Here is a 140,601-nt window from a genome sequence, read left to right on the forward strand (position 1 = left end):
GCGCATGCCTTTAATCCTAGTGGAAGAGGGGGCAGAAAGGATGTAAGAGCCACAGCAAGGAGAGGACTGCTTACAACATGCTCCCCAGACACAAAATGGCCTGGATATCCATGACCTCACAATGCCTGCTACTACTTATATAGGACCCTCATAATAGGAGGAAAAGATGATGACATTGAAATAGAAGAGAGACTAATTCAGAGGGGTTAGAGATATGATGGAGAGTGGATTTGTGAAAGGGAAAGTGAGGGAGAGAAAGGAATTATCACAGTTTATTGTCCATAATTATGGAAGTTGTTAATTAAAAAAAAAGGTTAAAAAAATCATCCTGTCTACATAGCAAATTGAAGGTCAGCCTGCAAAACTTAGTGACCTGGATTCAATTCCCCAGTACTCACATAAAGCCAGATGCACAAAATGGTGCAGACATCTGGAGTACATTTGCAGTGGCTTGCGGTCCTGGCCCACCCAGTCTCTCTCTGTCTCTCTTTCTCTGCTTGCAAATAAATAAATAAAAATAGGCAGCCAGGTGTGGTGGTGCACACCTTTAATCCCAGCACTTGGGAGGCAGAGGTAGGAGGATCGCCATGAGTTTGAGGCCACCCTGAGACTCCATAGTGAATTCCAGGTTAGCCTGGGCTAGAGTGAGACCCTACCTCAAAAAAAAAAAAAAAAAAAAAAGGGCTTTGAGGCTGAGTATATATATTTCAATGGACTGGCAATTGCCTGGAATGTGTGAAGGCCCTGGATTTGATCCCTAGTGCTGCAAAAACAAAACAATCTTGTCCAGAAATATTAATATTTGAAGCCAATGTCATAGACATCTAGCAGCTCATCAGAATAGATGCTACTGTCAGTACCACTGAGGAAGAATTCGAAGCCAGGCTTGGTGGTGCATGCCTTTAACCCCAGCATTCAGGAGGCAGAGGTAGGAGGATCGTCCTGACTTAAAGGCCATTCTTAGACTACATAGCGAATTCCAGGTCAGCCTGGGCTAGATGGAGATCCTACCTGGAAAAAAGAAGAAAAAGAGAGGAAGAAGAGAAGAGAACAGGAAAATAAAAGAAAAGACGAAAGGAGTTCTAGTATGCCTGCTGCACTGGGGCAGGCCAAAGGGTCCTAAATCAACTGCCAAATCTCATGAGACCAGGAGGAATCGAGGAATAGTGAGGTTGTGGCAGGGGTGTTGGTTGGAGCAGTACTGTGTACCAATGCAGGTTGAGTTTCTCTTATGGAAAATGCTTGGGGGCTGGAGAGATGGATCAATGGTTAAAGGGCTTGCCTGCAAAGCCTAACAACCCAGACTTGGTTCTCCAGTACCCACATAAAGCCAGAGGCACAAAGTGCCACATGCATCTGGAATCCATTTGCAGTGACTAGAGACCCTGACACGCCCATTTAAAAATATTTATTTATTTATTTGAGAAAGAGGAGGAGAGAGAGAGAGAGAGAGGATGGTTATGCCAGTGCCTTTAGCCACTGCAAACAAACTCCAGATGCATGTGCTACCTTGTACATATATCTGGCTTACATGGATACTGGGGAATCAAACCTGGGTCTTTAGACTTCAGCAAGCAAGTGCCTTAACCACTAAACCATCTAACTATCCTGCCCATTCTTATTATTCTCTCTCTCTCCTTGCAAATAAAGTAAAATATTTAGCCAGGCATGGTGGTACATTCCTTTAATCCCAGCACTCAGGAGGTAGGAGGACACTGTGTTCAAGGCCAGCCTGGGACTGCATAGTGTATTTCACATCAGCCTGGGCTAGTGACTCTAGCTTGAAACACCAAAATAAATAAATAAAAGAAAAGAAAAGAAACGAAAGAAAATAGAATCTTTTAAATACTAATTATTGAATTTTTTATTTTTATTCCTTTGAGAGAGAGGCAGATAGAGAGGATGGGTGTACCTGGGCCTCAGCTGCTGTAAATGAACTCAAGATACATGCACCATTTTGTACATCTGGCTTACATGGGTCCTGGGGAATTGAACCTGGATCCTCTGGCTTTGTAGGCAAGTGCCTTAACTGTCAAACCATCTCTCCAGCCCAGACTCTATTTTTGCTCAGGCTGACCTGGAATTCACTATGTAGTCTCAGGGTGGCCTCAAACTCACCGTGATCCTCCTACCTCTGCTTCCCAAGTGCTGGGATTAAAGGTGTGCGCCACCATTCCTGAATCCAGAATCTTTTTTTTTTAAAGGCTGGAGAGATGGCCCAGTAGTAAAAGGCAGTTGCTTGCAAAGTCTGATGGACTGGGTTTGATTCCTCAGGACCCATATAATGTCAGATGGACAAAGTGGTACATGCATCTGGAGTTTGTTTGCAGTAGCTGGAGGCCCTGGTGTGCCCATATTCTCTCTCTCTCTCTCTCTCTCTCTCTCTCTCTCTCTCTCTCTCTCTCACAGATACACACACACTCTCTCTCTTTCTCAAATAAATAAAAATATATTTTAAAATAAAGAAAGAAAGGAAGGAAGGAAGGAAGAAAGAAAGAGAGAAGGCTTAGCAGTTAAAGTGCTTGCCTACAAAGCCAAAGAACCCAGGTTCAATTCCCTAGGACCCACGCTAGCCAGATGCCTAAGGTGGTGCATGTGTCTGGAGTTCATTTACAGCAGCTGGAGATCCTGGCATATCCATTCTCTCTCTCCTACCCCTCCTCTTTCTCTCTCTCAAATAAATACATATAAGTATGGGAAGAAAGAAAGAAAGAAAGAAAGAAAGAAAGAAAGAAAGAAAGAAAGAAAGAAAGAAAGAAAGAAGGAAGGGGAGAAGGAAAGGGCTTGCATGTTTAGGACCCAGGTTAAGGAGGATGGCCCGAGAGAGGCAGCGGTCTTGCTTTAAACAGTATTTATTTGTTTGTTTGTTTGCAAGCAGAGAGAGCAATCAAGAGAAGAGAGACAGACTGAGAGAATGGGTGCCCCAGGGCTTCCAGCCAGTGCAAACAAACTGAGGAACCAGACCCAGGCTGTCAGGCTTTGCAGGCAAGGCTTTAACTGCTACGCCGCCTCCCCAGCACAGCGGTCTTGCTGTAACCCTAAGTGGGAAGCGCGCAGACCCTTGCTCCGCTCCGGCACCACTGTTCTTACTGGCTTTCAGCAGGTAGAAAACCTCAGCCTATCCATCATTCAGTCCAGAGCAAACAAAGACAATGCTAGGGTCAGGCATGGTGGGACACGTTTTTAATCCCAGGAGGCAGAGGTAGGAGGGTCACCGTGAGTTCCAGGCCACCCTGAGACTACATAGTGAATTCCAGCTCAGCCTGGGCTAGAGCGAGACCCTACCTCAAAAAAATAAAAATAAAGGGACAAAAAAAACCCCAAAAAACAAAAAACAAAAAAAAGCGCCAGGTGTGGTAGTGCATGCCTTTGATCCCAGCACTAAGGAGGCAGAGGTAGAATTGCCTTGTGTTTGAGGCCAGCCTGAGACTACATAGTAAATTCCAGGCCAGCCTGAGCTAGAGTGAGACCCTACCTTGAAAAACCAAAAAATAAAAATTAAAAAAAATAATAATAAGCGGGGGGGGGAACTGGAGAGATAGTTTAGCAGTTAAGGCACTTGCCTGCAAAGCCTAAGGACCCAGGTTTGATTACCCAGTACCCACATAAAGCCAGATGCACAAAGTGGCACATGCACTTGGAGTTCATTTTCAGTGGCTAGAGGCCCTGGTGCACCCATTTTCTCTCTGTCAACCTCTTTCTTTCTCTTTCTGTCTCAAACAAATAAATAAAATATTAAAGAAAAACTAAAATGCTAGGAACAGAACCGTTTAAATTTCAGGTGTTTTAGATTTGGGAATATTTGCATAAAGCACACAATGATATCTTATGAATGGTTCCAAGGCTATCCACAAAATTCATTTATAGCCAGGTGTCATGGCACCTGCCTTTAATCTCAGGAGGGAGAGGCAGAAGGATAACTGGGAGTTTGAGGCTGCCCTGAGGACTACAGAGTGAGTTCCGTGAGTTCTAGGTCAGCCTGGGCTAGAGTGAGACCCTACCTTAAAAAAAAAAAAAATGCCAGGCATGGTGGTGCATGCTTTTAATCCCAGCACTTGGAAGTCTGAGGTAGGAGAATCCCTTTGAGTTTGAGGCCACCCTGAGACTACCTAGTGAATTCTAGGTCAGCCTGGGCCAGAGTGAGACCCTACCTCAAAAGAAAAAAAAAATAGGGCTGGAGAGATGGCTTAGCGGTTAAGCGCTTGCCTGTGAAGCCTAAGGATCCTTGAAGGTTCGAGGCTCGATTCCCCAGGTCCCACGTTAGCCAGATGCACAAGAGGGCGCAAGCGTCTGGAATTCGTTTGCAGTGGCTGGAGGCCCTGGCACACCCATTCTCTCTGTTCTCTCCCTATCTGCCTCTTTCTCTCTCTGTCACTATCAAATAAATAAAAATAAACAAAAAAAAATTTTAAAAAATAGGTGAGTCAGGCATGGTGGCACATGCCTTTAATCCCAATCCCAGTAGTCAGGAAGCTGAGGTAGTTCAAGGCCACCCTGAAACTAGAGTGAATTTCAGGTCAGCCTAGGTTAGAGCCAGACCCTACCTTGAAAAGCCAAGTAGAAAGAAAGAAAGAGGGAGAGAGAAAGGGAGGGAGGAGAGAGGGAAGGAGGGAAGGAAGGAAGGAAGGAAGGAAGGAAGGAAGGAAGGAAGGAAGGAAGGAAGGAAGGAAGGAAGGAAGGAAGGAAGGAAGGAAGGAAGGAAGGAGAGAAGAGAAAGAAAGAAAGAAACAGATGTGATGGGGTATGTCTGTGACCCCAGCATTTGGGAGGTGGACACAGGAGGCTGAGGAGTTCAAGGTCATCACTGGCTACATAGCTAGCCAACCCTAAGTGAGACTTTGTCTCAAAACAAAACAAACAAACAAACAAAAAAAAAAACCCACCCCCAAAGGAAGGATGTTGGAAGGATGAAATACGTTCCTATCTGTGGAAGGACAAACCAGGACAGCTGACACAGGAATGGTGGCCAACAAAGCACACAGACCTCCATTTCTCTCCCAGGACCGTGTGAAGAACAGGTGTTCTGGACTATTTCTGACCCACCCATTCTGTTGCACATACGCAGAGCCCCTTCCTGTTTGAACTGCTTAGAACTAAAACGGAATCTGTAAAAGAAGTCGCTTTCCATTGGAAGCGTTTCGCAGCTGGACCCATTTTAGCAAAGCCAGTGTGTGGGGCTTGCTCCCTTTCCCAGGAGACAGTGTTTCCATGTCACAATGTCACAGGACAGGGAGAGTGTGAACTCTCGTGGAAGTGCATTCCTCCTGCTTCACTTGGGTTTCCACATGTCCACTGTGCTCTGGGGGAAGTGTCCAGCTGTGCGTGGGTGGAGTGACTCATGCCCCCCCCACCCCAAGACACATTCCTAGGAATCCCAGGGGCTTCTCATCAGTGCAGAAGGGCAGGCAGCCCAGGCTCTGGTCCTGATCAGCGCTGTAGCTTTGAACGCATAATGGTTGACGTGTTTACAGGTGGTCAAGAATAGGCACTTAGGCCAGGCGTGGTGGCATGGTGGCACACGCCTTTAATCCCAGCACTCGGGAGGCAGGGGTAGGAGGATCACCATGAGTTTGAGGCCATCCTGAGACTACATAGTTAATTCCAGGGCAGCCTGGGCCAGAGTGAGACCCTACCTCGAAAAAAAAAAAAAAAGAATAGTCACTTAGGGCCAGGCGAGGCAACGCCCACCCTTAATTCCAGCACTGGGGAGGCAGAGGTAGCGGGATTATCGTGAGTTTGAGGCTGCCCTGATACTACATAGTGAATTCCAGGTCAGCCTGAGCTAGAGTGGGACCCTACCTCCAAATATAAAATAAAATAAAGTTATATGTTGCTAGAAAATTTTCAGTGCCAGGGATGGGATACCTTCTAGTGAGTTGTTGGCCAGGGAGGTCCCTGATGCCCCCAAAACATGATAGGCCATTGCCGAGGCCCCTGGTTTCCTGGAGTCTTGCTGAGACTCCACATACTTGGGCTGCAAGGCCACTGAGAAATCCTGCTGGAACTGAGCTGATAACCTCTCCAGTTGACAGAAAGCTGGAAGAAGCCATTCTGCATGCAGTTCAATGGGAGAGAGAAATCACCAGTGAAGATACTCAACAGTGGACACTGCAAGTCTTAAATTTTGCCAGCTAGGCCAAATGAGCCAATGGGTGCAATAGTGGCACATCTGTCATGGTGGAAACCGACTGCCCTCTAATTGGGCTGGAGGCCCACTCCATAGGAGGGAATACATCCCTGATACTGAAAACAGGGGTAGTCATGAGCCCTAGGAATCTAACATCTGCTGCTGTCTGGCTAAATGTATATACTATGCTTATCAAACTGCCCAGTAAGCACTTCTCTTAATGTCCACACCCATATATTAATGCTATTCTCACTTTGGGTAGAGAATCTTCCCTTTTCAGATGGCAGTGACCTTGGGATGACTCAGAAGGCATCATGGTGCTGGAAAGAAGTGACAGGAGTGCTCAGCACTGCAATATCTCTGTCTCACCTTCCAAAGCTCAGGGTCTATTGCGGAAGAGGTGGCAAAAGACTGTAAGAGACAAAGGAGGGGTAGGACTCCTTACAACGTGCTCCCCCCAGATACAAAATGGCCTGGATATCCATGACCTCACAGTGCCTGACACTATCTATACAAGACCATCATAATAGGAGGAAAAGATGATGACATCAAAATAAAAGAGAGACTGATTGAGATGGGGAGGGGATATGATGGAGTTTCAAAGGGGAAAGTGGGGGGAGGGAGGGCATTACCATGGAATATTGTTTACAATCATGGAAGTTGTTAATAAAAAAAAATGAAGAAAAAAAATAAAAATAAGGTGGTGACTAGGGAAAAAAAAGAAAGCCTGCTGGCAAATATAAATAAATAAATAAATGGGCATAAAAATATTTATTTATTTATCTACAAGCAGAGAGAGAGAGAATGGGTGTTCCAGGGTCTCTAGCCATTGCAAACAAACTCCAGATGCATGCATTACTTTGTGCATCTGGCTTTATGTGAGCACTGGGGAATGGAGCCAGGGTTGTTAGACTTTTCAGGCAAGTGCCTTAACCACTGAGCCATCTCTCCAGCCCAGTTTTTTTTTTTTTTTTCAAGGTAGTCTCAAGCTCTGGTCCATTTTTAAAGTTTTGTCTACATGTCTGTAGTTCTTCGCCTGCTGAGAAGGAGTTACTCAACTGTTACTGTTACTGGAGCTTCCTTCTCCTTACCATCCTCCAATCATTTGAGGGTGGAGAGACATGAAGAACTTCCTTAATTTCTATCACAACAGGATGTTCCAAGCTTAGCTTATACTTTCCCTGTTCTAACCCTAAAGTCATTCATTTCTCCAACAAGCTCTATTTCCTTTTAGCGAGGGAAAATATTTAGAAGCCAAGATCCAAGCCCAGCACACTTAATTCCAGCATTCAGCAGGCAGAAGAAGAAGGATCGGTGTGAGTTCGAGGCCATCCTGAGACTACATAGTGAATTCCAGGTCAGCCTATGCTGGAACAAGACCCTACCTTGAAACGCCAAAAAAAAAAAAAAAAAAAAAAAAACTTGCCCACAAAGCTTGACGACTGGGTTCGATTCCCCAGTATCTATATAAAGCCAGATACACAAAGTGGTACATGCATCTGGAGTTCATTTACAGGGGCTTCAGGCCCTGGTGCACTCATTCTCTCTCTCTCTGTCTCTTCTCTCTTTCTGTCTGTTTCTCTCTACTTGAATATAAATAATTAAAAAATATGTAGCCGGGTATAGTGGCACACACCTTTCGTATGGCACTTGGGGGGGGGGCAGAGATAGGAGGATTGCCATGAAGTTCAAGGCCACCCTGAGACTACATAGTGAAATCCAGGTCAGCCTGAGCTAGAGTGAAACCCTACCAAGCAAAACTTAAATAAATAAATAAATAAATGGAAAATTTAAAAATTAAAAAAAAAAGAAACATAACAATAACTGAGACCCAGTTGTTGGTCTTTGTTTTATTTCCTAATGCAAATTACGTTTCTTTCCACCATTAAATCAACTCTTTTCTTTCTCCTCTCTCTAGAGACGTCCTACCATTTAATCAACTAGCTCTTCTCTCTCTATTCTTTCTATCTACCTTCTCTCTCTCTCTCTTTTTCTTTCCTCATGTAGCACAGGCTGACCTGAAACTCACTATGTAGCAGAGGCTAGCCTTGAACTGACTGTCCTGATCCTACTGTCTCTACTTCCTGAAAGCTAGGATTACTGGTGTGTACCACTGCTACAGGTTATGAAGTAATGGGTATGCAACTATTGATCAAAGCCCATAATTCTCACCCCAAAAGGAAGAAAAGATAGTTTATTCTGGAACCAAACATGAGTTACCGTGACTTGGAGGGTGGAATATACTCAGGTTCCCCTAAATTCTAGTGACAATTCTCTCTTTTTTTTATTTTAATTTTTTATTTATTTGAGAATGATAGAGAAGAGGAGGAGGGAGAGAGAAAGAGAGAGAAAGAATGGGTGCACCAGGGCTTCCAGCCCCTGCAAACGAACTCCAGACATGTGCACCCCCTTGTGCATCTGGCTAATGTGGGTCCTAGGGAACTGAGCCTTGAACCAGGGTCCCTAGGCTTCACAGGCAAGCACTTAACCGCTAAGCCATCTCTCCAGCCCTCTAGTGACAATTCTATTAATGTGTTGACAATCTCATGAAGGTTTTATAGCTAGAGAGCAAAAGAATCACAAATCTAGGCACTTTTTAAATACATCGGTGGGAAAATTAGGTAGGCAGGAAGGTAACCCTGAAGCAGAGAAGTCTGTTTTGAGCTTAAAATGTTATCTGATGACCTTTTTAGCCTTTGGTTTGGTGGAAGCTGATGGTTAGCACATTTCAAAAAGGTTTCACCTGATCACCTGATAGTCACCAGACACAATGGTGGGCAATAAATGGCTACCTAGGGGCTAAAGGTAGCCCAAGGTAATTAGGCTGGTAGAAAGGCATTTAGGGAGTCTCCTTGCCTAAGACTATTCACAGAGCTGATAATTTAGCTGCAGAAGCAATAGGCAGGGAAATGTTAGGAAAAGGAAGTGACCATTTCTTATGTCTCCTTCCCCCACATTTTTGAGGGGGTTTCCAGATAAGGATCTCACTCTAGCCCAGGATGACCTGAATTCAGCTGGCCTCGAACTCATAGCCATCTCCTATCTCTGCCTCCTGAGCGCCAGGATTAAAGCTATGTGCCAGCATACCTGGTCTCTTATATGTTTTAAATCCAGGATATGATGTTTTTTATTTATCTATTTATTTGTTTGTTTTTTTAAAGGTAAGGTCTTGCTCTAGTCCAGGCTGACCTGGAATTAGTCTCGGGCTGGCCTCAAACTCACAGCGATCTTATACCTCAACCTCCCAAGTGCTGGCAGAGAAAGAGAGAGACAGAATGGGCACACCAGGGTCTTCAGCCACTGCAAACAAACTCCAGACCATGCACCGCTGTGTATATGGCTTTATGGGTACTTGGGTATTGAACTCTGGTCTTTAGGCTTTATGGGCAAGCTCCTTAACCTTTGAGCCATCACTCCAGCCCCAGAATGTGCTGCTTTTATGAGTAACTCTGCCACCGTGTCTTATGTCTTATGTCTTTCTTTGTGACAAGAATATGGTTTAGGACATCTCAGGGTTCACTTACATAGCTGAGGATGACCTTTGATTTTTTTTTAAAAAAAACTTTATTATTTATTTATTTATTTACAAGCAGAAAGAGACAGACAGACAGACAGACAGAATGGGTATACCAGGGCCTCCAGCCACTAAAAATGAAGTTCAGAGGCAAGTGCAACTTTGTTCAACTGGCTTTTCATGAGTACTGAGGAATTGAACATGAGTCGTTAGGCTTTATGGGCAAGTAAGTGCCTTAACCCTGAGCCATCTCTCCAGCCAGAATACATTTATTTATTTATTAAATTTTTTTTTTTTTTTTTTTTTTTTTGAGGTAGGTCTCACTCTACCCCAGGCTGATCTGGAACTCACTATGTAGTCTCAGGGTGGCCTTGAACTCATGGTGATCCTCTGCCTCTGGAGTGCTGGGATTAAAGGCGTGAACTGCTATGCCCTGGTTTATTTTGTTTTTTTGTGGTAAGGTCTAACTCTAGCTGAATCTAACTTTATTAATTTTTAAATATTTTTATTTAATTTATTTATTTTGAGAGAGAAAGTGAGGGGGGAGAGAAAGGCAGATAAAAAGAATGGAGGTGCCAGGGCCTCTAGCCATTGCAAATGAACTCCAGACGCATGTGCCCCTAGAATTCACCTGGTAGTTGCTGGGGGGGGGAACTCACTGTGACCCTCCTACCTCTGGCTTTGGGGTACTGGGATCAAAGGCATGTGCAACCACGCCCGGCTAATTTGTCTATAGAATCTAGTTTAAGAGTCTCAGAACTCTCACCTCCCATCTCCCCATCCCTAATTAGGTGGATGACCTACCTCTTGTTATGGTAATTGAGACTTCAAAGAGAGTTGTCCTTTCCTTGTAGCTCCATAGGCTCAACAAACTCATCTACCTACTATTACGGTAACTGACCAAGCCCCCCAGAATCTGAGCTGAGAGGAGAAAGACTCCTCCTTGCCATCACACACTGACTTGGGGGGTGTATCTGATTTCCCCAAGAGTTTGGAAGGAGGGGTCTAGTCAGCTTGACTGTGACAGACCCTGGTCTGTCCTTTCCTCAAAAACACCCTATATGGCTCAAGGCAGAATTTTCCCTTTTTCCTTCCTTTCTCCCAAAGTGCCTCAAAACCCTCTCCCTGGCCTTCACTCTCACTCTTCTCAGCTATAATATAAAACTGTCTTTTGGTCTGGGGGAATGCTTCTGCTTGCCTCTGCTTTATAGTTTGGGGTAACTTCCTACTTTACTTAAATGTATGATTTTCCTCTGGTCTACCACTGGGTGCCTTTTCTAACTCTAGGTTTGCCTCCTGTGTAGTTTCCTTAAACTTGTAGTAACCATGAGTGTAACTCTCTCTCTTTCATTACTCTCTGAATTTCTTAGTCTCTGCTTTGATATGTTCCCTCTTATTCTTCCTTGAGCCTCACCATTCACCCCCTTAGCTCCCCTCGAGGTAGTGTCTCACTGTAGCTCAGGGTGACCTGGAATTCACTATGGAGTCTTAGGATGGCCTCAAACTCAAGGTGATCCTCCTACCTCTGCCTCCCCAGGGCTGGGATTAAAGGCGTGCGCCACCACGCCTGGCCATGTGTGCTGTTTCTAAGTCTCTCTACACAGACACCTAAATTCTACCCTCCATGTGCCTAGGGTTCTACCTCAGTCTTCTCTTGAAGCCTTTGTTTCCTCTTACCTTCCACAAGTTTATGGCTTTACTCCAGTTTCTTTCCCCCAAAACTTCAATTACTCTTAAATGAACCTTATAAACTATATAGTGTTTACACATTAGAGTGTGTTTCCTAAACCCCTAATCACAAACTATTTGTGATTTTCCCCTTAAATAAACTCCACGATTTGTAAGTTCCCCCTAAATAAACTTAATGAATCATAATTTATCCTTCTTGAATCTAACTTTATTAATTTTTAAATATTTTTATTTAATTTATTTATTTTAAGAGAGAAAGTGGGGGGGAGAGAAAGGCAGATAAAAAGAATGGAGGTGCCAGGGCCTCTAGCCATTGCAAATGAACTCCAGACGCATGTGCCCCTTGTGCATCTGGCTTATGTGGATACTGGGGAATTGTATCTGGGTCTTCAGGCTTTGCAGGCAAGTGCCTTGACCATTCAGCCATTTCTCTAGCTCTTTTTTGTTTGTTTGTTTGTTTTGTTTTGTTTATCGAGGTAGGGTCTCACTGTAGCCCAGGCTGACTTGGAATTCACTATGGAGTCTCAGGGTGACCTCGAACTCATGGTGATCCTCCTGCATCTGTCTACCAAGTGCTGGTATTAACGGTGTGCACCACACCACCCAGCCCTTCTCAGCTTGGTTAACTTTCCCCGCCTTTTTTTTCAAGGTAGGGTCTCACTCTAGTTCAGGCTGACCTGGAATTCACTATGGAGTCTCAGGGTAGCCTCGAACTCTCAGGGATCCTCCTACCTCTGCTCCCAAGTGCTGGGATTAAAGGTGTGCACCACCAAGCCCAGCTAACCTAGGGCTTTTGAATTTAGCCAAGCACTTGTCCATTGGAGCTACCTTACAGACCTAATTTTCTTTTTTTTTTTTGTTTCATTTGATTATTTATTTGAGAGAGCTAGAGAATGGGTGCACCAGGGCCTCCAGCCAATGTAAAGGAACTCCAGACACATAAGCCACTGAAAGACCCCCAGAGGGAGACCTTCACTCAAGTCTCGAGATAGCACGCACCCAAAGACACATGGGAGACCAAACTTGCTGCAAAAGCATGAGGCTTTATTCGGGAAACCAGAGCTCTGGGGTCGACACGGATCTCATGCAGGAGACAGAGGAGTCAACCCTGAGCCCTATTGGGTGTTTCTTTTTATAGGGTTTTTAGCAAGGAAGGGAAAGGGGAGGGGGTTTCACAAGGGTATTTGCCAAGCTTGTACAGTTATGTCTACATATCTTATTTGTGCATAACCAGAGTTTAAGTCCTTGGTCAGGCTGTCTTGGGAAACTATTTTATTATTTTGGTTTTTCTCAAAACTGTATTTTTGTTTTTCCTCTTCCTGGGACATAAAGTTTAGGTTGACCCGACCAACCCATATCTTGGGCCACCCGCAGCCTATCTTTTAGCCTATCTTTGATTTACTTCTTCCAGGAATATACAGTTCAGGCTGACCCCTAGCTGTTTCTTCACTAAGTTTACTTTAAAATTTTTCATCCTGTCTTTCACCACCTTGTGCATCTGGTTTATGTGTATCCTGGGAAATTGAACTGAGGTCCTTTGGCTTTGCAGGCAAATGTATTAACTGCTAAGCCATCTCTCCAGCCCGGATCCTGCTTTTTTTTTTTCTCAATTTTTTTAAAAATATTTTTTTGTTCATTTTTTATTTATTTATTTGAGAGCAACAGACACAGAGAGAAAGACAGATAGAGGGAGAGAGAGAGAATGGGCGCGCCAGGGCTTCCAGCCTCTGCAAACGAACTCCAGACGCGTGCGCCCCCTTGTGCATCTGGCTAACGTGGGACCTGGGGAACCGAGCCTGGAACCGGGGTCCATAGGCTTCATAGGCGAGCGCTTAACCGCTAAGCCATCTCTCCAGCCCTTTTTTCTCAATTTTTATTAACATTTTCCATGGTTATAAAAAATATCCCATGGTAATACTCTCCCTTCCCCTCCACTTTCTCCTTTGAAATTTCATTCTCCATCATACCCCCTCCCCATCTCAATCAGTCTCTCTTTTATTTTGATGTCATGATCTTTTCCTCCTCTTATGATGGTCTTGTGTAGGTAGTATACAGACCTAATTTTCATTTAGTTTCTTTTAAATTTAGTCTTTATTATTTATTTATTTATTTATTTTAAATTTTATTTATTTATTTGAGAGCGATAGACACAGAGAGAAAGACAGATAGAGGGAGAGAGAGAGAATGGGCGCGCCAGGGCTTCCAGCCTCTACAAACGAACTCCAGACGCGTGCGCCCCCTTGTGCATCTGGCTAACGTGGGACCTGGGGAACCGAGCCTCGAACCGGGTCCTTAGGCTTCACAGGCAAGCGCTTAACCGCTAAGCCAGCTCTCCAGCCCTATTATTTATTTTTAGGTAGATTATCACTCTAGCCCAGACTAACCTGAGACTCAGGCTGGCCTTGAACTCAGTGTGATCTTCCTATCTCTGCCTTCAAAGTGCTGGGATTAAAAGTGTGTGCCAACCATGCCTGGCATTTTTTTAAGTTAAAAAGTATTTACTAGGGCTGGAGGGATGGCTTAGCGGTTAAAGTGTTTCCCTGAAAAGCCAAAGGGCCTAGGTTCAATTCCCCAGGACCCACATTAGCCAGATGCACAAAGGGGAGCATGCATCTGGAGCTCTTTTGCAGTGGCTGGAGGCCCTGGCATGCCCATATTCTCTCTTTCTGTCAACTAAATAAATAAAAATAAAGATTTTTAAAGTATTTATTAGCCATATGTGGTGGTGCACACTTTTGAAAAATATTTTTAAAAATTTTTTGTTCATTTTTATTTATTTATTTGAGAGCGACAGAGGGATATATATAGAGAGAATGGGCACGCCAGGGCCTCCAGCCACTGCAAACGAACTCCAGATGCATGCGCCCCCTTGTGCATCTCGCTAACGTGGGTCCTGGGGAATTGAGCCTCGAACCAGGGTCCTTGGGCTTCACAGGCAAGTACTTAACCACTAAGCCATCTCTCCAGGCCTATTTTTTAAAAAATTTAAACAGGTCATGGTGGCACACATTTTTAATCCCAGCACTCTGGAGGCAGAGGTAGGAGGATTGCTAAGAGTTCAAGGTCATCATGAGACTACAGAGTGAATTTGGGCTAGAGCAAGACCCTACCTTGAAAAACCACACACAGAAAAATTTAAATGTGTTTTATTTTTATTTATTTATTTATTTGAGAGAGAGAGAGAGAGGATGGGTGTGCCAGGGATCTCACTCTAGTCCAGGCTGACCTAGAATTCACTATGAGGTCTCAGGCTGGCCTCGAACTCAGGGCTATCTCCCTACCTCTGTCTCCCAAGAGCTGGTATTAAAAGTGTGCACATTGCCGGGCATGGTGGCACACGCCTTTAATCCCAGCACTGGGGAGGCAGAGGTTCACCCTTAGTTTGAGGCCAGCCTAAGACTACATAGTGAATTCCAGGTCAGCCTGAGCTAGAGAGAGACCCTACCTCGAAAAACCTAAAAAGAAGAAATTATAATAAATAAATAAGTGTGCACCCCGGGCTGGAGAAATGGCTTAGTGGTTAAGACACTTGCCTGCAAAGCCTAAGGACCAAAGTTTGATTCCCTAGGACCCACATAAGCCAGATGCACAAGGAGGCACATACATCTGGAGTTTGTTTGTAGCGGCTAAAGGTCCTGGTATGCCCATTCCCTTGCTCTCTCTCACTCTGTCTTTCTCTCTGTGTCAAATAATAAGCAAATATATATATATATATATATATATATATATATATTTTTTTTTTTTTTTTTTTTTAAAGCAGGGCTGGAGAAGTGGCTTAGCAATTAAGGTACTTGCCCAGAAAGCCAAAGAACCCAGGTTTGATTCACTAGTACCCACATAAAGCCAGATGCACAAGGTAGAGCATGTATCTGGAATTTGTTTGCAGTGGCTAAAGGCCCTGGCATGCCTATTCTTTCTGTCTTTCTCTTTCTCTCAAATAAAATAAATGAATAACCAGGTGTATTTATTGTTTAATCACTTTCATCCCGAGCCCTATACAGACACTCTCTCAATCTGCTATTCTGATCACCTTAAAAATGGAATGCATTCTCTTCTAGGTTGAATGAGAAGCAATGCTAAAGCCAATATGTTTGTTAGGATTTCATCAGGTACTATGTCACGCACGTGCGCGCGCGCCTGTGTGTGTGTGTGTGAGTGTGTGTGTACACGTGCACGAGTGCATTCATGCCAGGGTCTCTTGCCCTTGCAAAGGAATGCCTGTCCAGCTTTAAGCAAGCTGTTGGGAAATTGAACTTGGATCAGCAGGCTTTGTAAGCAAGCACCTTTAATCGCTGAGCCATTTCCCCTACCCCATTGCATAGCGTTCTTAACTCCCACAAGCTAAAAGACTCTGCCTCATGTGCCTGTCACAAGAGTCTCAGGGTTGGATAAACTGTCACATGCCTCAGACTCTTTCACATTTCTTTTTCCATATGATCATTACCAGAGCTAAACAAAATTGACCTTCTTTTAACATCAGAGGTAGCCTCAAAATATATTTTGAAGACTTTTTTTTTTTTTTTTTTTTTGCTTTTTACCAAATGACTTTTATCTTAAAATTTCCTGAGCTTTGAAAGCAACAGCAGAAGTGTTGTTTTGAGGAATTCAGAGTGAAATTATAAAAGAGAGTACTTTTATGGAAACAAACTGCCAACCAACACTTCAAGAATGATGACCAAGGGGGCCAAAGAGATGCTTAGTGGTTAAGGCTATTGCCTGAGAAGCCTAAGGATCCAGGTTCAATTCCCCAGTTATCCAATAAGTTGAATGCACAAGTTGGCACATGCACCTGGGTGTTTATTCTCTCTCTCTCTCAAATGAATGAATAAATAAAATATTAAAGAAAAGAATGATTACTGAGCTGGGAGTGGTAGTGCACGCCTTTAATCCCAGCACTCAGGAGGCAGAGTCAGGAGGATTGCTATGAGTTTGAGGTCATCCTGAGACTACATAGTGCATTCCAGTTCATAGGACTGGAGGGATGGATTAGCAGTTAAGGTGTTTGCCTACAAAGCCAAAGGACCAAGGTTCAATTCCCCAGGACCCACATAAACCAGATGCACAAGGTGTCACATGTATCTGGAGCTCATTTGCAGTGGCTAGAGGCCCTGGAGCGCCCATTCTCTTTCTCACTGTCTCTCTGCCTTTCTCTCTTTGTCCAGTAAATAAATTTTTAAAAATGAAATATTTAAAAAATGTTAGCACTGGCATGGTGGCACATGCCTTTAATCCCAGCACTTGGGAGGCAAAGGTAGGAGGATCGCCATGAGTTTGAGGCCAGTTTGAGCTACATAGTGAATTCCAGGTCAGCCTGGGCTAGAGTGAAACCTTACCTCGAAAAACAAAACAAAACAAAACAAACAAAAAAAAAAAAAAAGAAAAAGAAAGAAAGAAAAGAAAAATATATATTTATAATATATATATGTAGAGATATACAGATATGGAGAGAGGGAGAGTTTGGGTAGACACACCCTGCAGGGGTGGATAATGCTGCTCCCACAAGCCATGAATTTATTATAGGAAAATTACAGTGCTGGAGGTGGTATACCATCCAGTAGACAGAGAAGCCCATGAGGCCCCCAAAACAATATGAGCTATTGTCAGTGCTCTTGATTGCACACAAAACTATATAGTAAGACCCTGTTATTGAAGATAGCATATGCTTCCGTTGCAGGCCACTGAGAAATCAAGCTGGAATTGAGCCTTCTCCCCGCTGGCTGGCCGTCAGAGTACAGGAAAGTACTATGCAGCCTGCTGGGGATAACGGTAATCCGAAGTCCTTACCAGCAGTGGACACTGCCAGCTACACAGCGGACCAGCCAGCCAGGCAGACGTGCCGTGGTTGTGACAGTGCCACGACTATTACATGGGTAGCTAACTGCTCTCTGATTCTGAGGCCCTTGCTCCCTAGGAAGGAATGCATGCCTGGCGCTGAAAAGCTAGTCAAAAGCCTATGGCTGGGAAGGTCCTAGGCCTTAAGGAGCAAACTACTACTGTTGTCCTCTGAATATTTATGTTTATGCCCATAGATTAGTGCCTCTCTCGCCTTTGGTCAGAGAAGCTTCCTTTTGCGGATGTTGATGACTGCTGTGAAGACTCGAAGCTCATCAAAGTGCCGAGAGTAAGTGACTCTTGAGAGCTCAACACTGAATGAGACATCCCCATTATGTCTCCCTTCCAGCTCAGGAAACCTTGAGGAAGAGAGGGCAGAAAGAATGTAAGATAAGAGCCCGTAGATGGGGAGGGGTGCTTTGGGACACTGTGTTCTAGACATGAAGTGGCTGCTGCATATTCGTGAGCTCACAGCAGCAGACATTCCCTGCACAAGACCTGCAAATACTGGGCCACCAACATTCTGTCTCCAATGGTGGAGGAGGGCAAAAACTAACAAACAAACAAACAAAAACCAGCCAGGCATGGTGGCCCATGTCTTTAATCCCAGAACTTGGGAAGCAGAGGTAGGAGGATCGCTGTGAGTTTGAGGTCAGCCCGAGACTACAGAGTGAATTCCAGGTCAGCCTGGGCTAGAGTGAGACCCTACCTCAAAAAACAAAACAAAACAAAAAAATATCAAACTCAGTAACAGAGGGCCGATAAGCTAGAAAGGGCCTATAAGGGATGGAGGAAAGGGTGAGGGTACTTAAGGAGATGGTATTGTATATCTGTAAGTAGAAGAACAGACTAATGGGGGTGGGAAGGTCTAAATGAGGTCAGGGAAAGAGATTGAGTAAAGGAAAGAAAAGGCAGGTGGAGGGTTAATCAAAATTTAAGAAGGTATGAATTAAGTCATATGGAAACCTACTTTTTTTTTTTTAAAAATGGAACACTCAGAAGCCATAAATTGTTACTAGAAAATTTTCTGTGCTAGGGATGGAATGCCTTCCAGTCAGTTGTTGGCCAAGGAGGTCCTTGATGCCCCCAAAACATTACAGACCTGGGTGTGGTGGCACAAGCCTTTAATCCCAGCACTTGGGAGGCAGAGGTAGGAGGATGGTTGCTGTGAGTTTGAGACCGCCCTGAGACTACATAGTGAATTCCAGGTCAGCCTGGGCTAGAGTAAAATCCTCCCTTGAAAAAACCAAAAACCAAAAACAGAACAACAATAACAAAACATTTCAAGCCATTGCCAAGGCTTGGAATAGATGGTAAGATCCTATTGCTGAAGACCCCGCATGCTTGGGCTGCAAGTTCACTGAGAAATTCTGCTGGGGCTGAACTGAAAATCTCCTCCCTATAGACCAGCTGACAGAAAGCTGGAAAAAGCTACACTGCATGCAGCTCTATGGGAGAGAGAGAGAAGTCACCAGAGGAGATAAATAACAGAGGACACTTCAAGCCTTAAATTTGGCTAGCAAGGCCAAATGAGTCAACAGAGGCAATAGTGGCATGTCTGTTATAGGGGAAACCATCTGCACTCTAATTTGACTGGAGGCTGGCTCCATGGGAGGAAATACCTCCCAGGCACTAAAACCTATGACAGGGAGGTCATGAGCCCTAGAGGTGTACTGTCAGCTGGTGTCTGGCTAAATGTAAATATTATGCTCACCAAACTGCCCGGTAAGCACTTCTCTTAATGTTCATACGTTAATGCTATTCTTGTATGTGGATTAGAGAAGCTTCTCTTTTCAGATGGTGGTGACCTCAGGGATGACTCAAAAGGCTCCATAGTGCTGAGAAGTGACAGAGGAGTGCTCAGTACATATCTCTATCACACTTTCCAAGGCTTAGGGTCCATTGAGGAAGAGGTGGTAGAAAGAATGTAGGAGACAAAAGAAAGGTAGGACTCCTTACAATGCACTCTTATAGACACAAAATGGCCTGGGTATCCATGACCTCACAGTGCCTGGCACTACCTACACAAGACCATAATAGGAGGAAAAGATGATGACATCACACTAAAAGAGTGATGGATTGAGAGGGGAGAAGAGTATGATGGAGAGTGGAGTTGAGAAGGGGAAAGTGAGGGTAGGAAGGAATTACCTTGGTTTATTGTCTATAATTATGGAAGTTGTCAATAAATAAATAAAAGGAAAAAAATCAGAAGAAGCCAGGCATCGTGGCGCTCACCTTTAATCCCAGCACTTGGGAGGCAGAGTTAGGTGAATTGCCCTAAATTCAAGGCCACCCTGAGACTACCTTGTGAATTCCAGGTCAGCCTGGACTAGAGTAAGACCCTACCTTGAAAAACAAAAATAACAAACAAAAAATGAAAAGAGGTACTGGTTAGATAGAAGAGAAGCTTCAATGAGAGAGGGATGGGAAGGAAAGATAAAAGAAGGTAATGGAAGGGAGTTATGATCAAAATGAGTAATGTATATGTGTGAAAGATTGTCAATAAAGAAGTTAAAATTTTTTGGACTGGGGAGATGGCCTAGCGGTTAAGTGCTTGCCTTTGAAGCCTAAGGACCCCGGTTCAAGGCTCGATTCCCCAGGACCCACGTTAGCCAGATGCACAAGGGGGCACACGCTTCTGGAGTTTGCTTGCAGTGGCTGGAAGCCCTGGCGCACCCATTCTCCCTCTCTCTCTCTCTCTCTCTCTCTCCCTCCTTCTTTCTGTCTGTTGTTCTAAAATAAATTAAAAAAAAAAAAGAAGTTAAAAAAATTTTTTTTGTTGTAATTTTTCAAGGTATGGTCTCATGCTAGCCCAGGCTGATCTGGAACTCACTCTGCAGCTCCAGGCTGGACTCAAACTCAAGGCAATCCTTGAGTGCTGCCTTGAGTTCTGGGATTACAGGTGTGCTCCACCACACTCACATAATTTTTTTAACTGATTTTTTTTTTTTTCTGTTTTTTGAGGTAGGGTCTTGTTCTGGCCCAGGCTAGCCTGGAGTTCACTATATAGTCTCAAAGTGGTCTCGAACTCATGGTGATCCTTCTACCTCTGCCCCCTGCCCCCAGTGCTGGGATTAAAAGTGTGTACCACCATGCCCAGTTTAAAAATATTTTTATTTGCAGGCAGAGAGAGAAGAGAGACAGAGACTGTGCATGCAGGACCTCTGGCTGCTGCAAACAAACTCCAGATGCATGTGTTGCGTCAGGTTTTACGTGGGTACTAGAGAATCAAACTTGGGTCCTTAGGCATAGCAGGCAAGCTCCTTAACCACTGAGACATCTCTCCAGCCATAATTTTTATTTATTTATTTATTTTTAGTTTTTTGAGGTTGGGACTCACTCTAGCCCAGAATGACCTGGAATTCACTTTGTAGTGTCAGGGTGGTGGCCTGAAATTCACAGTGATTCTCCTATCTCTGCTTCCTGAGTGCTGGATTAAAGACACACACCAGCATGCCTGGTCAAACTTATTTTATTTATTTGCAAAAGAAAGACACACACACACGGCATACCAGGGCCTCCAGCTACTGCAACTGAACTCCAGATGCATGTGCCGCTCTGTACATTGGGCTTATGTGGGTACTGGTTGATTGGAGAATTGAACTCAAGTCATTAGGTTTGGCAGGCAAGTGCCTTAACTGCTGAGTGAGACATCTCTCCAGCTTCCCTTTTTCTTCTTCTTCTTCTCCTTCTCCTTCTTCTTCGCCTTTTTTTTTTTTTTTTTTTTTTTTTTTTTGAGGTAGGGTCCCACAGTAGCCCAGGCTGATCTGGAATTCACTGAGTAGTCTCAGGTGGCCTTGAACTCATGCCATCCTTCTATCTCTGCCTCCCAAGTGTTGAGGTTAAAGGTGTGCACCACCAGGCCTGGCTCTTTTTTTTTTTTTTAACTATTATTTATTTATTTGAGACAGAGAGGGAGAGAGAAATAGACAAGTAGAGAAAGAGAGAGAAAGAGAATGGGCATGCCAGGGCCTTCAGTCATTGCAAATGAACTCCAGATGCATGTACCACCTTGCACATCTAGTTTACATGGTTCCTGGGGATCAAACCTGGGTCCTTTGGTTTTGCAGGAAAATGCCTTAACTGCTAATCCATCCCTCCAGCGCTCGCTCTCGCGCTCTCTCTCTCTCTCTCTCTCTCTCTCTATATATATATATATATATATATATATATATATTGGTTTTTCAAGGTAGGGTCTTGCTGTAGCCTGGCTCAATCTCCAATCTTGAAGAAAAGAGAGGGATAAAAACATAGATAGGAGGCCGGTAATGGTAGTGTACACCAAGGTAGGAGGATCACAATGAGTTCAAGGCCACCCTGAGACATATAGTAAATTCCAGGTCAGTCTCGGCTAGAGTGAGACATTACCTTGGAAAACCAACCAACCAACAAAAAACAAAACAAACAAAACCCCCTGGAGAGATGGCTGATGGTTAAGGCACTTGTCTGCAAAGCCAAAGGACCTCAGTTCAATTCTCCAGTATCTACTACATAAACCAGATTGCACAAGGTGGCGCATGCGTCTGGAGTTCATTTGCAGGCCCTGCAGCACCCATTTTCTCTCTCTCTCTCTCTCTCTCTCTCTCTCTCTCTCTCTATCTCTCTCTGCCTGTTTCTCTCTCTCAAATTAGAAAAACAAACAAACAAAACACCCCCCCAAAAAAAACCAAAACATAGGGGGCTGGAGATGTATTTGGCTGAACTGATAGAGTGCTTGCCTAACTCGCAGGAAACCCTGGGCTGGTAGTGGTATACACCTATGATCCCAGGCACTGTGAAGGCAGAGGCAGAAGGATCAATAGTTCAAGGTCATCCTTGGCTACATAGGAAAACAGATAAAAATCCCAAACATAGACATTTAAAACTGGCAAGAGGCAAAATGGCTAAGGAAGGGAGCATGGTAGGAAAAGAGAGAGAGGGCTGGGAAAAGACGTTTGGCAGGAGATGAAAGGAAAAAGCAAAGAAGCTCTGAGAGGATGTACTTTAAAGAATGGAATTGAAGTGCATCTGGGGAAAGGCTGTCTTACCCATGCAGTCTGAAACATTTGTGGTTAGCAAGCAGCTGACTCTGAGGTTAACTTTTTATAAGTTTCTGAAGAAGGAAGTGACAGTTATTGTGCAATGGTTTTCTAAAACTTCTCAGGATTCCACCTGTGGATCTTTGACTGCCTTTACTAGGAACTAGGATACATGGACATGGGACAGTCTAAGTCTGAGAGGCTGCTTCTCAGGAAAACTGTAATGAAATGACATCTTCACTTACCATATGAGAGGAACATCTCTATTTTCAATCCTTTATTTTGTTTAGGCTAGCAAAACAGGATCAATGATTTTATATATATGTATATATTCATTATTATATATAATATAAAATATATAAATATGTATATTTATTTTATATATGTATGCGTATATATATATGGTTTGTTTTTTTTTTTTGCAAGGCAAAGAAAATGATCAGTATCAGTTTTTTTTTTTTGTTTTTTTTTTTTGAGGTAGGGTCTGGCTCTAGCCCAGACTGACCTGGAATTCATGATATACTCTCAGGGTGGCTTTGAACTCACTCTTGTTGATCCTCCTACCTGGGCTTCCAGAGTGCTGGGATTAAAGGTGGGATCCATCACACCTGGCCTTAGTACCAGTTTAAGACAATTTTTTTTTTGTTTTGGTTTTTCAAGGTAGGGTCTCACGCTAGTCCAGGCTGACCTGGACTATGTAGTCTCAGGGTGGCCTCGAACTCATGGCAATCCTCCTACCTCTGCCTCCCAAGTGCTGGGATTAAAGGCGTGTGCCACCACACCCGGCAAGACAATTTTTTAAATATAGATTTTATTTATTTATTCATTCAAGAGAGTGAAAGAGAAAGAGGCAGACAGAGAGAGAGAGGGAGAGAGAAAGGAACACATCAAGGCCTCCAGACACTGCTAACAATGCACCACTGTGTGCATCTGCTTTTGCATGGGTACAGGGGAATTGAACTCTGGTCTTTAGGTTTTGCAGGCAAGAGCCTTAACTGCTGAGCCATTCCTCCAATCCCCCCCTTAAAAATTTGTTTTTTTACTTACTTATTTGCAGGCTGGAAGAGAGAGAGAGGGGGGGGGGGAATGAGAATGGATATGCCAGGACCTCTAGCCATTGCAAATGAACTCCTGTTGCATGCACTAATTTGTGCATATGGCTTTATGTGAGTATTGGGGAATCAAACTCAGGTTGTTAGGCTTTGTAGGCAAGTGCCTTAAGTGCTAAGCCATCTCTCTCTAGCCTATCAGGATTTGTTTGTTTTTCCCCTTGTGGTAGGGTTTTGCTCTAGCCCAGGCTGATCTGGGATTCACTTTGTAATCTCATCTCAGTGTGGCCTTGAACTCATGGGCATCCTCCTACCTCTGCCTCCTGAGTGCTGGGAGTAAAGGCGTGGCCACCATGCCTGGTCTTACTACCAGTTTTTTTTTTTTGTTTTTGTTTTTTAAATCTCAAGCATCTCCCTTATTACACTTGAATCTCAATAGGGTTTCACCACCCATGAAGAAGGAATAACCAGTTCTCCATGTTCTTCCTGATGATTCTGGTTATTACAAATGACCTAGGAACCTTTTTCTTCTTTAACAAGCTTTAAACAAAAAAGGAATCTACTATTTGAGATCCATGTTAATAAAAATAATAGACAGGCATCATTTTGCATTAAACATACTTTTAGTAAATCAGAGGAACTGAAAGACCCTAGGAGGTCAAATGGGGATCAACAGGAAATCCACCAAGCAAGACAAAAATAATTCTCAACATATGGTCTTCTGAGGCTTTTCCTAGTATTTAGAGAAATGTGAAGCCTAGGCAGCTGCTGTAAGGAATGAACCATGTACTTTTTTTTTTCTTTTTCTTTTTTGGTGTTCGAGGTAGGGGCTTGCTCAAGCCCAGGCTGACCTGGAATTCACTATGTAGTCACCACTCCTGGCTAATCATGTACTTTTCAAGAGGGGTTTTTTCGTATTCAAGTGGACAAGCCCCTTGTAAAGCTCTACTACAGTATTTATCTTAAAAACAGTTGCTCTCCAGTCTCAAATACTCTGTCTTTGAGAGGACTGGACTGGCTCCTTCCAAGTTCTCAAGTCGTTTCAAAATGATGCGCCCCCTCTCCTTCGTGCCGCTTTCCTCAAGGAGAAAATGTTGTGATAGCCAGGCGTGGTGGCGCAGGAGGATCGCTGTGAGTTCGAGGCCACCCTGAGACTACCTAGTGAATTCCAGGTCAGCCTGGGCCAGAGCGAGACCCTACCTCGAAAATCCAAACAAACAAACAAACAAACACCAGAATCCAGGTGACACACGGCTCGGAGGATGCGTGCTCAGGGGGTAGCAGAGGTCTCGATCACCTGCACACCAGCACCGCCCCCTCAGGCTCGGGATCTGGAAGTCACCACTCAGACAAAGATGGCGTCAGCAAGCTGGGACCGGGCCGCACCCCCTCCGACCAAGACTCCGCAGTGCGGCAGCCCGGGAGAGGCAGCATCCCATTGGTCAGCCACGATGACGTAACCGCAGGGCGGGGCCTGGCGGCGGCGTGGGGGCGGAGCCTCGTGACGCACGCTCGTCCAGACGCTGTAGCTTTGCTGCGGCTGCGGCGGCTGCTGTGGCGGCGGCGGCGGTGCTGGTGGCGAGAGGTGAGAGAGGCTTGTGGCTAGAGCGTCGGGGAGCGGCCTTCGAGGGGCGCCGGGAGGATCTTGGGTCTCTGGGAGAAAAATGGGAGAAACTGGAGGTTCACTGCTCCCTTCATGTAAAAGGGGAGGCGAGAGGACAGGAGGTGATTGGGTAGGTAGGGGAATCTGGGGGGCCACTTCTTAAAGGGCCCTACAATAGGTGCATTTCTCCCCCAGCCAGGAGATGGGTGCGCCCGGGTCCGGGGCGTTCTTGCTCTCTCGCTGGCTGGACCAGGAAATGGATGGAGCAGGTGAAAGATACCTTGCTCGGAAGGCGAGGACTGGGATGACAGGAAGGGCACGGGGCTCTTAGGTTTAAGCTCCATCTAGACACGTTCTGGGTTTTTTTTTTTGTGTGTGTGTGTGTTTGTTTGTTCAAAATTGCTTTCTACATTTTTCATTTTGCGACACCCCCTCCCCCGAAAGGCCTTTGCCAAATTCATTTTCTCCTTGACTTCAGTTGGATAGAGAGATTCTAGGGAGGCCGACTGTCATGAAAGGTCACTCCTTCCTGGCAGACCCCGAACTATGCTGATCAGACACAATTGCTTATATCCGAGTGTGCTTTTTGCTGTCTTCGAACATCAAAATTAATAGAAGGGCTTTACTATTCACATTTCTCAAAATGTCTCCCTGCCTCCCCAGATGAGTAAATCTTCCTTTGATGTCAGTCTCACCTGTCAGCCAATCTAGAATATGTATAATCATATGACGTTGAAAATAGTAAAGGTTTTGTTGAAGTTAGGTACGATAGTCGGTGCCTTATATGAATGAGCTGATTGCAAAAAAAAAAAAAATGGTAGTTTCAGTACCACTGATAGCGCCAGTTTTTCATCTCCGGCAACCAGAAAATCAACCTAAAAGGAAACCTTAATTGGCTCAGCTCATGCATGCGATTTGACTGATGGAAGGATGTGGTTGTCTTGAAGATGAGGCTGAGAAAGCAGAAAGGTGCAGAGGTGAAAAGCTTTTTCTCTGTGGCTTGTTAAAACTGCTTCGTCATTAGCGATGTGTTTCTGTCTTGCTTGATTTGAAATTGAGCCGAATGTACCCGCTGCCTTCTTCAAAGATAATGTTTAATTGGTTGGGGTTTCTTAGCGGGAAAATAGTGTTTTGTTTTTTTTTTTTTTTGAGCTTTAATGTACCCATAACTATAGGGTGGTATTGGAATTTTGGCTGTTGGAAATGGGCATTGTCTGTCGAGAAAACTAGTCACTACACGGACATTTTTTATAAGAAGGTAATCAAAGTATTGTTTTTTTTTTCTACTCAGGAAAAAAAAAGAGGATATTAAACATTTTTTAAAATTTTTAATTTGTTTATTTGAGAGAAAGAGAAAGGGAGAGAGGCACATAGGGTGACAGAGAGAATGGGCACGCCAGGGCCTCTAGCTGCAAACGAAGTCCAGACACATGCACCATCTTGTGCATCTGTCTTACGTGGGTCCTGGGGAATTGAACCTGGGTCCTTTGGCTTTGTCGGCAAGCACCTTAACCACTAAGCCATCTCTTCACTTCAAGGACACTTTTTAAATTTTTATTTTATTTTTTTAGTTTTTTGAGGTAGGGTCTCACTCTAGTCCAGGCTGACCTGGAACTCATTATGTAGTCTCGGGATGGCCTTGAACTCACTATGATCCTCCTACCTCTGCCTCCCTAGTGCTGGGTGGGATTAAAGGCCTGTGCCACGACGCCAGGCTTTGTTACTCAGTTTTGATACTATTGCTGTTTATCTGACATTCTGCAGTCCAGGATTCAGTACCTGCTTTTGCTTTTTCATCTTTCTCTGTAGGATATTTTTATTTTACTTTATTTATTAGAGGTGGGGGGGGAAAGGCAGATATACATATAGAGAAAGTGGGCGTGCCAGGGCCTGCAAACAAGCTCCAGGCACAAGCGCCACCTTGTGCATCTGGCTTATGTGGGTCCTGGGGAATCAAACCTGGGTCCTTAGGCTTTGCAGACAACCAATTTAACTGCTAAGCCATCTCTCCAGCCCTCTCTGGAGGATATTGAAATAGTTGTTAAGCCTTCTTAGCAGAGTATACAGAAGAAATAAAAATGAAAACTGAAAGGAGTTTACTGAGTTTTGTTTGCTCTTAATCCTCCAGGTTAATTCCCAAGTCATGTCATTTTCTTTCACCTCAGGTTGCAGTGAAACCCAGATACTGCTGGACTACTTTCTGTCACCATGGGGGAACTTTTCCGGAGTGAGGAGATGACCCTGGCCCAGCTATTTCTCCAGTCAGAAGCTGCTTATTGTTGCGTCAGTGAATTGGGAGAACTTGGAAAGGTTCAGTTTCGTGATGTAAGTGGTAATATGGTGCACTGTCTGTGTGTGTGTGTGTGGGGGGTATATACACGTATGTTTGCAGATGTGAGTAGAAGGCAGAGGAGAACGTTGGTGTAATCCTCTGTTGCTTTTCTGCTTTCTTTCTTTGAGACAATCTCTCTTGCTGAATCTAAAGCATCCTGTGTTTTGGGTTAGACTGGTTGACCAGCAAGCACCAGGTATTCATTCTGTCTGTGCTCCACTCAGCACTGGAGTTACAGGCACGTGTGACCATGCTCAGTTTTTTTTTTTTTTATTTGAAGGCTGGAGTAGCAAACACACTTACCCACTGAGCCATCTCCCTAGTACAAGTGTTGCTTTTGATTATCCCTAAACTCATTTTTTTTGTTATAATTAATGGCTTTATCATGGATACTTTGTTTTTTATTTGCAAAAATGTGAGCATAGCGCTTGCTTGCTATTGGTAGAATGTGTGTTTCAAGTTGTCTTTATCGAGATGGAAATGTTTTGGGTCAACCTTTTTATGCGTTTACTAATTCTTCCTTTGGAAATCATCTTAAGCCAGGCGTGGTGGTTCATGCCTATCATCTAGCAGCTTGGAAATGGAGGCAGGAAGATCATGAGTTCCAGGTTAGCCTGAGCTAGAGTTAGACTTTGTTTTAAAGAACCAAAAACTAAAGAATAAAAATAAAGGCCAGGCGTAGTGGTACGCTCCTTTAATCCCAGCACTGGGGATGTAAAAAATAGTAGGCTCTTTGTGAGTTCAAGGCAAGCCTGGGCTAGATTGAGACCCTACTTCAAAAAATAAAAAATAGGACTGGAGAGATGGCTTAGTAGTTAAGCACTTGCCTGTGAAGCCTAAGGACCCCAGTTCAAGGCTCAACTCACCAGGACCCACGTTAGCCAGATGCACAAGGGGGTGCATGCATCTGGAGTTCGTTTGCAGTGGCTGGAGGCCCTGGCGCACCAATTCTCTCTCTCTCTCTCTCTCTCTCTTTCTCTATCTGCCTGTTTCTGTCTGTCACTCTCAAATAAATAAATTAATTAAAAAAATAAAATAAATAAAAAATAAAGCTGGATGTGGTAGTGTATGCCTTAATCGCAGCACTAGGGAGGCAGAGGTAGGAAGATCATCCGGAGTTTGAGGCCATCCTGAGACTGCATAGTGAATTCCAGGTCAGCCTGAGCTAGAGTGAGACCCTACCTCAATCCACCCCCCACCAAATAAATAAATAAATAAATAATAAGCCCCACAACTACGGGGATGGTGTGTTTTTGCTCATCCTTGTATCTGTAGTGCCTACATTCTCAGTCTTCAGTTCTCATTCTTACTCAGTGAGTTCCAGATTCTCCATGTCTGCCCTGACTTCCTAGACACCATCCCCACATTTTGAACTCCGAGATAAGTGTTATCCTGCAATTCTTCCTCAAGTGTGTCTAAATCCGGACACCTAACTCTTTCACAAACTACGTTGCCATCATGACTTCCTCTAGTTCATAGGAATTCTAGTTTCCTGGTCTTGAAATCTAAGTCTCTGTAATTCTGTTGTCTCCATTAACCTTCTTTCCATTTTTTGAGGTAACTAATAATAATAATAATAGTGATGATGAAAACTGTGGTATGTTTTAACTTTTGTATTTTTCTTTTTCTTTTTTTTTTTTTTTTTGAGGTAGGGTCTCACTCTAACCCAGGCTGATCTGGAATTCAGTATGTACTGTCAGGGTGGCCTCGAACTGCTGGCAATCCTCCTACCTCTGCCTCCCAAGTGCTGGGATCAAAGGCGTGAGCCACCATGCCTGGCTGTTTTAACTTCTTTTTCATTTCAAAATTTTTATTAACATCTTCCATGATTATAAAAAATATCCCATGGTAATACCCTCCCTCCCCCCACTTTTCCCTTTGTAACTCCATTCTCCATCATATCCCCTCCCCATCTCAATCAGTCTTTTTTTTTGATGCCATGATCTTTTCTTCCTATTATGATGGTTTTGTGTAGGTAGTGTCAGGCACTGTGAGATCATGGATATCCAGGCCATTTTGTGTTTCTGGGGGAGCACGTTGTAAGGAGTCCTACCCTTCCTTTGGCTCTTACATTCTTTCTGCCACCTCTTCCACAATAGACCCTGAGCTTTGGAAGGTGTGATAGAGATATTGCAGTGCTGAGCACTCCTGTCACTTCTTTCCAGCACCATGATGCCTTCTGAGTCATCCCAAGGTCACTGCCATCTGAAAAGAGAAGATTCTGTACCACAAATGAGAGTAGCATTAACATAAGGGTATGAACGTTAAGAGAAGTGCTTACTGGGCAGTTTGATAAGCATAGTATATACATTTAGCCAGACATCAGCAGACGTTACACCCCTAGGGCTCATGACTGTCCCTGTTTTAAGTTTTCAGTATCAGGCATGTATCCCCTCCCATGGAGCAGGCCTCCAGCCCAATTAAAAGGCAGTTGGTTTCCACCATGACTGATGTGCCACTATTGCACCTGTTGGCTCATTTGGCCTGGCTGGCCAAATATAAGGCTTGCAGTGTCCACTGTTGAGTATCATCACTGGTGATTCCTCTCTCTCTCACTGAACTGCATGCAGAATGGCTTTTTCGAGCTTTCTGTCAGCTGGTCTACATGAAGGAGGTTATCAGCTCAGTTCCAGCAGAATTTCTCAGTGTGTTGTAACTTTTTTTATGGTGCTTGATTAAATCTAGGGTTTCTCGCGTGCTAGGCAAATATTCTACCACTGACCTATATCACCAACACTATTGTAAAAAAAAATCATTTATTTGCACTTGTGTGTTTGCAAGCAAGCATCTTTTAACCACCAAGCCATCTTCCCAACCCTCATTTGTGTTTCCTGACTTTTGCTTACTGACTTGTGAGGTTTGTAAAAGTTGCTTGTTTGGTTTTATTTATTTAATTTAACATTTTATTATTTATATATTTATTATTTATGAGAGAGAGAGAAAGGCAGAGAGAGGGGAGAGGGAGAATGGGTGTGCCAGGGTCTGTAGCCACTGCAAATGAAGTACAGATGCATGTGCCAGCTTGTGCATCTGGCTTTACGTGGGTACTGGGGAATTGAACCTAGGTCTTTAGGCTTTTCAGGCAAGCACTTTAACCACTAAGCCATCTCTCTAGCCCTGGTTTTATTTTTTGTTTTTCCAAGGTAGCGTCTCACTCTAGCCCAGACTGACCTGAAACTCACTCTGTAGTTCCAGGCTGGCCTCAACTCAAAGCCATCCTGCCTTAATTGCTGAGCCATGTCTTCAGCTCTTATTAGTATTATTTGTTATTTATTTATTTGCAATTTGCATTTGTTATTTATTTGCAATTTGTATTTGTTATCTATTTGCAAGCAGAGAGAGATAGATGTTTTTTAAATTTTATTTACTTATTTGCAAGGAGAGAGAGAGAAGAGACAGAGAGAAAAAGGGCACACCAGGGCCTCTAGCCACTGCAAACGAACTCCAGATGCATGTGCTACCTTGTGCATCTGGCTTACGTGGGTCCTGGGGAATCGAACCTTGGTCCTTTGGCTTCACAGGCAAGTGCCTTAACTGCTAAGCCATTTCTCCAGTCTGAAGTTTTTTATTTTGGAGGTAGGGTCTCAATGTAACCCAGGCTGACCTGTAATTCACTCTGTAGTCTCAGGGTGGCTCGAACTCACGGTGATCCTCCTACCTCTGCCTCCTAAGTGCTGGGATGAAAGGCGTACACCACCATACCTGGCTTTAAATTATTTTTTGTGTATGGTTTGTGTGTGGTGTATGCATGTTTTTGTACATGCATCTGTTCCACATGTACATGTATGTAAACCAGAGTAGATCAAGAGGCACTAAGGTCTGTTGCCACTGCAAACAAACTCCAGACACATGCCCACCACTTTGTGTATATGGCCCTACATGGGTACTGGGGAATCAAACTCAGGCCAGAAGGTTTTGCAAGTAAGTGCCTTTAACTGCAGTGCATCTCCCCAGCACCAGGCTGCCATTCTCAGTAAGACTGGATGCCCTGTGAGCTCCAGTGATTCTCTGAACTCCCCACAGGACCACGGTTACAGGAGTGTGTGGCCATACCCAGCTTTAGGCTTTATTTTATTTTTTTTTTAATATTTTATTTATTTTTTAATTCATTTGAGAGAGAGAATGAGAATGGGCATGCCAGGCACTGCAAATGAACTCCAGACACATGTGCCATCTTGTGCATCTGGCTTACGTGGTTCCTGGAGTGTCAAAGTGAGGTCCTTTGGCTTTGCAGGCAAACATCTTTTAACTGTTAAGCCATCTCTCTAGCCCCACTTTATTTATTATTAAAGATTAATGTAAAAAAAAGATGAATGTGATTGCGTGATTAAGGTATTATTAGATTTCTCCACTGTAAAGGTATCTTATTCCCTTTGTGATTAATAAGTAATTGGGAGTGATACTTTAAGACTGGCATGACTCTCCTGTTCCCTAGAACCTCTTTACCCCGTAGTCCTTGTGTCTGTTACCTGAACCTTTCCTGTAATAATAAGTACAGTGGTACTTAAAGATGACTTTCTAGGGCTGGAGAGATGGCTTAGGGGTTAAGTGCTTGCTTGTGAAGCCTAAGGACCCCAGTTCGAGGCTCAACTCCCCAGGACCCACGTTAGCCAGATGCACAAGGGGGCGCACGCGTCTGGAGTTCATTTGCAGTGGCTGGAGGCCCTGGTGTGCTAATTCTCTCTCTCTCTCTCTCTCTCTCTGTCTCTCTCTCTCTCTCTCTGTCACTCTCAAAAAAATAAACAAAAAACATTTTTTTAATGATTTTCTAATTTTTTAAATATTCAAACATTTTTATTTTATTTTAAATTTTTTATTTTAATTTTAATTTTTAAATTTTTATTAGCATTTTCCATGATTATAAAACAATATCCCATGGTAATTCCTTCTCTCTCTCCCCCACACTTTCCCCTTTGAAATTCTATTCTCCATCATATTTGATTTTCTAATTCTGTTACTCTATCTGAATTTATTAGTTACTCCTCTGTTTTAGTTTTAGGGTTTTTTTGGTTGTTGTTGTTGTTTTTTTTTTTTTTTTTAGCCCCTGCTGACCTAGAACTTACTCTGTAGTCTCAGGCTGGCCTCAACTCAAAGCCATCCTCCTACCTCTGCCTCCAGAGTGCTGGCATCAAAGGCATGCACCACCATGCCCAGTCCCAGCTTTAAGTTTTTTTTTTTCAAAGTAGGGTTTTTGACCTGGAAGTCACTATGTAGTCTCAGCCTGGCCTTGAACTCATGGCATTCCTCCTACCTGTGCCTCCTAAGTGCTGGGATTAAAGATGTGTGCCGTTACCATGCCTTACTTTAGTAGTTTTTGTTTTTTTTTTGAGATAGGTGTGTGCATGTCTGTGTGTGTATGTATTTTTTTTAATTTTTATTTTTGTTATTGTTACTTTTTATTTATTTGAGAGTGACAGAGAGAGAGAAAGAGGCAGACAGAGAGAGAGAGAGAGAATGGGTATGCCAGGGCCTCCAACCACTGCAAACGAACTCCAGACGCGTGCGCCCCCTTGTGCATCTGGCTAACGTGGTTCCTGGGGAATCGAGCCTCGAACTGGGGTCCTTAGGCTTCACAGACAAGCGCTTAACCACTAAGCCATCTCTCCAGCCCAATGTGTATGTATTTTTTTTGTGTTGTGTTGTGTATATATAGATGCACATGCAAGTGGAACCCAGAGGTCAAAATAAAATGTCTTCAATTGTTCTTCACCTTGGGTTTTTTTTTTTTTTTTTTGCATGAGCTTCAAGTTCTTATTTATTTATTTATTTTTATTTTATACAGAGTGACAGAGAAAAAGAGAGAAAGAGAGAATTGGCGTGCCAGGGCTCAGCCACTGCACTTGGACTCCAGACGCTTGTGCCACTTAGTGGGCATGTGTGACTTTGCGCTTGCTTCATCTTTGTGCATCTGACTTACATGGGATCAGGAGAGTCGGAAATGGGTCTTTAGGCTTCACAGGCAAGCACCTTAACTGCTAGCCATCTCTCCAGCCCTGGTTTTTATTATTATTATTATTATTATTATTATTATTATTATTATTTGAGGTAGGGTCTTGGCTGTAGCCCAGACTGACCTGGAATTCACTATGTAGTCTCAGGGTGGCCTTGAACTCACAGTGATCCTCCTACTTCTGCCTCCCAAGTGTTGGGATTAAAGCCATGTGCCACCATACCTGGTTAGTTTTATTTTATTTTTTAAATCTTTAAAAAATATTTTGTTTATTTATTTGAGTGATAGAGAATATGGGCACATCAGGGCCTCCAGCCACTGCAGACAAGCTCCAGATATAGCAGCCGAAGTCTAGATTCATGTGCCACCTTGTACATCTGGCTCATGTGGGCACTGGGGAATTAAACCGAGGTCCCTAGACTTCTCAGGTAAGCACCTTAGCCACTAAGCTATCATGCCAGCCTTAAAAATCTTTCTTGCCTTTATTTGACAGAGAGAGAGAGGCAGACAGAGAATGAGTATGGGTACGTCACGCTCTCCTGCCACTGTAAACAGGCTCTCGGTGCACGCACCACTTTGTGCGTCTGACTTTACGTGGGTGCTGGGGAGTGAAACCCAAGCTCTCTCAGGCTTTGCAAACAAGCACATTTCGTCACTAAGCCGTCTCTCCAGCTCAGAATAACTTTTTGAATAAATAATGTGTTCTTACTTTATGATTCATGAAATCATCTCTTTAAAATGTGAAGTTTCCATATATACATACATTTGAGTCTGCTTCCGGGTTCTTTTCTAGACCATGAAGTTATTAATCTCTCTGCTTATGTAACAGTAGTTTATCTGTCATAACCTAACACTAAAATGTGATGTTTTATAGAGTACAAGTTCTTTTACCTTGATTATCAGAATTGTGTTGGCTATTTTAGACCCTCTGTTCTTCCATATTTATCTTAGATTCAGAATTCCATATTTATCTTAAAATCAGAGTTTGGTGTGTTGGTACCTGCTTATAGTGCCAATGTGGGAGCCTGAGGCAAGAGGAGCCCCGAAAGTTCAAGGCTACCATGGGCTACAACATAGTAATACCCCGGCCCTCCCAAAACTAAACAACAAAATAATTTAGAATCAGCTTATTGAATTTTCTATTTATAGTTTTTTCCATAAAGCTCTTCCATATCTATTTTTAAGCTATATTTTATTTATTTATTTGCATTCAGAGAGAGTGAGTGAGCAAGCACGGGCACTTCAGGGCCTCTTTCTGCTGCTGCAAACTAACTTCAGATGCATGTGCCACACTGTGCATCTGGCTTTAATGTGGGCCCTGGGGAATTGAACCTGGGATGGTAGGCTTTGGTAGTAAGTGCCTTTAACTGCTGAACCATCTCCCCAGTCTGCATATCTTAAATAAATATAAATATTTATTTGAGTTATCTTATGATTGTTGTTGTAATTGGCATTATTTTGAAATTTAACTTTTCTGTTTGTTGCTGTTATAAAAGAAGACAGTTGAGCTGGGCGTGGTTCACACCTTTAATCCCAACACCAGGGAGGCAGAGGTAGGAGGATTACCATGAGTTCAAGGCCACCCTGAATCTACATAGTGAATTCCAGGTCAGCCTGAGCTAGAGTGAGACCCTACCTCGAAAAGAAAAAACAAAAAAAAGAAGACAGTTGATTTTCTTATATGTTGTTCTTGTATCCCCCATAATAGACATGCCGCTGTTGTACCCATTTGGCCTGGCTGACCAATTTTTAAAAAATATTTCAATTTCCCAGAACCCTCACAGAGCCAGAACGTAAAAAGTGGCACATGCATTGGGAGTTTGTTTGCAGTTGCAAGAGGCCCTGGTGTGCCCATTCCCATACTCTTTCTTTCTCTCCGTGCTTGCAAATGAATAAATAAAAAAAAAAAGTGGCATGTGCCACTTTTTACGTTCTGGCTCTATGAGGGTTCTGGGAAATTGAACCCAGGTGGCTGACCAAATTTAAGGCTTGCACTGTCCACTGTTGTTTACCTCCACTGATGACTTCTCTGTCTCCCATGGAGCTGCATGCAGTGTAGCTTTTTCCAGCTTTCTGTCAGCAGGTCTAAAGGGAGGAGGATTTCAGCTCAGCTGCAGCAGGATTTTTCAGTGACCTTGCAGCTCAAGCAGGTGGAGTCTTCAACAGTAATTCCTCCTTTATTACTGGTGAATTATATGCCTTTTTTTTTTTCGTACTGGTCTTTGTAAAAATAACTTTTACTACTGAGCATGGTGACACATACCTATAATTTTAGCACTCTTGTGGTGGTCAGGGCCAGCCTTCTTGGTCTACCTGTTAAGTGCCAGAGCAGTTAGAGCTACATAGGAAGACTCTGACTCAAACAACAAACAAGGCTGGGTGTGGTGGCTCACACCTTTAATCCAGCACAAGGGAGGCTGAGGTAGGATTGCAATGAGTCTGAGGCCAGCCTGGGTGACGGAATGAATTTCAGATCAGCCTAGGCTATAATGAGACCCTGCTTTTAAAAAACAAAAAACAGGGCTGGCGAGATGGCCTAGCGGTTAAGTTGCTTGCCCCACAAAGCCAAAGGACCTCGGTTCGATTCCTCAGTGCCCACGTAAGCCAGATGCACAAGGTGGCACATACATCTGGAGTTCATTTACAGTGGCTGGAGGCCCTGAAGTGCCCATTCTTTCTCTCTCTCAAATAAAAAAAAATATAAAATATTAACACTTTCAAAGCAAAGGTAGGAGGATTGCTGTGAGTTCAAGGCCATCCTAAGATCCTACCTCGAAAAAGCAAAAGAACAAAACAAAACAAGAACCACACACACAAATAGACAGACAAACAAAAACATGTCTGGGGAGATGGCTCAGTGTTTAAAAGCACTTGTTTGCAAAGCCTGCCATGGCAGGGTCAGTTCCCCAGTACCCACTAGAGCCACGTGCACAAAGTGGCACATGTATCTAGAGTTAGTTTGCAGAGGCAAGAGGCCCTGGTGAGCACTTATTCTCTCTCTGTGTGCTGGCAAGTAAATAAATAAATAAAAATATTAAGCCGGGCATGGTGGCACACAACTTTAATCCCAGCACTTGAGAGGCAGAGGTAGGAGGATCGCCATGAGTTTAAATAAATAAAATAAAAAAATAAATATATTAGAAAAAAACAAAATAAAATCTTTACCAAGACATGATTCATGTATCATCCAGTTTACCCATCCCCCTTTTGTTTGGTAGGATTTTCTTTTTTTTTTTTTTTCCTCCGAGGTAGGGTTTCACTCTGGCCCAGGCTGACATGGAATTTACTATGTAGTCTCAGGGTAGCTTCAAATTCATGGCTATCCTCCTACCTTGGCCTCCTAAGTGCTGGGATTAAAGGTGTGTGCTCCTGTAAATAAACTCCAGATACATGTGCCACTTTGTGCATCCGGCTTTATATGGGTGTTGGGAAATTAGACCCAGGCCCTGTGTGCTCCTCAGTTCCTCCACCTACCTTGCACCTCTTATTTTCCTGGAAGTTACTGATCTCCTTTGTGTCCTTTGGCTTTGCAGGCAAACGCCTTAACCACTGAGCCATCCCTTCAGCCCAGGCTCCCTCTTCCTTCCTTAAATTGGGGGCATAACTGGGCATGATGGTTGTACCTATAGTCCTAGCTACTTGGAGGCTGAGGTGGGAGTATTGCTTGAACCCACAAATGTGTGAGACCAGCTTGCTCAACATAGTGAGACAAGGTTTCAAAAAAAGGTATAATTCATATACCAAAAGCGTAATGCTTTTACGTCATACAACTCAGTGATCTTTAGTATAGTCACAAGGTTATGCAACTATCACCACTGTCTCATTCTGGAAGGTTTCATCACCCCACAAGAAACCTTGTCCTCTTAGTAATCACTTCCTGTCTCTTCTTCCACCTACATCCCTGACAACTATTAATGTACCTTCTGTCTTTTTAATTTTTTTTTCTGTTTTTTTGAGGTAGAGTCCGCTGTAGCTCAGGCTGACCTGGAATTCACTATATAGTCTCAGGGTGGCCTCAAACTCATGGCGATCCTCCTACCTCTGCCTCCTGAGTGCTGGGGTTAAAGGCGTGCGCCACCACACCTGGCTGTCTTTATTGGTATGCCTGTTCTGAACATTTCATATAAATGGAGTCATTAAATAAGTGGCCTCTTGTATCTTTGTTCATTTACCATGTTATTTTCAAGGTTGTAGCCTACATCAGTACCACAGGAATGTTCTTTATGATTGAATAATATTCTGTTTTCTCAATATACCACTTTTTGTTTATTCATTTATAAGTTGATTGACATCTAGTTTGTTTCTATCTTTTGGCTATAATGAATATTAAATATGTCTCTCCCTTCTCCTTCCTTCCGCTGTTTTCTGTGCTAGGGACGAAACCCAAGCTTTCTTATGCTACACGAACACTTAACCAATGAATTATATCTCCAGCCCTATTTTTACTTTTTTTTTTTGAGGCTGGATTTCATGTAGCTAAGGCTGGTATTAAACTTCAAACCCTCCTACCTCCATCTTTCAAGTGCTGGGATTATAGGTAAATGCCACCATGCACCTGGGTTGTACAGTAGTTTTAAAATCTATTTACCTTTTGATCAACAATTTCCCTCTTCTTCCCTACCCCTTTATGTCTATCTGAAACTTTGTGAATTTTGACCAACAATTCCCCTTTTTCTCTCTTCCTACCATGCCCTCATTTTGCACGCATGCACCCCCTCCTGAGCTGGTAAACATCACTCTATTCTGTACTCCTATGAACTTTATTTAAAAAAAAAACCTGCTCATGGGCTGGAGAAGTGGGTTAGCAGCAGTTAAGGCACTTGCCTGCCAGCCTAAAGACCCAAGTTCGATTTCCTGGAACCCTCGTAAGCACGTATTTGCACGTGCATCTGGAGTTCATTGGCACCAGCTAGAGGCCCTGTGTATCAGGCAGCTTAACTGAGATGAACTTCCAGACCAGACACACTTACGGAGGAAGGGATTTAATGAAGCTTGCAGATCCAGGGGAAGTTCCATAATGGCAGAAGAAGCTGGCCTGCCTTCACAGGTCCAAGCAGAGAGAGAGAAGCACCAAAGCCAAAAGTCACACAGCACAACACACTTCAGGAACTCCATCTTGGCACACTTTGCATATCTTTAGATTGAAATCTCAAACCCACCACCACACCTTAAGATCCGCCCAGTGAAACAGCCTCCAGCCAGGTGGCTGCAGAAGCAAACTACAAACTAAAAAAGCACTGAATATATTGGAGGCCATTTGTTCAAATTACACATTCTGCCCCTGGCCCCCAACAGATTTATAACCATCCCACATTGTAAATTGTACCCAGTCCAACTTCAAAAGTCCCCACAGTCTTGATCAATTTAAGATAGTCCTGTAAAATCAAACAAGTTAAATACTTTCAACATATAAAGGCGCAGAGTAAACATTTTCAGCTGGTATATGCATAGTAAGGAGAGACAAAAACAATGCAAACTCAAACAAACATCAAACTTCTGCAGTTCAAGCTCAATATAAACAGAGACTGACAGTCTCCAGATTTCCCACTTCCACCCCTCCAGCTGGGCAGAGTAGCCAGGAAACACTTCCATCTCAGGCCAACAGTGTGCTCTATGGTAGCCCTTGCATAGTCCTGGTATATACAAAACATCTTCAGGTCTTCATGCAAACCACGGTCCATCTTCCAAAGGCTCTTTCAGCCTATCAGGGCATCATGCCCTACCTCATGCCACATCTCAGCAACAGCTTCTGGAACTGTGTGCAATGCATGACCACTCCATGCATTTTTCATGCTTCTGAAACCAATACCAGGTGTGCAGGACACAGCCATATTCTTAATTCTCAGATGAAATAAATCATAATCTTGAAAAGCAGATTCCTTCTCCTGTCAACCCTTTCCAAAAGAGTTTGCATTTTTATGATAGTCCTTCCTCAGGCATCCTCTCCATTATTGTAATGTAAAGCAGTTGGACCATCTTCCTTAAGATTGCTAATGTGTTTGACAAGAGCAGGTTCAGTAACCTTAAACCAGTCTCAGTGCCTGTAATTTTAACTTGCTTGAGGTTTTCCAACTTAAAATCTTAAATCTCTCAGTCCAATATCTTTAGCCAAGCACATCAGTCCATAATCAATTGAACCTTGATCAAACTTTCTGGGCCTGGGCAGCAGAACACAGCCAGCCCTTATGCCAGTAGCCCAGTTCCAACAAAATCCTCTGTAGTCTTTTCTTCCCCTTAGAAAGCTCATAAGCCAAGCCTTGAAGTTCAATACTGTCTGCACTTAGCATTCTCAAACTGTCATCAGAATAGTCCATAGAACTTAGCTTACCATTCCAGAAAGCATCTTCATTTGCAAGTACCACATCCATGCCTGTTCCTCCAAAACAAAGGTTCTGAAAGACCAACATCCACATGGTGAGGTACATCTCACCCCACTCCTGGTACCAACTTCTGTATCAGACAGCTTCAGGTTTACTGAGATAAACTTCCAGACCAGGCACAGTTATGGAGGAAGGGATTTATTGAAGCTTACAGATCCAGGGGAAGTTCCATGATGGCAGAAGAAGCTGGCCTGCTTTCACAGGACCAAGCAGAGAGAGAGAGAGAAGCACAAGCCTAAAAGCCACACCACACTGCACACTTCAGGAACACCAGCTGGGCACACTTTGCATATTTTTAGATTGAAATCTGAAATCCACCACCACACCTTAATATCTTCCCAGTGATACCACCTCCAGCCAGGTGGCTGCAGATTCAAACTACAAACTAACAAAACACTGAATATACTGGGGGCCATTTATTCAAACTACCACACCCTGGCATGCCCATATTCATTTCTCTCTCTCTGTCTCTAACAAATAAGTAAATAAAATTTAAAAAACAATCCACATATCTGGGCATGGTGACACATGCCTTTAATCCCAGCACTGAGGAGGCAGAGGTAGGAGGATCACCATGAGTTTGAGGCCATCCTGAGACTACATAGTGAGATCCAGGTGAGCCTAGAGTGAAACCCTACCTTAAAAAGCCAAAAAACAAACAACAACAACAAAAAATAGACTGCACATAAGTGAGATCATGCAGTATTTGTCTTTCTGTGCCTGGCTTATTATACTTAGTATAATGTTCTGCATTTTCATTATCTATATGTCTTATTGGTAGCTTGATTCCATATATATTAGTCATTGTGAATAGCTCTGCAGTGAGCATGGAAATTGAGATTTGCTTTTGACATAGTTATTTCAGTTCCTTCGGTGATAACCCAGACATGGGATTGCTGGGTTACATGATATTTCCACCTGTTTCCTTCTGGGACTGCACCCAAGTTTGTGCATGCTAGGTAAAATGGTCTCCTAATCAGTTACGTCTCTCTTCCTTGGTAATTTGATTTTTAGGGGGTATGTGTTTGTGAGAGAGAGAAACTACATAATTTTCCATAATGGCTATTATAATATGCAATCTTACCAACAACATATGAGCTCCCTATTTTCATCCATATTAATTCATACCTCAGCTTTTTTAAAAAATATTTTTATTTTTATTTATTTATTTATTAGAGACAGAGAGAGGGAGAGAAAGAGAGTGAGACTGGGTGGGCCAGGGCCTCTAGCCACTGCAAATGAACTCCAGACACATGGCCATCATGTGTATCTGGCTTCTGTGGCACCTGGAGAATCAAACCAGGGTCCTTAGGCTTCATAGGCATGCACCCTAACTGCTAAGCCATCTCTCCAGCCCATATCTTAGCTTTTTTCTTTCTTTGTTTTTTGCTAGGCATGTGTTCATTGAGATACGTTCTTACAATATAGCTTAGGCTGGCCTGGAACTTGCTTTGAAGTCCAAGCTAGCCTTTGCAATCCCCTTGCCTCTGCTTGTCTGGAAGTAATATTACAGCTGTGTACCACTACCCTGCCTGGCTATCATATTTATTTATTTATTTATTTATTTATTTATTTATTTATTTATTTATTTATTTATTGAGGTAGAGTTTCACTCTAGCCAGGCTGGCCTGGAATTCACTATGTAGTTTTAGGGTGGCCTTGAACTCATGGTGATCCTCCTACATCTGCCTCCCTGGCTTTGTTTCTTACTTTTTACTCTTGTTAGTTTATTTGACAAAAAGAGAGAGAGAGAAAGAAAGAAGCATATATAGAGAGAATGGGCACGCCAGGGCCTCTAGCCCTGCAAATGAACTCCACTCGCGTGAACCACCCTGTACATCTGGCTTATGTGGGTCCTGGGGAATTGAACCTGGGTCCTTTGGCTATGTAGGCAAATGCTTTAACCACTAGGCCATCTTTCCAGCCCTCTCTTTAATTTTGATGACATCATCTTTTCCTCCTATTATGATGGTCTTGTGTAGGTGGTGTCAGGCACTGTGAGGTCATGGATATCCAGGCCATTTTGTGTCTGGAGGAGCACATTGTATGGAGTCCTACCCTTTCTTTGACTCTTACATTCTTTCTGCCGCCTCTTCCGCAATGGACCCTGAGCCTTGGAAGGTGTGATAGAGATGTTTCAGTGCTGATCACTCTTCTGTCACTTCTTTCTAGCACCATAGAGCCTTCTGAGTCATCCCAAGGTCACTGCCATCTGAAAAGAGAAGCTTCTGTAACCAAAAGTGAGAGTAGCATTAATATATGGGTATGAACATTAAGAGAAGTGCTTACTCGGCAGTTTGGTGAGCATAACATATGCATTTAGCCAGATACCAGCAGGCATTACACTCCTAGGGCTCATGACTTTCTTGATCATAGGGTTTTGGTATTAAGCATGTATTCCCTTCCTTGGAGTGGGTCTCCAGTCCAATTAGAGAGAGTTTGGTTTCCCCAGTAACAGACATGCCACTGTTGCACCCATTGGCTCATTTGGAGCTGCATGCAGCATGGCTTTTTCCAGCTTCTGTCAGCTGGTCTACAGGGAGGAGGATTTCAGCTCCAGCAGGATTTCTTAGGGACCTTGCAGCGCACACATGTGGAGTCTTCATCAATATTAAGTTGTTTTTTTTTTTTTTTTTTTTTTTTTTTGAGGCAAGTCCAACAGACTGGCCTTTTTTTTTTTTTTTTTTTTTAAAATGCAAGAAAGAGAGCTGTTCCATTTTTAATAACATTATCTTGCCCACTGGCCACGGTATTTCATCGTTGCAGAGGCACCTGGTGGAGAACTCACTGGATACATTATGGGTAAAGCAGAAGGTTCTGTAGCTCAGGAAGAATGGCATGGGCACATCACAGCCCTGTCTGTTGCCCCTGAATTTTGACGCCTTGGCTTGGCTGCTAAACTTATGGAATTATTAGAGGAGATTTCAGAAAGAAAGGGTGGCTTCTTTGTTGATCTCTTCGTAAGAGTCTAACCAAGTTGCAGTCAACATGTACAAGCAGCTGGGCGACAGTGTCTACAGGACAGTCATAGAGTACGCTCAGCCAGCAACGGGGAGCCTGATGAAGATGCTTATGATGTGAGGAAAGCACTTTCCAGAGACACTGAGAAGAAATCTATCATATCATATCTATCATCATTACCTCATCTCGTGAGGCCTGAAGACATTGAATAACCATAGGCAGTGGTTCGGCAGATGGACATCATGATTCTCACTGGATGAACTTGGAGCTCTGCTCGGGAAAAGTAATCATTTAGGTCTTAAAGACTTCAAGAAAATACAGACTATAAACTTAAACTCAGTATTTCCCATTAGCAATAGCATGCCTGTTAAAACTGCTGTAATGAAATTCAGTCAAGAAGGCAGCCAGGCCAGAAGGAATAGTTCCCCTCTAATGGCTCATAGTATCCAGGGCATGCCAGGGGGAAGACTCACTCCAACACTCTCTCAAATTCTGTGCCTGAAAACCACTGCTGCACATATTTTTTAAAGTTTTTTTTATTGAAATGTTAACTGAAGCTTTAAAAGCATAAATGAAATGTATCAATCTAGATGTATAGCAAAATACATTGTTGACTAAAAAAAAAAAAGAGAGAGAGAGAGAGAGAGAATTGGCGCCTCAGAGCCTCTAGCTACTGCAGTCGAACTCCAGACACATGCGCTCCCTTGTGCGCATGTGCAGCCTTATGTGCTTGCGTCACTGTGCATCTGGCCTATGTGGGATCTGGAGAGTCAAACATGGGTCCTTAGGCTTCTCAGGCAAGCACCTTGACTGCTAAGCTATCTCTCCAGCCTGGAAGGGGGCTTTTAGCTTTAGCTCATGTGGTTGTTCACAAAACAGTTTATATCAATCAGTAGACAATTTGATTAATGTTGCATTGGCACAAAATTAGGTTTCATGCTGCAGGATGTGTTGCTTGTAAAATGGGAAATAGATGCCGGGTGTGGTGGTGCACTCCTTTAGTCCAAGCACTCGGGAGGCAGAGGTAGGAGGATCACCATGAGTTCAAGGCCACCCTGAGACTACATAGTAAATTCCAGGTCAGCCTGAGCTAGAGTGAGAGCCTACCTCGAAAAACCAAAATAAATAAATAGGGAAATGGACTTGAGGGGGGATGCTGGGGTGATGGCTCAGTGTTTAAAGGCATTTGCTTGCAAAGCCTACCAGCCAGGGTTTGATTTCTCGGTACCCATGTAAAGCCAGATGCACAAAGTGGTGGGTGCATGTGTCTGGAGTTCAGTTGCAATGGCAAGAGATTTAGATGTACCCATGCTTGCTTGCTCTTGTTTTCTCTCTTTCTCTTAGATACACACACTTACAAATAAATAAATAAACAAATAAATTAATTTTTTAAAGGAAATAGACCCAATATTTGAATTGTGGTATTGTCTTATTTTTCAGCTAAATCCAGATGTGAATGTTTTCCAGAGGAAATTTGTGAATGAAGTTAGAAGATGTGAAGAAATGGATCGAAAGCTTCGTATGTGCACTTTGGTCTTGTACGATGGTCCTGTAGAGAATCAGAGAATCATTTGTCTTATATTAGAGGCATTAGTATTTTTAGTAAAGGAATAAAATATGATAGCAGAAAGAGGGAAAGAAAAAATACAATCATGACATTAGACTGAAATTTTTTTTCCCTTGTATACAATAATTTTTGTGGGATTTGAGCTAGGTAGTATTGAATGGAAATCTTTTGTCTTTTTTGGTTTTTGAGGTAGGGTCTCACTCTGCCCCAGGCTGATCTGGTATTCACTGTGTAGTCTCAGGGTGGCCTTGAACTCATAGTGATCCTCCTACCTCTGCCTCCCGAGTGCTGGGATTAAAAGTCTGTGCCACCAAGCTGGGTTCCTGAACAGGAATCTTGTTCAAACAACAAGCTGCAAGCTGAGTACATTGTGGTTATCTTTTCATGGGATTTTTTTTCTTTGTAACAATGTCTCACTGTGTAGCCCAGGCTAGCATGAAGCTCTCGATGTATATAGCCTAGGCTGTGAGTCATCCTGCCTTGGCCTCCTGAACTACACGTGTGTACCAGCATGCCTGTAGCAGAACCACATTACAGAACTCTAAAAGGAGACACTGAGAACACTGTCACAGTTAGATGTCAGCTGAGCCACCTGTTAATTTCAGCTCTTGTGAAAAAGCCCAAAATCCTGACATTCATTCAGGTCTGAGTGAGGGCTAGCATGCTAGTGAGTGAGTGAGTACTGTCTTCACTCGTTCTCACAACATCCTTGCATATGGGCCTTACCCTTATTTCATGACTGAGGAGGTCAAAGGTCAGAGAGTACCAATGACTTCACTGGCTTTCCTGGGGAGCATGAGCCGTGAACAGTCAGGATAGACCGGAATTTGAAACCTGCTCATTTTGTTTGGCTCCAAACCATCTTCTTGTTACTCTGCCAAGCTGACAGGTAAATTTTGTCCCTATTAAAAAAACCAAAAAGCAAAGTAATTATCACTAAAACATTTTTCTCTTTTGGTTTTGGGTCCTTACATACTTAATTTTGACTTGTTATGCTTAAAAATGATTCCTTTTGAGCTAGAGTTGTTTGTGTAGAGTGTTGGGTGCCAAGAGAACAAGTCCCATTACTCTCTTCTGGTGCTTTGTCCTCAAGGGAGCAAGTTACAGAGGATGGGTGGGGGAGGGGGGTTGGTGAAGTGGTTGAAAGGTTTTATGACCAGAAGAGGGAAGGAAGATATCCTTTGGGGGATAACTTCAGAGTATGAGGCACAAGATAGAAGGATGAGGAGAAAAGAATTGGTTCTTTTCCGTCAAAATTCATGTTTAGGGTAAAGCTCTTTGTAGCCCGATTGCAGATTTGTTTTTTTTTTTTTTTCCTCAAATAATGGCACTTCCAGACATGTTTACTAGACAGAAATACTTTGACTTTGTCTTTGTAGGATTTGTTGAAAAAGAGATAAGAAAAGCCAATATCCCCATTATGGACACTGGTGAAAACCCAGAGGTGCCCTTCCCTCGGGACATGATCGACTTAGAGGTAAACAATTTGGAGAAAAACAGATGTATTTCTTTCTACTTAAATGCAGAAATGACTTTCCTGAGCAAAGAGAGAGTGGAATAATTCTTGCTAACTAACCTTGTGAGCATTGTCTTTGTTTTCCTGTGTCTCCCCTGACCCCCACCCCCACCCCAGGTAGGGTCTCACTCTAGTCCAGGCTGACCTGGAATTCACTGTGTAGTCTCAGGGTGACCTTGAACTCTCGGCAGTCCTCCTATGTCTGCCTCCCAAATTCTGGGATTAAAGACACATGCCACCATGCCCGGCAGCATTGTCTTTTATTATAAGTTTCTCATAGGTGGGACTGAAGAGAAGTCCCTTCTTTATTTTTTTATTTTTGGTTTTTCAAGGTAGGGTTTCACTCTAGCTCAGGCTGACCTGGAATTCACTATGTAGTTTCAGGGTGGCCTCGAACTCACAGCGATCCTCCTGCCTCTGCCTTCCAAGTGCTGGGATTAAATGTGTGCACCACCACACCCAGCTTAAATTCCCTTCTTTATAATATCACAGTATTTCAAACCAAGATATGTGTTAATATGCTACTAAATTAGTAAATGTTGGGCTGGAGAAGTGGCTCAGCAGTAAAGGTGCTTGTCTGCAAAGCCTAGTGACCTGAGTTTGATTCCCCAGTGCCCATGTGTAGCCAAATGCACAAAGTGGCTCCTGCATCTGGGGTCCATTTGCAGTGGCTGGAGGCCCTGGTACACCTTTCTGTTGGCCTGTCTCTCTTCTATCTCTCTTTCTGCTTGCAAACAAACAAACAAACAAACAAACTTTATTAATAAATAAAAGAGGCAGAGAAAGAGAGAGAGGGAGAGAAAATGGGCATGCCAGGGCCTCCAGCCGCTGCAAATGAACTCCAGATACATGTGCGTCCTTGTGCCAGTACCCATGTGAAGCTAGATGTACAAATTGGCACATGCCTTTAGAGTTTGTTTGCAATGGCAAGAGGCCCTAGTGAACCCATTCACATACTCTGTTTCTTGCTCTCTAATAACTAAATAAAAGTATTTTTTAATAAGAAACTTACTGAGTAAACAGTTGAATCTGTAGACAAATGAAGTCTAACTTAAACAAAAAGTTTGTTTAAAATTGCTCCAATAGAGCCGGATATGATGACACACGCCTTTGATTCCAGCACTCAGGAAGCAGAGGTAGGAGGATCGCCCTAAGTTTGAGGCCACCCTGAGACTCCATTGTGAATTCCAGGTCAGCCTTAGCTAGAGCAAGACCCTACCTCGAAAAACCAAAAGAAAAAAATATGCTCCTGTAAAATCACTGCATTTCCTTGGTAGCTGCAATGTCCCTGACCTGTCAACATGGTGACGGGGTGGCATACTAGTGTTCTCTAATTCTAGGCCAACTTTGAGAAGATTGAAAATGAGTTGAAGGAAATCAACACAAACCAGGAAGCCCTGAAGAGGAACTTCCTGGAACTGACGGAACTGAAGTTTATACTTCGAAAAACTCAGCAGTTCTTTGATGAGGTCAGACTATGATTTCTTCTAGCATTTGAACCGCTGGTGCGACACACCTGCACAAGTGGGCCATATTTTTATTCCAGTAATTATTATTTTTTAAATATACATTTAATTAATTTATTTGTGAGAAAGAGGCAGGGGGTGGGGAATGGGCACACCTTAACCACTAAGCCATCTCTCAGTAATTATTTTAATTTGCCAGTTCGGAAGCAATACCATTTTTGCACCCTATTTTAGTTGAAGAAATGTCAGTTCATGCTCCATTTTCCACGCAGTACACAGCCAGCCATGGTTTTGTATATTTTCACATTTTCTGCAAATTTTCATCTCAAGATGAGGGAGAAGAACCCTAAAGTTGGTACATAAGTTGGAATTTTTGTTTGGTCCTTAGTATTTATTATTAGGTCCTTAGTATTTGTTATAAGGTAAGTATATATGCAAGGTTAAGTTGAAGAAACAAATGTCTGGTTATATATTAATTTATAACAAAGACTTAATCTCCAAACCTTTTGTTTTTTTGTGTTTTTTTTTTGAGGTAGGGTCTCACTCTAGTTCAGGCTGATTTGGAGTTCACTGTGTAGTCTCAGGGTGGCTCGAATTTACAGCAACCTTCCTATCCAAGTGCTGGGATTAAAGGTATGCACTACCATGCCCGGCTCCAAACTTTTTTTTTTGTTTCTTTTTCTTGTTAGGGTCTCACTCTGGCCCAGGCTGACCTGGAATTCACCATGTAGTTTCAGGGTGACCTCGAACTCATAGTGATCCTCCTACCTCTGCCTCCTGAGTGCTGGGATTAAAGGCGTGCGCCACCGCGCTTGGCTTTCCAAACTTTTTTGGATCAAATTATTTTATTCTTTGAGTTCATTTGCCAACATTGGGCACATTTTTTTCAGTATAGTGCTTTTTCAGATAGCATGTCACACTGATTTTTTAAAAATTTTTATTTATTTATTTGAGAGAGACAGACAGAGAAAAAGAGGCAGAGAGACAGAATGGGCACACCAGAGCCTCCAGCCACTACAAACGAATTCCAGATGCTTGTGCCACCTTGTGCATCTGGCTTAACGTGGGTACTGGGGAATCAAGCCTTGAACCAGGATCCTTAGGCTTCACAGGCAAACGCTTAATCACCAAGCCATCTATCCAACCTGCACTGATTTTTTTTTTCCCCCCGAGGTAAGGTCTTACTCTAGCTTAGGCTGGCCTGGAATTCACTGTGTAGTCTCAGCGTGGCCTCAAACTCACAGTGATCCTCCTACTCACACTGATTTTTTTTCAAGTTTTTTATTACATTGTGTGGAAATGTTAGTAGGATATTTGTTTGAACTTTTACATAATCACAACTTCATTACTTACAAGGAAAATGTTAATAAGTTCCCAAACTTAATATAAATATAAATATAAATATAAATAGTTGCCCAATGACAGCTTGCTGAGGGGACTAAGTTAGAAGAACTTAAGAATCAGATTTATGGGAAACCTCTTCCTTCTAATTAAACCTAGGAAGGAATGTTAACTTTTTTTGTTAGTTTTTGGCTTTTTGAGGTAGGGTCTCACTCACCCTAGCCTAGACTGACCTGGAATTCACTCTGTGGTCTTAGTGTGGTCTCAAAGTGACAGTGATCCTCCTACCTCTGCCTCCTGTGTGCTGGAATTAAGCCCACGCCCAGTTTTACTTTTAATTTTTATCTCTTCAGAAAAGACCAGTTTTCCATGATTCTCTCTCTGGGTTGGAGAATGGGCTCTTTAACCAGTAGAAACAGCCTCACCTATTACTTGTGAGAAATGATCAGTCCCATCCCAGAGCTGAGTCAGAAACACTGAGGGTGGGGCCAGCCATCTGTTTTAATATGGCGAGTCTGAGGCATGTCTTTAGAGAGAATATGGTACATTCCCCAGTAACTGTAGACTTGACTCAGGCAAGCCATTTTAATTAAAAAGATCTGTGGAAGCAAGGGACCAGGCAAAGCTCATCTGAATTTAACTGCCAGTTACTCCCAAGAGTGAGAGGCTGATTCTGTATCAGTAGAGGTTTGGTGTGAATGTTCAATTTGCTCACCAAGCTTGAGAACTTTGAGACTAGTTCTTACAAGCAGAGCATTAAAGGACATGGGACAGTGAGAGTTCATTCTTCCCAGGTGTTTAAAGTTGTTTGCAACAGCATACGCACATAATACCATATGGTTCTAGTGAGTAAATTACGTGGAATTCCAGGATGCTCACTACCTAGATACTATTGTACTCATATCCAATAATTCCCCAGAGGCACAACTTGTATAAGACCTGGTCCCTGTGTTCAGAGAATGTTCCATTAGGAACCACCTGAGCAGAGAGCCCCATGTGCTCAAAGAGGTGTGCTTTTCTCTGTCTAAGCTGCTGGCCACAATATCATACCATGCATAGAAAATTAAGTGTTTTGGGGAGAGTGGGTTATTTATATTTTTTTTTAATTTTATTTATTTATTTATTTGAGAGCGACAGACACAGAGAGAAAGACAGGTAGAGGGAGAGAGAGAGAATGGGCGCGCCAGGGCTTCCAGCCTTTGCAAACGAACTCCAGACGCGTGCGCCCCCTTGTGCATCTGGATAAGGTGGGGCCTGGGGAACCGAGCCTTGAGCCAGGGTCCTTAGGCTTCACAGGCAAGCGCTTAACTGCTAAGCCATCTCTCCAGCCCATTTATTTATATTTTTTTGGAAGCAGGGTCTCCTGTATCCAAGGTTAGCCTCAAACTTGTCATGTAGCTGAGAATGACACTGAACTTCTAATACTCCTGCCTGTACTTTCCTAGTACTGAGTGTGTAGAGATCCACCCAGGCCTTGGGCGTGCTAGGTCAGCGCTCTACCAACTGAGCTACAGCTGCAACCTGAAAATTCATAGTTTAAATAATTATTCCCTTAAAAATTTTTCTCAAGAGGAATAATGGAATATGGAACATACTTGAATCCTTAGACTCAGGAAGACACTTCTTTATCTTTTGTTTTGTTTTGTTTTTTGTTTTTCAAGGTAGGATTTCACTCTAGCTCTGGATGACCTGGAATTCACTATAGTGTCAGGGTGGCCTAGTACACACAGTGATCCTCCTCTCTCTGCCTCCCAAATGCTGGGATTAAAGGCGTGCATCACCACGCCTGGCAGAGAGAGAGAGAATGGGCACACCAGGACCTCCAGGTTCTGCAAACGAACTCTAGATGCATGTGCCACCTTGTACATCTGGCTTTGTGTGGGTACTGGGAAATCGAACTTAGGTCACTAGGCTTTGTAGGCAAGTGCCTTAGCTGCTGAACCATCTTTACAGCCCAGTTATTTTGAGACAGGGTCTTGTTATGTAGTCCAGGCTGGCCTTGAACTCAAGCCTGGTATGGTGACGCTCAACCATAACCCTAACACTCCAGAGGCAGCGGCAGGTTGCCAGATCATGGCTATCCTGAGACCCTATCTCACCTACCTATCGCCCCCAAATCAAGGAAAAATGAGAGGAAGGTGGGCATGGTGGCTCACACCTTTCCTCTCAGCACTCAGGAGGCAGAAATAGGATGGCTGTGAGTTCCAGGCCAGCCTGGAACTACAGAGTGAGTTTCAGGTCAGCGTGGGCTAGAGTGAGACCCTGCCTTGAAAGAAAACAATGTGTGTATGTATGTGTGTATATATATATATATATATATATATATATATATATATATATATATATATATATATATATGAAGAATCACTTGGAAAGATGATTCATAGTTTTCAAATTGCACTTTAGGAGCTAGGTGGAGGAAGAGGATCAGGCTTTCAAAGCCAGCTTCAGCTATATTAGCTCAAGGCCAGCCTAGGCCACATAAGACACTATCTTTAAAAAAAGAAAATAGTAAGGGGTTTAGAAATTGTACTTTGTGATCATTAAATGCCAGTCCCAAGAAGGCCGATTCCAAGTCATCACGGCCTTCCTGCTGTACCCATGGTGAGCTGTTTTCCCTCACCCCAACCTCTGAAGTCCCTGGAGCTCGAGGCCTTGGCTTTTGTCAGCAGCCCCTTTCACTGCCGGCACCCTCACGGCAGTGCAGAAAGTCTTGCGGCAAGAACCACTGCGCTTTTCCCTCCACGCGCGCCCGGCGCCCAGCCCCTTCTTGCCACTGTTCAGCAAGGTCACATTGTGTCTGCAAGTGCCCACGTAAATAGTGCAAAAAGGTGAGCAAAACTGGGACCTCCAATGTTGGAAATCCGTTTTTCATGAGATTTTTTTTCTGTGTGCCCGAAACGATAATGTTTACAGGTAACCTAAACGCTATCAATTGGAAATCTATCATCTTTTTATAATTTGGTGAATGTAATCAGTAATCCACAGTTGTGAGTTAGCAACCCAATGACCAAACCAGAAGATGGTTCCTTTCCTTCCACATTTAGGCATAGTGGTTATAAACGGCAGGGCATGTAGAAAGGGGAAAATAAACACATGTTGAATGTCCTAACGGTTATAAAGGTGATTTTAAATTCAGCTTAGCCATCCCTTACCCAAAGCATTTACAATGATGTGTTAATGATTATCCTTTTCTCAGTCTTCTTGCTTATGAAGAGCTGTAACAGCTGGAGAGGGTTCTCAGCATCTTTTACCATAACATAAGGAGATCAGAAAGAAGACTGGAAAAGTAATGGTTAATGGCATGCAGACCCCTGCTTTCCTTTCCTTCTGAGTTTTCCATCCACCTGCTTTCTTTATTTTTCTTTTCCATCTGCCATTTCCTTTGGGTGAATGCCTCAAGTGAAGAAATGCCATTTCTTTCTCACTGTGGAGAGGGTTAGTCGCTGCCGTAGCTTACTGGATTGCTGGTTAGAGTTAAGTACTGTAGACAGACCTGCAGTTCTCTTCTGCTCCTTCCCTTTGGGAAGGCATGGTTGTCAGCATTCTGAATGGAGAGAGGGCAACAGAAGGCCCAGCGGGTGATTTAGAGGCCAGGCAGCAGCATTGTCATTGCTCCAGGCCCTGTACCCCTAAGCTTCAAGCTCAACCACATGGCTTTAGATCCTTAAAGGCCATTAGTTAGTCATTCTGGTTGATTCTAGCTTTCTACCAGGCACAATTGTATTTATGAATTTTAACTTTCTAAGACTTGGTATTCTTTAAGTATGAATTAGTTAAATTAGTAGAGTATTGAATTTTATGCTTTAATTTTAATTCTGCTGCTGCTGTTTTAGTCTAAGTCCCAGATAAATCTTCGGCATAGTCTAGTTGCTAAGTATTGCTTGTTGCTTGCTGTTCTGTCAGTTGCCCCCTTTAGAGGGCATATATTTGCACTGACTCCAGTGTTTGGCATTTAAGTATGCCAGGTCCTGGGAATCACATAGGCAGGTGGGAAGGAGGGAAGTCTTGTGAGTAGCAATCACTCTCACTCCTTTTTCCAAGGGCTATTCCAAATGCAAGTTGAAATGCCATCATTTGAGTCCTCAAAACAAATGCCTTAAGATTGGCTGATTTGGTTTCAGGTTTAGCAAATGCTAACCAGTGTTCCCATGTTCTCATCTGAAACATTCTAACCTCATGACAGTATTTCTCTGCCCTTGTGTGCCTTTAAGTCAGCCTCGATCCTGACTTCTCAAAATGATTACTTTCACTTTTTTGGCCTTTAGAGTTTTCTGGCATACACTTAGCTTTTCCATTCTTGTTACATATGTGAGTTGACCATATAAGGTAAGCAGGTAGCATTTTGTTTGTCATAGTTGGCAGGAGTAGGGTCAAACTGAAATTTTAAAAAAATTGAAAGGAAATGTCTCCTGGTGTTTTGTTTGGGTTTTAAATAGGAAGATTGTCCTAGTTTCTTCTAGTCTTCTGTCCAGCAAGTAGTACATGGTTATTAAATTGGGGAGATTAGTCAGTAGAGAAGTTGATTGGATGTTATGTTTTAGGGCAGCAGGATTCTGATGAGAAAAGGATATTAGGATGAGATAGGTTGAGAGAGGCAAGGAAATAATAGATTTTGTGTAGAAAATCCTTTTTTCTTCATCTCACTGTATAAATTGTCATGGTGGAAGTCATTTTAAGTCTAATCAACTAAGCCAGCTGAGAAGCTCTAAATTGTTTATCTGTTGTTTTTCCTTCACTTGACTTGATTCTTGAGCTGTGTTTTCTACTGTGAAGTCTATAAGAACTTTGAAGTATTCCTAGATTCATACTCAGAAATAAGACATTTAGGCATGTTTTTACTTTCTCTTCCCTTTATGGGTGCAGTGCAGGCCCAGGGTGCCTGCCCAGCTCTTGTGCCTTTTGCATTTGTTTATTTGTCTGTCTGTTTTCAAGGAAGGGACTCACACTAGTCCAGGCTAACCTGGAACTCATTCTGTAGCCCCCAAATGCTAGGATTAAAGGCATGGGTATCATGCCTGATTAGCTATTGTGCTCCTTATCTTTTTGAAGGCAGAAGTACTTTGAATCCTATGCTTTGGGATTTTCTAAAATTTATTTAATTATTTGAGAGAGTGGGAAGGGGGCAAGAATGGGTGCACCAGGGCCTCTAGCCACTGCAAATGAATTCCAGACGTATGTGCCACCTGTGCCTCTGGCTTTACATGGGTACTGGGGAATCAAACTAGAGTCCTTGGGCTGTGCAGGCCAATGCCTTAATCACTTAGCCATCTTTCCAGCCCTTGGGTATTTTTATTACTATCATTTTAATGTGGCCAAGCTGATAGTTCTCCTGTTGTGAACTTCAGGGCCTGGAAAACCTAGGCAGCTGGAGGTGCGCCTTCTGTCTGTCTCCTCATCATGCTGCATTCAAGGCAGTACAGTTTTCTCTTTCTCACTTGCAAAGAGACTTTCCACCTTCTGCATTCCTGCACAGAGGAATTCTGCTTGGTAGCTGTCTAGAAATTAAATGTTGAAGGCATCTGCAGAGTTGTTTCATTTTTGTTTCCCATCAAAAAACACATTTCTTTTTCCTAACGCATTCAAAGGTGTGGTCTAGTTCACTGAGGAATGAGAAAATGACTTCTACCAAGGAACATATTTATACATGCTACCATAACTTAATGTTTTTCTTTTCTTTCTTATTTTTGCAGTCATTTCCCCAGATGCTTTACTGGGGCAGTTACGCTTTCTTTACCTCATGTTTGTTTATTTTCTCCCCTCTCCTCCATTCTTGCTGCTTTTTTTTTTTTTTTTGTGGGTGTGCTCTATCTTTTGTTTTTGTTTTTTTTTTCCCCAATCTTTATTTTCTGAACCTGTCTCCTGGTTCCTCGTTCCCTGCATGCCACTAACTATTTTCATTAGATATTAATTGATTTGTGAATTCAGGCTGAATTGCATCATCAGCAGATGGCGGATCCAGACCTGCTGGAAGAGTCCTCGTCCCTTTTGGAGCCAAATGAGATGGGAAGAGGCACACCTTTAAGACTTGGGTAAGTACCACCTTAGCCTTGCCATACTTAATGGAGCTTTCTTCTTCTTCTTTTTTTTAAATTATTTATTTACTTGTTCATTTATTAGAGAGAGAAAGAATAGGCACAGCAGACATGCATGCTTCACCATGTGCATCAGCTTTATGTGGATCCTGGGGAATCAAACTTGGGTCCCTTGGCTGTGCAGGCAAGCACCTTAACCACTAAGCCATCTCTCCAGCCCATGTTCTTCTTTTAAAAAATATTACTTTTTAGCCTTTAATCCCAGCACTCGGGAGGCAGAGGTAGGAGGATTGCCGTGAGTTCAAGGCCACCCTAAAACTCCATAGTGAATTCCAGGTCAGCCTGGGCTAGAGTGAGACCCTACCTCGAAAAACCAAAAAGAAAAAAATGTTACTTTTTAAATATTTTGTTATTTATTTATTTGACAGATAAAGAAGGAGAGAGAGAGAGAGAGAATGGGTGTGCCAGAGCCTCCAGCCACTGCAAACGAACTCCAGATGTGTGTACCCCCTTGTGCATCTGGCTTACATGGGTTCTAGGGAATTGAACCTGGGTCCTTTGGCTTTGTAGGCAAACGCCTTTACTGCTAAGCTATCCCTCAGCCCTAAAAAATATTATTTATTTATTTGGTAGAGAGAAACAGACAGGGAGAGAGAAAAAGAAAGACAGAGAGAGCCAGGCGTGGTGGCACATGCCTTTAATCCCAGCAGTTGGGAGGCAGAAGTAGGCGGATCACTGTGAGTTTGAGGCTACATAGTGAATTCCAGGTCAGCTTGAGCTAGAGTGAGATCCTATCACAAAAAAAGAAAAGAAAAAAGAGAGAGAGAGTTTGGCAAACCAGGGCCTCTTGCCACTGCAAAAGAACTCCAGTCACATGTGCCACTTTATGCATCTGTGTGGGTACTGGGGAACAGAGCCCAGGCCATCAGGCTTTGCAAGCAAACACCTGTAACTACTGAGCCATCTCTCCAGGCCTCATGTTCTTTCTTACTGTTCAAGAGAACAGTGAGTGGAACCAGGTGTGGTGCTCTGCTCTTGTAATCCCAGCACTCAGGAGGAAGATCATGAGTTCAAGCTCAGTCTAGGCTACATAGTGAGGCCCTGTCTTAAACCGTGGACTGGCTCACTCATAGAACACTTGTGTAGCTGGTCTAGCTTGTGCAAGGTTCAATCTCCAGTGCTGTGAAAAAGAAAAAAGAGAGAAAGCAAAAGCAGTGAACCTGGGGTTGACTTGCTACCAGGAGCCACTTTCACAGTTCTGAACCTGTTGGGAGGACTGTTTGGACTCAGTTCCTGAGCTGTCTGTCAGCCCCTGCTGTGTCCAGAAGCAAGTTCAGGACTAAGACTATAGCAGTCCTTGTGACAAGGCAGCCCATAGTCTTGAGTGTGATCTCTCAACTTTCCCTGTCAGTGCCCAGCGTGGTCTTAAAATCGTCCCATCCCAGGATTCAGACTAGAGTTCTCAGTCTGACTCTTCTCCCTACAGCTTCGTGGCTGGGGTGATTAACCGGGAGCGCATCCCAACTTTCGAGCGCATGCTTTGGCGAGTGTGCCGAGGGAATGTGTTCCTGCGACAGGCTGAGATCGAGAACCCCTTGGAGGATCCTGTGACTGTAAGACAAGGAAATTGCGTCCTGTGAAGTCTTGTAAAGGGAGCCCAAAGCAGTAGCCCATCATGGTGCCACCTGCCCTGCCCTACTGTAGAGGAGCCCGTTAGCTTACTCCTGTTTCATCTAAGGGCTTCAAGAATTTTTTTTTTTTTTTTTTCGAGGTCTTGCTCTTGCTCTAGCCCAGGCTGACCTAGAATTCACTATGTAGTCTCAGGATGGCCTCGAGCTTAAAGTGATCCTGCTACCTCTCTCTGCTTCCCAAGTATGGGATTAAAGGCGTGTATCACCATACCTGGCTGACAGACACATAGCTTTAAATGTTACCCATGTGGGTTTCATTTTTACTGGAAATGTTTTCTTTCAACTATTTTAAGCTTTACCTTTATTTCCTATTACTAATCTAGACTGAAAGAAAAAAATGTCTTAAGAAAATTAACTTAAGGCAAATATGTGGTTCTAAACTTGGTAATATTGTGTATAAAATGAGATGTTCATCAGCCTGGGCTAGAGTTAGACCCTACCTTGAAAAAAAAAAGATTGTCTGAACTTTAATCTTTATAAATTGATAAAAATTTTACTTGGGCCGGGCGTGGTGGCACATGCCATTAATCCCAGCACTCAGGAGGCAGAAGTAGGAGGATCATCCTGAGTTCGAGGCCACTCTGAGACTACCTGGTGAATTCCAGGTCAGCCTGGACTAGAGTGAAATCCTACCTAGGAAAACAAACAAAAATATATATGTATATATATATATATTTTTTTTTTTGGCTTGGTAAGATTTTATTATCAGCTTGTTTATTGAAAGAACCAGAAACTTAGTTTAGTTTAAGTTAGATATTGTACAAGGTTGAATGATCTTTCCCACCTAGCTCTTTGGAAAGTAGGTGCAGTTTAATATCTTGGCATTTGACACAGCAAGACAGAGTTCATAGCCTAACCCTCCATGAGGAAGGGAGTCCTGATTTCAGGGATTATAAGCAAGGGTTAGATATACTACCAAAATTCCACTTTACTTTTTGTTTTTAATTCTTTTACATTTTATTTTTATTTATTTATTTGAGAGAGACAGAGAGGCAGACAGAGGTAGAGAAAGAATGGACACACCAGAGCCTCCAGCTGCTGCAAACGAACTCCAGACGCATGTGCTACCTTGTACATCTGGCTTATGTGGGTCCTGGGGAATAGAACTTGGGTCTTTTGGCTTTGCAGGCAAGTGCTTTAACCGCTAAGCCATGTCTCTAGCCCTCACTTTACTTTTGTATTAGTTTTTTTCGCAGCCTAAAATTTTTTTTTTTTTTCTGTTTTAGATTGTCATGAATATCTTAAACTAGTTTTTTTTTTTTTTTTTTTTTTTTTTTTTTTGTCCTTAGAAGAGACATTGAATTTGGAGACTTCTCAGCTTAGGTGGACTGTGCAGCTTTTTGCTTTGTTTTATTTTGATTTTTTTTGAGGTAGGGTTTTGCTGTAGCTCAGGCTGACCTGGAATTCCTTATGTAGTCTCAGGGTGGCCTTGAACTTAGGGTGATCATCCTACCTCTGCCTCCTGAGCTCTGTGACTAAAAGAGTGTGCCATTGTACCTGGCTTGACTGTGCAGCCTTTATCCTTCCTCCACATTGAGTAAGCATGTGGTGACACTCAGTGTGGATCCGTGTACTGGTGGGTGCAGTTTTCAGTGTAGCTTGTAGGAACATTGGAATGTGCAGTCTCACCTAATATGGAGCCCTCTCAGGAATATTCTCTCATTTCCTCTTGGCAATGGAAAGATCTTATCAACAATTCCAGGAAAGAGGGCATGTTGTCTATAGTGGAGCAGCTGCACAAAGAACAGGTTTCAGCTGAGCTAGAGAGTTAGGGATTTGAGAATCTATAGCCCAACTCTCTTCCCTCTTTATCTTGTGTTATCCTTCTAAAGGGTTTTTATTTATTTATTTATTTTAATTTTATTTATTTTAATGTTTTTTTCAAGGTAGGATCTTACTCTAGCCCAGGCTGACCTGGAATTCACTATGTAGTCTCAGGGTGGCTTTGATGATCCTCCTACCTCTGCCTCCCCAGTGCTGGGATTAAAGGCATGTGCCACCACACCCGGCTAAAGGTTTATTTTTGTTTCTTATTCAAAAGCAGTACATACACTCTATAAATATGAGAAATTATAGGTCACCCAAGACAACCCTGGTTTAACCTCATGCACCTTTTTTTTTCCCAGTCCTTGCATCATAGTCTTAGTGTAAACTTGATATCGGGGGTCAGTTGCCTTCTCCCTGTTTCATAAAGTCTGGAGCATGATTCTTAGGCTCTACACCAGTATTCTTCCCAGTGGCTTAGTTCCCTATAGTTATTCACTTACTCCCTTTATCTGGGACTTTCTAAGCCCGGGAACAGACTTCCTTCTGTTAATTCTCCCTAGACTTTTGCCATTCCGGCAATGTACTTTATGTGGAATTGGAAAATAAAGCTAAACTATGCTAAGAAGATCGTCGTCTTAGCTTTCAGGCTTCTGATTGGGTCTAAAACAAACAAAGATTTTTGTGAATCAGGGGCTATAGGACAGATGTTTGTGAAATGAAATTTACGCAGTGGTGTGAGGTAGAGGTTAAAGTTCAGGAGGTCCCGACACCATGCAGAAGAGTTAGTTGTTCACGTAGCTTTCAGCTGGGGGCAGCAGCTCACCCCTGTGATCCCAGCACTCAGGAGGCTGAGGTTATGAGTTTGAGGCCAGCCTAAGCTGCACAGTGAATTCCAGGCTAGCCTGAACTACATACAGTGTAAGACTCTATCTCAGGATTAAAGAGGAAAACAAAACAAAACAAAACACCTCATCCAATGAGATCTAAACTCTTGGTTTTTTTCTTCTGGATCTAGGGCGACTACGTGCACAAGTCTGTTTTCATTATCTTTTTCCAAGGTGATCAGCTGAAAAACAGAGTCAAGAAAATCTGTGAGGGGTAAGGGACACCAGCGTCCACTCCAGAGGGCAGAGCCAGGCTGCTCATGGGCTGATCTAGGAGTCCAGAACAGTGACATGCAGAAGCTGTTTAGCTCTGCTGTTAAGGAAGTGATGCATCATTTAATAAAGTTAGAACTATTTTCAGCCATTAGAGGTAGCCCAGGTTCTCCTTTATTTAATTTTTTTTTTTTTTTTTTTTTTTTTTTTGAGATAGGGTCTCACTCTAGCCCAGGCTGACCTGGAATTCACTATGTAGTCTCAGGGTGTTCTCGAACTCACAGTGATCCTCCTACCTCTGCCTCCCGAGTGCTGGGATTAAAGGTGTGCACCACTACGTCAGGCTAAATATCTTTTTATTTATTTGCAAGCAGAGAGAGAGAGACAAGATGCAGATAGAGAGAATTTGTGTGCCAGGGCCACTAGCAGCTGAAAACAAACTCCAGATGCATGTGCCACTTTGTGCATCTGGCTTTACGTGGGTCCCAGGGAATTGAACCCAGGTTGTTAGGCTTTTCAGGCAAGCACTTTAACCACTGAGCAATCTCTCTTGCTCTATTTCTATATAGATAGATAGATAGATAGATAGATAGATAGATAGATAGATAGATAGATAGATCGATCGTTGCTTAACTTTTTAAAATTTATTTACTTGAGAGAGAGAGAATAGGCACGCCAGAGCCTTTAGCTATTGCAAACGAACTCCAGATATATGTGCCACCTTGTGCATCTGGCTTACATGAGTCCTGGGGAGTTAACTTTGGTCTTTAGGCTTTACAGACGAGCACCTTAACCACAAAGCCATCACTCCAGCCCAGTATTTTTTTTTTTAATTTATTTATTTGAGAGTGACAGACAGAGAAAGACAGATAGAGGGAGAGAGAGAGAATGGGCGCGCCAGGGCTTCCAGCCTCTGCAAACGAACTCCAGACGCGTGCGCCCCCTTGTGCATCTGGCTAACGTGGGACCTGGGGAACCGAGCCTCGAACCAGGGTCCTTAGTCTTCACAGGCAAGCGCTTAACCGCTAAGCCATCTCTCCAGCCCCTAGCCCAGTATTTTTATTTTTATTTTATTTTTTAATTTTAGAGGCATTTCATAACTGCAGAGAATATCAAAATAGTTCAAATGTTACTGTTCTGTCTGCAGGCCATGTCACTTAAATAATTCATGTTAGCACATTAGCCAAATCCAGAAATGTTTTGATCTTGCTGGTAAACTGGGATTACTTTCTGGGATTATTGAGATTGTCTGTGTTGAGACACTTCAGTGTTCCTAAAGCTGTGGCTGTGCATTCCAGGTTCCGAGCCTCACTCTATCCCTGTCCTGAGACGCCACAGGAAAGGAAAGAAATGGCTTCTGGAGTCAACACCAGGATTGATGATCTCCAAATGGTACACAGAGGGCCAAGGGAATTTGTTTTTGTAAACTACAGTGGAGGACCCTTGTCCTTCCTTGAGTCTCTGATAGTTTGTTGGGTACCTAAAACAGCTCAGGATACCAAAAAAAGAAAGAAAGAAAGCCCAAAGCATCAGTCAGCCTCAAACAAGACAAGAATGTTACACATCTGGAATCATTACTACCAGGCATGGTGGCGCACGCCTTTAATCCCAGTACTCGGGAGGCAGAGGTAGGAGGATCGCCATGAGTTCGAGGCCAGCCTGAGATTGCATAGTGAATTTCAGGTCAGTCTAGGCCAGAGCAAGGCCCTACCTTGAAAAGCAAAAAACAAAACAAAACAAAAAAACCCACATCTGGGATCATTACTTAGAATATTCAGTTCCCCTTCCACTACATGAGTCCGATATAGTTTTTATAATAATGAAAAAATGTGCTAGAGCCAGGTGTAGTGGCACATGCCTTTAGTCCCAGCACTCAGGAGGCAGAGGTAAGAAGATTGCTATGAGTTCAAGGCCAGCCTGAGACTACATAGTGAATTCCAGGTCAGCCTGGGCAAGAGTAAGACCCTACCTGCAAAAAAAAGAAAGAAAAAGAAAGGGCTGAAATGCACATGCCACTAGGTGGTGCAAGCATCTGGCAATCTATTGTAATGGCTGAGTAGCTGAGGCCCTGGTGTGCCAATTCTTTCTCTGTCTTTCTCCATCTCTTTCTCACTTTCTCTAAAATTTAAAAAAAAAAAAAAATGTGTGCTGGAGAGATGGCTTAGCTTTTGAGCACTTGCCTATGAAGCCTAAGGACCCTGGTTCAAGGCTCAATTCCCCAGGATACACATTAGCCAGATGCACAAGGGGGCGTACACATCTGGAGTTTGTTTGCAGTGGCTGGAAGCCCTGGCGTGCCCATTCTCTCTCTCTATCACTCTCAAATAACGAAATAAAAATGAAAAATAAATAAATAACTGTGCTAAGATGTCCCATATCACCCACCAATAGTTATTCTTTTTTTTTTGTTTTGCTTTTGTTTTTGTTTTTTTGAGATAGGGTCTTGCTCTAGCCAAGACTGACCTGGAATTCACTATGTTGTCTCAGAGTGGCCTTGAACTCACAACAGTCCTCCTATTCTGCCTCCCAGTGCTGGGATTAAAGGCATGTGCTCCCATGCCCAGCTTTGTTTTTGAGGAGGATCTTGCTCTAACCCAGGCTGAGTTGGAATTCACTATGTAGTCTCAGGCTGGCATCAAACTCACAACAATGCTCCTACCTTTGTCTCCAGAATGTTGGGATTAAAGGCATGTACACCATGCCCAGTACCAGTATTTTTGTTGTTGTTTGGTTTTTCAAGGTAGGGTCTCGCTGTGGTCCAGGCTGACCTGAAATTGACTATGTAGTCTCAGGGTGGCCTTGAACTCACAGCGATCCTCCTACCTCTGCCTTCGAGTGCTGGGATTAAAGGCATGTACCACCATGTCTGGCCAATAAATATTCTTTTTGTTTGTTTTTGAGGTAGGCTTTCACTCTAGTCCAGATGGACCTGGAATTCACTGTGTAGTCTCAGGTTGGCCTCGAACTCACAGTGATCCTCCTACCTCTGCCTCCGAAGTGCTAGGATTAAAGGCATGCACCATCACGCCCGACTTCAATAAATATTCTTTCAACAACAATATTCCTCTCTTCTGGCTATAAAAGTATATCTCAAAGGAGCCGGCAGTAATTCAAGCTGTTAGGTCATACCCAATGGGGGGTCAGAGGGGAAGATGAGAAAGGAGTTGAGATGGGAGTTACCACATATTTGTGACACTTTTTAAAAAATTTTTTGTTCATTTTTATTTATTTATTTGAGTGTGACAGAGAGAGAAAGAGATACAGAGAGAGAGAGAGAGAGAAAATGGGCGTGCCAGGGCTTCCAGCCACTGCAAACGAACTCCAGACGCGTGCGCCCCCTTGTGCATCTGGCTTACATGGGTCCTGAGGAATCGAGCCTCGAACTGGGGTCTTTAGGCTTCACAGGCAAGCACTTAACCACGAAGCCATCTCTCCAGCTCTCTGTGACACTTTTGAGTTCTGCTTCAGAACTCATTACCTTTTTTGGTGCGGGGAGGTTGAGGGACAGTCTCACTTTAGCCCAGGCTGACTTGGAACTCACTCTGTAGTCCCTGGCTAGCCTTGAACTCACAATGATCCTCCTACCTCTACCTTCTGGATGTTGGAATTAAAGGCGTGCATTATCAATGCTGACAGAATTCATTTCTTGAATTCAGGATATAGTTCAGTGGTTAATGCTTGGCTAAAGTGTGCAGGATCATGAATTTTATTCCCTTTGCTCTGAGAACTCTTATATTTGGCATAAATAAACAAAACAAGCCAAATAAGTATGACTGTTTCCTGGCAAACCTCTTTGGAAAACTATGCCTCTGCCATTCCTCTCCTATGATCTAAGACTTGTCTTCCCACTTCCTTTCTCTCCCAAAAGGTTCTGAATCAAACAGAAGATCACCGCCAGAGGGTCCTGCAGGCAGCTGCTAAGAACATCCGGGTCTGGTTCATCAAGGTGCGCAAGATGAAGGCTATCTACCACACCCTGAACCTGTGCAACATAGACGTGACCCAGAAGTGCCTGATTGCGGAGGTCTGGTGCCCCGTCACTGACCTGGACTCCATCCAGTTTGCACTTAGAAGGGGCACGGTGAGTCTCCCCAGCTCGCAGTGATGCCTGCGACCAGGAGAGCTTCCTGGTACTTAACGTGAGCCAGTTTCATTAGCACGGCATGTCTTCCTTCAGAGCTCTTCAATGTAGTCGTCTTGCTTCCTGGCAGTACATGTTCTCTCTTTTGTGTATGTTTTTCTGTTGTGTGTACTAGTGTGTATGCATGCTAATTTGTATGTGCATGCACATGTGGGTATGGGTGGTCATGCATGTATGTGTGGGTAAAATAGGTTGATGTCAATTATCTTCCTCAGTTGCTCTTCACCTTTTTTGTCAGTGTGTGTGGGAATGTTGGTGTGAGCACGCCATGGCACATGTGTGGAGGTCTAAGGACAACTTCCAGGGGTCAGGCCTTGTTTTCTTCCCTGTATGGCCGTTGCCAGGCTGGCTGGCCGGTGAGCGTCAAGGCACTTGTCCTGAGTTGCTGTGGGTGTAGTGGGATCACACCAGGCACGCAGGGTCTCAGGCTTGCACAAGTGCTTTACCCACTGAGCCATCTCTCCAACTCCCCACTTTATTTTTTGAGACAGGGTCTTGCATTGAAGCTAGAGCTCACCCATTTGGCTAGGCTAGCTAGCCAGCAGGTCCTAGGGATCCTTTGTCTCCTCCTCCCCAGTGCTGGAGATACAGGTTATGTCATCATGCCTATTTTTATTTTTATTTTTATTTTTATTTATTTATTTATTTGAGAGTGACAAAGAGAAAGGGGGAGGGAAGGGGAGGAAGAGGAAGAGAATGGGCACATTAGGGCCTTCAGCCACTACGAACAAACTCCAGATACATCTTTGTGCATCTGGCTTACGTGGGTCCTGGGGAATCAAGCCTCAAACCAGGATCCTTAGGCTTCACAGACAAGTGCTTAACCACTAAGCCACCTCTCCAGCCCAGTCATGCCCAGTTTTTATGTGGGTTCTATGGATCTGAAGGTCCTCAAGCTTGCATCCAAGCACGCTACTCACTGAGCCAGGTCCCTAGCCCCTTGGCTTTTTTTTTTTTTTTTTTTTTTTTTTTTTTTTTTTGAGGTAGGGTCTCACTCTAGCTCAGGCTGACCTGGAATTCACTATGTAGTCTCAGGATGGCCTCACACTCACGACAATCCTCCTACCACTGTCTCCCAAGTGCTGGACTAAAGGCATGCACCACCACACCCGGCTTTGATATTACATTTGTGTTTTGCCTGGAGTACTGCCCTTATGTTACAGATGTGGAAACTGCAGCTCGTGAGGTGAAGTTACTGGGTCATGCCCACGTTTCTTCAGAGTGAAGCATGAGAAGAACAGCAATTTCCTGACCTACTCCCATTTTGACCACTTCTGCTTAGTAGTGAATTAAAACAACTTTGCTTTCTAAGATACTGATATAAGGGCCTGGAGGGTACAGAGATACATAAACTATGCCTTATATGTCTTAACTTTATTAGGAGAGGCCAACATGTCAGCATATACGACAGTCTGCACTGAGTGGAATATGAGTGTGGAATTAGGGTGGAGCTTTTCTAACCAATGTGACAAGAAAAGGCTTCAAGAAAAGATGGCATTTGGTGGAACTAGGGGTGTAGCTTAATAGTAGAGCATTTGCCTAGCACATACGAAGCCCTGAGTGCAGCCCTCAGCACTGTAAATAAGCAAGCAACAAAAGGGTGACATGTAATTAGGGTCTGAAGAATGGGTAAGATGTTTGTTAGCAGCGGTAAGAATTAAACAATATGGACAGGGTTGGGATGTAGTTCAGTTGGTAGAATGCTTGCCTAGCATGGGTAAGGCCCTGGTTCAGTCCCTATCACCACAGAAATGGGGTGTCATAGAACACTCTTGTAATTCTAGCACTTGGTAAATGGAGGCAGGAGGATCAGGAGCTCAAGGTGATCTTCAGCTGCATAGCAAGTTCAAGGCTAGCCTGGACTATGTGAGGACCCCCCACACACACCCCCCAAAAATAGAGCCGGGTGTGGTATCACACATCTTTAATCCCAGAACGCAGGAGGCAGAGGTAGGAGGATCACCATGAGTTCCAGGTCAGACTGGGCCAGAGTGAAGCCCTATCTTGAAAAACCAAAAAATAAAATTAATTAATTAATTTTAAAAAGCCAGAAATGGTGGTACACACCTTTAATCCCAACGGTTGGGAGGAAGAGGTGGGAGGATGGCCATGGGTTCAAGTATACCCTGAGACTACATAGTGAATTCCAGGTCAGCCTGGGCTAGAGTGAGACCCTACCTTGAAAAAATGAAATAAAATAAAGAGGTTACAGGATTTAAACTTTATCCCACAAGGATTAGAGAGGTAGTGAACGTTACGTAGCTGTGAAGGGACCTGATCAAAACAGATGTGGAGGAGTGATCCCCTCACTCCTGAAGTGGTGAGGAGTGGAGAGATCCTGTGGGTAGGCATCCAGCCCCATTTCTACTGTGGACATAGAGCAGTAATTGAAGAGGTCCCCAAGAAGGGCTGGGCAGAGAATGTTGGGCTTTTGAGATGTTTGAAGGAAAAAATCAATAGGTGCCAGGTGTGGTGGCACACACCTGTAATCCCAGCACTCGGGAGACAGAGGTAGGAGGATCGCAGAGAGTTTGAGGCCACCCTGAGACTACATAGTGAATTCTAGGTCAGCCTGGGCTAGAGTGAGACCCTACCTCAGAAAAACAAAACAAAAAATTCAAGTAGGTATCTTCACATTTCTAGTAAAGTCAAGATAGATGCTAGAGCTTTATGAATGCTAGGCAGGCACTTTGCCAACCAAATGACATCAGTAGCCCTTAACATTTAATTATTATTATTTTTTAAATACAGTTTATCTGTTTGAGAGAGAATGGACATGCAAAGGCCTCCAGCCAGTGCAAGGGAACTCCAGACACATGTGCTACCATGTACATCTATCTGGTTTATGTGGGTACCAGGGAATCAAACATAGCTCCTTTGGCTTTTTCAGCAAGCACCTTAACTGCTAAGCCATCTCTATAACCCTTAAATATTTTTATTTATTACTTATTTGCAAGCAGAAAGAGAAGAGAGACAGACAGAGAGAATGAGCATGCCAGAGCCTCCAGTCACTGCAAACAAACTTTAGATGCATGTGCCACTTTGTGGGTCATTAGGCTTTGCAGGGAAGTGCCTTAACTGTTGAGCTGTCTCTCTAGCCCCTCTTTAATTATTTTGAGTTTCCTGTGTTGCCCAAGCTTCTCTGGAATTCCTTTTTTTTTTTTTTTTTTTTTTTGAGGTTGGGTCTCACTCTGGCTCAGGTTGACCTAGAATTCACTATGTAGTCTCAGGGTGGCCTTGAACTCATAGCAATCCTACCTCTGCCTCTTGGGTGCTGGGATTAAAGGCGTGTGCCACCATGCCCGGCTGGAATTCCTAAATTCAAATGATAACTTCCTCTCTCTTGCCTCCTGAGTTCTGGGAAGACAAGAATATAAGGATGTGTATGCCATTTGTGCTTGAGGCTGTTTATTTACTGTCTAGATGTCCACTTCCTCCAATGTGTGTGCGTGTGTGTGCACATGCGTGCATGTGTGCGTGTGTGCATGTGCATGTATGTGCGTGCGTGTGTGTGTGGAGACAGTTCTTACCGTGTGGCTATATAGCTCAGACTGGTCTCAAACTTCCATTCCTCTCTCCTCTGCCTCCCTAGTGCTGGGATTGTAGGCTACACCATCATACCTGGCTCCAAGACTTGATTGAACTCTTTCATTGTAAATTTATACCTGGTCCCCATTTCTCCAAAGACTGAGAAAGATGCAAAATGATCTTTAGCTTTTAATGGTTTTATGGAAATGTAATTTGTGTAACATATATATTTTGAGCTGCACAGATGGCTTAGCAGGTAAGGTACTCACCTTCAGAACCTAAGGACCCAAGTTTGATTACCCAGTGCCACGTATAGCCAGATGTACAAGGTGGTGCATGCATGTGGAGTTTGTTTGCAGCGGCTGGAGGCCTCGGTGTGCCTATTCTGTCTGTGTGTCTCTCTCTTCTCTAGCTTTCTCTGCTTGCAAATAAATAAATTTCAAAAAGATGCATGTTTTATATATACAGTTTGATTAATTTTGATATACACATATACCTGTATAGTCACAAGAAGGAAGACAACCTAATTTTGACATGTGCTGATGTTTCCTAGGAACACAGTGGTTCCACCGTGCCCTCCATTCTGAACAGGATGCAAACAAACCAGACCCCCCCGACCTATAACAAAACCAATAAGTTCACATATGGCTTTCAGAACATAGTAGATGCTTATGGAATCGGGACTTACCGAGAGATAAACCCAGGTAAGAAGACTGAGTCTTTTTCTGCGAGCAAGCATATACAACCCACAGCCTGAAGGCCACATGAGTACTTGCCACACCAGCATGGGGACCTGAGTTCAACCCCCAGTACTAGCAAAGCCAAGCATGTCTACCGCTGCAGTGCTGGAGTCGGGAGGGCTGTGACAGGAGAGTCACTGGGGCTTGCTGGTCAACCAGTCTAACCAAAACAGCAGCAGCCCCAGGCTAAGTAAGAAACCCCACCTCAGAGGAAATGATGAGAAAGAACGATGGAGGAGAATGCCCGCCATTGTCTGCTGACCTCCACACACTTGCATTCCATTCATGTACACATCACATCACACGTACCATACACAGCATTTCATTCATATAATCCCACATCGCACGTACCACACACATACATGCATTTGATTCATAGACTCACCACATCACACATACTACACACATGCATTCAGTTCATATACACACCACATCACATAGGCCACACACATGCATTCCATTCATATACACACCATGTCACACATACCATACACATGCATTTGATCCATATACACACCATATCACACAGACCACACACACACATGCATTTGATTCATATACGTACTGCATCACACTTATCACACACACCAAAAACAAAACAAAAAGTCTGAGTTCTCATTCTGAGCCAGGGTCTTGGTCAGACCTGCTCTGCTCTGGTTCTGGGCTTCTCCTCATTGCCTGGCAGCTTTACAAAGAGAAGACTGCCGGCCTGTCCAGTAGTGTCCCAGGGGTTAGAAGAAAGGACTGGAAGAACAGACCATCATGTTATTACGGCTGCTCCTTCTTTCCTATAGTAGGTTTTATTTTTAATTATTTTTATTTATTTACTTGAGAGAAAGAGGTAAATAGAGAGAGAATGGGCACGCCAGGGATTATAGCCATTGCAAGTGAATCCCAGACGCCTGTGCCACCTTGTGCATCTGGCTTTCTGTGGGTCCTGGGGAAATGAAACCTGGATCCTTTGGCTTTGCAGGCAAAGGCCTCAACTTCTCTCTCCAGCCATGTTCTCTTTATTTATTTTTATTTTATTTATTTATTTATTTTTGAGGTAAGGTCTCACTTTAGCTCAGACTGACATGGAACTTGCTCTGTAGTCCCATGCTGGCCTTGAACTCACAGTGATCCTCCTACCTCTGACTTCTGAGTGCTGGGCTTGAAGGAGTGCGTCGTCATGCCCAGCCTTTTGTTGTTGCTGTTGTTGTTTGTTTGTTTGTTTTGAGGTGGGGTTTCCCTCTAGCTCAGGCTGACCTGAAAGTGGCTTTTGCTCACAGTCTAACTAGCTGTAGCACACATATCATCAGTGGCCATGTGAGGGAGTGTGGATCTTGCTGTGAGACATTTGCCTTGATCTGCCCAGCAGCTGAGGAATAATTCCCCTATATTACCCTCAGTGTAGAGAAGAATATAGGACTTTAGGAATTGTGCATTGATGTGCCTCTTGTCTTTCTCGCTGGTTTCTTTATAGCACCGTACACCATTGTCACTTTCCCTTTCCTGTTTGCTGTGATGTTTGGAGATTTTGGACATGGCATTTTGATGACCCTTTTTGCTGTGTGGATGGTGATAAGGGAGAGCCGGATCCTCTCCCAGAAGAATGAGAATGAGGTAATGTTTAGGTTATAAGTGCATTGGGCAAAAAATTTTAAAATTTCTTAAGTATCCATTATGAAAATAATTGATCTGGAAGTTCATGAATTTATTTATTTATTTATTTATTTATTTTTAAAGATTTATTTATTTATTTATTTATTTAAGAGCGACAGACACAGAAAGAAAGACAGATAGAGGGAGGGAGAGAGAATGGGCGCGCCAGGGCTTCCAGCCTCTGCAAACGAACTCCAGACGCGTGCGCCCCCTTGTGCATCTGGCTAACGTGGGACCTGGGGAACCGAGCCTTGAACCGGGGTCCTTAGGCTTCACAGGCAAGCGCTTAACTGCTAAGCCATCTCTCCAGCCCTCATGAATTTATTTTTGAAAAAGAATAGAAATGTTAAATTTGTTAATTGAAGAAGTAGATCATCTTTTTTGTTGTTTTTTTACTTTTATTTATTTATTTGAGAGCAACAGACAGAGAAAGAGGCAGAGAGAGAGAAAATGGGCATGCCAGGGCCTCTAGCCACTGCAAACAAACTCCAGATGCATGCGCCCCTTGTGCATCTGGCTAAAGTAGTTCCTGGGAAATCAAGCCTCGAACCGGGGTCCTTAGGCTTCACAGGCAAGCGCTTAACCGCTAAGCCATCTCTCCAGCCCAGTAGATTTTCTGGTACTGGGGATTGAACCTGCAGCCTCACACATTCTAGGCAAGTACTGTACCTCTTTGCCCTTTTTTGTGTTGTATCTTGATCTGAACCAGGAAGGGATGAAGTGGTGCCCGAGGCACATCTGAGTAGCACTGTCCTGACTTTCCTTTGCTGATTGCAGATGTTCAGCACTGTATTCAGTGGTCGATACATTATTCTGCTGATGGGAGTGTTCTCCATCTACACTGGACTCATCTACAACGACTGCTTTTCCAAGTCTCTCAATATCTTTGGGTCTTCCTGGAGCGTGCGACCAATGTTCACTATTGGGAACTGGACGTAAGTTGCAGAGGCTAAACGCCACAGCTGACTCCTTTGTGCTCAGCTCTGACTTACCAGACAAACAGTAAACTAAAACCCCTTTAGGAAGCAGAAGAAAATGTCCTGTTTTGGAAGAATGCATTGTCTCCTTCTGCTTCAACCTGTGAGGTGCTTTGTGATTTGTTCAGCAAGTATCAAGGATCTGAGCCTATAAATTTAGTGCAGTTTGCTTATTGGTAAATTAAAAGTAGGCTCCCTAAATTTCTTACTAAGTTGTATATTTGCTTAAATTTTTTTGTTTCATTTCTGAGCTTTTCTTGTTCTTGGCTAATAGTTCTTCCTTTTTAAATTTTTAAATTTATTTTTATTTTTATTTTGGCTTTGCAAGGTAGGGTCTCACTCTAGCCCAGGCTGACCTGGAATTCACTCTGTAGTCTCAGGGTAGCCTTGAACTCATGGCAATCCTCCTACCTCTGCTTCCTGACTGCTGGGATTAAAGGCATGGGCCACCTTTATTATACAGTCAAGATAGCTATAATAGTAGTAGTTTTCCTCTCTCAATCAAAGATAAATATGACTTTTCTCTTAACATGGTAGGGAGGAGACGCTTCAGGGAAACCCCGTTCTCCAGCTGAACCCAGCTCTCCCCGGAGTCTTTGGTGGACCATACCCATTTGGCATCGATCCGGTGAGAGTACCCCCTTGCTTTATGCTACTGCTTCCAAAGGTGTTTTGGCATCTTAAGAATCTGTAGTTGGAATAAAATAAAATAAAATAAAATAAAATAAAATAAAATAAAATAAAATAAAATAAAATAAAATAAAATAAAATAAAATATTAAAAAAAAAGAAAAATGATGATGGAATTTTCACAAAAAAAAAAAAAAAGAATCTGTAGTTGACCAGGTGTGGTGGCACACACCTTTAATTCCAGTACTCTTGAGGCAGAGGTAGGAGGATTGCCATGAGTTTGAGGCCACCCTGAGACTACATAGTGAGTTCCAGGTCAGCCTGGGTTAGAGTGAGACCCTACCTTGAAAAACAAATAAACAAAACTCTAAGGTAATTCCATTTACTAATGTGGAACTTGTGGTTATGGAAAGCTGACTATATTTTCATTATAATGGAGGAGTTAATTAATTGTTAACTGAAGCTAATATTACTGGAATGCTTACTGTGGACCAGGCAGTGACATATCATTTTTTGTTTGTTTGTTTATTTTCACTTATTTAATTGAGAGCGACAGACAAAGAGAGAAAGAGGCAGATAGATAGAATGGGCACACCAGGGCCTCCAGCCACTGCAAACAAACCCCAGACGCGTGCGCCCCCTTGCGCATCTGCCTAACGTGGGTCCTGGGGAATCGAGCCTCGAACTGGGGTCCTCAGGCTTCACAGGCAAGCACTTACCCGCTAAGCCATCTCTCCAGCCCCTAACATATCTTTTTAAATCCTGAAACCATTTTATCAGGCAGGTGCTACTGTCCCTATCCTGTAGCTAGTGAAATGGAGGCTAGCAGAGGAGTAAAAACATTTTACATGTTTATTGAAGCAATATCACCTGCTTGACATAGTGTTTGTGCCAGATGAGACATAATTTTAAGACCTAGCTCCTGCCTGTAGCTTGAATCTAATAACAGTAATGCATGTTTATTTATTTGAGAGAGAGCAAGAAAAAGAGACAGAACGAGTGAATATAAGCACACCGTGGCCTTCTGCCACTGCCAATGAATTCCAGACGCATGGACCCCTTTGTATATCTGGCTTTACATGTGTACTTAAGAATTGAATCAAAGCCAGCTGGCTTTGTAAGCAAGTGCCTTCAACAGATGAGCTCTCTCTCCAGTCCAGTAATGTTATTTTTAAAATATTTTATGTATTTTTGTTCGTTTGTTTGTTTGGTTTTTGTAGGTAGGGTTTCCTTCTAATTCAGGCTGACCTGGAATTCACTATGTAGTCTCAGGGTAGCCCCAAACTCATGGTGATCCTGCTACCTCTGCCTCCTGAGTGCTGGGCTTAAAGGCGTGAGCCACCATGCACGGCTTGAAATATTTTATTTATTTACTTATTAGAGAGAGGCACAAGAGAGAGAAAGGGAGAGAGGGAGAGAATGGGTGCATCAGGACCTCCAGCCACTGCAAATGAACTCCAGATGTGTTCACCACCATGTGCATCTGGGTACTGGGGAACCAAACCTAGGTCCTTAGCCCTTCATCTTTAATAAATTGCAAAATTATATGTATAACAAAAGTTTCTTTCCTTTCCTTTTTTTTTTTTCTGAAGTAGGGTCTCACTGAAGCCCAGGCTGACCTGGAATTCACTATCTAGTTTCAGGGTGGACTCAAACTCACAGCAAGTCTCCTACCTCTGCCTCCTGAGTGCTGGGATTAAAGGCGTGTGCCACCACGCCTGACTTCTCTTTTATTTTGATGTCATTATCTGTTCCTCTTGTTATGAGGGTCTTGTGTAGGTAGTGTCCGGCACTGTGAGGTCAGGAATATCCAGGCCTTTTTGTGTCTGGAAGAGCACATTGTAAAGCAGTCCTACTCTTCATTTGGATCATTTCTGCCTCCTCTTCCAAAATGGACCTTGAGCCTTGGAAGGAGTGGTAGAGATGTCTCACTCAGCACTGTGGTGCCTTTTTTTTTTAAATTTTTATTAACATTTTCCATGATTATAAAAAAATACCCCATGGTAATTCCCTCCCTCCCCCCCATACACTTTCCCCTTTGAAATTCCATTCTCCATCATATTACCTCCCCATCTCAATCATTGTACTTATATATATATAATATCAACCTATTAAGTACCCTCCTTCCTTCCTTTCTCTTCCCTTTATGTCTCCTTTTGAGTCATCCCTATGGTCACCACCATCTGCAAAGAGAAGCTTCTCTAACCAAAAGTGAGAGTACCATTAATATATGGGTATTGGTATGAACATTAAGAAAAATGCTTACAGGGCAGTTTGAGGAGCATAATATGTGCATTTAGCCATACAACAGCAGGTGTTACTCCCCTGGGGTTTATGACCTCCCTGGCCATAGACTTTTTTTTTTTTTTTTTTTTTTTTCCCAAGATAGGGTCTCACTCTGGCCCAGGCTCATCTGGAGCTCACTATGTAGTCTCAGGGTGGCCCTGAACTCACAGTGATCCTCCTACCTCTGTCTCCAGAGTGCTGGGATTAAATGCCTACTCCACCACGCCCAGTTTACTCTTCTTTTTCTTGTTCTGGCTGAACTGAAATTCACTGTGTAATCTCAAGGTGGCCTCAGACTCATGTTGATCCTCCTACCTCTTTCTCCCAAGTGCTAGGATTAAAAGTCTGTGCTACCATGCCTGGCCCATCATCTTAAATTTTGATTAGCCCTCCTCCTATCCTTCCTTTATCTAGTCTCTTCCCCTGACTTCACTTAGGTAAAATGTAATTTTCTTTTGTTTATTTGCAAAGAGAAATGGAAGAGAGAGACAGGCAGAATGGGCCCACCAGGGAATTAGTTTCAGGTTAGCCTCAAACTCATAGCAGTCCTCCTGCCTCATGAGTTCTGGGATTAAAGGCCTGTGCCACCATGGCTGGATCTTTTTTTTTTTTTTAATAGTATTTTTATTTCCAAGTAGAGAAAGGAGAGAGAATGGGTGTGCCAGGGCTTCCAGCCACTGCAAATAAACTCCAGATGCGTGTGTCAGTGTGCGTCTGCAGACAGGTGCCTTAATTGCTGAGCCATGTCTCCAGCCCTAAAGTACAATTTCTTTCTTTTTCTTTTTTTTTTTTTTTTTAGTTTTTTTAGAGTACAATTTCTTATGTGAAAAGAAGTTGCTAGTGGGAAAAGTGTAAGAAAGTTTAAGATTTAAGCAGTGTGATCTGAAGACCCCATGGAAGCAGAGGAAAAATCTGGACAGTGTAGCAGGAATCCTTAGGTGACAAGAGCTATGGCAAGAGATACTTAAAAGATAGGTGGTCCAGACACAGGGGCACCTACCTGTAATCCCTGCACACTTGGCAGGTTGAGCAAGGTTCTGAGCTCTCTCTTTCTCTCAAATACATAAAAATATTAAATTACTGGGCTGGAGAGATGGCTTAGTGTTTGAGGCATTTGCCTGTGAAGCCTAGAGACCCAGGTTCAGTTCCCCAGTACCCATGTAAGCCAGATGCACAAGGTAGTGTATGTGTCTAGAGTTCATTTGCAGTGGCTGGAGGACCTGATATGCCTATTCTCTCTCTTTCTCAAATAAATAAAATAAATATTTTTAAAAATTATTGTTGATAGTTTTTTGGTGTAATGTCTGTACTGTGACTATGTATTTAAAAGAAAATATTTACAGGTTAAAATAGTATACTATGGGGCTGGAGAGATGGCTTAATGGTTAAGGAGCTTGCCTGCAAAGCCAAATGACCTAGGTTTGATTCTCCAGAACCCATATAAGCACAAAGTGGTGCATGTGTCTGGAGTTTATTTGCAGTGGCTGGAGGCCCTGGCACACCCATTCTTCCTCTGTTTCTTTCTTCTTTTGTTTTTTTGAGGTAGGGTCTCATTCTGGCTCAGGCTAACCTAGAATTCACTATGTAGTCTCAGGGTGGCCTTGAACTCTTGTTGATCCTCCTACCTCTGCCTCTGAGTGCTGGAATTAAAGGCATGTGCCACCACACCCGGCCTCCCTCTCCTTCTATCTTTCTCTTTCTCTCTCTCAAATAAAATAACACAAAAAGTTTAATATTTTTAAAAAATATTAATGTACTGTGTTAACTTTGCTTCAAAGAAATGTAGATGTGGGGAGAGGGTATGAGGAAACAAATTTGTCATGAGTGTATAAATTAATGGCAACTGTTAAAGCTGGCTGATAGATAGATGAGAATTTATTATACTATTATCTCAATTTGAATAAGATGTTTAGAATCTATAATAGAAAAACATTTTTTAACTGATGGATAATATTTTCTCATTTGAGAATTCTTTATGTAATAACGTTTTTGTTTTTTGGGGATTATAACAGATCTGGAACATTGCAACTAATAAGCTGACCTTCCTCAACTCCTTTAAGATGAAGATGTCTGTTATTCTCGGTATCATCCATATGATATTTGGAGTCAGCCTGAGCCTCTTTAACCACATGTAAGTCATACCATTGCTGCCATCCTAGGACTGCATTGTTCCTATAATCATACTTTCACCTAAAGAAATCATAACATCTTTGGAGAAGTCTCTATTTTTAAATAACATTTTATTGGGCTGGGGAGGTGGCTTAGTGGTTAAGCTGCTTGCCTGCGAAGCCTAAGGACCCAGGTTCGATTTCCCAGTACCCACATAAGCCAGATGTACAAGGTGGTACATGTGTCTGGAGTTCGTTTGCAGAGGCTGGAGGCTGTGGTGCACCTATTCTCTCTCTCTCTCTTTCTGTGTCTTTCTCTCTGTCTCAAGTAATAAATTTAAATTTTAATTTGAAAATATATTTTTTAATTTGAGAGAGTCAGAGGCAGATAGAGACAGAATAGGCATGCTAGGGACTCCTGCCACTGCACACAAACTCCAGATGCATCCAGCTTTATGTGTGTACTGGGGAATTGAACCTAGGTCTTTTGGCTTTGCTGGAAAGTGCCTTAACCATGGATCCATCTCTCCAGCCCAAAGGTCTATTTTTGTAGAGGTAATTTTCTGCAAATCTCTTGGTCTTTTTTTTTTTTTTTTTTTTTTTTTTTGGTTTTTCGAGGTAGGGTCTCACTCTGGTCCAGGCTGACCTGGAATTAACTCTGTCATCTCAGGGTGGCCTTGAACTCATGGCAATCCTCCTACCTCTGCCTCCCGAGTGCTGGGATTAAAGGCATGTGCCACCATGCCCAGCTAAATCTCTTGGTCTTAAGAGAGGCTTAATATTAGTCTCTTAATAATTTCCAGGTGCAATAAGCATCTTTGAGGAAAATTATCAGTAATTTTCATCAAAACCTAGTGAGCATTCCATTCAGTGAAGGAGTGGCCCTAGGTCTGTTCACTGTTAACGTTTTATATATTTATTTGTTAAGAAAAGGAGAGAGAAAGAGGCAGAGAGTGAGAGGTAGATAGAGAGAATGGGCACACCAGGGCCTCCAGCCACTGCAGATGAACTCCAGATGTGTGCACCCCCTTGTGCATCTGGCTCCCATGGGTCCTGCGGAGTTTAACCTGGGTCCTTTGGCTTTGCAAGCAAGCACCTTAACTGCTGAACCATCTTTCCAGCCCTGAACATTAAATTTTCTTTTTTCCTTTTTTAGCTATTTCAAGAAGCCCCTGAATATTTACTTTGGATTTATTCCTGAGATCATCTTCATGTCCTCTTTGTTTGGCTACTTGGTTATCCTCATTTTTTACAAGTGGACAGCCTACGATGCCCATACATCCAAGACTGCACCGAGCCTCCTGATACATTTCATAAACATGTTCCTCTTTTCCTACCCAGAGTCCGGTGATGCGATGCTGTACTCTGGACAGGTACGTCAGCCCAGAGGAAGGGTTAGGTTATTGTAGGTGGTCACCCTAGGTCACAAAGCCACATGTAACTCTGATCCTAAGAAAGCCTGAAAAGAGAACCAGGTATTGTGGTGCGCACCTTTAATCCCAGCACTCAGGAGGCTGACATAGAAAGACCACTGTGAGTTTGAGGCCAGCCTGGGATAGACTGAGATCCTGCCTCAAAAAAAAAAAAAAAAAAAAAAGCTAGGTGTGGTGGTGCACGCCTTTAATCCCAGCACTCGGAAGGCAGAGGTGGGAGGATCGTATGAGTTCGAGGCTACCCTGAGACTATATAGTGAATTCCAGGTCAGCCTGGGCTAGAGTGAGACCCTACCTTGAAAAATAGAATAAAAGAAAAGACAGCCTAAAGACACTTTTTGAGGATGTACTATAACTTCTGTGTCTAGAAAGGATAGGATTTTCCAGGCTTGTTGCCTCATGACTGATCCCAGCACTCAGGAGGCTTGATGGGCCAGAGTCTGGGCCAACCTGTGCCATATGCTGATTAGAGGCACAGAGTGGGTTACATAGTAAGAACCTGTCTCAAACAAACAAACATGATATCTAGAACTATCATGTTACAGAGCAATTCTTAGGGTTGTCACAGCATCTGGTAATTATTTTGAGAAGTCAGATAATGTTATTCATAAATCACTAAGAAAATACTGTTCTGGGGAAAATGTGTGCTGCTCTTGGAACCTGTGGATTTGAGGAATGGACTTTCATGTGACACCCCTGGACCTTGCTTTGCAGAAAGGCATCCAGTGTTTCCTGATAGTGGTCGCCCTGCTGTGCGTCCCGTGGATGCTGCTGCTTAAGCCACTGGTCCTTCGCCATCAATACTTGAGGAAGAAGCATTTGGTGAGTGTATCTCCACTGCTGAAAGTTACTAGACTTTTCTTTCAATCAAGGCAATTTCCAAGAAGTTACAATCAATTAATGCACAAATATGTACAGTCTTAAAATGCATTTGTGTTATGTCCCAGCATGAACCCTGAGCCTGCTGAAGTCAGAGAAATATATATTTGCTGCTCAGACACGTGCATTCCAGCTTTGAATGGCTGGGTTTGAATGGCGAAAATAAATCATAGTGTTCACCTTTCCTGGTCATGATGCACTCATTCTGGGCTCAGCAGAATCCAGGCCTGGGCCTGTCTAGATGCAGCAGCAGCCAAAACAAGGCCACAAGAGCTGCAGACGGTAAACTCTTGCATGTGGTCTGCACAGGACTGATGCTGAGACATTTTCTTTTTAAAGGAGACCATGATGCTTTCACCGACCAAAGCATCCAGGAAATGGGTTTAATTTCAAGCACGTTGATTTTTTCTTTTCTTTTTAAAAAGCAGTATACGTCCGCCTATGCCTATGTACATGCATACATGTGTTGACTTAGTGTATGTGTGCATATGAATTCTGCACACACACAGAGTTTTTCTTGCCAAATGTTTGGTGTCGTGTATAATTTCTGGCTGTACAGTAATGCTTACTTAGTGCACTGCCTGGGAAAGCCCAGAAGATCTTGTTTTGCATGATTCTCGTGTGGCTGTGAGATGATTCCTCCTGTCAGAGAGCAGCTGAGTTACAAGACCCTCCTTCTCCCTTTTCTGACCATCTTCATCCTTCCATGTTCCCTCCATTCGTCTCCCCCTTCCCTCTTTTGTTTTGTTCTCCCTTCCACTTTTCTCCATTCACTATCAGGAAGGGCAACCTGTGGAAGCCCCAGTCAGCCCAGCCCCGAGCCAACAGGGACTAGAGGCAGCAGCGGCTGCAACAGTGAGTGCATTAACCCAGACATTTGCTTAAAGAGGTGGCAAACCGTGCAGCAGAATTCTTTTTTAATGTTACCGAGAGCATGGGACGTGTGCCCTTAACAACTGTGTTCTTGTTCCTCACTGAGGTGATGACAGAAGAGCTTTCCACCTCTTAGGAACAGATTCTGGTATCATATTTACCACTGGTCTACTAAGATTCTATTCAAATATTTAAGTAAGTCCTATCCATGGGAGCAAAGTGGCTGTGGTATCCTCTCTGAGTCCCATCTTCTTATCTGAAGTGGCAGCTCTCGGACTCACTCACTTCTATATCTGTGTTCTGTGGCCGTATATTTGACTTTTAACATGGAGGCATGAATATCTCTGATTCTTGAATTGATTTCCCGGTATTTCACAGTGATACCTGGATACTGTTTTCTTTTTAGCACTGACAGACTTTCTTTAGAACCAGAGTCTATCTTTGTTTCCTTTATTGTGACTCAGAAGCCCTCATGTCCTCAACTGTTTCATTGCAACCCCCCTGTCCCCATGTCTTGCGTATACTGTGCACCTGGTGTAATGACCAGTCATCTTTCACGGCCATCTCCTCTTACAATGCTAACTCATGAGTCAGTGACGGTGCTTTGAATGTTAGGCATTTTAACAGTTGTCCTCAAAAGCATCCTTTAATCACACTTGCCATGTACTAATATCAGATGAGCCTAGCACATTCTAGAGCTTTTAAAGTCTCACCATGTACTCTAGTGATCAATCATGTACCTTTGGGTTCCAGAAACATATTCTCCTTTAAAACTGGAGTATTCATATGGAGAACCATTTTCTCTAGTCTGTGTTCGTGATCATTTTAAACTTGGAAATTGTATTTATCCTCCTAGAGGTAGCCTAAAAGGACCGGTATTTTAGGTGGGAAGAAATTAGAATCTTGCATTTTTAGGTGATTTTTAAGTAGAACTTACTCTTTGCTCCCTGTGAGAAATAATCACATGTGACCTGTTACGATGTCCTTTCCGTTCCCTGCAGTCGTCTTTCTGCTAGATTAAGCCCTGGAAGGTTCTTCTTACGAGGTCTTGATACTTTTCCATCTGGTACCATCTTCATCATAGAAGTCCAAGTTAAAATCCCAGTCTGGGTGCTTTTACATCCATAGGAGAGGGTGTTCTTATCCTGCTACTTCTGCAGCCAAACCTCTATTTATGGAGAGGAGCCCAACACGGGAAGGATCACCCTACAAGAAGGGCCCTGCTTTTTTACTGTTGTTTGTTATTGTTGTTTTTGTTTGTTTTTTAGAGGTAGGGTCTCACTCTAGCTCAAGCTGAGCTGGAATTCACTATGTAGACTGAGGGTGGCCTCAAACTCATGGCGATCCTCCTACCTCTGCCTCCCGAGTGCTGGGATTAAAGGAGTGCCTCTATGCCTGGCGAGCCCTGGATTTTTTGATTTACAAAGGCTCGGGATATTGAATACACATCCCTTTCATGATGGTGTGTTTGTTTTTGTCTGTAAGGGATGTGTCACTGTATAGTTTTTCCTTTCAGTTTTGTGCTGATGTGAGTCAGTCACCCCTCCCTCCTCTCATTCCCTGTGTTCTGAAGGGATGCTTATTAATGTCTGGCTGGGAGATTCAGCCTGTCTCTTATCTACTCGTTGAGGAAACCTTCGGAATGTCCTTGTGGTTGGGAGCCTTCTTTCTCTTCCCTATATAACCCAGGTCAGAATACACTGGCGTCCTCTCCTCTGTCCTTTTTGTAGCCCTTCTTTTGAGAGTGGTCAGGCATAATTTGTGCCTAACCCAGAAGTGTCTAGGCTTCAGTGGTTCCCAACTCTGACTATATGTCACAACTATCTGGTGAAATTTGAATTTGGATATTAAAACAGATGAGTGCAAGAGAAAAAGTTAAAATGTCCCACAATCCCATGACCCATACAGTTTCCTACTGTGCATCTGGCTAACGTGGGTCCTGAGGAATCAAACCTGGGTCCTTTGGCTTTGCAGGCAAATGCCTTAACCACCTAACCATCCCTCCAGACCACGTTTTACATTTTGATGTAACCTTCACAATGGTTATACATTTATTTTTCTATAAAGATTTCCTGTGCTCCATCCCACACCTGCCAAATTTAATCATTTTTGAGGCTGGTATTTGAGAATCTATTTACAAGTAGTTTCTAAAGTGATTCTAATATAATGGGTTCTAATGTAGTGACCAGCCTATAAGACCACTGCAGTGAGGAGAGGAGAGATCTGATCTCTCTGTGCAAACGCTGGGGCCTGAACTGGTCAGCAAGCTGTGTTACAAAGGCACCGCAAAAGTTTAAGCTGAGGAGGGGATCCCAGGATAGTTGCTCAATCTTGCTTGCACATTGTGCTGCTACCAGAAAGGTCATGGTCAGGAGATCAGTCCTCTATCTATGGCTTGGACAGAAACCATAGAAAGTGGGGTGAGGGGACTATTCTCTAAGTTTCTTTTCTTTTCTTTTTTTTTTTTTTTTAATTTTTCAAGGTAGTGTCTCACTGTAGCCAAAGCTGACCTGGAATTCACTATGTATAGTCTGAGAGTGGCCTTGAACTCATTGTGATCCTTCTACCTCAGCCTCCCAAGTGCTGGGATTAAAGGCATGCTCTGCCCCAGGTTAGCACTAATTGGCCTATCATACTTAACCCAGTTCTACTAGTTTGGTACTCAGAGAATTCTTTTGCCTCAACAAGACTAAATTGTTACAAATCCAAGTGACTTTAAAGTCCTGTGTTTGGCAACCTGCTGGAGACTGTCCTGTGGGGACAGGAGCAAGGGCCCAGGCAGCATCACTCCATGCTCGCGAAGAGCCTCAAGGGAGAGCAGCCTCTGATGTATTTCGGATTTTTAACTCAGTATTCTTAGACCACAAATGAATGTGTGAATAGTTTTTTGTTTTGTTTTGTTTTTCCTTCTCTAAGCTAGAGAGTCTTACCTTCCTGGACAGAGACCTGGTACATTTCTGGTAGAGGTTGCTAAAACTTTTGGGGCTCTGGTTGAAAGCTTTTTAGAACAGGGTAAACCATCATTTCATTTGGCTCCCCTCCTTCTCAGAAAGTGTAATATTTAGTTACAACAAAAATTCAGGCTTTTAAAAGTTTTCCAGAGAGAACTGAGTTTGTTATGAGAGTCTGTGTTCAGGTTCTCTCTCTCTCTCTCTCTCTCTCTCTCTCTCTCTCTCTCTCTCTCTTTTTTGGGGGGGGTGTTTGGAGGTAGGTCTCCCTCTAGCTCAGGCTGACCTGAAATTCACTATGGAGTCTTAGGGTGGCCTTGAACTCACAGAGATCCTCCTACTTTGCCTCCCTCCAGAGTCCTGGGAGTAAAGCCCATGAGCCACCACACCTGGCTCAGTTCTCTTTCAAGCAGGATTCTCAGTTCACTTGACCAAGGCAAGGTTGATGCATCTTGGTGTGGCCCGATGAAGTGGTGACACAGGTGTCCACCTGCAGGGGCTGGGATAGTTGGGGGCTGGGAGAGGAGCAGTTGTTTGTTTTTACCTAGCTGCTCAGTGAGTGCATTTGCCTTTGTTGTTCAGATATATATGCCTTTCTGAGGATTGTATGCACTAACCATCGCCCTTTCCCACCTCACAGCATGTCACAGTAAAGCCCAGGCAAATACTGCTCTTTCTGTTCATCTGTGTAGGGAACTCTCAACTTTGGTGGGATCAGGGTGGGCAACGGACCGACAGAGGAGGATGCTGAGATTATTCAGCATGACCAGCTCTCCACCCATTCCGAGGACGCGGAAGAGGTAAGACCCAGCGGTGAGGGCATCCTCTCCTTCCTCCTCCGGGTAGCCCTCGTCTTGTGGTTCTGAGAAGCCCACTGCAGTCTTCTCCTTCAAAAGTAAAGCTCCTGTCGATTGGCTGCCTTCTGGTCTGCTTAGGGCATCACAGCTTTTTCTTTGGGGCCTGCTCTGAACTCCTGTGCTACCCACAGAGCATGCTACTCTGCTCAGCTCTTCTTGAATTCTGGGGTGCCTGCAGTGCTCCGCATGTGACCTCAGTTACAGATTCTCCTCAGCCAGGCAACACCCAGCAGCCCAGCTCTCAGTACCAGACGCACAGAGCACTTAGGGCAAGTTCTTCATCCCTTGATCCTTCCACATTGTTCTAGTTAAACTGATTCCCAGCTCTGCTCACTGGCACTTTTTAAGTCCTGCCCCGCTGCTGTGTTCTTGTTGCAGGGTTTTGGGTTATGGTTTTGTTTCCCCTCTTTTATAGGGAGAGTGGGAAGGAATCAGGTCAGGCTAGCCTTGCCTGTGGCACCGCCTCCATTTTCAGTTATTTAAAATCTACCCTCCTTGCCTGAGCACTCACAGTGCAAATCTATTAAGCCTCAGTGTTTTTTAAAATAGGAAAGCCATGAAAGACTCAAGTTGAGATTTTCAGTCTGTCACTTTGACTATGTGAACTTTTTTTTTTTTTAATTGCAAGTGTTGGGCGCCTTTTAAGAATAATGTATCTTAATGCTCTAAATTCCTACTGGTTTTCCTTTTTGTGCACATTAAGGAGCCTGCCTGTAACATGTTAGCTCTGTTTCCCAAGAAGCAGTCAATAGTATGTGCTCATGACTTGTGACCTTGTGTGTGACCTGGCTCCCCACTAAGTATAACTTTGTGTTTTCAAGCCTTCCGAGGACGAGGTGGTAAGACCAAAGCCTTCATGTTTATCTGGGGCTTCTCTTTCCCATCCTTGTGACCACTCTGCTGACCTGCCGTGCCCTGGGGCCACACACATGACACTGTTTGCATCCGACATCTCCCTGACCATTTCTAACAGTCTGAGCCTGTGTTCTGAAAAAGCTCATCTCCATTAACTGCCTCTCACGTTGGTCACCTCTGTCTTTGTGTCATTGACTTTGCTAATCTCATACGAGAATGGCTTTGAAGAAGCTGCAAGTAATGTCTCTATCGGCATTCTTGAAGTGACTTGCCTTGGGGGTAAGTCCCATGAGCCTCTGCCTTCCTCTCCTGTGATAGTGTGGCAGCTGTGTGTACCCTGCTCCTCCAAGTGCTTATGAGCAAAGCTTGCCCTTCCTCCCTGTCTGAGATGCAGCCAGCCTCTTCCTGCTGCCCTCATCCACTTGATGGTGCTTCAACGTGGGACCACCAAAGCCTAGTCCATATGACCCAGTTAAGAGGTAGATAGCTTTCAAAAGGAGGTATCGCCTCTCAGACGCATCCCAGGAAAGGTGACCCTTCTGCATGAAAGGCATATTTTAGGCACATGTAAAGGCTAACCGAACAAAAAGAAAGCTAAGTAGCCAGGCCGTGTCTGACATACCAGGCCTCCCAGCTCAGCAGAAATTCATTTAGCAACACACGGGATTTTTAAAGGCCTTGCTGCACTGTTTGCTTCTCTCCCCCAAACTTCTCTCTAACATACCTGCCCTGTGAACTGTCCCTGTCCCTTTCCTGGCTCTCCTGGTCTCTCTAAGGGGCAGTGCATGGCCATGGAAAACCCTTTGCTGCTCTGTAAAAACAGGCAGTGTTTGGTCTTCCTGAAGTCTGGAGAGGCTCCTTTGCTGGCATCAAGGACATCGTTTGCTCCTGGACCATGAGTGTATGCACAGTGGCTGGCTGAGCTGCCTGGCATGGCTGTGGTGGGGGAGGGGGCAGGGGCATAGGTTCCAGGCTGGTCAGGAGCCCGTCCCTCTCCACTATCACCACCTCCAGCAATAAAGCTTTGTAAATGTCTTCCGCATTGAATGACCACATACTGTCATTGTCATAATGATCTAGCCGGCCATAGCAATGTCCACATTTGTAGCTGTGACCCTGGGGGTGAGACAATGGGGAACAGGCTGTAGTTCAGCCTTCCCAGTCCCTGGCCCCCCAGCTCCCTCCGAGATCCAATTTCCCTTTGCTTCCTCCATAGTCATCCATTTTATCTTAGATAAGGGTGACAATTAGGTAATTTCAAACAAAACAGATACTTAGATGGGAAAAGCTCAAGGCATGGTGGCACACGCCTTGAATCAGGAGGAAGAGGTAGGAAGGTCACTGGGAGTTCCAGGCCAGCCTAGGGTGACAGAGTGAGGTCCAGGTCAACCTGGGCTAGAGTGAAGCTCACCTTCAGCACTTGGGAGGCAGACGTACGAGGATCGCCATGAGTTTGAGGCCACTCTGAGACTACATAGTGAGTTCCAGGTCAGCCTGGACTAGAGTGAGACCCTACCTCAAAAACAAAACAAAACAACAAAACCCAGCCTAGTTCTTTTTTTTTTTTTTAATTAATTAATTTATTTGAGAGTGATAGACACAGAGAGAAAGACAGATAGAGGGGGAGAGAGAGAATGGGCGCGCCAGGGCTTCCAGCCACTGCAAACGAACTCCAGACGCGTGCGCCCCCGTGTGCATCTGGCTAACGTGGGACCTGGGGAACCGAGCCTCGAACCGGGGTCCATAGGCTTCATAGGCGAGTGCTTAACCGCTAAGCCATCTCTCCAGCCCAAACCCAGCCTATTTCTGTAATTTCCCACTTGGCTATGAAAACTTGCCTGTTCCAGACAGGCCATTGTGCCTTTTCCCTGGGAGGCACTCAGTCCAGCTGACAAACCAGAGCTAGGCCGCTGGCTATCTGCGACATCTTCAAAGCCTGTAGCCACCCAGCCAACGGCAGCAGCCCTCTCCCCACGGTCTTCTCACAGGTGCATTCCTTGGCCCAGCCCACACTCACCCACCCATCTACACGCTGTGTGTCAAGCGCTGTGTTTGGGACTGTAGAAACAAAGGATCTCCCAGACAGAAGGAAGAGAGGCCGGCAGCAGTAGCCACACCTTTAATCCCAGCACTTGGGGGGCAGACGTAGGAGGATCGCCAAGAGTTCGAGGCCACCCTGAGACTAGTGAATTCCAGGTCGGCCTGAGCTACAGTGACGCCCTACCTAGGGAAAAAAAAAAAAAAAAAAAAAAAAAAAGGAGGGGGGTACCTGATGGTAGTGAGGTTTCAAAGAAAAGACCAGGAAGACTGGGAAAGGATTCCCGTAATACCTCCTCCTGAGTTGTGTCAGATCAAACATGAGTCTTGAGAGAGGGAGAAAAGAGAGGGAGCAGACCCACCGATGTCTGTAGCATTGTAAAGATGAAGGCCTGCCAACCCGTGCCGTGTTGAACGAGGATTCAGCTTGTCTGGAGCAGAATCACGAGGTGGGGGGCTCCTGAGAGGAGAAACTGACAGAGACCAGTCACGTTTGGGTATCCAGGAGCCACTGGAGTGGAGAAGCTGGAAGTGAGTCCAGTGTAGGTGCTAAACGCCCCCAGTGGCGGCGCTGCAGGGGGCAGGGATGCGATGACACACGGCTCAGAGGCATGGGTGCTGTGCCGGGCTATGTGAGTCAGGAAGGAACTGGGTGGCTTCAAGTGAAGTAACTCACTTACCTGGGGATTTGGAGAGAAGGGGCCCATAGGAGGTTTTGAGAAAGCGAAGCTAAGGTCCCAGTGCCCTAAGGAGCACACATGTCAGAGTAATCTTGCCCTGGTATGCAGTGTGGAGCAGGCGGCGTGTGGGAGCTGAGGGGAGCACTGGCTCTTTCATTTGGTGCCGTCGAGCCTGGAGGCCTGTGATAGCACGAGGAGATGGAGTTCAGCCGGTTGAGGCTGGGACGGGCAGAAACGGGCATGCCTACTGGAGAGCCACTGGTCTCCTCAGTACCCCGTGTGGGCTCAAGTGGCAGTTCTACAAGAAAGACCAAGGAGCTGAGACTGGAACTCCAGGGAATCTTGGCATTTAAGGAAGAACAGTCAGGAAGATGAAGGAATGCCCAGAGAAGTGGGAGGAAGACCAGCGCCATAGTGACGCACACCACAAAGTCAGAGTCGAGAACTCTGAGCGCTAGTTTTCCACTGGGAGGTGATGTGACCATTTGCCAAAAGCCACCCTAGAGCAGAAAGAGTTCAAAGTCCCGGATGTAGAATGTGGCGGGGGAGCCTGAGGTGGGGAATGCACATGGAGGGTGCAGTGCCCTGGGCTCACTCAGAGCTACTCCAGCCTGCCTGTCATGAGTGAGAGACTTGTCCAAGGACTGGGCTTGATCACTCAGTTATTGTTACCTCCTGTTCCCAGGCGTATTTACAAAGCAGGAAAATGAGAGTTTTTGGCAGGAAGGGAAGGGGAACAGGGAAAAGAAGAGATTAAGGCAGAGTCTGTATATTCCAGGCTGGTCTAGAATTCACCTTTAGCTGAGGATGACCTTGAACTCATGACACTTCTGCCTCTGCCTTCTAAGTGCTGAGACTGAAGTGTGGGTTTTGTTTTTGTGGGGGTTTTGTTTGTTTGGTTGGTTTTTCAAGATAGGGTCTCACTATAGCCTCAGGCTGACTGGAACTCCCTCTGTAGTTCCAGGCTGGTCTTGAACTCCTGACGATCCTACTACCTCTGCCTCCTGAGTGCTGAGATAAAAGAAGTGAACCACTATGACTGGCCTCTCCTTTATTTATTTATTTGTTTGCTTGTTTGTTTGTTTGTTTGTTTACTTAAGAGAGACAGTGATGGATAGACTAGGCATGCCAGGGCCTCTAGCCATTGCAAACAAACCCCAGATGCTTGTGCCACCTTGTGCACCTGGCTTATGTGTGTTCTGGGGAATCAAACCTGGAGCCTCTGGCTTTGCAGGCAAATGCCTTAACCACTAAGCCATCTCTCAGCTCAACCTTTCCTTTTTTTTTTTTTCCTTTTCCTTCTGTTTTTTTTTTTTCCTTTTCCTTCTGTTTTTTTTTTCTTCGCCCCCCCACCCCACCCCAAGGTAGGGTCTCCCTCCAGCCCAGAGCCCAGGCTGACCTGGAATTCACTATGTAGTCTCAGGGTAGCCTTGAAGTCATGGCAGTCCTCCTACCTCTGCCTCCTGACTGCTGAGATTAAAGGTATGAGCCACCATGCCCCACTTTCCCCACCCACCCCCGGAAATAATGGGGTGGAAGGAAGATACCAAAGGGCAAGTGCTAAGGCGCCCTGCACTCACTGAGTGTAGGAATGCCGAGCCGGTCTTTGAAGCTCTGGACTTGCCTTCCCATCAATACATCAGCAAAAGTGGGAAAGAGCTCTTCACAGCACTGCTGGGACAGAGGTAGCTAGGATTACAAGCATTACTCCAGTTTTCAGAGTAAGCAGGAGACTTGAGAGGAAAGTCTAGAATTGCACTCGCTATAGTTAGAGGTGACAGGAAGTAAAGCATTCCCTCAGGGTGACTTGCTAGAGCTGCTTCCTCTCCCTACTGGCTCTGTTCCTATGGCTTTGGCAGGCCAGTCCTAAAGCCATTACAGAAACTACTATGGAAAATGGACTCTAACCTGAGGGCAGCTGGCTGGGCCTCAGGAATCTGAAAGCCCATGATGACCCTGAGCTGGCCTTTGGGTAGCAGTTTGAGGAAAGAAACATCCTAGTCTTTCATGTAGCTGTTACTTCTCCACTTGGACCTTCTTCTAGAACATAGTTCAGAAACTTCCACTGAGCTATATCCCAGCCTACCTTTAAAAAATTTGAGCAGGGGCTGGGGAAATGGCTTAGCGGTTAAGACACTTGCCTTCAAAGCCAAAGGATCTAGGTTCAATTCCCCAGGACCCAGGTAAGCCAGATGCACAAGGAAGTACACGCATCTGGAGTTCATTTGCAGTGGCTGGAGGCCCTGACTTGCCCATTCTGTCTATCTATCTCTGCTTCTCTCTCTTTCTCTCTCTCTCAAACAAATAAAAATAAATATACTTAAAAAATAACTTTTAAAAGTTTGAGCATTTTGCCGAGTGTGGTGGCACACGCCTGTAATCCCAGCACTTGGGAGGCAGAGGTAGGAGGATCACCATGAGTTCAAGGCCACCCTGAGACTACATAGTGAATTTCAGGTCAGCCTGGGTTGCAGTAAGACCCTACCTTGAAAAATAAAACAAACAAAAAACCCAATAAAATATTTATTTATTTATGTGTGGGAGACAGAATTAGGGAATCAAACCCAGGTCATTAGGCTTTGCAGGCAGGTGCCTTTTTTAATGATTTTTCCAAGGTAGTGTCTCACTCTGGCCCAGGCTGACCTGGAATTAACTATATAATCTTGGGGTGGCCTTGAACTCACAGTGATCCACCTACCTCTGTCTCCTGAGTGCCGGGATTAAAGGCAAACATCACACACACACACTGCTGTTTTGAGACAAGGTCTCACAGTGTAGATCAGGCTGACCTGGACCTCATGATCCTTCTGCCTAACCTTCATAGTGCTGGGATTACAGGTAGGTGCCACCATGCCTGGCCATGCCTTTCGTCTAGAAATAATATTTGGTGTTGAAAGGAAAAACGAAATGACTCAGGAATACAAAAGCCACAAGATTATCTGATCAGGTATCCATGTGGGAATTTGTAGACTTTTTTTCTTTTCCTTGAGACAGGTTCTCATGTATTCCAGACTGGCCTCAGACCCACCTTGAACTTCTGATCTTCCTGTCTCTGCCTCCTGAATGCTGTGATTATAAGCAAGCACTACCACACCCAGTTTTTTCAGTGCTGGGGATCAGCCCCAGGGTTTCATGTGTGCTAAGCAAGCACTCTACCAACTGAGCTATATCTGCAGCCTGGGTTTTGTAGACTAGGAAGTCTTTTCAGAAGTCACTGAAGAAAAAAGATGTTGTCTAGACCTAACAAGGCCATGAAAAGAATGAGTAAGGAGGTGTGAGGCTTAGTCTTCTGCAAGTCGCTTCTAGCCTGAGAGTGCGTTTGTGGAACACCCTGCCTGCCCTTGCTGCCACGTTCTGAGTGCTTCAGTCTCTGGTCAGCGTCACCACAAGGTGGGAACCAGCTGGGCTGGGTCTACTGGCATGTCCTTGTCATCAGACTCATCTCAAGTATGTGCCCTTGATGCAGCCCGTACTCCGCTCTGGAGCTCACAGATCAGTAGGGAGGGAAAATACATGTGTTGAGAAGAATCTATGGGGTCCATAGAGAGCCCACTATAGCAGTGCACACCTGAAATCCTAGCAGGAAGGACGCTAAGGCTAAGGGTTTCAAGTTCAAGGCCAGTCTGAAACTACATAGTGAGACTACATAATGAATTACAGGTCAGCCTGAGCTAGAGCAAGACCCTGCCTCAGAAAAAAAAAGGCATGGGTGGGAGTGGCCAGTGAGATGGGTCAGTGGATAGAGTGCCTGCCATGTCAGCGTGGAAACCTGGGTTCTTACTCAACACCCACATTTGAAAACCTGGGTGCGGAGTCGTGTGCCTGTCGTCCCAGCCCTGAGAAAATAAAGGAGGACCTGCAACATGCTTCCTGGCTAGTCTAGCCAAGTCCACAAACTCTAGGTTTTACAGCCCCAAAAATCAGGTGGAAATCACCTGATGTATACCTGTGATCTGCACATACATGCAGCAACTCACATGTAAACATGCATGCACACCACCCACAAAGTAGAACACACAGGCATTGATGGAGTGCAGTACGTCCTAGTTTGCAAATAGGACAGCAAGGATTCTGGGGAAGGCATTGCTGCAGTCACCCCCTGATGTCAGCACCAGGTACCCGACACCCTCCACAGGTGAAACTCCTTAGACATAGTCTCCTGCGTTGGCTGGGTCTCAAGAGGTGCCTCAGAGCTCCTGCACACTGCCCTCCTAGCCTGATACCTTCTCTCTGGTTTCCCCCACGGCAGTTTGACTTTGCGGACACGATGGTCCACCAGGCCATCCACACCATCGAGTACTGCCTGGGCTGCATCTCCAACACTGCCTCCTACCTGCGGCTCTGGGCGCTGAGCCTCGCTCACGCACGTGAGTATTTCCTCTCCAGCCCAGAGCTGCAGGCTTCTTGGGGAAACTTTCTCAGACAATGAGAAGCATCTCCAGCATGGAAAGCTCATCAAGGGTCTGTAGTTAGCCCCGCTCCCAAGTCTGGGGGGGAATGGACGCTCCTAGGATCATCAGCACTTAGGCCAGGTTAGCTGTGCACGATGATCCCACCAGAACCGCAGGCGTGCGGGGTGCCAGGAACCCTCCAGGTGAGGGGTGGCCGAGGAAAGTGCAAGGCCTGCAGCCGCCTCTTGCCAAACTGAACTGGGCCTTGTGTTTCCTCCCTCCCCAGAGCTCTCGGAGGTGCTTTGGACCATGGTGATCCACACCGGCCTGAGTGTGAAGAGCTTGGCCGGGGGCCTGGCTCTGTTCTTCGTCTTCGCTGCTTTCGCCACCCTGACCGTGGCCATCTTGCTGATCATGGAGGGCCTGTCGGCCTTCCTGCACGCACTGCGGCTGCACTGGTGAGGGCAGCGGGTTAAGGGGGTCGTGGGCCACCAGCAGTGGATAGCTCTCCTTCACGGAGCCTGTCCTCTGCAAGGAGGGAGCTGGTGCTGAGCCTTGGAGAAAGGCCAGCTCACCTTTTCCTGGGTTCCAGGAAAGGCTCCCATTCCCTGTCACTAGCATTCTCCAGAGCTGCTGGTGTGTCGGAGTATTTGTGTGTGTGTGTGTTTGTGTGTGTATGCATGAATGCGTGCTTGCGTATTGCACATGTGTGTGGAGGCAAGAGAAGGACCTCAGCGTCCTTCCATAGTGCTTCTGTGTTTTATGTCCCTGAGACACGGCGTGCTTTCCTGGATGGAGTGGCTGGCCAGTGAGCCCCAGCAGCCCTCCTGGCTCTCCTCTGCGCTGGGTTCACTTGCGCATGGCCACGCCCGGCCTTTTTACGTGACTGCTGGGGAGCTTGTGCAGCCGTGCTCTTCCTCACTGAGCCACCCCAGCCCTGATTTGGTTTTGCTTGTTTTTCTTTCTTTGTTAAAAATTTATTTATTTATTTATTTACTTGAGAAAGAGACAAAGAAGCAGGTAGAGAATGGGCGCATCAGGGCCTTCAGCCACTGCAAATCAACTCCAGACAAAGCACCATCTTGTGCATCTAGCTTACATGGGAATTGAGGGATTGAACCCATGTCCTTATGCTTTGCAGGTACACACCTTAACCACTAAGCCATCTGTCCAGCCTTCATTTATTTATTTATTTATTTATTTATTTAAGACAGGCTCTCACTATATTGCCAGGCCGCCTTCAGACTCCTGCTTTAGTCTCTCAAGTGTTGAGCTTACAGGTGGAGCCAGGCATGGTGGCGCACACCTTTAATCCCAGCACTGGGGAAGCAGAGGTAGGAGGATCGCTGTGAGTTCAAGGCCAACCTGAGACTACATAGTGAATTCCAGGTCAGCCTGGGCTAGAGTGAGGCCCTACCTCAAAAAGAAAAAAATAAATAAATAACAAAAAAGAAAAAAAGGAAAAGAAAAGAAAAAAGAAACAGGATAGCCAGTTTATCTGAATTTCAGATAAACCAAATTATTTTTTCAGTATGAGTGGTTCCCACATGTGCATGGAACATACTTCCACTAAAACCCAGGAAGCGTGTATTTTATCTGGTGACTCATCCTCAAACTCTTTCCCTTTCTGTCTCCATTGACTCTTTTGTGTTGTGATTCTCCCCCAGCTTCCCTAGAAGCTCTGGATCTTGTCCCCAGAGGGACACTCACACCTCTCCCCTCTCCCCCACACTGTATCATAGATGAAGGGATCTTGAACTCACGGATCCTCAGAAATCCCTACACGACCTGTGTGTGGCCTTAGTGATCACAGAGCTTTAAACATCTCTCCTCATTCTCTAGTATCTGATCCTAGGGAGATTCTTCCCCATCCCCTTGTTTTTCGAGGTCGGGTCTCGCACTAGCCCAGGCTGACCTGGGATTCACTATGTGTCTCAGGCTGGCCTCGAACTCACAGTGATCCTCCCACCTCTGCCTCCCAAGTGCTGGGATTAGAGGTGTGCGTGTGCGCCACCACACCTGGCCTGTCCCCTTATTTTATGTACTGTCTGGGCTGCTGCTGAGCTGCCTCACTGGTGTTGGTGGTGGTACCAAACTACAGGAGAGAGAGCACAGTAAGAGTGAATTGCAGCAGGGAATAGTCTTCCCCCAGAGCACTCTAAAAGGGCCCTGCCATGTCAGATGAGGCTGTTTTCCTTGGCCTGGCCTGGCCTCCCTCTTGGCTCCTCTCCTCACACCCTGTGCATTTGTTTACTGGAGAGCCCGGGAGGCTGGGAGTGTTGCGTGCTTCAGACTGCTGCCTGGGCACCCTGTTCCCAGCTTATCGGCCAACTCTCCCCAGCACACTTCCTCGGCCACTCAGGGTGAGGGAATGTCTGTGTAACCAGCCCAGGGTGACTCACTTTTTCTTGCCCCCTTGGCTTCCTTACTTTCCTGTTAACATCTCTTGTCTCCTGAGCCGTGGGCTTGAGGTAAGAGTGACCAGCCCACCTGGATTCTGAATTCTAGCCTGTGTTGAAGGCTGGCTGCCTCCTCTCTGGGAAAGGTGCGAACAAGTCACTGTTGGAAATGAACCATCAGGTAGAGTGGCGAGGCAGGAGGAAGGTTGCCCATGCTTGGGCACAGAGTGAACTTCCAGAGTGGACAGAGCCAGTTCTGGGTGCTATGTGTTGGGTTTTCTTTTCTTTTCTTTTTTTAAATTTATTTGAGGGACAGAGGAAAAAGAGACAGAGAGAGAAAGAGAGAGAGAGAGAATGGGCACACCAGAGCTTCCAACTGCTGCAAATTCCAGACATATGCACCACCTTGTGCACCTGGCTTATGTGGGTCCTGGGGAATTGAACCTGGGTCCTTTGGCTTTTCAGGCAAGTGCTTTAACTGCTGTGGCATCTCTCCAGCCCATGCTATGTGCTATTAACAGATGAGTCACTTCTTCCTAATGCTCCCCTTTGGCCTCCAAGTGAAGGTGTCTTCCTCCATTCTTCCCAACAAACATGAGGAGTTGTAATGATGGAGGAGCAAGCTTCTGAGAGAAACTAGCCTGGGTTTGAGTTCCAGCCCTACCATGGTGTGAGAGTGACCCCGACAGAGCACCCTCTCTCTGAACCTACCTTTGTCCCACAAAGAAAGCGAAGACAGTATCTACATGACAAGTTTACTGTGAGCAAGTAGGAAGAAACGCGCTCACCAGTGTCGGTCACAGCGCCCTGACATAAACAGACGTGGCTACTCTGCCAGGTAGAGAGGAGCTTGCCCCATAACCAGCCTAGTTTTACCCTAGCAGAGGGGAGCAGACATGATCCCAATGCCCCTTGGGGTACAGCTTACAAGGAACAAAGTCAAGTAAATTTCTCACTTTTGTTTATTTGACTGTTTAGTACTATGAGTATTGGGTAGAAACAGTGGAACCCTCCTCAGCGAATCTGGATCCTGGGTTAGAAGGGATTGGTGGCATCACCCTGCCACTAAAAAATAATTTAAAAAAAAAATTGGTGCGTGTCTGCCCCCTCATGGCCAAGAAGCAGATGTGCAGCGTGGGCTGCAGGAGGAGCCCAGAGCTGTGGGCTCCCTGGTGAGCAGAGGGAACAGCAAAAAGTGGCCCAGGGATACTGCTGCTGTTTTCCTGGCATAGAACCACAGGTGTCTTCACCCCCAGTGTTTCCAGACTTGAAGGCCACCTTTTGCTAACATAAGCCATGGTCTTAAAAAGGGGTTGACATTTGAGAACATAATGAGCAGACTCTAACCTACATATCTGTCTCCTAACTTGTGTCTCTCTTCCTTTCAGCTGCCATGGAAAGTGTGTTTAACTTTCCTGCCCACCATAATTAGGCGTGTTTTCTTCCCTAGAGACAGTAGGAAGCAGGGATCTGATTATAACTGTGGGCATCAAGGAACCTGATGCCTTTGTATCTAGCACATTCCATCTGTGTGTCAATGTTCACATTTGTGTACTCACAGATCAGTTGTTGGTAATGGAGCAGAATTGGAGAGCAGCTGTAAGGAGCATGAGGCTGAGGGCGTGGCGGGCGCAGAAGCAAGAACCTTGGAATGAGGCTCCAGCGGGCAGCCGGTGCTGCCCTCGCGTTTGAGCTGTCAGACGGGTGTGCGTTCCTCAGCGCAGAGGAGAGGCAGAGATGCAGCTCAGCTCAGAAGCAGCAGCTCCAGCTGCTTCCATCGCTCCCTGCCAGGAAGGGGAGAAGCCCAGAACTCCTGACTTCTGCCTTCTCCCAGGCAAGGAAGCAGGTTTCCTGGTACATGGCAGGAGTGAGCTCTCTTGATCTCTCAGTTTCTCTGGTTTACTGAGTGGCCTTTTCCAAGAGCTGGAGTTGGAAGAGGTAGCAGAGAAGCCCATGTGACTTCCTTAAGCTGTACTCAGAGCACTTGGATTCTAGGTGATTTTTTTGGCTTGCGAGGTAGAGTCTCACTCTAGCCCAGGCTGACCTGGAATTCACCATGTAGTCTCAGGGTGGCCTCAAACTCCCAGTGGTCCTCCTACTTCTGCCTCCCAAGTGCTAGGATTAAAGGCATGCACCACCATGCCTGACTATAGCTGTATTTTTTAAATATTTTATTTTTATTTGTTCATTTGATGAGAGAGAAAGGGAGGGAGAAAGAGAATGAGTGTGCCAGGGCCTCTAGCCGCTGCAAACAAACTCCAGACGCACATGCCACCATGTACATCTAGCTTATGTGAGTACTGAGTGGGAATAGAACCAGGGTCCTTAGGCTTTGCAGGTAAATGCCTTAACCACTAAGCTCTCTCTAGCCCTCTAAGTGCATTTTATTTTTTTATTTTTTATTTTATTTTTTGGTTTTTTTCGAGGTAGGGTCTCATTCTAGCTCAGGCTGACCTGGAATTCACTATGTTTTCTCAGGGTGGCCTCGAACTCATGGTGATCATCCTTCTTCTGCCTTCTGAGTGCTGGGATTAAAGGTGTGCGCCACCATGCCCAGCCTTCTAGGTGCATTTTAGTAGCTTGGGTACAACAGTGCCCCCGAGGTTCCTTGGACTGAGCAATGCAGCGGCCTGTAATGAGAGAAGAGCTTGCAGGGCCTTCTCACAGAGGACTTTGTGTTCACTTTCTCAGGAAGTGTACGTTTCCATGGTTCAGGGGAAGAGGGTGGGGAGTCCAAAAGGAAACTTGTTTTCCAGCTCAGTCCTGGAGCATAAGCTTGAGGACTCCTGGGATGCAGGATGAAGTTGAGTCGACCCCAGATAGATGGATCCAGGATGTTGGGCTCAGTGGTAGAGCGCTTGTCTGGTATGTAGCACTGTGGAACAATAAATTTAAAAATACCCAAGATGGCCGGGCATGGCGGTGCACGCCTTTAATCCCAGCACTCGGGAGGCAGAGGTAGGAGGATTGCCGTGAGTTCAAGGCCACCCTGAGACTACATAGTGAATTCCAGATTCCAGGTCAGCCTGGGCTAGAGTGAAACCCTACCTCGGAAGAAGAAGAAAAAAAAAAAAAAAAAACCAAGATGCCCCTGGTTGTGAGACCCCCTCAAGTCTCCAGCCTCAAGAAGCATCTGGTGTGAGGGCCAGCATCAAAGGGACCCCCCCCAATCTGCCCACACAACTGAAATATGTGCCCCATCCTAGACATATGTCCCCTTTTCTTCCTTGCCAGGCCCTATGGGTGTATGAGGGAAGCAGGGGCTTGCTGAGAGGTATGGTGATCCCACAACCATAGGAGAGAAAAGCTACTCCATTTGCCTTGGTCAGAAATTAGAACTATTTATTGGATTAGCCAGCAAGGGGGCTAGAGTTCTGGGTGCTGTATTAGAATCGGAGGTCAGCATATTCCACCAATGATGACATGTGCCCTTAGCTCGTGAGCTGGGACACCATAGTGATACTATTTGGTTATGTACTGAGAAATGAAGAGATATATGTAAATGTTTTCAGTTGTTCAGGAGTGCCCATGGCATATGTGAGCACCCCATCCCGAACACGAGCCTGCAGACCAAGGGGAGAGAGGAGCAGGAATCAAGCCATTTCACCCCTCTAGAGGCGCCTCCGTAGCTGGAACTTGCAAAAATACTTCCAGAGGTGTTGGGGTGCGTCCAAGCCTTGGAACTGCGCTTGCAATAAGCCTATGACCAGCTTCAGCCAGAGCTCCATTGCACTCCCCTCCCTGACCCCTCCTTTCTGGGGTCGGGGCTCTTTGAGGCCTTGACCCAGCCCCTGTGGAATATGGAGGGAGACACAGTGTATACTCATTCCTGCACACACACAAAATTTTTTTGACTTTTTTTTTTTTTTTTCCTCCTTGAGACAGGGTCTCATGGATCCCAAGCTGGCCTTGTACTTGCTATGTAGCCAAGAATGACCTGAAACTTCTGATCCTCCCCCTGCCTAACACCCCAGTGCTGGGGTTACAGTGTGTGCCACCATGCCCAGCTCATGTCCAGTTCATGTGGTGCTGGGGGTCAGACACAGAGCTGAATTCATGCATGTGAATAACCAGGCAGCCTGCCGGCTGAGCTGCATCCCCAGTCCTGCACAGAAATTTCTTCTTCTTTCTTAGCTGAGCAGGTAGAGCCAGTAGCTCTGCCACTGTGGCCTCAGCCAGCACATCAGGGCTGACAGGGACCTCTGGGACCCTCCAGTTGCCGCTGGCCACCTCTCCCCTCCCGTTCCCTAGTTCCTGCCTTCTCAAGTTTGAAAGGTAGAAATCCTGACTGAAGCTGAAGGTGAGAAATCCAGCTAGAGGGTTCTGCCTTGGTCACCTGTGCCCTAGAGTCCACCACAGCTCCATCCCTGCCTGGTCCTCCAAGGACTGTGGCACCCCAAGGGTCACAGTGCCCAGTGGAAACTACGTCTCAGGGCAGCTGGCCTGGCTTTTTTCTCCTCCGAATCCTGCATGTTTCTGCCCATATTTGGCGGTGGTTTGGCGGCTGGGCAGCCCTCCAGAGGAGGGTGCCGGAGGAAGCAGCTAGGCGGGCCTGCTCCTCCCTTCTTCCTGCCCCTCCGAGTTGGAAAGGGCCCCAAGGAGACCAGCAGTGGATGGATGCCGAACTGCCTGGGAAGGGAGTTAAGGCCCTGTTTGTCCTGTTAGTCCCCAGAGGAGAATTCTCTCTCAGATGTTTTTGTGCTTGGAGAATATTTTTGCCATTGCTCTGAGGAGACTTCCCCTCCTGACTTCCCCCGCTTCCCTAGGAATTTCCTCCCCGAAGATGACTGCCTTCAGCATTCACTTACAAGCCCCCTTCTCCTTCCTACCCCCAAGGAACCACTCAAGATTCCTTTCAGGGGCTTCCCCAGAGAGAGAGGCTGTGTCAGTTCCTACCTGCAGGGTATTTGGGGGCTGATGCACTGCCCTGCTGCCGGAGACATGCATGCCTCCACAGAGCTTGCCTGTGTGTATGCGTGTGCAGGAGGGTGTGCGTGCTTTCCACACTCGTCCAGCTGTCCTCTGCGTGCTGCTGTCGTGGGCAGGTGTGGGCTTGGAGAGCAGCCCCCCAGCCGCTGGCAGCACGCTGAGAAGGGGACTTTCCTAAGCTCGCCCAGGACAGTGGGGCTTGGGAGAAGGTCGGTGCAGGGCATTTTCCTGATCCAGTTGGAGTGTGAAAAGCTTCAAAGGATCTCTCTGAGCCAGGCATGCCAGTATGCGCGTAGTCCCAGCTACTCTGGTAGGAGGCAGGAGGATCACTTGAGCCCAGGAGTTCAGGACCAGCCTGGGCAACATAGTGAGATCCTGCCTCAGCTTTTTTGTTTGTTTGTTTACCCCTCATGGAATAATGACTTTCCTCTTCCCTCTTTCCAGGGTTGAATTCCAGAATAAATTCTACAGTGGGACCGGTTTCAAGTTCCTCCCCTTCTCCTTCGAGCACATTCGGGAGGGGAAGTTTGAGGAGTGAGCCCCAGCTCCCTCCCTGCCTTCCGCGGGCGATTGTGTTCCTTTTGCCTGTGGGTCGTGAGTCCTGGGCACCAGGGCATTGTGCCGTCCCTGCCCCAGCAGATAGAGCTGGCCCTCCCTGCGTCTCCCAGCCTTGTGTGTAGTGTGCACATTTCCTAGAGAGAAACTGCCTCGGACTGACACTTGTCCTCCCAGCCTCTAGCCAGCCAGCCCTGCTCTGCCCCCTGCTGGTGAGCCAGCCCAGCCCCACAAAGCCCACTCCCAGTTCCCAGAGGGGAGTACTGGTTTTCTCCCAGAAGGGGAAGCTTTTGATGAAACACCGCCAGAAGATGGTGTCTTTATGCCTCCGTTCCCATCCCCCTCCAGTGACAGCTCATCAGGAATTCAGCTGGCCCCATGTGGCCCATCATGACTGACTCCTTGTCATCCCAAGGGTCCCAGGACACCCAGCGCTACCCTTCTAACCACCAAGCTCCTGCTCTGTCCGCACCCAGCACAGCATGGCACCCTTGGGAGTGCACGGGTGTGACCAGCTTGTAGGGCTTCCCTCCCTGGGATTCACAGGTGCCCAGGCTGTGTGTGGGCCCCAACCAGCAGCTTGCCCTGGAGCAGAGTTTCAAGTGGGTGCTCTCCTGGTGCAACCCTGTGCCCTTCCCCTCCTGATCATGGTGTCTTGAAGCTGTGGCCACAGGCTCGCTCTGCCGGCAGGCCAGCCTTGATCTGCCCACCTCTCCCCTCCCCATCTCACGCTGACCGCAGCTCTCAGGAGTGGTGTCCTGGGCAGGGAAGATCAGCATCATTTACAGTTTGGCGGTGACTGGTGGGGACTGTGTGGTAAGAGTTGCACAGCCCGCCTCCCACCCCCACCCCCGCCCCCGCCCCCACCCCTTCACCAGCCACTCCCGGCAGTGGATCTTAGGCCCTCTGAATCATGTGCCGACTCCCTTGCGGAGGAGAAACCCTCCTCCTACTCTGACACCCCTGAGAGCTGTTCACCCACCCACCCAGGTGGGGCTGGCCCTGGCATAACTACCCTGCCTGGCCCACTGTGACCCGACCCAACCTTGTGCAGAGTCCCCTCTCCCCTTGTGCCTGGTCTGTGCAGTGATCTTTGCTCTGTTTCCAGTAGGGCTGAAAGCAGAGTTCTTTGTCAAGGACCCTGTCCCAAGGCCCCTCTATCCAGACATTCCTATGCTGAATAAAGTGTGGTTGACCCTCCCAGGGGGCTGCCTGGTTCTGTGCTTGGCCCTTGTAAGTCCCCGGTGCCCCACCCCCTCCTCCTGCTTTTCTTTCTGATCAGACGCCACAGCTGCTGTGGCCCTGGCTGGGTAGATAGTTGTGAAATTCTCCCCTTATCTCAAGTTTCCCAGGCGCCCTCCGACTCCTGTGAGCCAAGGCAGCTTTGCAGACACTGCCCGACTGCCTGGGCACCGGTCTTCCCCTCCCCTCCCTGCCTGTGCATCCCAACAAGCAGGGAAGGGCCGGGGGTGTCTGTCCTCCCTCCACCCGCTCTGCTCCAAGCATGTTCTCCAGGGCGCAGAGGCCTCTTTTGCGTCCCATTGCCCTTGCTGTAAGCAGAGGCTTGGCTGGCTCTCCAGGGCAGTTGAAGAGTGTGAGGTGCTGAGGTAGGCAGGCGATGGGCCAAAGAGCTAGCAGACAGCGCAGGGAGGCAGCTGGGCAGGGACGGTGCCCGCGCCCCGCCAGGCATATGCGTTCTTTCTCTGTGCCCACTCCCTCTTGGTGCTAAGGCTGCACGGGAATATAAGGAGGGCCTGGGACACCCTGTTCATTCTGCGTTCCTCATCCCAACCTAGCCTAAAGCCCAACATGACCTGCCCCTTGAGCTCCCCACCCAACCTGGTCCCTCAAATAAAAGGCTTAGAGGAAATTCAAACTGATAAACTTTCAGCCTCTGCAGTGTTACCTACTCAGAAAGGAAATCCTAATCAGAATTGACATTTAGAATCAGTGGACAGAATTGAGAGTCCAGGAAGTCCTAACTTATAGTCAGTGACTCTTAAGACAAAGGGTCCAAGATAATTCTATGAGGAGAAAACTGTATTTTCAAGATGGGAATGATGGTATACATCTGCAATACCCCTAGGGAGACACAAACATGTGTCTTCACCCCAAAAAGGGGTCAGGTGGCAGACCGAAGTACGATTGCACCAATACCAGTACAGTGAACCCGTGAGTTTGTTGGGGTTGCCTACAGAGCATGGAGAGAGGCTGCATACAGGAACGTGGGGCTCCCGAAGCAGGCACTTCGATGGGGCTCTCTGTGTCAAGTTACTCCTCTGATGCTGCTCCCTCAGCCTCAAGATAAGGGCTTCAGAAAATGGGGACCCCAGAGCAGCCGCACCACCCATAAGTCTCATCCTACCCTGAGTGATGACTTCAGAGCTCCTTGTCCCTGTCCAGGACTACGGGGACCCCAAAACAGCACTTCAGTGGAGCTTACTGCGTCAGGATTCTTCCTCAGTTTTGGGGTGAGGGCTTAGTTACAAAACATGGAGACTCCAAAGAAACCACTTGGATGGAGCTCATGGTTCTTGATCCAAAGGATCCAAAGCCAAAGGATCCAGTTTCGATTCCCCAGGACCCACATAAGCCAGATGCATAAAGTTTGCAGCAGCTAGAGGTCCTGGTATGCCCTTTCCCTCCCTCCCTCTCTCTCTCTCTCTCTCTCTCTCTCTCTCTCTCTCTCTCTGCCTCTTTATCTCTGTCAAATAAATAAATACAATTTTTTTAAAGACTGGTGGTCGTCAGAGGCGAAATTCTGGCTGGGGCTGAGGGAGACAGTTAAAAGTGGGGGGTGACTGCATAATTCTTTTTTTTTTTTTTTTTTTTTTAGCGGTAGGGTTTCACGCTAACCCGCACTGATCTGGAATTCACTATATAGCCTCCGTGGCCTCGAACTCACAGCAATCCTCCTACCTCTGCCTCCTGAGTGCTGGGATTAAAGGCGTGCGTCACCACACCCGGCCGTAGTTCTGTGAATATTCAATTCACAGACCCATAGCGCTGGCTAGCCTCATTCTTGCTTTTCAGATCACACGGGTCTCAAATTTGGAGCAGGTCCTCTTGCCTCTGCCTTCCAAGTGCTGGGGCTACAGGCATGCTCCACGACTTCCTGCTGTAGTGTACATTTTGGGGGTCAGAAGGGTGGAACCCAGGGCTTTGTGCACGCTAGGCAAGCGCGCTACTGCTGAGCTGTGTCACCAGCTACACTGGACTGGTAGACTTTTTGATCTATAATCTCGGTAAACTGGGAGGAGGGAGCTCCTAAGCCTCTTTCTTGGCGAAGAAATTCCTTCCTCATCTGGCTGCTGAGATGGGGAGGGAAAGCAGGACCCATGGGTCCTTGGCTGGACTGAGTTCTCACAATCCAGTAGCCAGCTTCCAGCCAGCTGAAGATGGGTTGGCCAGAAACTGGGCCAGAGTGTGTGGAAAGTCCCAGAGTCCTGGGCTGGGAGTGGGACAGAAAGGTTCCTTTGTACCTGCTTTTAAGGGGCGCTTCCCTGACACCCTCTGGACATGTGCTGCATGGAGGGAGTCTGTGCCCCTGTTCAGGGGTTAGCTGACAATCTTGAGGGCCTAGAACCAGTGTGGAAGAGGGTTGACCACAGGCCTGCTGGATGTGCAGGGTCCATAGAAATGGGGACCATCCCGTCATCACCCTCGTTGGGTAGGACTTTACTTCTTTCCCCACAGGAGCTGCGGTAGAAGGAATTGCAGTCCTTCCATTCAGGCAGTGACCGGGTCTGGGGCAATGACCTCCCACCTACCTAAGGCATGTGCTCAGTGTGTGCTGCCTCCTGGTGGCCACACAGGGAGAGACTCATTCCTCAGGCCAAGTGGGCTAGGAGACTAGTCTGGCCAGTGGATGTCAGGGCAGAAAGAAGGAATCCTGGGCGTGCTCAGGCAGAAGGGGAAGGCTGGGTGAGATGGAGAGCAAGCTGAGAAACTGGCTAATTTGTTTTACACATTAGTTGAAAGTATAAAAGGCTAGGTGTAGTGGTACTCACTTTTTTAATTAATTAACCTTTTTATGAACAAGTTCCATGACTGTAAACAATATCCCATGGTAATACCCTCCCTCCCTTCCACCACTTTCCCCTTTGAAACTTCATTCTCTGTCATATCCCCTCCCCCTCTCAATCAGTCTCTCTTTTATTTTGATGTCATGATCTTTTCCTCCTATTATGATGGTCTTGTGTAGGTAGTGTCAGTGAGATCATGGATATCCGGGCCATTTTGTGTCTGGGAGGAGCACGTTGTAAGGAGTCCTACCCTTCCTTTGGCTCTTACATTCTTTCCACCACCTCTTCCGCAATAGACCCTGAGCCTTGGGAGGTGTGATAGAGATATTGCAGTGCTGAGCACTCCTCTGTCACTTCTTCCCAGCACCATGATACCTTCTGGGTAGTTCCAAGGTCACTGCCATCTGAAAAGAGAAGATTCTGTACCACAAATGAGAGTAGCATTAACATAAGGGTGTGAACATTAAGAGAAGTGCTTACCGGGCAGTTTGATAAGCATAGTATATACATTTAGCCAGGCATCAGCAGACGTTACACCACCAGGGCTCATGACTGTCCTTGTTTTAAGTTTTCAGTATCAGGGATGTATCCCCTCCCATGGAGCAGGCCTCCAGCCCAATTAGAGGGCAGTTGGTTTCCACCATGATAGATGTGCCACTATTGCATCCATTGACTCATTTGGCCTGGCTGGCAAGATACAAGGCTTGTAGTGTCCACTGTTGAGTATCTTCACTGGTGATTTCTCTCTCTCCCATTGAACTGCATGCAGAATGGCTTTCTGTCAGCTGGTCTACATGGAGGAGGTTATCAGCTCAGTTCCAGCAGGATTTCTCAATGGCTTTACAGCCCAAGTATGTGGCATCTTCAGCAATAGGGTCTTACCATCTATTCCTGGTGGGTAACCAAGGGTCTTGGCAATGAGTAATCACTTTTAATCTCAGCACTTTTTGTTGTTGTTTTGAGGTAGGGTCTCTCTTCTAGCCCAGGCTGACCTGGAATTCACTATGTAGTCTCAGGGTGAACTTGAATTCGAACGATGATCCTCCTACTTCTGCCTCCCAAGTGCTGGGATTAAAGAAGTGTGCCACCACACCTGACTTCAGCAATTTGATTTTTGTCAGGACTACTGTGAGTTTGAAGAGAGCCTGGGCTAGTGTGAGACCCTACCTCGAAGAAAAAAAAAAAGCAAATAAACACCCCTGCCCCACAAAAAGGCATGCCTGTAATACTAGTACTTGGGAGGCTGGAGGATTACCTAGCATTCAAGGCCAGCCTGAGCTACAGAATGTGCCCTTATTAAAAATAAATAAAAATAAAAAAATAAAAATAACTAGGCAAGTGGGCCCAGGCCTGATGGTGCACGCCTTTAATCCTAGCATTTGGGAGGCAGAGGTAGGAGGATCACCAATGAGTTCAATGCCATCCTGAGACTATATAGTGAATTCCATGTCAGCCTGGGCTAGAGTGGAACCTTACCTCAAAAAACAAAAAACAAGACAAAACAACAAAAACAAACTAGGAAAGGGGCTGGAGAGATGGCTTAGCACTTAAAGCACTAGCTGGCAAAGCCAAAGGATCCAAGATTGATTCCCCAGTATCCACGTAAAACCAGTTGCACAAAATGGCACATGCATCTGGAGTTCATTTGGGGTGGCTAGAGGCCCTGGCACACCCGTTCTCTCTCTCTCTCTCTCTCTCTCTCTCTCTCTCTCTCTCTCTCTCTCTCCCTATCTGCTTTTCTCTCTCTCAAATAAGTAAATAAAATGCTTTAATTTTTAAAATTTTAATTTATTTGAGACAGAGGGAGGGAAAGAGAGAGAAAGAGACAATAAGTGTTCCAGGGCCTCTAGCCACTGCAAACTAATTCCAGATACTACCTTGTGCATCTGGCTTACATAGAACCTGGAGAATCAAGCCTGGGTCCTTCGGCTTCACAGGCAAGTGCCTTAACCAGTAAACCATCTCTCCGGCTCAAATAAGATATTTTTAAAAACTAGGAAAGGAGCTGGGTGTGGTGGCATACACACCTTTAGTCCTAGAACTCAGGAGGCGGAGGCAGGAGGATCTCCATGAGTTAGAGGCCAGCCTGAGGCTACATAGTGAGTTCCAAGTCAGCCTGGACTAGAGTGAGACCCTACCTGGAAAAGAAAAAAAAAAATAGATTAAAAAAAAAAAAGAAGAAAAGGAAAGCACAACCCAGTTCGGTCTGCTCTCACCGAGCAATCGGCTTTCAGCTGCTGGAGGGCTTTCACTCTGGCCTAGAAAATCTGCCTTGCTTTAAAAAAAAAAAAAAAAAAGGTGAGGGCTAGGAAGATGACTCAGTGGTTAAAGGCACTTGCTTGCAAAGTCTGCTGGCCTAGAGTTCAATTCTCTAGCCATCCACTTAAAGCTGGACAGGCATTTGTTTGCAGTAGCAAGAGGCCTTGGTGTGCCTATACACATACACACATGCAAAATAAAGAAGTAAGTGTGTGTGTGTGTGTGTGTGTGTGTGTGTGTGTGTGTGTGTGTGTTGTGTGTGTGTTGGTTTTCTAAGTTAGAAACCAGCATTCCAGGCTGACCTGGAATTCACTGTGTAGTCTCAGGCTGGCCTCAAACTCATAGAGATCCTTCTACCTCCACCTGCCGCCTCCTGAGTGCTGGAATTAAAGGTGTGTGCCACTATGCCTGGCCCATAATAATTTTTTTTCTTTTTTTTTTTTTTTTTTAGGTAGGGTCTCACTGTAGCCCAGGCTGACCTGGATTTCACTATGTAGTCTCAGGGTGGCCTTGAACTCATGGCGAGCCTTCTACCTCTGCCTCCCAAGTGCTGGGATTAAAAGCGTGTGCCACCACGCCCGGATCATAATTATTTTTTCAAAGAGGGAGGATCTGGGGAGATGGCCTTGTGGTTGAACACGCTTGCATGTAAAGCCTGATGGCCTTGGTTCAACTCCTCAGTACCCACATAAAGCCAGATAAAGTTGTACATGCATCTGGAGTTCATTTGAAGTGGCAAGAGAGCTTGGTGCACCCATAGTCTTTCTCATTCTCTCACTTTCTTTTAACTAAATATTGGGGCTGGAGAGATGGCTTTGTGGTTAAGGCACCTGCCTGCTAAGCCAAAGGACTCAGGTTCGATTCCCCAGTACCCATGTAAAGCTAGATGCACAAGGTAGTACATGTTTCTGGAGTTCATTTGCAGTGGCTAGAGGCCCTGGAGTGCCCATCCTCTCTATCTGTCTTTCTCTCTCTCAAATAAATAAATAAATAGAATTATATATATATATATATAATTTTGGTTTTTTGGCGGTAGGGTCTCACCTGGCTGACCTGGAATTCACTATTGTAGTCTAAGGCTGGCCTCAAACTCACCATAATCCTCCTACATCAGCCTACCAAGTGCTGAGATTAAAGGCATGCACCACAACACGCTGCAGAGAAAGAATGGGTACACCAGGGCCTCCTGCCACTGCAAATGAACTCCAGATACATGCACCACTTTGTGTATCTTGCTTTACATGAGTAAATTGAACTTGGGTTGTTAGGCTTTATGGGAAAGCACCTTAACCTCAGAGCCATCTCTCCAGCTCCCCAAAATAATATTTTCTTTTTAAAACAATGAATGAGGGCTGAAGAGATGGCTTAGTGGTTAAAATGTTTGCCTGCAAAGCCAAAGGATCCCAGTTCAATTCTCCAAGACCCACATAAGCCAGATGCACAAGGGGTGCATGCATCTGGAGTTCATTTGCAGTGGCTGGAGCCCTGGCATGCCCATTCATTCTCTCTCTCTCTTTCTCTGCCTCTTTCTCTTAGAGAAAGAAAGAAAGAAAGAAAGAAAGAAAGAAAGAAAGAAAGAAAGAAAGAAAGAAAGATTGATTTAAAAATATAAATGGGGCTGGAGAGATGGCTTAGCGGTTAAGCGCTTGCCTGTGAAGCCTAAGGACCCCGGTTCGAGGCTCGGTTCCCCAGGTCCCACGTTAGCCAGATGCACAAGGGGGCGCACGCGTCTGGAGTTCGTTTGCAGAGGCTGGAAGCCCTGGTGCGCCCATTCTCTCTCTCTCCCTCTACCTGTCTTTCTCTCTGTGTCTGTCGCTCTCAAATAAAAAAAAAAAAATTAAAAAAAAAATAAATAAATAAAAATAAAAATATAAATGAACTATGGGAAGAACTTTGGGAATAATTCTTAGACTTTACAAATAATTTTTCTGAGATTACTGCTGTGAGGTGCTAAATGCCTTACTTGTAACTTGCCCTGAAGTTAATCTTGCAATCATGTAGTCTACCTGCTTAAAGCAATGTGACCGGCTTCCTCTGCTCCGGTGTACCTTTGTCCTGGACAGATGACCAATATTGACAAATAGTGTTCAGAGATGTTGACTGATCTTCAGTCAGGCTCTCTGTCCTACTTCCTCAGTGGCCTAGTTGGACTCTTGACCCTGAACAAACGTCCATGCGTACCAAGTGCTGGTCATAGCACTGAAGTCAACAAGTAGGTCAGTAACAGTGTGCACAGAACTGCCACAGGTCTGTTGAAGACAACACAACAGGTGGACTTAGTGTGAGTACATTGGTGAACAGAGTCCAACAGGTCACGCCCCTAACGCCTTTCCTTTAACAAGTGTTTTTCTGTTTTGTTTTTTAGTTTGTTTTTATTTACTTATTTGAGAGAAGGAGGGAGAGAGAGAGAGGGAAAGAATGGGCACACCAGGGCATCCAGCCACTGCAAACAAACTCCACAGGCATGTGCCACCTTCTGCATCTGGCTTATGTGGGTCCTGTGGAATCGAACCTGGGTCCTTTGGCTTTGCAGGCAAGTGCCTTAGCTACTAAGCCATCTCTCCAGCCCTCCTTTAACAAGTGTTTAAGGATTATCCAAAGTCAGAAGCTCTGCACTCCCCTCTGTTATCCAATGTTCTGCTTGCTCAAACCTTACAGTTTTTTGGCTGTCCAGTAAAAATGCCAGCGAGCGCCTGAGCACAGAACGCTGCAGCTGCAATGAGACCCGAGGCGCCGGCAGACGCAGCGGCTTCACTGGGGCTGATGCCAAGGGTTAGTCTCTTTTTCTTTGGGCTGCTGCTGGAGGCAGCAAACCCACTCTTGGGTAAACAGCCCAAAGCTTAGACTCCTATCCCTCAGGCCCTGCTCCTGGGAGCATCAAGGTCACCCTTGGGTAACTCCAAGTGGGTGTGGTGGCATACATGCCTTTCAGGGATGTGTGCTCCAATCGAGCAGTCTGGGGGAGCTGGTTAATGGTTAAAGACAGTTGCTTCCAAAGACTGCCAACCCAGATTCAATGTTCTAGTACCCACATAAAGTTGGATGCAAAACGTGGTGGCATGTGTGTCTGGAGTTTATTTGCCAAGGCCAAAGATGCTGCTGTGCCCGTACACACACACACACACACACACACACACACACGAAAAAATATAGGAAAAAAAAAAAAAACAGGTGTGCTGACAAATATGTTTAATCCCAACACTTAGGAGGTAGAGGTAGGAGGAACACTGGATTTTCAGTCAGCCTGAGACTATAGAGGAAGTTTCAGGTCATCCTGGGCTAGAGTGAAACCCTACCTCAAAAAAATTAAGCCAGGTGTGGTGGCGCACACCTTTAATCCCAGAACTCAGGAAGCAGTGGTAGGAGGATCACTGTGAGTTCAAGGCCACCCTGAGACTACATAGTGAATTCCAGCTCAGCCTGAGCTAAAGTGAAACCCTACATGAAAAAAAAAACAAAAAATAAATTAATAAATAATAAAATAAATAAGGGGCTGGTGAGATGGATCAGTGGTTAAGGCTCTTGCCTGCAAAGCCTAAGGACCTCGATTTTGTTCCCCAGTACCCACGTAAAGCCAGATGCACTAGGTGGATCATATGTTTAGAGTTTGTTTACAGTAATTAGAGGCCCTGACACACCATTCTCTCTCTCTTTCTCAAATAAATAAGTAAAATATTTTTAAAATAAAATAATAAAGTCACTCCAGTAGTCCAAAGACAGACTTGATCTCACCGTACCCCTTTATCTGGTTCTCCTTCCAACATGCCCACATTGAATAAATCTAGTCTCTCTGTTTTTCACTATTACGCTCTTTTTTCTTTTTAAGTTTTGTTTTGGTTTTTTGAGGTAGGGTCTTACTCTAGCTCAGGCTGACCTGGAAGTCACTATGTAGTCTTAGGGTGGCCTCGAACTCACAGTGGTCCTCCTACCTCTGCCTCCCAAATGCTGGGACTAAAGACGTGTCCCACCGCACTCAGTTTATTAATCTCTTTAATTGGCCCACTGGCATGGGTTGCCAAGCCTAGCATTTTGGGTCTGCTGGCACCCAGAGTTTGGTTTAAAAACTCTGGTAACCCTGCCAAGCACCCGCTACGTGGCTGAATCTAGACCCCACAGAGAGAAACCTGACAGTGACAGTAGAAGTACAACCCAGTCCCCCCACACTCATGTGTTCCCCAAATCCAGAAGTGGTGGTGAAACTGAAGGTCCTGGGAGGAGGAGAGTCCAACAAACCTCACCTGGCATCACAGGTGTTTGGGAGAAACTCCATACTTGGAGATCATAGGCAAAAGCCAGGCTCTAGCATCCCCAACAAGCTAAGCTTGCACACCCATTCTGACAGGCCAGTTAAAGAGGTGGATAGGGCTGGAGAGATGGCTTAGTGGTTAAGCACTTGCCTGTGAAGCCTAAGGACCCCGGTTCGAGGCTCGGTTCCCCAGGACCCGCGTTAGCCAGATGCACAAGGGGGCGCACGTGTCTGGAGTTTGTACTCGGTGGCTGGAGGCCCCGGCGCACCCATTCTTTCTCTCTCTCTCTCTCTCTCTGCCTTTCTCTCTGTGTCTGTCTCTCTCAAATAGATAAATAAAAAAAAATTTAAAAAAATATTAAAAAAGAAAGAGGTGGATACCCTCATGACCTACAATGGTTAATGCTACCTACACAAACTCTGCATAATAGGAGGGAAAAAATGATGATATCAAAATAGAAGACTATTTGGAAAGAAGCTGGGATTCAATGGAGAGGGTATCTAGATGCAGCTCCTGCCCCTCAATCTTCCACCCTCTACACACCATCTCCCCCTGAGGCCACACGATCATATGTGACAGGAATTAAGAGTAAGCTAGCTCTATTCTGTATGCAGGTAGTCAGGGTTGCAGGCCCAGAATGATAACCAGGGCTGGAGAGATGGCTTAGTGGTTAAGATGCTTGCCTGCGAAGCCTAAGGACTCAGGTTCAATTCCCCAGGTCCCATATAAGCCAGATACACATGGTGACACATGTGCCTGGAGCTCGTTTGCAGTGGGTAGAGGCCCTGGTGCACACATTCTCCCTATTCTGCCTCTTTCTCTCTAATAGATAAAAGTAACATCTTTTTAAAAGTTTAAAACAAAAGTGATAACCAATCCACTCCACCTTGACTTGATACTTAATTTACATTCCCAAAGGTATAAAAAGCCCTGATCCTAGTCATTGGGCAGCTACCCACTCTCAACTACTTCTAGCATGGCAGCTCCTCTGCCTTACTTTCTCTTTACAGTCTAACAAACCTTGTTTAGTCTACCCTTCCACTCAGTCTGCACTCATCATCCTTCGTAGCCATCAAGACAAAAACTCAAGAGCCGCTGGCTGGGGGAGTTTTAGTGACTGTTGAGCATCAGGCACTCTGACCCCTAAGCTAAGCCCGTCCAGAGCTGAAAAAGTCTCCTTTGCTCTCAAAGCCTGTGCCACATGCATAATTGCACACAGCTGCTGGATATCAAGTGAGGGTCTCATGATCCTCCCCACTTCCCGTCTCCATGGGAGACTGTCAACAGCCCCGTGTGAAGGGTCTCTAGTGAGCAGTTGCTGCCGCTTCTCATACAGATACTGATGGCTGCTTTTCTCGGAAGGAAGATTCACACGACACAAGGTTTTGCTCTTCCTGGAATCTAAGGTGACTGCAGGCTAAGGTCCATGATTTACTTCTGTGCCTTTCACCTTGAAGTGGGGTTATAAAGGTTAATCACTCCTTGAGGGATTAACATGCTGACCTGCAGGGAGTCAAAGTAAAGGAGACAGACACTGAATGGTCACACATGTCAGGTTTTCTTCCTGCTTTTAGTTACCTTGTGGACCCAAGTGAGGCATCAACAATGCTTGACAGAAGCAGCTTCTAATGCCTGTGATGTAAGGATGGGGTGGGGAGAAGCCCCAAGGACGAACCTCTCTGGGCCAGTCTTGGCGGTTCCCTCATAAAGACTTAGGACCTCTTGATATTGGGAACTGAGAAAAATCAGGGGCCAATCCTCTTACAGGAACTACTTGAGCCAGGAACAGAGGGGGCCACTGAACCTCCCACCCCAGGCTGGTCTGGAACTAGGGAGCCCAAGTCTGTGTAGAATCTGAGATCCTCCTTCCTCAGTCTTCCAAGTGGTGGGATCACAGGCATGTGTTGCCACACCTGGCTTCAGAATCCTTTCAGAAAGAGCGGTCTATGCAATCCACTATTCCCTGTACCCACACAGCCCTAGTCACCCTTTTCCTGCCCAGACAGGCAGCCTGAGAAATTGCACTTCTTGGGAAATAGGGGACACACCAGGCTCCAGAGAGTTAGGAGTTCCCTATAGTATAGAGCTGCTCTCCTACTGCTTATAGATCTTGTCCACTTACTCCCTCAAGTTTCCCAGTCTGTAAAAGAACAATTCTTAGTCAGGTGTGGTGGCGCATGCCTTTAATCCCAGCACTCGGAAGGCAGGAGGATTGCTGTGAGTTTGAGACCACCCTGAGACTACATAGTGAAATCTAGGTCAGCCTGGGCTAGAGTGAGACCCTAACCTTGGAAAAAAAAAAATCTTGCCCTGTTACTGCCCTTTGAGAATCAGCTGGCATACCCTTCCAGGCCCTGCTTCTAGTCAGGTGGGACTCACAGGACCATGACTCCTCCAGCCACCTGACCCCGAACTTCCTCAAACCCACCAAACTCTTTAGCCTCCCAGCCTTTATCTATACCACCCATTTTGCCTGGGTTTTTCCTCTTCTCTCTACTGCGATTCCTACTCATTCTTGAATTTGAGATTAAATGTCTCAACCTTTTGGAAGCCTTGAAGTGGGGTATGTAATGAAGGACCCAGGAACCAGATGGACGCCATGACAGGCTGAAGAGTCCTCAGTAGGCCTAAGTTTCTGTTTCCCAGCAAGATCTAAGTTTTTTATCTTCTGGTAAGGATGGGCTTAACAGTGACTGAAAACTGATCATGCCATACATTCCTGAAGTCATAAAGGTCAATTCCCCTAGCTCCAGCCCTCCGACCTTGCCATAAGGGTAGGCTTAACAGTTAAACCAGTTATGCCATACATTATGTCATACAGTCCTGAGGTCATGAGACATTCCTATAGTCATGGATGAGCTCAATTTCCCTAGCTCCAGCCCGCCAACTTTGCCTGCCAAAATCCTAAGCCAACCAGAAGAGTATACTGTTTAAATCAACCAATCATGTACCCATTTCTTTCTTCTATGTTTAAATCCATATACCCATCCCCTTCTTCTAGATTCAAATCCCTACAAAATCCCTACCCTCCCACTACTTGAGGCTCTTGTATGGATCCACTGCGTTGGTGAAGTCAGGAGACCGAGTTTAAGCCCGAATTAAAAGCTTCTTGCCCTTGCATACGTGTTTGGTTCTCCTTGGTGGTCACTGGGGGTGCCAAGAACTAGGCATAACATTTGGGGGCTCATCCGGGATCTCCCCAATGACTGCTGAGGACCACCAACATGTAGAGCTCAAGTTGCCAGCTGATAAGTGTGCTTCTGTGTTTTGTCTTTCCTGAAAAACTGTCCTTCATTCTTCCGTGGTTGGGGTGGACGTGCCCCTTAAGGTCACTTTTGTTTGGATGGCAGAGCCTGGGTGCCCCAGGCCTGCCGGGAGGGGATTTCATCCCCCCCCCCCCCCCGCCTGTAGAGACAATGCAGGTCTCTACCACGGAACGGCGACGTGCCGTGGTCTCATTCGGTTTTGTAGTAGCTGGCCACTTTGTTCAGACGGGTCCTGGGTGCCCCAGGCTCGCCCGGAGGGGATTTCATTCCCCTATCTGTAGAGACAATGGGGGAGGCTGTTGTCTCAGTTTGTAGTCGCTGGCCAGCTGAACTTTTTTTGCTGTCTCTTTTTTCCTTTCCTTTGTTGGAATTACTATTTGTGTGCTTTTTGTTGTCTCCTTCGTTGTCTTTGTTGGAATTACTATTTGTGTGCTTGGACAGATGGGACAGATGCAGACTACCCCGCTTTCTTTACTGATGGACCACTTTCAGGACATTAAAATTAAGGCCCCTTGGAGTCACAGCATTCCCTCTTCGGGTTATGGGGCCCCCAGACCAAGATGGTAATCAACTTGGGATGATTGTCAACAATTGCTATAGATTCTCTTTACTACAGAGGAAAGAGAGAAGCCAGATGGAAGCCCAGAAATTTGTTCCGGGTACTGATGGGAATCCCACCAATAACCAGGCTATCATTGATACCTTCTTCCCTTTGACCAGACCAGACTGGGATTTCAACATGGCAGCAGGTAAGGAGAGAGCTGCCCCACTTTTTCCTGGGAGTGTCTTTCTCTCTTCACACACTCACCCACCCCTGGTTGCCTGGGTGCCTTTGGGGTGAACCACAGCGGCCCCCCAAGAAAAAATCCAAAAACCCACAGCTGGTGCCTGAACAGGGACCCTATGAGATGGACAGGGTGGGTGAGTGCTCTCCCAGAGGAGCTGGGAGACATCAGCCCATGCGGCCTTGCCTCCATGTTTTGAGGGCTGGCAGGTATCTCTATCTCCTCCTTTATTTTCGGTTAGCGCCATTGCTTGGGACCAGACATGATGAACTGGCAACTGATGTCTCTTGCCGAGGGCCACTCTCTGGTATTGACTGAAGGCCAGCTGTCCTCTGCCTGGACCCTGACAGCCCATTGGGTGTTGACAAAAACCCTCTATCTATTTCTCTCTGACCACCCCCCCAAAAAAAAAAACCCGGTAACACAACGACCTCTTAAAAACCTATAGGGCAGGTCACCGGCCTCTTAAACTTGTGGACAGGATCACGCCCGGAGCTTTGGGGAATCCCCTGTGTGCTGATCAGCCCTCAGGAATGTTGCCCTCTGGTCTTAGAGTTTCTAATCTTTCTCTGTCATGGGTAACATTGCCTCCTGCTAAAATATAAATATGTATATCCCAGATCCATGGAATAAGAGCTCTTTTGAAAGTTAAGGGAATTAGCCCTCCTAGAGGGAGACAAGCTCCTTTTGGGAAGAAGTCCTCCAGATCATTTCTGGATTTCTGGGCATCCATGTGGACCTGCATAACTCATCTGGCTAAGAAATAAAAAGCTCAGGAAGGAAATTTCCCCTCATTCCCTTTACAGCAAAATTACAAGCCATCTTTGCAAGTGCTCCAAAGTGGCTTGGGTCAGAGTCAGGTGGCAGACAGATAACGGCGCCTCTGCCCATGCAGGTGCCATGTCTCCGCCTCCTCTCCCAGTGGCCTCCGAGCGGGCCCACTCCTTCTTCAGTGGCCTCCCAGTGGGCCGCCTTCTTTGGAGGCTTCCTGGCCGTCCTGGCCCCCCCCCCCTTCCCCTTCAGGTAGCCAGAGTCCTTGGCCTCCCAGCACTCTTCTTGACCATTACCTCCATGTGTACTAGACCGGACCCAGGAGTAGGGCAGGGCTGATGTAAGGTGTATACAAGCCCCGCCCAGGCACAACTGCACACCAAAAAGTGGCAAGACAAAAAAAGGTCACATTTAACTACAACCTATAAAGAACTAAAGTTTTACGTAAAAAAAGTGTCAACTTTGTTACATGATATCATAAGAATAGTAACTGAATTTATGTTGTAGGTCAACTTCATCTTTCATAGAGGATTATTAAAAACAACAGAATTCTCTCTCAAGTGGTAACTTATAATTTGTCAGGTATTAATAAAAAAGTAAAGTACTTAAAAAGAGGAGGCAACTGACCTGACTTCTAGGCCAGCCTGCCTCAAGATAGCAACAATATTTGCCTTAGTTTAGTGTCTTATTGGTATTAGTGACATAAAATTGTCTATAGACTACTCACTTGTTAGTGAGTAATAGGATTAATTTGGTGTAGTTTTTCATGATAGCCTTGTAAGAAAGATGGTTAATAATGGGAAGAGATGTATTGATTAAAGGAACTGGGAAATAATATTTTCAATGTTGGGACATAGAATGCACGTTAAAAATGCTTTTTGAGGGCTGGAGAGATGGCTTAGCAGTTAAGCACTTGCCTGTGAAGCCTAAGGACCCTGGTTTGAGGCTCAGTTCCCCAGGTCCCACGTTAGCCAGATGCACAAGGGGGCACACGCATCTGGAGTTCATTTGCAGAGGCTGGAAGCCCTGGTGTGCCCATTCTCTCTCTCTCCCTCTACTTGTCTTTCTCTCTGTGTCTGTCGCTCTCAAATAAATAAATAAATAAATAAATATAAAATATATTTAAAAAAAATGCTTTTTGAGTGGTACTGAGAATGTTAAAGTATGTGGATAAAGATGTGTGTATGTAGGAAAGAATTTTCAGGCTAAACCTAAATGCCATGCCTAAAGTTAGAGATTCTTCAACTCTTTACAGACTCTTAAGGATATTCTAAAATGTTTATATAGGGACACAGTCTTAATTTAAATTCATCTTACATTAGACACAGGTGATGCCTATTTTAGGTGGGTCACAAAGTCATAAGTACAGATGTAATTGGAGGTTTAACTAGGTTAAACATAGACAAGAGTCTATCACCTTGTGTTTTGCAAATGGGTAAATTTGGTATGTAAAAACAAACAACTTCAGAATAGGAAAGAAATGTCAGGATGCTTATCTCTCTGCTCTGTAATTTCATTTTGCTCTTGTTTTCCAACATATGCTACTTAAATTCATGGAAAGCTGGACTCTGAAAAAAACAGATGGAACCCCCTTTATCTCAAACCCCATGCAAGTTTAAGCCATGTGTCCCCCAGACTCTGACAAGAGACAAAATGGCCAATTGTCTCTGACAAGGAAAAAGGAATACAGTATTTAACTGTGGTTCTCTTTAGTTCTTCTCTTTTGAAAACCTAAAGTCACATCTGTTAAATAAAGTCTCTCATTAGACAAAATGTTAAATAGGTAAACTGAGTCAAGGTATTTAATCAGGTTACAAACTCCTTACATAAGACAAGCATCAGGCTTACCTAATGTGTATATCAGGGTAAAGGCCCCTTCATTGAAACATTTAATTGGATTAAATCTAATGTTTACCTGATGCCAAGGTTTTAATCAGTGGAGAAACTGAGTCTTATGATAAGACCTCACTCATTAACAGGTCATTGATGCTAATTTGTTATGATTTAAGGGTTATAAAACTGGCTTTAAGACTCTCTCAGTAAACTAAATTAGGTTCCTCTTTTCATCAAGGTTTTAACTATTCTAAAGATAAAGGCTCACATAGAAATGGTTAATTTCCAAAGGTGAAGTACTCATACCTAAAGTTATTGTGACTTTACAGATAGCTTCTTATTTATGCTAATTTTATTGAATGGTCATAACTAGGTTTAATCACTTAGGTTTAAGTGATTTAATTTCAGTACTAATAACTTTCATCTTCCTGGGATTTGTTGGGATAGCTTGCTTAAACTTTATCACATTTAAGTCATGGGTAAAACATAAAATTGTTTTATGTTAATAAACATTTCTGTGGTACATAAAATCAATATCTATCAAGTTCAAGCCAAAATCATTGGTTGTCAAATAATGTTTTTTCTTTCAAAAAGATTTATCAAGGGTTATATTAATATTTAGCTAGCTGTTTTGGCTCAGAAAAGACCAGATTCTACTCTATTGTATATAAAGTAACTGTCTCAATTGGGGCATCTTAAGTCCAGTGCTTATAACAAAATTAATTCTTTTTTTTTTTTTTTTTTTGGTTTTTCGAGGTAGGGTCTCACTCTGGCTCAAGCTGACCTGGAATTCACTATGTAGTCTCAGGGTGGCCTCGAACTCACGGCGATCCTCCTACCTCTGCCTCCCGAGTGCTGGGATTAAAGGCGTGCGCCACCACGCCCAGCACAAAATTAATTCTTAAGACATATTCTCTACTTTAGGGTACAGCCTCATGCTCAAACAATGGTCCTCATCTAAAAAAAAAAAATACATTCAAGCTCCATGGTCCTGTTGCCAATGTTCTCGGTAATTTGTACCCACACAGGTATCTGAACTAAACAAAGATGTTTTCAAACACAGGTGCTAATTCCTTACACTGTCTTACTTGTCCTTTTCTGATAACTTCTAGGTTAAATTAGTTAGTCTGTAAATCAACTGGTACTGTTTTCAAGACTGGGAGTAGGTTCTGCCTATATTTATAAATGTCAGATATTTAAAATGTGAGATGTGCCTACTTTCTATGCCTCATAATAAGGCTTATGCTGCCATAGTACAACTAAAATTTTAAAGATAGGACAAAATGGTTTTAGAAGCCTGTGCCATTCTTTAACTAAGTCTATTTCAGTAATCAAATGTGCTCTATATGTACATACATCCAGGCTGGTGTAACTTCCTTTCTAAGTGTGTTAATTACCTACGTAGAAGCCAAAGCCAATTTGAATCATCAGAGCAAGAGGTGCCAATATTTTGGCCTGTGCTCCCAGGTCATGAGGCCACTGGAGATGATGGGACACTTTTACACTGGCCCCCTGGTAAGTCACCTGTCTTCCTGAGCAGGGAGGATATGGAGACCCAAACAAATTTAGTGTACAGTCTGAAACAGGAGAGTCACAATTGAGGAGCAATCAGTCCTCCTGACTTCCCAAAGAAGGGAAAATTACTTGGCCAGCATGGCCCTGACTCATCCTAACAGATAAAAAAAATACCAGTAAGCTATGGGGCTACTTCTGTGTCCCTAAAGTCTCTTTGGAGAGCCATTAGTGACCTCCAAAACTAATCCTTAATTAAAGGTGGCTATCTGCATGGTCTTAAACATTCAGAAAGAAACATATAACCAAAAATAAAAAAATACCTTACATATATGAATGGCCTATTAAGTAACACAAGAGCTTTCCAAGAGGGGAAACAAACATTAAGACAACTTTTCCCCATAGTTTTAATTCTATAATAAAAAAAAAAATAGAGATGTTCAAAGGGTTATTTTTGAATCTAAAATATGTAAATATGTAAAGTATATAAATAATCTGGGAGACTGGGTGCCACAAGACACTGGGAACCCTGCTGGAAGGAACCCTACGTCTTCATCCTGACCATACCTACCGCTGTGAGAATGGATGGAACTGCCACTTGGGTTCATCACACACACATCTGACTGGCAGATCCCCTGGCTGAACCTGAGGACCATCAGCCACAGTGGAAACGCAGCCCCCCACTCAAGCCTCAACTCAAATGCTCCCGATCCTGACTGTGCTCCTAACCGATGTACTGTGGCAGCTACTCCCCACCAAGTGTATAATCTGACCTGACTAATAACCAACACTGCCACGGGGGAAATTCTTACCCCACGGGGAACCTGGTTTCCTGATTTGATCTTCGACTTCCATCAACTAGTGGGTGACTCACGGGACTCTTGTGGCGAATCAGGAATTTTTTTATTTCTATGTATGCCCTGGGCACTTAGGAAAAGCAAGAATCAAAGGGGGCTGTGGGGGATCTGAAGTCTTCTACTGTGCTGGCTGGCAATGTGTGTCTACTGGAAGGGTATATTGGAACCTGCCTACTAACGGGGACTTTATCACCATGACACGGAACCAGACCAGGGACCAAAATGGACCATGTTACCTCCTGTTGCAGTCCGGTTCACATTGCTGGTAGAAATCACCCAACCAAGAGCAGCTTCTGGGAAAAAGAGATTTATTTTGGCTTAGAGGCTCGAGGGGAAGCTCCACGATGGCAGGGGAAATCGATGACATGAGCAGAGGGTGGACCTCACCCCCTGGCCAACATAAGGTGGACCACAGCAACAGAAGGGTATGCCAAACACTGGCATGGGGAAACTGGCTATAAAGCCCATAAGCCCGCCCCCAACAATACACTCCCTCCAGGAGGCATTAATTCCCAAATATCCATCAGCTGGGAACCTAGCATTCAGAACACCTAAAGTTATGGGGGACACCTGAATCAAACCACCACACCTCCCTCCCTTGAAAGGAAATGAGACCTGTAATTTCATTTCTCTCAAGTTTACAGAAAAAAGGGAGACAGGTGTCCTGGGGTAATGGGGACTAAGACTGTACGTTACTGGGTATGATCCCGGTGCCTTACTTACTGTCCGGTTGGTGACAACATTTCCCAATGCAGGCCTGGTAGGGGGTAAGAACAGGCATTGCAGCACTCACCCTTCAAGGAAAACATCAAGTATAGACTTAGACATTCAGAGGCTGGAAACGTCCATTACTCACTTAGAGAAAAATGTAGATTCCTTAGCTGAAGTTGTATTACAGAATAAACAGGGACTGGACTTATTATTCCTCCAGCAAGGGGGACTATGTGTGGCCTTAAAGAAAAAAATTTTATATCAACCATTCAGGTATAATTAGAGACTCAATGGTGAAGGTACGAGAGAATTTGGAAAAGGAAAAAAAAGCCGATAGAGGATTGTTTGAGTCATGGTTCAGTCATTCCCCATGGTTAACAACTCTGCTGTCTGCTTTAGCAGGGCCATTACTTTTATTTTTGTAGCTAATCACAATAGGACCTTACATTATTGATAGTTGCTTTTGTTAGGGAACGCATTAATACAGTACAGCTTATGGTTTTAAGAGCACAGTATAATTCAATTGGGAGCCAAGACTGGCTCTTCATGGTACAAAGAGAAGGGGGAATGAAGGACCCAGGAACCAGATGGACACCATGACAGGCTTTAGAGTCCTCAGTAGGCCTAAGTTTCTGTTTCCCAGCAAGATCTAAGTTTTTTTTTAATCTTCTGGTAAGGATGGGCTTAACAGATACTGGAAACTGATCATGCCATACATTCCCGAAGTCATAAAGTTCAATTCCCCTAGCTCCAGCCCACCAACTTTGCCCGCCAAAAGCCTAAGCCAACCAGCAAAGCATACTGTTTAAATCAACTAATCATGTACCATCCCCTTCTTCTATGTTCAAATCCATGTACCCATCCTCTTCCTCTATGTTCAAATCCCTATAAAATCCCTACCCTCAGGAGGCTCTTGTATGGATCCAGAATTAAAAGCTCCTTGCCCTTGCATATGTGTTTGGTTCTCCTTGGTGGTCACTGGGGGTGCGGAGTACCCTTCCTTGCTCTTCACAGCATGGCAGCCACGAGGGAACTCTTTAAGCATGTGGTTTCTAAAATTACCCCAGATAACACCAGCTGGGATCACCTCCTTTTCACCAAGACAGCAGCAGCTATGACAGTGCCTGATACAAATAAACTCCAAATGCATGTATTTAAATCAGGCCAGGGACTGGGGCTGTAGCTCAGTTGTTAAGAGTTTTGTGGCACACAAGAGACCCTGGCTTCAATTCCCAGCTGCTAAACAAGAGGGGCTGGGTAGCCGGGCGTGGTGGCGCACGCCTTTAATCCCAGCACTTGGGAGGCAGAGGTAGGAGGATCGCAGTGAGTCCGAGGCCACCCTGAGACTACATAGTGAATTCCAGGTAAGCCTGAGTTAGAGTGCGACCCTACCTCGAAAAAACATACAAATCAAAAAAGGAGAGGGCGCCTGGATGGAAGAGAAGAAACTTATGGGCGAAAGCGCTCAGAGTTCAGCCTGCTCTCTGCAAAACCACACGTAAGATGGGCTCACATGACCGCGAACCACGTGCGGGCAGAAGTCAGTCTTCCAGGGCGCGGCCAGGCTCCGGAAACCAAGTCTCGAGGCGCGTAGCTGGAGCCGCCACCACGTGTCCTGAGGCCTGCATCTGATTGGACGCGGGCGACCCCGCCCCGCTGGTCCCGAGCTCGGATTGGTTGTCGGCGGGGCGCCGCGAGGCCGGGAATTATGGAAGCGGCGATGTTGGCGTCGGCTGTGGGGTTCCTGCTCCTGGCCTGGGTCGGGGCTTCGGCCGGCGACGAGGCCCGGGAGGAAGCCGCCGTGCGGGCGCTGGTGGCCCGGTTGCTGGGGCCGGGGCCCGCGGCTAACTTCTCGGTGTCGGTGGAGCGCGCCCTGGCGGCCGAGTCCGGCTTGGACACGTACAGCCTGAGCGGCGGCGGCGGCGGGGCGCCCGTGCGCGTGCGCGGCTCCACGGGCGTGGCGGCCGCCGCGGGGCTGCACCGCTACCTGCGCGACTTCTGCGGCTGCCAGGTGGCCTGGTCGGGCTCGCAGCTGCACCTGCCGCGACCGCTGCCCGCCGTGCCGGGGGAGCTGACGGAGGCCACGCCCAACAGGTAACGGGTCCCGGCCGACACCGCCAGCCCCTGGTCACTCGCCCGCTTCACACTTGTCCTGCAGCTGCCGACACCTGGAGGCCTGAGAAGGAAGTGTTGGCCACTGTGCCTCACATTCCCAGTTATGTCTCTGATAACTGTGTGCTCTTGTGCAAGTCACTTAAATCTCCTCGAGCCTCGGCTAGGACATCTGGGCAAGAAAACAAAAACAAACAAAAATAATGACGTCCACACGTCCACCCTGCTGTGCAGATTAAGGATTTGCACGATGGTGGGTGGAGCCTTGCTGGGGCCCACTTGGGATCCGTACATTTCATTCTCTCCTTCCTCTGCCATCTACTTGAAGAGGCTGTGCAATAACGCCCACTGGGCTCACAGATCTTAGTTCTAGCACTTGCCACACTGCATGGAGGTGGTAGGTGTGCACATCTGTCTGCCCACGAGACTTTGGGCACAGGGCACCCCTACCTGACAGGGATCAACTTTGCCTTGTAGCCCCGAGACACTCATGTGGACAGTGTGCACAGTAGGAGCTCTGGAATTGTTGAATGAAAATGAAATTTGTGCCCACAACTTTCTGCCAAGCTAGAGGCTCTTGAGGGAAGCTCAGATTCCCAATTCCCAGCTCCACTTGGAGTGGGGTCTGCGATGAAGTGGCCAACTTGGAACGACTCCACTCCACCCCTTTGCAGGGGGCTATTCCAGGGCCAAGCCCCCTTCCCAGGTGCTCCAGGATGGTGAGTTCTCAGGGGCAGGAGGCACCCGCCTGTCCCCAGCAAAGCACTTCACCCACAGGTATCGCTATTACCAGAATGTGTGCACGCACAGCTACTCCTTCGTGTGGTGGGACTGGAACCGCTGGGAGCAAGAGATTGATTGGATGGCCCTGAACGGCATCAACCTGGCGCTAGCCTGGAATGGCCAGGAAGCCATCTGGGAGCGGGTATGTGCCACTTGGCCCTTCGCACACTCCTGTCCACCTAACCCTAACCTCCCAGGTATTCCTGTCTCCACCTCCCAGCATCAGTACAGCGTCTGGCACTCAGAGAGCAAAGGCTCTGGAAGTGTTTGTGGCAGGTCCAGTGGCTCCAGCCCTCAGGAACACTGAGGCTTCCTTCCGTGGCGAGGCAAACACAGCTGAGTGCTTACTGTGCGTGACACTCTGTACTCCACTGAAGCAATTTAGGAAGCCCGGGCTCCTCTCTTCCTCCGACTCCCACGCTGTCCAGTCTCCTGACCTCGTCCTTTCTACTTCGCTAGTCTTAGTGTGAAGCCTCCTTGTGCTCTAGAAGTTCCTGCCCTTCCACTGGCCGCCCTTGCTACTTGAAACTGTCTAAGATCCTCCTTGGTTTGGGGAGTGCCCCTCTGTGCTCCACATCCTTACTCGGGTCCTAAAGGTGACACTTCAGTGCACTCACTTGCACATAGGTCTGATTCTCCTTGCAGGCTGGGTCCCATTCTTGCCTCAGCAGTAGTGCCCCCAGCACAGAAGCACTGACTGAGTGCTGTTGAGTGAAGATGACCAGGTGTGGGGCTCTCCTTCCTCAGGTGTACCTGGCCTTGGGCCTGACCCAGTCAGAGATTGACGACTACTTTGCTGGTCCTGCCTTCCTGGCTTGGGAGCGCATGGGCAACCTGCATACCTGGGGTGGCCCTCTGTCCCACTCCTGGCACCTCAAGCAGCTTTACCTGCAGGTAAAAGGATGGGGAAGGGAAGAGGTAGAATGGGTGCCGCATGGTCTCAGGCCCCTGGGAAGTGGCACTAGGTCTGCTTCAGGACTCTTTGCTGAGCCATGGGGACCCTGTTTGGAGAAGGCAAAGGCCACCCTCCATGGACAGTAGAGGTTCTACTCACCCTGCCCTTCATTCCTGACCAGCATCAGATTCTGGACCGGATGCGCTCCTTTGGCATGATCCCCGTGCTGCCTGCATTTGCAGGACATGTCCCCAAGGCTATCACCAGGTGAGGTTCTAGGCCAACCTACACTACATACACAATGTCTCAAATAAAAATTAAAAAAAAAAAAGCCAGGCATGGTGGCACAGGCCTTTAATCCCAGTACTCAGGAGGCAGAGGTAGGAGGATTGCTGAGAGTTGGAGGCCACCCTGAGGTTACATAGTGAATTCCAGGTCAGCCTGGGCTAGAGTGAGACCCTAACTTGAAAAACAAACAACAAAAAAACAAGCACATGCATGGTAGCACACATCTTTAATCCCACCACTTGGGAGGTGGAGGTAGGAGGATCACCATGAGTTGGAGGTCAGTCTGAGCTACAGAGTGAGTTCTAGGTCATTCTGGGCTAGGGTAAGACGTGCTTCAAAATAAGAAAGACAAAAATAGAAGTTCAAGGTCATCCTCAGCTACATAGTGAGTTTAAGGCCAAACTGGGATGCTTGAGATCCTGTCTCAAAAGAAGGGTAAAAGCAGGTGTGGTGGTGCACGCCTTTAATCCCAGCACTCGAGAGGCAGAGGTAGGAGGATCGCCACCGAGACTATGTAGTGAATTCCAGGTCAGCCTGAACTAGAGTGACCCTACCTGGAAAAACAAAAAAATAAATAAGGAGGACTGGAGCAGTGGTTTAACAGCTAAGACACTTGCCTGCAAAACCAAAGGACCCAGATTTGATTCCCCAGGACCCACATAAGCCAGATCCACAAGGTGGTGCATGCAGCTGAAGTTCATTTGCAGAGGCCCTGGCATGCCCATTCTCTCTGCCTCTTTCTTAAATAAATAAAAAATCAAAAAGAAATTAAGCTGGGCATGGTGGTGCACACCTTTAATCCCAGCACTGGGTAGGCAGAGGTAGGAGGATCACTGAGAGTTTGAGGCCACCCTGAGACTACATAGTGGATTCCAGCTTAGCCTGGGCTTAGTGTGAGACCCTACCTTGAAAAACCAAAATTAATTAAAAGAAATAAATAGAATTAAGCTGGGTGTGGTGGTGTGCACCTTTAATCCCAGCACTTGGGAGGCAGAGGTGGGAGAATCCCTATAAGTTTGAGGCCACCCTGCTACTATAAAGTGAATTCCAGCTTAACCTGCAGTACACTGAGACACTACCTTGGGGAAAAAAAAGGAAGGAGAAAGAAGTCTTCTTTAAGGCTTGCGTCTATCTGCCTGTCTATGATTCAGTGCAAAATGTTAGTGATAGCTCTTACTTGTGGCAGTATGCTGGTCTCTGTTCTTCTTGCTTCTCTATGCTGTCCATTCTTCTGTGGCTGGACAGGCCTTCAAGGCCCAGGCGAGGCCTCTCCATGAATCCCTGGGCTCCTGTCAGTGCGTGGTGCTGCCCACTGATCTTGTTGGCTGCCTCTTCAGCACGCTCACTGTGCCCTAGAAGCCTCATTCCTTTCCTCCACTGAGCCTTTGACTAGCTGTCTGGGGATGCTAGGACAAAGGTGCCCCAAAGTTTTGTCCCTAATGAAAAGTGGCTGGCAGGGTGAAATGAAGCAGTGACGAGTGCAGAAATGAATGTGGACCCACGTGGCCAGAGGGGCAGGCAGGGCACAAGGCCGAGGCTGCACTGAGCTTGGATTGAACAAGGAGTGTTGTCCCTCTCGGCACTGGGAGAGGGAGAGATGGTAAAATCTTTCCAGCCAGGTGGCTCCTAGGAGTAGTAAGGAACAAGATGCCAAGCATAGAAGGATTGGGAAGGATGCCATGCAGGGACACATTGTGTACGAAAACACAGAAGCATGACAAACCACAATGCCTTCAAGAAGCTGAAGATGTTCGTTAGGCTGGTGAGGGGTGTGGTCAAGTTGAATACCCTATCAACCTCCAGTAACTGGGCTTTTTCTGTCCCACTAGGGTGTTTCCACAGGTCAATGTCACCCAGTTGGGCAGCTGGGGGCACTTCAACTGTTCCTATTCCTGCTCCTTCCTTTTGGCTCCGAAAGACCCTGTATTCCCCCTCGTCGGGAGCCTCTTTCTATGGGAACTGACCAAGGAGTTTGGCACAGACCACATTTATGGGGCTGACACGTTCAACGAGATGCAGCCACCCTCCTCAGAGCCCGCCTACCTCGCTGCAGCTACCACAGCCGTCTATGAAGCCATGATTGCTGGTACAGTGTGCTGTCTGGGGTGGGGGACCCCCCCTCCAGAACATTAGGGAGAAGGGGACGGCAGTGGTCAGTGGTGATGGGAGGAGGACCCACTACAACACACTTCCATTGACTTCCTCTATGGGAGCTGAGCTCTGGAGCCGATCAGGGCTCAAACCCTGGCTGTGGCTGTATTACCTGTGACACGTTCCCTCCCTCCTGGTGTCTCGGCTGTCTCACCTGTGCAGCGGGACTTGCTCACGGGGAGCAGATGCAGATGCTTAGCACTGGAAAAGAGTATTTTTAATGCAAGCTATTGAAAATATTTATTTATTTATTTTGCTTTTTGTTTTTTCAGGGTAGGGTCTTGCTCTCTAGTCTGACCATTCACCTACCTCCATCTCCCAAGTGCTGGGATTAAAGGTGTGTGCCACCATGCCCAGCTTTGAAAAGATTTTAAACCATGTGTAATGGCACGTGCCTGTAATCCTAGCACTTGAGAGGTGGAGGCAGGAGGATGTGGAGTTTGAAGCCAGTCTGGGTTACATAAAACTCTCAGGGGCCTGGAGAGATGGCTTACTGGTTAAGGTGCTTGCTTGCAAAGCCGAAGGACCTCGGTTCGATTCCCCGTTACCCACGTAAGCCAGATGCACAAGTGGCACATGCATCTGGAGTTCGTTTGTAGTGGCTGTGGCTGGAAGCCCTGGTGTGCCCATCCCCCCCGCCTCTTTCCCTCTCTCAAATAAATAAATAAAAATGAAATATTTTTTTAAAAATATCTCAGGTTGGAGAGATTGCTCAGTGGTTAATAACACTTGCCTGTGAAATCTAATGAACCAGGTTGATTCCCTAGAACCCACATAAAGCCACAGGCAAAGTGGTGCATGCATCTGTAGTTCATTTGCAAGGCTAGAGGCCCTGGCATGCCCATGCTCATTCATTCATTCATTCCCTCTCCCTCTCCCCCCCCCGTCTGTCTCTGCTTGCAAATATATAAATTAATTTTTAAAAAACCTTGCCAGGCGTGGTGGTGCATGCCTTTAATCCCAGCACTCAGGAGGCAGAGGTAGGAGGATCACCATGAGTTCAAGGCCACCCTGAGACTTCATAGTGAATTCTAGGTCAGCCTAGACTGGAATGAAACCCTACCTTGAAAGAAAAAAAAATCTTAAACCAGGCATGGTGGCACATACTTTTAATCCCAGACAGAAGTAGGAAGACCATCATGAGTTCAAGACCAGTCTGAGACTACAGAGTGAATTCCAGGTCAGCCTGAGCTAGAGTGAGATCCTACCTCAGAAAAACAAAACAAAAGAAAAAAATCTTAAGAAAAAAAGCTGGACATGTTGGTGTATATCTTTAATTTTTCTTTTGTTCATTTTTATTTATTTGAGAGCAACAGACAGAGAAAGAGGCAAATAGAGAAAGAATGGGCGCACCAGGGCCTCCAGCCCCACTACAAATGAACTCGAGACGCGTGCGCCCCCTTGTGCATCTGGCTAACGTGGGTCCTGGGGAATTGAGCCTCAAACCGGGGTCCTTAGGCTTTACAGGCAAGCGCTTAACCACTAAGCCATCTCTCCAGCCCACTGGTGCATATCTTTAATCCCAGCACTTGGGAGGTTGAAGTAGGTGGATCACTGTGAATTCAAGGCCACCTCTGAGACTGCATAGTGAATTCCAGATCAGCTTGGGATAGAGGGAGACCCTACCTTGAAAATCCACACACCCAAAAAAAAAAAGTAGAGCCTCTAGCTGCTGGTTGGACAATCACAGGGGAATATGTGCCCTGTGATAGTATTTTAAGTTTCTACTTTTGCTATGTGTAGAATGGGTTTACATGATCTTCACCAGCTCTCTCTCTCATCACCCTTCCTTTTTGTCTTTCTTCCTAATTGCAGTGGACCCTAGTGCTGTGTGGCTACTCCAAGGCTGGCTCTTCCAGCATCAGCCCCAGTTCTGGGGACCTGCCCAGATCAGTGCTGTGCTGGGGGCTGTGCCCCGTGGTCGCCTCCTGGTTCTGGACCTGTTTGCTGAGAGCCAGCCTGTGTATGTCCGCACAGCTTCCTTCCAGGGCCAGCCCTTCATCTGGTGCATGCTACACAACTTTGGGGGCAACCATGGCTTGTTCGGAGCCCTGGAGGCCGTGAACCGAGGCCCTGAGGCAGCTCGCCTCTTTCCCAACTCCACCATGGTAGGCACTGGCATGGCCCCTGAGGGCATTGGCCAAAATGAAGTGGTCTATGCCCTCATGGCTGAACTGGGCTGGCGCAAGGAGCCCGTGCCAGATTTGGCAGCCTGGGTGAGCAGCTTTGCGGACCGGCGGTATGGAGCTGTCCAGCAAGATGCAGAGGCAGCCTGGAGGCTGCTGCTCAGGAGTGTCTACAACTGCTCCGGGGATGCCTGCCGTGGACACAATCACAGCCCATTGGTAAAGCGGCCATCCCTACAGATGAATACTACTGTCTGGTACAACCGGTCAGATGTGTTTGAGGCCTGGCGGCTGCTACTAACAGCTGCTCCCAACCTGACCAACAGCCCAGCCTTCCGCTATGACCTGCTGGATGTCACCCGCCAGGCAGTGCAGGAGCTGGTCAGTTTGTACTATGAGGAGGTGAAGGCTGCCTATATGAACAAGGACCTTGTGCCCCTCCTCAGGGCTGGAGGCCTTCTGGCCTATGAGCTCCTGCCAGCACTGGATGTGGTGCTGGCTAGTGACAGCCACTTCCTGCTGGGCAGCTGGCTGGATCAGGCCCGGGCTGTGGCTGTGAGTGAGGCTGAGGCCCAGTTATATGAGCAGAACAGCCGCTACCAATTGACCCTGTGGGGACCCGAGGGCAACATCCTCGACTATGCCAACAAGCAGCTGGCAGGACTGGTGGCTGATTACTACCAGCCTCGCTGGTGCCTCTTCTTGGAGGTCCTGGCTCACAGCTTGGCCCAAGGCATCCCTTTCCAACAGCGCCAATTTGACAAGGATGTCTTCCCTCTGGAGCAGGCCTTTGTTCTCGGCAAGAGGAGATATCCCAGCCAGCCCCAAGGGGACACTGTGGACCTGGCCAAGAAGATCTTCCTTAAGTATTCCCCCCGGGGGATTTCTGGCTCTTTGTGACAGATTAACTTCCTGGAGGCCTGCTGGAGCAGGTCCTGGAGCTGGACAGACATAGGGTAGTCCCCAGGCCTGGGAGGAACCAAGGACTGACCATGGGGATGGCTCAGAGGGAAGTGAGCTCCTTTCTACCACTATCCCAGATTTGGGGTTGACGTACTGTTATTTGTCAACTTAATAAATGGATGAATTAGCCTGGGTCTGTCAGAATGGACAGTCACTGGCCAGCATATCTGGGAGGACTCAGGGCTACAGCATGGGCCCTGGAGTGCGGCTAGTCCTCCTCGCTCCTTGTCTGCTTCCTCACTTTAACTCTAGTGCGTCATCTTTGAACTGAGAGTCCCAGAAGCACAACATCACATCCTATTGGTAAATATAATTGTGTAATCCAGCACTTGGAAGGTGGAGGCAGAGGATCAGGAGTTCAAGGCCAACCTCAGTTACATAATGAGTTGGAGACCAGGCTAGGCTATATGAAATTCTGTCGCAAAAATGTTCCCAAGATCAGACATTGTCGCTGCATCCAGATCTGTCCTGGGTGCTGCTCACTGCCCTCACGGGAACCCGGCCTGCGACTTGCAGAGATCCCTCTTCCCTGGACCCCCGCCCCCCAACTACAGCCAATTTGGTATTACAGTCAGTGGCCTTTTCTCTGCTTTGACCCGCAGAAGGGACGTGGTGAAGGCTCAACCTTGAGATTGCCAGGCAGACACAACAAGGGGTGGGGACACCGCAGGCAAGGGTGGAGCCAAATAGGTGATATCCCAGCACAGGACCCTGACCAGGGCTGTTAGTGCTTGGAGCTTCTGCAGGGTGTGCTCATGGACCGCACTGTGGTACTTATCACTGGCTGCTCCTCGGGCATCGGGCTGCATCTTGCTGTCCGTCTGGCTTCAGACGCATCCCAGAGCTTCAAAGGTATGAGCGAGAATGGGGATGGCGGTCAGGGAAGAGCTCGCGGAATGCAAGCAGGGTGCTCAGGGATTCATCTCCCAAACCTCCAGTGTATGCCACGCTGAGGGACGTGAAGGCGCAGGGCCCACTGCTGGAGGCTGCCCGGGCTCGGGGATGTCCCCCTGAATCGCTGGAGATACTGGAGTTGGATGTGAGGGACACAGGATCAGTGGCCACTGCTCGGGCACGCGTGACCGAGGGTCGTGTAGATGTGTTGGGTGAGCCTCCCCAAAAGACGTGAGGCAGGAACCTTCTCCGCTTAGTGCCCAATTCCGGGGGACTTGCGGGGCCTGGGGCGGGGGGTGGGTAGAGCAGTGCTTGAGATAAGCGTGAGGTCTCCATCCACAGTGTGTAATGCGGGCCGGGGCCTGATGGGGCCTCTCGAGGCGCACGAGCTGGACGCAGTGGGCTCCGTCCTGGATGTAAATGTGGTTGGCACGGTGCGGATGCTGCAGGCTTTTCTGCCCGACATGAAGCGGCGCGGCTCTGGGCGGGTGCTGGTGACCGCAAGCATGGGCGGCTTGATGGGTGAGTGGGGGCGCAGGAGAGGACGTGGAGTAGAGAGGCTTGATGAGGCAAGGTGGGCTCTCAGCAACCTGCCTGTTCTCCCCTCCAAGGGCTACCCTTCCATGCCATTTACTGTGCCAGCAAGTTCGCGCTTGAAGGTTTGTGTGAGAGTCTGGCGATCCTGCTGCTGCCCTTTGGAGTCCAGTAAGTCTCGAACCCTCTGCCGCTAGGGTCGTGGAAGTGCAGCCCAGCTAGGGGCAGGAACCCAAGCATTGGGTCTTGGAACCGCTCTGGGGCAATGCCTCTGGGCCTCCTCGCACACACACACCCCGCCCGGTTTGTATTGTTGTATGCCAAGTACTTAATTCTGGGCTCCTAGCACAGGATGGACCTAGGACGGGGTAAGCTGCAATTCTGATGGCATCCCTTCGCCCTCAGCCCAAGGGAGCCCTTCTCCAGCAGCTAAGCGCAGCTGCCTGGGCGTCACCCCTTCCCTGTACCGTCCCTTGGATGTCCAGCCGGGGCACGGGGCTAAGAATGGCCCGTTGGGGCCTCTCACTGTGCGTTGTGGTCGCCCGCCCCGCAGCGTGAGCCTCATCGAGTGCGGCCCGGTGCAGACGGCCTTCCACGAGAAGCTGGAGGGCGGCCCGGGCGGGTCCCTGGAGCGCGCCGACGCCCAGACGCGCCGCCTCTTCTTGAACTACCAGCACCACTACCAAAAGATCTTGAGCGAGGGCCAGGACCCGGAGGAGGTGACGGAGGTGGGTGCAGGAAGGGGCCCCAGGGCAGGGTTGGGGTGGTGGTGGCACTTTAGTGGCGTCCCAGGGTCACGCGCTTCTCCCTCCGCAGGTCTTCTTGACCGCGCTCCGAGCCCAGAAGCCCGCGCTGCGCTACTTCAGCACTGACCGCTTCATGCCCCTGGCGCGCCTGCGCCTGGACGACCCCAGCGGCAGCAGTTACGTTGCCGCCATGCACCAAGCATCCTTCCCAGACCTGCAGACCCAGGAGGTGACCAATGCTGAGGCACAGGGGGACCCACAATCCTCGTCTCCTCCCGCCTCCCCGAAATAAAGGCTTTGTCCACCGTTGCCTCCAATGCTTTCCTCTGCCTCCAGGGGTGTGCAGTCGCGAGGGTCAGGATACGGGTGGCATATCCATTGTGCTGGTCAGCAATGGGTAACCTGTCAGGACAAATCATGCTACCTCAGTTATACCTATGAAACTGCAACCAGTAAAAGAGCTAAGCGAGAGCCTCTTCCTATTTAAAAAAAAAAAAAAAATTTTTTTTTTTTTTTTGATAAAGAGAACGGGCAGGTCAGGGCGTTTGCTGCTGCAAATGAACCCCCGTAGGTACTGGGGAATTGAACCCTGGCCATCGGGGTTCACAAGCAAGCAGCTTTAACTGTTGAGCCATGTCTCCAACCCTGGATTTCTTTAAATTGAGTGAAGAACTGGAGAAATGGCTGTGTTGTTAAAGGCACCTATTTGTAAAGCCTGACTGCTTAGGTTCCACAAAAAGCCAGATGCAAAGTGGTGCATGTGTCTGGAGTTTGTTTGCAGTGCCAGGAGGCCCTGGTGCGCCCACTGTCTCTCAAATTAATTGAAAAATCTCCTGGTATGGTGGCACATGCACATAATCCCAGCACTGGAGAGGCAGAGGTAGGACACTGAGTTTGTGGTCAGCCTGAGACGCAAAACAAACCGAACAAAAAAGTGCAGTATCAACATCTTGTGGTTGTGGTGGTGAGGACTGAGATATAGTGTCTGAGGTACTAATGTGGAAGTTTTTTTTTTTTTGTTTTTTTTTTTGCTTTTGTTTTTTGAGGTAGGGTCTCACTGTAACTCAGGCTGACCTGGAATTCACTATGTAATCTCAGTGATCCTCCTTCCTCTACCAAGTGCTGGGATTAAAGGCGTGCACCACCACTCCTGGCCTTAATGTGGAGGCTTTTTCAGTGTTTGTGTGTGTAGGTCAGAAGACAACTTTTAGGTCAGTCCTCACCTTGCACCTTGTTTTGAGGCAGTCATTTTTGTCCACTGCCTCACTGGTGAGTGCTGTACGTGTTCTGGGATTACAGAAGCCCATTGGTTTCTGCTGTTTACGTGGGGTGTGGAGATCTGAACTCAGGTACTCAGAGGTGACTAGCAAGTGCCTTATCCACTGAGCCACCTTCCTGGCCCTAGTGTGGAGGGTTTTTTGTTGTTTTTCCAAGGTAGGGTTTCCCTGTAGCCCAGGTTGACCTAGAATTCACTCTGTAGTCTCAGGGTGGCAATCTTCCTACCTTTACCTCTTTAGTGCTGGGATTAAAGGCGAGTTTTTTTTTAATACTTCATTTTTATTTTGAGAGAGGGAAAGACACAGAGAGAGCAAGAGAGGATGGGCATGCCAGGGCTTCCAGCCACTGCAAACTGCAGGCGCATGTGCCACCTTGTGCATCTGGCTTATGTGGTTCCTGGGGAATCGAACCAAGGTCCTTTAGCTTTGCAAGCAAATGCCTTAATCACTAAGCCATCTCTCCAGCCTGAGTGTGGAGGTTTTTAATAGTCAGCATCAAACAGGATCAGCCTCTTTTTATTTATTTATGTGACAGAGAGAAAGGGGCACAACAGGGCCTCCAGCTCCTGTAAAAATTAACTCCAGGTGCATGTGCCACCTTCTGCATCTGGTTTACATGGGTCCTTCGGCTTTGCAGGCAAATGCCTTAACCGCTAAGCCATCCCTCCAGCCCCAGGATCAGTCTCCTTTTTCTTAGACAGAATCTCATGTATCCTGGGCTGGTGTCCCACTTTCATTCTCCTGCTTCCACCTTCCTAGAGCTGGGATTACAGGACTGTACTTCCACATCTGGTTAATACAATGCTGGGGGTTGAACCCAGGGTTTTGTGCATTCTAGGAAAGCACTCTACCAACTAAGCTACGCCCAGCCCTGGCCTGACTTTTTAAAATTTTATTTTTATTAATTTGAGAGTGACAGACAGAGAGAGAAAGAGGCAGGTAGAGAGAGAGAGAGAATGGGCGCGCCAGGGCCTCCAGCCACTGCAAACGAACTCCAGGCATGTGCGCCCCTTGTGCATCTGGCTAAGGTGAGTCCTAGGGAATTGAGCCTCGAACCGGGGTCCTTAGCGTCATAGGCAAGCGCTTAACCACTAAGCCATCTCTGCAGCCCTGGCCTGACTTCTTGATAAGCTCCCTTGATCAGATGTGTAAGAAAGAATGGGCTGTAATGCTAGCACTCTGCACATGGAGACAGCAGAAGAATCAGGAGTTCTAGCCAGTCATGGCTTCAGGTGACCCTTTCTTTTTAAATTTATTATTTGAGAGACAGAATTGGGTGTGCCACGGACTCCAGCGACTGAAAATGAACTCCAGCTGCATGTGCCACTTTGTGCATCTGGTTGTACATGAGTACTGGGGAACTGAACCCAGGTCATTAGTTTTGCAGGCAAGCACCTTCTTGGCTGAGCCAACTCTCCAGCCCCCCAGGGACCCTTTCTTTAAAAAAAGAGAGAATAAAATAAAATAAATAGGGCTGGAGACATGGCTCAGCAGTTAAGGTGCCTGTGTACAAAACCTAATGACTTGGGTTTAGCTCCCCAGCACTCATGTATAGCCAGATGCACAAAGTGACACATGTACCTGGAGTTTTTGCAGTGGCTGGAGGACCTGGCACACCCATTTTCTCTCTGTGTGTTTTCTACCTCTCTTTGCTTGAAAAAAAAATTCCAGATGACATGCCTCGCTAGAAATTTCAGCACTTGGGACACGGAAACAGGAGGATCAAGAGTTCAAGTTCAGAGCCGGGCGTGGTAGTGCACGCCTTTAATCCCAGTACTTTTTGGAGGCAGAGGTAGGAGGATCGCCGTGAGTTCAAGGCCACTCTGAGACTACATAGTGAATTCCAGGTCAGCCTGAGCTAGGGAGAGACCCTACCTCGAGAAGAAAAAAAAAAAAGTTCAAGTTAAGGGCTGGAGAAATGGCTTAGTGGTTAAGGCACTTGCCTGTGATGCCTAAGGACCCAGGTTCAATTCTCTGGGTCCAACATAAGCCAAATGCACATAGTGATGCATGCATCTGGAATTCATTTCCAGTGGCTAGAGAACCTGGTGTGCCCATTCTCACTCACTCTCTCCCACTCTCTGTCTCTAATATTTTTTTAAAAATTCAAGTTCATCCTCCAGTACAAAGCGAGTACCATCAGCCTGGGCTACATGACTGTTTCAGAAACACATGAAGCCAGACATGGTGGCTCACACTTTTAATCTCAGCCTTTGGAGGCTGGTGTAGGATTGCCATGAGTTTGAAGCCAGCCTGAATAACAGAGTGAGTTCTAGGTCAGACTGGACTAGAGTGAGAACCTGCCTCAAAAAATAAAAAAGAGATGCTGGGTGTCATGGTGCACACTTTTAATCCCAGCACTCAGGAGGCAGAGGTAGGAGGGTCACTGTGAATTCAAGGCCACCCTGAGACTACACAGTTAGTTACAGGTCCAGCCTGGACCCTACCTCAAAAAAAAAAAAAAAAAAAAAAAAAAGCTGGGGTAGGGAGATGGGCGTGCAAAGCTTGCCAGCTCAGGTTCAGTTCCCCAGCATGCACATGAAGGCAAATGCAAAGTGGTACATGCACGTGGAGGTTGTTTACATGGCAGGAGGCCCTGGTGTGTCCATACTTACTTTCTCTCTCTCACTTTCTCCTTGCAAATAAATAACATATTAAAAATATGGGCTGGAGAGATGGCTTAGCGGTTGAGCACTTGCCTGTGAAGCCTGAGGACCTTGGTTCAGGCTCAATTCTCCAGGACCCATGTTAGCCAGATGCACAAGGGGGCGCACGCATCTGGAGTTCGGTTTGCAGTGGCTGGAAGCCCTGGCATGCCCATTCTCTCTCTCTATCTGCCTCTTTCTCTCTCTCTCTCTCTGTCGCTCTCAAATAAGTAAAAATAAACAAAAAAAATTAAAAAATAAATAAATAAAAACCAGGGCTGGAGAGATGGCTTAGCGGTTAAGGAACTTGCCTGCAAGCCAAAGGACAGACCCAGGTTCGATTCCCCAGAACCCACCTAAGCCAGATGTACATGGTGGGTGCAGGTGTCTGGAGTCTGCAGTGACCAGAAGCCGTGATGTGCCAAATCCCCCCCCCCCACAAATAAATAAAAATAGAATACTTAAAAAAATAGGCCAGGCATGGTGGTGCATATCTTTAATCCCAGCACTCGGGAGGCAGAGGTAGGAGTTCGAGACCAGCCTGAGACTATATAGTCTAGGTCAGCCTGGGCTAGAGCGAGACCCTACCTCGAAAAACCAACAAACAAACAACAAAAAAAAAATCATTTGCCGGACATGGTGTTTCACACCTTTAATCCTAGCACTTGGGAGGCAGAGGTAGGAGCATCACCGTGAGTTTGAGGCCACCCTGAGACTACAGAGTGAATTCCAGGTCAACCTACGCTAGTGCAAGACCCTACCTAAAAATAAGTAAATAAATAAAACTGACTCTGCCCACCCGCCTTCCAATTAAGACAGGTTCTCGGGCTGAAGAGATGGCTTAGCGGTTAAGGCAATTGTCTGCGAAGCCTAAGGACCCAGGTTCGATTCTCCAGGTCCCATATAAGCCAGATGCACATGATGGCGTGTCCATCTGGAGTTCATTTGCAGTGGCTAGAGGCCCTGGCGCTTCCATTCTCTCTCTCTCTCTGTCTGTCTCAAATAAATAAATGAATAAATCAGAAGACAGATTCTCACTTTAGCCCAGGCTGGCTTCGAAGTAGGGTAGATCTTCGTCCTCAGCCCCCTCCCCTACCCCGAGTGCATCCCGGCATTCATTATGGGCATCTTGAGGACCGATGGCTCTCTCCCTTTTGCAACCTCCATGGATGATTTTCATGAGATGTTTTCAGATGCCTACCCACCTGCCCCCTGGGTCTCGGGTCCTCGCCCCCTTTCGCCGTGGCCCGAGACCCGGGCAGCTCTGCGCAGCTCTCGCCCTCGGCAGCGCTTGCAAACAGAAGCGCGAAGGTACGGAGGCCACCAGGCCAGGCCTCTATTCGTACCCCGGAACATTCAGGGGCCCATTTTCCATGTCTGAAATGAGGACTGGGGTAGAGTCACAAATGATGCTCCTGAACCTGTTAGGATTCCGGAAACCCGGCCCTGGGGCCAGGGCAGTCTCACGACTCCACCTTGTCTCCGGAGGTGAGGAACCCCGGCTGTAGTTCTGGCTCTGCCGTGGCCTCCGAGACAACTTTTGGGTGGAGCCAGTCTGTCCCCTCCAGAGCCGAAGGGATCGGCGGAATCCGGGCCCTTCTCAGCCCGGCGGACCGGGTTCGTACGGGCATCTCCGCGCTCTCCAAAACCCGCGCGCTCGGCCCCGCCCCGCATCTCCCGACATCTCGCGAGACTTCAGAACCCCAGGGGAGGCAGTCCTTTGCGCTCGTCGCGGGGTTGTAGCTCCTGAGTAAGTGCTTCCGGGCCGCAGTGTGGGACGCCTCCGCGGCCGTGTAAGTGGAACCAGAGCTCGGAGGGTTGAGTGAGGAGGGAGGGAAGCATCCTGAGCCGCTAGGCCCCTCGTTGCAGTCCTTGGAGACCCTGGTGCGATTCCGGCATCCCCAAGCTCTATGACTCAGGGATTCCTGCCCCGTCCCCTCCCCCGGGCTAAGGTTTTCTTCTTTGAAGTCACTGCCTCGTTGGACGGCCCCCGTCCCTGCTCCAGGGTCCAAGGCACCCCCAGCCTCTCTCCACCCCCGTGCAGGCCCCAGCCTCAGCCTCGGGCCTCTCAGTCACTGTCGCTTCGTCTCCCTGACCGTCTGCAGGCCTGGGCAGCATGGCTGTATTTGGGTCAGGACTTTTGGTGCTGACATCGCCGCTGGCCGTCCTGGCCCCTCGCCTGGCTCCCATCCTGACCTCAGCGGCCCGTCTGGTGAACCACACACTCTATGTGCATCTGCAGCCCGGCTTGAGCCTGGAGGGTCCGGCTCAGCCCCAGGCCAGCCCTGTGCAGGCCACGTTCGAGGTTCTGGATTTCATCGCACACTTGTACGCAGGCGCCGACCTTCACAGGCACCTGGACGTCAGAATCCTACTGACCAACATCCAAACCAAAAGCACCTTTCTCCCTTCACTGTCCAGTTCGGTCCAGAATCTGGCCCACCCTCCGGAAGTAGTGCTGACAGACTTCCAGACTCTGGATGGAAGCCAGTACAACCCTGCGAAGCAGAAGCTAGAGCGTTACGCCACCAGCTGTTACAGCTGTTGTTCGCATCTGTCTTCAGTGTTGCTGTACCCCGATTATGGGGCTGGAGAGATTCCCGTGGACACCTCGAATGTCCCCTTACCCTCCACCATCAGGCCAGCTTCTCCTGTGGCCAGGTCCCCAAAGCAACCTGTGCGTGGCTACCTCCGTGGGGCGGTGGGTGGCACGTTTGACCGGCTGCACAATGCCCACAAAGTGCTACTCAGTGTGGCATGTGTCCTGGCCAAGGAGCGGCTCGTGGTGGGAGTAGCAGACAAAGATCTGTTGAAGAGTGAGTGAGCCGGACCCTGGATTAGAGCAGTGGAAGAAACGCCCTCATGACCCTTGACCCTCCTTCCCATAATGCCAAGATTAAGGGAGGGAAGGGCATCTATATCCATTATTACCCACCTTCACAAATGGCACAATGCCTGATACTCAGTCGGTGTTAGGGAAGTTTTGTTCAAGCACGCAGCTCCCTCTGTGGTCCAGTCACCTGCCAACCTCCAAGGAATCTTCCCCTTACCGTTTGTTCTCCAGGTGGCAACTCTAAAGTTTGAGACACTGGGAATAAATGGATGGGTGTGAATTGTAGGCACTCTAGTATTGCCACAGAAAGGAGATTCAAGGCTGGAGTGATTTTTTTTTTTTTTTTTTTGGAATTTTCCACCTAGCAGATGCCCACTAGTGCTACTAGTTCCCACTGATGCTAATTTCTGGGTGGCATCTTTCGTGGACACAAGCTAGCCCTTGCCAAGATGATGGTGCTTGTCTGTTTCCTCCTCTCCCCACCCCCACCCACGCACAGACCTTCCCACGTTCACACTTTTCTTCCTGTCAGACCCCTCAGGAGTTACAGTGCTTAGGGTCACTGTTCCTCAAGCCAACCCGTGCTTCTACCGCAGTAAAGAGAAGGCTCTCACTGTTCTTGGCTCCCTCCCCAGGTAAGTTGCTCCCTGAGCTGCTTCAGCCTTACGAAAAACGTGTAGAATGTCTGAGTGAGTTCCTGGTGGATGTCAAGCCCTCCCTGACGTTTGATGTCGTCCCCCTACTGGACCCCTATGGGCCGGCCGGCTCTGACCCCTTCCTGGAGTTCCTGGTGGTCAGCGAGGAGACCTATCGTGGAGGGATGGCCGTCAACCGCTTCCGCCTTGAGCATGTAACGCCCAAGAGAGACTGGCAGGAGTGGGAGGGGGAAAGCCATTGTGGGGGCCTATTGAAAGTACTATTGACCTAGAGGAGGGAAGGGTGGGCTCAGGATGGTGGGAAGAGGCCAGAAGGCAAGTACTTGTTGATTTGGAGGAGGAGCCTGGGATAGGTAGGGGAGGGTAAGAGATCTAGGTTTATCCTTTTTCTTCTTAGTCCCTTTTCCCCCTTCACCTCAGGACCTGGAGGAGCTTGCCTTGTACCAGATCCAGCTGTTGAAGGACGAACACCACAGGGAAAATGAAGAAGACAAAGTCAGCTCCTCCACCTTCCGCCAGCGACTCCTGGGAAGCCTGCTTCGGCGTCCAAATGTAAGCCTTCGTCCACCCTTCCCTTCTTTCCCTCTGCTCGGATATGCGGGAAATGTTGAAGAATGGAAACCCAGCACCCCCGTAACCGTGGGGTCCTCACTCATCTACCCCCAGGAGAGGCCAGATCTCCCTTCCGGTCTCTATGTGCTTGGGCTGACTGGCATCAGTGGCTCTGGGAAGAGCTCAATAGCTCAGCGCCTGAAGGGTCTGGGAGCATTTGTCATAGACAGTGACCAACTGGGCCATCGGGCCTATGCCCCTGGGGGTCCTGCCTACCAGCCTGTGGTGGAGGCCTTTGGAACAGGTAATAACTGGGTAGGGGTAAAAGTGGCCTGAAGTGAGGAGATGGCTGGCCTCTGCTTAACTCTTTTTCTGTCACTCAGATATTCTCCATAAAGATGGCCTTATCAACAGGAAGGTGCTCGGCAGCCGAGTATTTGGGAACAAGGTAAACACAAGCCCCTCCAAGGGCTCCTCAGCTGCTACTAGATTCATGGGTGGGATCCAGTGGACACTCTAGTCTGGCCCAAGAAATCAGTTGCTGCCCATCTGTTTTTAACTGCCATCGCTCAGGGAAGGTGACCTTTGTCCATCCCTTCTATCCCCCTCCCCAGAAGCAACTGAAAATGCTCACAGACATTATGTGGCCAGTCATCGCAAAGCTGGCCCGAGAGGAAATGGATGTGGCTGTGGCTGAGGGTGAGTGGCACGGATGGTGGGAACAGCCTAAGGGGAGCAGTTAAGCAGCAACCTCCTCTGGAAGTTTCTCTGGCTTCTTTCCCTGGGACTGAATGCTGTGAGCTTTCCAACAGTCAGCAAGTGTCAGAGTATTGCTGGTAGTGACTGGGGTCTCCCCACAGGAAAGAATGTATGTGTGATTGATGCTGCCATGTTGCTTGAAGCCGGCTGGCAGAACATGGTACATGAGGTGTGGACCGTTGTCATCCCTGAGACTGAGGTATCTGGACCCTACCCTGTCCCATCCCCACTGCAGACAGTATCCTGCCTTGATCCAGTAGGCTGAGCTGGAATTCTTCCTGACCCATGCCTCATCTGTGCTCAGGCCATACGGCGCATTATGGAGAGAGATGGCCTGAGTGAAGCTGCTGCCCAGAGCCGGCTGCAGAGCCAGATGAGCGGGCAGCAGCTTGTGAACGAGAGCCACGTGGTGCTGAGCACCTTGTGGGAGCCACATGTCACCCAATGCCAGGTTGGTGATGAGGGAAAGGCTGGGATGTGGAGGGAGATTGGCCAGTGGCTGTTTGCCTGGCCCTTTCTGCTAACATTCTGGACTGCCCAAAGGTGGAAAAAGCCTGGAATCTTCTACAGAAGCGCCTCCCCAAGACTCCTCAGGCCCAGGAATGGCAGTGAGTTTTCTGTGGAGCCAGACTGGCCCCCGGAGCTGGCAGATCCAGTGGTGAGGAGGAGTGGGGGCCTCCATGCTTACACTTCCTGAGGCCTTGAGCTTCTAGCTGAGCTGTGCAGGACACATCAGAGCCTGGAGAACACAGGAAGTCTAGCTAACATGTCTGTATTTGACCAACAATAAGGATGTGGCTCATGTGGTAGCGGCCCCCTCTAGGGCTCCAGTCCTGTTCTTGCTGGTGGGTGCTGGTGCCCATCACTGACAGGTCATGATCAACACGGAAATCTGTAACAGAATTAAAAACAAATATTCCAATGACTCCTTGTTTGGTGTCTGCTTCCTGCTCCAGTGCCTCTAGGTGTCTTTGGACCTTGCTATGGATAAGTGCATGGCTTTTGAAGCTAGCCAGACTCAAGCCAACCTTGGGCTTATCACTGAATGATGGTGTGCTTTTGAATAAGTTACAGACTTTTTAAGTACCATTTCCTTATCTGCAAAACAATACAAGCTTTTTGCTTTTTTTTTTTTTTTTTTTTTTAACCAGAGTTAATACCTCAAGTTCCCTTCCAAGCACCTACCCAGACTTTGTGAGTTCAATACTGGAAGAATGGGATGGAGTGCGGGGGAGGCAGTGAAGTTGTCTTCACAAACTTCCAGCCTGATGGGATCAGATCAAGTGACAGGGAAGACTGCCTAAGTCCTGACCTAGTATCCTGGACTGCAGGGACCTTGCGCATGCCATCAACAACACTAACAATTGGACAAGCTTTTTGTGTGGTGTCGGGGCTCTCCTAACGGGTTTTACCGATGAACTAAATACTCTTCAGACTATTTTTGCAAGCAAGTGCTCATAACCGCCTCAGACAGTACTTTCGAAGCACTGCACAGATGGTGCTTCGCGTCACTTTCATCTAGAAGCAACTAGGAAGGTGGCAGGCAGCGGCAACAGGGCGCCGATGCTGCCAAGGTTGGGAAGACGCCAGGCGTCTCACGTCTCACCGCGCAAGCGCAGCGTCCGCTACGCCTCCGCCCGCGACAGCGGATTGGTGGGATCGGGTCATGTGGTCGAGCCTCGCCTCTTCCTCGAGGCCGGGGGCCTGTCCGCTGCCTTGTTTCCGGTTCTGTAGGTCCACGATGACGGAGCCGGGCGCCTCTCCCGAGGACCCCTGGGTCAAGGCAAGCCCCGTGGGCGCGCATGCCAGCGAGGGGAGGGCGGGACGGGCTCGTGCACGTAAGGGGTCCGGAAGACTGGAGGCTTCCCAACCATCCCCAGAGTCTCCCCCGTTCTCCGGGCCCCGGGGCTGCAGGAAAGACAGCTCTCACCCCGCCTGTGGCAAGGTGGGGAGACCAATGGGGCGTGTGTGCGCGCGCGTGTGTGGGACCCCGGGGGCGGGGGCCGGGGAGGAGGGGCGAGGGCGCAGGGGGTCACGCAGAGGGGCGGTGCCTTCGAGGTCTGGCCAAGTTTGTCTTCGGGGCAGCTTTTGGCTGCTCCTGCCTCCCAGGATGAGTGTGCAGGGCGTGCGTGCGTCTTTTCCTAGAGGCCGAGCTCTGACAGGCTTGTCACTTGGTCCTGCAGGTGGAGTATGTCTACAGTGACAACAGTCTGGATCCTGGTGAGTGCCCACCTCGCAGTCTTCAGGTCTGGGGGAGACTCTTGTTCAGCCCTGTAGATTCTTGTAGCCTTACCAGC

General features: G+C 46.2%; 5 protein-coding genes across 13 annotated transcripts in view; all 5 read left to right on the top strand.

Moving 5' to 3' along the window:
* The first annotated feature begins 24,716 nt into the window (after positions 1-24,716).
* Atp6v0a1 (ATPase H+ transporting V0 subunit a1) lies at positions 24,717-99,027 on the top strand. Of its 6 annotated transcripts, none has more exons than XM_045158099.1 (22): positions 24,717-24,814; positions 26,998-27,157; positions 43,896-43,974; positions 45,402-45,499; positions 46,879-47,007; positions 54,274-54,377; positions 55,867-55,993; positions 58,854-58,936; positions 60,234-60,327; positions 62,804-63,016; positions 67,158-67,308; positions 68,810-68,949; positions 69,766-69,923; positions 70,503-70,593; positions 74,893-75,011; positions 76,145-76,361; positions 77,136-77,243; positions 81,814-81,921; positions 82,800-82,817; positions 89,800-89,917; positions 90,228-90,399; positions 97,714-99,027. In XM_045158099.1, exons 2-22 carry the CDS (start codon positions 27,041-27,043, stop codon positions 97,805-97,807), a joined length of 2,538 nt encoding a protein of 845 aa, XP_045014034.1. In that variant the 5' UTR covers positions 24,717-24,814; positions 26,998-27,040; the 3' UTR covers positions 97,808-99,027. The 6 variants fall into 6 exon arrangements, with proteins under 6 accessions (XP_045014034.1, XP_045014036.1, XP_045014037.1 ...); XM_045158101.1 differs by having other exon boundaries at positions 54,292-54,377; XM_045158102.1 differs by having other exon boundaries at positions 54,295-54,377.
* Positions 99,028-119,798: 20,771 nt separating this feature from the next.
* Positions 119,799-127,537, top strand: Naglu (N-acetyl-alpha-glucosaminidase). The gene is made up of 6 exons (XM_004655749.2): positions 119,799-120,184; positions 120,980-121,127; positions 121,733-121,879; positions 122,062-122,147; positions 123,998-124,254; positions 126,135-127,537. Exons 1-6 carry the CDS (start codon positions 119,799-119,801, stop codon positions 127,343-127,345), a joined length of 2,235 nt encoding a protein of 744 aa, XP_004655806.2. The 3' UTR covers positions 127,346-127,537.
* Positions 127,538-127,690: 153 nt separating this feature from the next.
* Positions 127,691-129,888, top strand: Hsd17b1 (hydroxysteroid 17-beta dehydrogenase 1). Its single transcript, XM_045158066.1, has 6 exons — positions 127,691-128,260; positions 128,347-128,514; positions 128,645-128,824; positions 128,914-129,007; positions 129,390-129,564; positions 129,653-129,888. The coding sequence occupies exons 1-6, from the start codon at positions 128,164-128,166 to the stop codon at positions 129,872-129,874; spliced, it is 936 nt and encodes a 311-aa protein (XP_045014001.1). The 5' UTR covers positions 127,691-128,163; the 3' UTR covers positions 129,875-129,888.
* A 5,332-nt stretch (positions 129,889-135,220) lies between these two features.
* Positions 135,221-139,229, top strand: Coasy (Coenzyme A synthase). 2 transcript variants are annotated; one of them, XM_004655358.2, is made up of 10 exons: positions 135,221-135,297; positions 135,610-136,320; positions 136,973-137,187; positions 137,414-137,545; positions 137,660-137,849; positions 137,929-137,993; positions 138,160-138,244; positions 138,406-138,503; positions 138,609-138,755; positions 138,848-139,229. In XM_004655358.2, the coding sequence occupies exons 2-10, from the start codon at positions 135,621-135,623 to the stop codon at positions 138,914-138,916; spliced, it is 1,701 nt and encodes a 566-aa protein (XP_004655415.1). In that variant the 5' UTR covers positions 135,221-135,297; positions 135,610-135,620; the 3' UTR covers positions 138,917-139,229. The 2 variants fall into 2 exon arrangements, with proteins under 2 accessions (XP_004655415.1, XP_045014000.1); XM_045158065.1 differs by lacking the exons at positions 138,406-138,503; positions 138,848-139,229 and having other exon boundaries at positions 138,540-138,679.
* A 737-nt stretch (positions 139,230-139,966) lies between these two features.
* Mlx (MAX dimerization protein MLX) overlaps positions 139,967-140,601 on the top strand; it is a 4,922-nt gene continuing 4,287 nt past the window's right edge. Inside the window, exons 1-2 of one of the 3 annotated variants that reach the window (XM_004655356.2) lie at positions 139,967-140,087; positions 140,488-140,524. In XM_004655356.2, the coding sequence (XP_004655413.2) occupies positions 139,971-140,087; positions 140,488-140,524 (154 nt within the window). In that variant the 5' untranslated portion in view covers positions 139,967-139,970. Of the gene's footprint in view, positions 140,250-140,487; positions 140,525-140,601 lie in introns of all 3 variants that reach the window. The other 2 variants (XM_004655357.2, XM_004655355.2) reach the window with 2 other exon arrangements.

The sequence above is a fragment of the Jaculus jaculus genome, chromosome 9, assembly GCF_020740685.1.
Source record: "Jaculus jaculus isolate mJacJac1 chromosome 9, mJacJac1.mat.Y.cur, whole genome shotgun sequence".
NCBI lineage: Eukaryota > Metazoa > Chordata > Mammalia > Rodentia > Dipodidae > Jaculus > Jaculus jaculus.

Excerpts from the sequence above, each read along its gene's own strand:
- Naglu (XM_004655749.2), top strand. The coding sequence starts at position 119,799 with ATGGAAGCGGCGATGTTGGCGTCGGCTGTGGGGTTCCTGCTCCTGGCC. Across the intron at positions 120,185-120,979 it reads ACGGAGGCCACGCCCAACAG|GTATCGCTATTACCAGAATG; the intron begins GTAACGGGTCCC and ends CTTCACCCACAG. Across the intron at positions 124,255-126,134 it reads CTATGAAGCCATGATTGCTG|TGGACCCTAGTGCTGTGTGG; the intron begins GTACAGTGTGCT and ends TCCTAATTGCAG.
- Hsd17b1 (XM_045158066.1), top strand. The coding sequence starts at position 128,164 with ATGGACCGCACTGTGGTACTTATCACTGGCTGCTCCTCGGGCATCGGG. Across the intron at positions 128,825-128,913 it reads AAGCATGGGCGGCTTGATGG|GGCTACCCTTCCATGCCATT; the intron begins GTGAGTGGGGGC and ends CTCCCCTCCAAG. Across the intron at positions 129,008-129,389 it reads CTGCTGCCCTTTGGAGTCCA|CGTGAGCCTCATCGAGTGCG; the intron begins GTAAGTCTCGAA and ends CCCGCCCCGCAG.
- Atp6v0a1 (XM_045158099.1), top strand. The coding sequence starts at position 27,041 with ATGGGGGAACTTTTCCGGAGTGAGGAGATGACCCTGGCCCAGCTATTT. Across the intron at positions 43,975-45,401 it reads AGAAATGGATCGAAAGCTTC|GATTTGTTGAAAAAGAGATA; the intron begins GTATGTGCACTT and ends TTGTCTTTGTAG. Across the intron at positions 58,937-60,233 it reads GTCAAGAAAATCTGTGAGGG|GTTCCGAGCCTCACTCTATC; the intron begins GTAAGGGACACC and ends TGTGCATTCCAG.
- Coasy (XM_004655358.2), top strand. The coding sequence starts at position 135,621 with ATGGCTGTATTTGGGTCAGGACTTTTGGTGCTGACATCGCCGCTGGCC. Across the intron at positions 137,546-137,659 it reads GCCTGCTTCGGCGTCCAAAT|GAGAGGCCAGATCTCCCTTC; the intron begins GTAAGCCTTCGT and ends ATCTACCCCCAG. Across the intron at positions 138,504-138,608 it reads TTGTCATCCCTGAGACTGAG|GCCATACGGCGCATTATGGA; the intron begins GTATCTGGACCC and ends ATCTGTGCTCAG.